Raw genomic sequence first — 144179 nt, forward strand, 5'->3', positions numbered from 1 at the left:
TATGGATAGCCACATAAAATGTTACACATTCCTAAGTAAAACTCCTATCTGAAGCCAGCTCTTCCACTTTGGTTAGCCAAAGGCATCTGGTGAAGCAGCATTGCTGCAAGACTACATAAAGGCCTGGAGAGCAGGAAGTACCAATCCTGCTCTGGAACAGGGATCTTCTAGGGACAGCCATGTGTGTCTCTGCTAGTGTACCATCCATCTTCCCCTCAGCAATGGGGCCATGAGCCAGTTGCAGTGGCATTTACTTGGCTATACACTGTTAACAACAACTTGCTGCTGTGGAAAGCTGAAATGCAAAGACTTGTTTGAGACAAAGGAAGTCGGTGCTTGCACACATTGTAGATGCTTTTAGGGTGAGGAAACATACAGGGGTTTGCTTGTGTGGGAAGTGGCACTTCAAATCTCACAGCTAGGAAATTTTCCTGGTCCCTCAAACAGGAGCCTGTCCCACAGAGCCACTGGAATGATCACCATTTGCCTGAAGAGGTGCAAATCCAAGCTCTGTGGGCAGGGAGTATCAGTCTTCAGTCTGTCAGGATTTTCAGTGTCAGCAGATTCCTTGTTTCTCCTGGATTGCTCTGCACATGGGAGGACTCCTGCTGCCAAATTTGATAAGAAATAGGAAGCAAGGGAGGAAGGACAGTTCAACTAAGAGAAATTAATCAAAGGAAACTCCTTCCCTTCTCACTTTTGCCCTCTGAAGGCTCCATATTTTTCTGTCCTGGCAAGATCCTAGAGAAATAGACTTTCTGAAATGCTACAGTCCCATGAGTGCTGCTATGCTGGCACTGACCAAGACACCCAGGTAAAACACCCAGGTGATGCTGTGATGGACAGAATATTGTGCCCAGTTTTGCAATTTCCAGCCTCTATCATAAAGAACTTTGTCTACAGTCATCCTTCAGGCATTGACACTGAGCTTGAGGTTAGTGACAAAAGAGGAACTGCAAATAGAAACCTACCTCACAACGCTGCTGCACCCTTCTTTGATCACTCAGCTTTGCAGCAAACTCTCAGCACTCCTCTCACCTCAAAGACCTTCAGACACGCTCCCAGATGTGAAGATAAGAGAGCAAAAGAAGGAAAATGTGGTCTGGTAGAGATGTGGAGGATGGCTAAGATGGCAGTAGAGAGCTGCTGCTATCACTGCCACCTGGAGTCACTCTCGATCTGGGATTGCAGGCTCCCTCATTTGGAGTCACAAATCTATTTGCTGTTTGGCATTTGTCCAGCAGCACAGAGAAACTTCCAGGGAGTGGGGAAGAAGAGCTGCCAAGCAGAAGTCTTAAATCCCTCAAGTAGTATGTGTTAAGACGACAAGCTTGGTCAAATGCAAAAAGAAAGGGGAAAGAATCAAGGGGAGTAAAAGATAATGGAGAAAGAGATTAAAGTACCAGCAAAAGGAGAGAGAATGACCTTTAGACAACAAAGGAGAGGATTAGACTAAGGAGGTGACAAGGGTGTGCCCTTGACAAACAGGGCCAAATAGAAAAATAATGCTACCAGAAAAAAAGCAAAGGAGCTAAGCTTGAGTAAAAAGAGGGAAGTCAAGCTGTCATATCAAATGGAGATGAGAAAACAAGAGGCATTTTGGAAGCCCTGGGCAAGAGCTGCCTGAGCAGGGCATCCCTGAGGGGGGGCACTGGTCCCAGATGAAAGGCAGGGACATACCACTTAGAGTGTGTGCTTGCAGAGAGGAGGGAGGCAACACACAGGGTGGTATGGGCCAACTTATCTGTGATGGTTGAAGCAGGAGGATGGGAGAGTGGGGGAGGAAGATGCAGATACTTTTCTATGCAAATGCGTGGAGGTTTTGTGTGAGTCAGACACCAGAAAATTGTTCTGTGGGCTTACAAAAAAATCAGGATAACCCACAGGAATAATGCCCAGGGGGTTCATTACATGGTGTTTAATTTGTTTTCTTCAGTGTCATTTTAAATAGAAAAATAATAATAATAATAATAAAAATTTAGTCAACTCATGCATGGAAAAGAATTCCTTCTTCAAATGGCATAGGAACCACTGCACTCCCCAGCTATGATCACCTGCAGCTGCTGATTTAATGATCAGCTGCAAATCCACAACTCAGGTGGAGCTTCCCACCTTCCATCTACATGTCAAAGCTTAACATCTTCCAAACTGTACAGAGGCCTAAATATCTTTGAAATTAAACACTCCAGGAAAAAAGTTAGGGCAAACCAAAATAGTTTTGTTGTCTATGGCATGATCCACGAGAGACCAATGGCCCCTTGTCTCCAAAACTAACCAGAAAAGAATCATAGAATCAATAAAGTTGGAAAAGACCTCAAAGATCATCAAGTCCAACCTGTCACCCAAGACCTCATGACAACTAAACCATGGCACCAAGTGCCACGTCCAATCCCCTCTTGAACACCTCCAGGGACGGCAACTCCACCACATCCCTGGGCAGCACATTCCAATGGCGAACAACTCTCTCTGTGAAGAATTTTCTCCTCACCTCCAGCCTAAACTTCCCCTGGCACAGCTTGAGACTGTGTCCTCTTGTTCTGGTGCTGGTTGCCTGGGAGAAGAGACCAACCCCCACCTGGCTGCAACTACCCTTCAGGTAGTTGTAGAGAGCAAAACACTTAGAGCGAATGGCAAGACTGAAGCCAGAGCACTGCTCCTGGCCTGCACCTGAGCAGCAGGAGGGAAGCACAGAGAAGGCAGCTGAAGAGATCTCCAGCCAATAACACTGAGAGACAGAAGATGTGGGATTTAACAGCACCAGAGAGCAGCCAGGGGCAGACAAAAATAGTGGATCTGTGCTTGTATGGCAACCATACTGGGAAAGTTCTGGTTCTAGAAGTTGCCTTCTCATTTTAACCACTGGAACAAAATCTGCTTCATGTTTGGCTCCCTTTCTTACTAACCATGAGACAAAATTTAACAACCACCAAACAAAACACACACACCCCACCCCCCAAAAAATCCCCCTCCAAACCCCAACCAACTCACCCACACAAAAACCAACCAACCAAAATAAACAACAGAGGAACAAAAAGTAAAAGTGTCATAAAAGTCCGTTCATTTCAGCAGCTCATGCACTCAGGCACCAAACACTGCAAGGATGAAACAGAGAATCTTGTGACTGTCATTTGCTAAGCCATAGAATCACAGAATTGTTTTGGTTGGAAGAGATCTTTTAAGATCATCCAGTTCAGCTGTTAACCCAGTACTGCCAAATCACCACTAAACCACGTCCCTCAACACTACATCTACACATCTTTTAAAGCCCTCCAGTGGTGATGTCTCCACCACTTCCCTGGACAGCCCACTACAGAGCTTGACAAACTTTCTGGTGAAGAAATATTTCCTACTACCCAACTAAACATCCCCTGGTGCAACTTAAGGCTGTTTGCTCTCAAAGTCTCAAGTCAAGGTAGAAAGATGACCTCACCAAGCGCAGGGGATGATGCTGATATGGGTTTAGGAGTCTGCCAAGAAAATGCACAAAATGCTTTAACCCTGCTTGCTAAGGCTAAGGACCATGACAAAGGAAGTGAGAGGACTGTTGGAAGCTTTTTGTTCTGTTGTTCAGTTCTTATCCTCTTTGTTTGACTTCCCTCTCCCCTCCCCCCCCGCCCCACTACTCTGCAGAGATGTTTGTGGGGTTTTTTTCTTTCACTTGTACAATGAGTTAATGAAACATCAGTAGGATTTCAGATAAGCTAGTAATTTTATATAGAAAACCAGCTGCATCCACAGTGGTTATGAAATTCTTCTTTAAGGAGAAAATGTTTAAGAGTGAGGGATGATCTTGTTCAGAGCATGTGAGCATGCAAAGCAACATGATGAGCTCTACTCTGTAGTCTTCAGGTTCTCTCACGGGATCATGTGCTATAAAATCGCTGAGGGCACAGAGATAAATTGCAACACAGAATTGTTTAAGCCTAGGCTTGCTGACACAGCAGTCTTTGTGGGACTGCTCACTCCCTGCAGAAGCAACACTCAGAGCCAGGTAGGTACATGCATCCTGCTGTTCTCAGGGTATCTCAAAACTCAAAGGCATGCTGAGGTTCAACAGTGACTACATTCAACCCCCTGCCCTTTCAACCAGCCTCTCCTGCCTCCAGGTGCCTTCCTCTCTATTGCCTTTTCCTTTCCCTTTTCCCATCCCCACCACTTGCTGTTATCTCCCTCTCACTCCCAAATCCTTGATCTCCCTTCTCTCTGGGACGGTAGGGAGCCAGCTGCCAGCCATCAGACCAACGCTGCTCATGCCCCTTTGCTATGTCTGGGTCCTCTCTGAACCTTAGCATCACCCCCCAAATCTGTTCCTGTTGGGACTTAGCAAATGCAGCCCCTTGATCTTTTCATATGCATTTGCTATGCTCTTACTCCTCCCCCATGGCTGCTTTCCTCAAGGCTTCCTCTGTGTCTGAGGCTCTTATCAACTCCTCTGAGCAGAATACACGGATGGCACCACCAGGTCTTGAAGTCATGTCTCACACCTCTCAGGAAATGGCTTACTCCACCATGTCACATCCCCCTCCTAAGCACAGGGCTAAAGTCACAAGATACTACTAGTTCCTTGTCACCCAAAACAAAGAGAAACAGCAGTTTAATTTTCAAAGGACAACAGATCATGCACACATAGCTGTGTTCAGATCCCAGCCAAGCAAGGCAGGCATTTTTCAGCAAGAACACAACTGCTTGTCCTGCTGCATTTATCTGAACCCTGTGGAGGAGCTGCACACAGAGCTGCTGGGCAAGCCTGGCCCTTTACTCTGACCTGGCATAACTGGTGACACTGCAGCTGGGGATTGGTGTCACCAGGTTCTGATATCACTCTGCTTCTCCAGTGTAATGGACTCCATCACATCTGTTTTACCTGTTGTTACAAAAGGCCTGGAAGGGCTCATGCTAGTCCCTTGGTCATCAGTCAGGATACTGTGGATGCAGCACCATGGCTCACACCATCAAGCCACACAACAGTCACAGCACTGCTTTCCTGCTCACTCACCAGCCTCTCTGCCCAGGTGCCTCCTGCCAATCAAGACAGTTTGGGTGCAGCCTGGAGCGTGGCCAAGTCACATTTCTGACCTTATGGTAAGACACTAGATCCAACCCACAGGTGGAAGCAAGCCTTAGGATCAGGGACAGATACAGCTATTTCAGCCTTACAGATGGTGAAGGTGATGCACAGAAGTCAGCTTTTTGCCTGGGACCCCACGAGAGATGGAGCTGGGAATGTAGTAGTGGCATCCTCAGCCTGTGGTGCTTCACAAACTAGTCATCACAGTGTTCACACCCACCACAGGCATGCACATGCCAGTGTCCATCTTTCTGAGGGGCAGAAAGAGCCCTTTGCAATCAAACCCACTTCCTGGCCTGAGCAGGAACGTAAAATCCCTCTTCTCTGCAGAGAGCTGGTCCCTGGCTTCAGGAAGGCTGGCCTGTGTTCTGGGATTCCCCTAGGAGCAGAGGGCATGGTGAGGATCTCCTCAGCAGCCTGCTGGAGCTCTGGCAAGGAGGAGCTCTCAGGGACACAGCTAGACATCCAAGACAGACAGGAGGCTCAGGTCTCTCAGAATACTCAACACATCTGCCAACTACACCAAAGAGAGGTCTACATGCAGTCTCAAGCTTTTCTTTGTTATAGCTGCAAGGGGTAGAAACACAAACACTACAAAATGACCACTTCAAACAAAAACCATGATCTCAGAACTCCACCTAAAAGCCTAGGTGTGCCTCAATGTGCAGAGCTTGGTGTATAGAATCACAGAATTGTTAGGGTTGGAAAGGACCTCAAGGATCATCTAGTTCAAATGCCCCTGCCATGGGCAGGGACACCTCACACTACATTAGATTGGTCAGAGCTACATCCAGCCTGGCCTTAAAAATCTCTAGGGATGAGGCTTCTACCACCTCCCTGGGCAACCTGTGCCAGTGTCTCACCACCCTCATGGGGAAGAACTACTTCCTAACATCCAATCTGAATCTACCCACTTCTAGTTTTGTTTCATTTCCCCTAGTCCTATCACTCCCTGACACCCTAAGAAGTCCCTCCCCAGCTTTCTTGTAGCCCCCTTCAGACGCTGGAAGGCCACAATAAAGTCTCCTCAGAGCCTTCTCTTCTCCAGACTGAACAGCCCCAACTCCCTCAGTCTGTTCTCATCAGAGAGGAGCTCCAGCCCTCTGCTCATCCTCGTGGCCCTTCTCTGGACATGCTCCAGCATGTCTGCATCAGGGAAACCTGGGAAACCTCCAAAAGCATTCAAAGGCTGTAAAGAGCTTTGTCAGGGCAACAACAGTTTGGAGGAAAATTAAGCATTCATCTAAAGATTTCCTCTTAGGCAGAACAAAAAAAAAAAAACCAAAAAAAACCCAACCCACCACCTTCAGAACTTAGCATGCATTAATGATTTTTGCTATCAGGGCCCTGCTAGAGAAGCTGGAAATTATTATGGAGCATCTTCATGCAAGCAGAAGCTCTGGAGCAAACAGAGTTATGTATGCCACCAGAAAAGTGTCTCGGGTCTACAATGAATTTTATTGGTGAGATAGTTACAGAGGCATTGCTTTCTCCCCAGAGCTTTAAAAACTTAAGAGAAATCTTAACAGCAAAAATGTGGGTTTAAATTTGTTTGTCTTTTTTTTTCCTTTAAAGTTCCTCTAAGTTAACAAAATTGGGTTTGGAAAAACCCTGCCCAGGTGGCTGGTGGAGTCACTGTCCCTGGAGGTGTTCAAGAAATGTGTGGACATGGCACTTCAGGACATGGTTTAATGGCCACAGTGGTCTTAGGTTGACAGCTGGATCTGGACTTAAGGGTAACAAGGCTGGGGAGAAGCCTCAAGCACAAGCCCTACAAGGGGAGGCTGAGGGAGCTGGGATTGTTTAGCCTGGAGAAGAGGAGGCTCAGGGGAGACCTCGTTGCTGTCTTCAACTACCTGAAGGTTGGTTGTAGCCAGGAGGGGCTTGGTCTCTTCTCCCAGGCAACCAGCACCAGAACAAGAGAACACAGGCTCAAGCTGCACCAGGGGAAGTTTAGGCTGGAGGTGAGAAGAAAGTTCTTCACTGAGAGAGTCGTTCGCCATTGGGATGTGCTGCCCAGGGAGGTGGTGGAGTCACCATCCCTGGAGGTGTTCAAGAGGGGATTGGATGTGGTACTTGGTGCCATGGTTTAGTCATGGGGTCTTGGGTGACAGGTTGGACTTGATCTCTGAGGTCTCTTCCAACCTTGGTGATTCTGTGATGTCTTCCAACCAAAACAATTCTATGCTTCTATGAGTGTTTTGGTTTTGGTCAGTCTCATACTATAAGCTTTTGAGCCTGTTGGTCAGTTTTAATTAAAGCTGTTGGAGAAATTGTAATCTAAGACACAAAGTCTTTGCAGGTTTAGTCAGGGTGACAAGAAACCACTAAATCTGCACTACTAAAAGCTTTGGTCTCAGGGTTCAGATAACAGAGAATTCAAGTTAAAGACAGCCACCAAAAAGGAAAAAATACTAATAAGCTTTGCTGGAATGAAAAAAAAACAACACAGTGCAAGAGCTGTCTCTGTAGAGCCCTGAAAGGAACAAAGTGATGTTGACAAGCCAGAGCAGCTTGAATGCAGCAGAGGCTGTTAACTAACCCCTGTTTGGCAACCCCCTTGTGCCTCATCTGCTCCAGGACTGAGCAGCAGAACTGCTTACACGTGTTACTCATCTAAAAGGGTGCGCTTGTTTTAGTAGCAAAGACATCACTGAATGTCACACTGCTGCCTACTCTCAAAGGGCCTGCTGGGATGCTTCTCAAGCTCCAGCTCCTCAACTCATGTAAGGCTTAATCTGCATGTTTCAAAGATGACTTTGTGGGCCTCAACAGCCTGAGTGAACCTCCTCAGCTTGATACACAAAGACTTGAAAAGCCAACAGCAAGCCTTGCACAGAGCACATCTGCCTCCTCCAACATGTTAGTGCTTCAGAGCCTGTCTTATCCTTGCTGGATGCTTGAAGCTGGCAGCAGTGACATAAAATCAGAATAAAAGGGCTTTTCCAGACTGAATAAAATCATGAATTCCAACCACTACCTAACGACCAAGTCTGGGACTAAACCATGTCCCTCGGCATCAAAACTCTGCCTCCAGGGATGAGGGCTCAGCCACATCTATGGGGAACCTATTCCAGTGTTTGAGAACCCTCTCAGTGATGAAATTTCTTCTGATATCCAAGCTAAACCTCCCCTGGTGTAACTTGAGACCATTTCCTCTTTCCCACCTGAAGCTTCAACCCATGTCTTCACTGCAAGTACAGGCACACTTTCTATTGCAAGAGTTCACTCGGCACAAGTACCTTAGTGCAGAGGTCCACCCAGCATAAACACGAGTTTCTATCCTGACAAATATAATGAAGATCAATGTAATCCAGCCTCTGAAGCAAGCTGTAACCTCTGTTATCTACACAAAGTAGTTTGCTCTTCCCTTAGAGAAAGCAATTTCAGTTCTATCCATCTTAATTTCAAAAAGCAGACCGCTTCTGCACTTAAGTCATAGCTTTGGTGTCTTGAGGGAAGAAGTAAAATCCCTTGGGCTTAAAGAGAACACACACAAAAAAAAAACAGGGAATGAAAGTCTGAACATCTTCCTAAATTCTTCCAGTCCTTACCTAGGTAAAACTCCATGCAGATACTGGCACCTACAAGGCATTGGAAACCTCTTTCTCAGACTGCACAGGGCACAGCAGAACTTCTGGTTAGGGAAAGGAAACTGATGAATCCAGACACAGTGGGTCTTTTCTTGCTGCAGCACCTCGCAGGCACTGCTTCTAGCACAGTGGTGGAATGACACTGTGGGAGCTGCAGAGAGGTGTGGCAACACTGGGAGGGGAGAGGACTGGCAAAAGCAGGCAAAGAATTGTCTTTCATGCCATCCCGCTTGCCTAGAAGCAAGCAAAAGCCTCCTACTCTGATGTCCACTTAACAGCATGCTCCATCCCCCTTACCTTTCTTCAGTCTTGGATCCTTTCCAAACTAAGTCAATACAGAAAGGTGACTACCATAATCCCACAGAGAACATCAGCATGAGCAATGGGAAAGGGAAAATACGACTCCTGGGCTCTGGTCTTGCCCCACAATTGTTCTGGTTTCATGTCCAGCACATGCCACTGCTGCACAGAACAAAACTCATCATAGAGATCTATCAGGGGTGTTGAAATATTAGAGCACGTCCAGAGGAAGGCCACCAAGATAATCAGAGGGCTGGAGCACCTCCCCTGTGGGGACAGGCTGAGACAGCTGCGGCTGTTCCGCCTGGAGAAGAGAAGGTTCTGGGGAGTCCTTAGAGCAGCCTTCCAGTACTGGAAGGGGGGTCTATAAGAAAGCTGGGGAGGGACTTTTTACAAGGGCTTGTAGTGATGGAATGGTTTTAAGCTGGAAGAGGGGATATTTAGACTGGAGATTAGAAAGAAAATATTTATAGGGAGGGTGGTGGGACACTGGAACAGGTTGCCCAGGAAGGTTGTGGATGCCCCCTGCTTGGAATTACTCAAAGCCAAGATGGAGAGAGCCTTGAGTAACCTGGTCGAGTGGAAAGTGTCCCTGCCCATGGTAGGGGTTTGGAACTAGATCATCTTTAAGGTCACTTCCAACACAAACCATTCCATGATTCTATTACTAACATGCTGGTATTAGCCAGCCATCCCAGTAAAAGAAACTGAGGCAGAGGAAGTAGAAATAAAGAGAGATCAGCACTAAAGGTTGCAGCCAGACAGCACAGCCTCAGTCTGGCCTGCCTGCAGCTGCCTCAGCCCCTCACGGGTAAACTACAGGAACATCTGCTAGAAAATTGCCTGCAGATGGGCAATTTGGTCACTGATAACCCAATAATCCTCAGAGCCTGTGTGTGCAGTTCTGGGCTGCATTCATGGTTCTGACCATTTTGCACAGAGCACTCAAGAGCTGCAAGAGGCACGCTGCCTCTTCCTGCTGCAGGACTAGCGCTCAAACTACACTCCTACACAAGATCTATTGCAACAAAGTTTAGCGGGCAGAAGTTCTTTTTCTTCCCCTGTAACAAAGTGGCCTTTTTTCCAGGGTCTGTAAGTGGTGTATCTCTGTATCTTAATGAAAGCCTGGGCAATGCCTCCATTCATTTCCTCCTCAGGAGCTGCCTACTGTTACAAGACAGCTATTGGAACACCTCTGATACTCTAAAAGCGCAAGGGAACCCAGGCAGCTTTTCGCTCAAAGGATGTTGCAGCATCCAGAGATCAAAGAGTCAGCCCATTTCCAGATTTATGGGTTGGGAATAGGTCTGTTAGCTCCCAGTATTCACTCTCTCCTGAGTACCTATTCAATATACATCGATAAAGTAGTCACCTTAATGGGAAGTCTGACACCAAGACCATCATGTTCCTGGGTAGTCTGAGTTTTGACCTCTCCTAGCTCAGCATTAGATCCAGGTGGCAGTGGTCCACAAATCTCTCCCAGATAAGAAGTCCTCATTTCCCTGCTGCTTGATCTGGCAGAGCCCTCTTGCTTGTATGGCTGTCCCACAGACTGCTGGTGACTTACAGGAGGGGAATCCTGGTTCTGGGTTTAAAAAGCAAACAAAAAAAGACTCAAAAACCCCAAACCCAAACACCTTGTTGTTACTGTACAGATAACTTAATTTGGATTAGTTCCCTGATCACAGTGCATGAACCCAAGCACAGCTTAACAACCCAGTCAGCTAAAGGAAGGCAGCAGGATAGGGGTGAGCAGCAGGGGGTCTGCCCTGCCAGCAGCTACTTCACTCTGGGCTGCTGCTGCAAGAAAAACACAGGTACCTGTGTGAAAAAGACACATTTCCCTGAAAAAGCTGCTTTCTCTGTCTGGCATACTTAATCCACTTCAGCCAGATCCTAAAGTCAATATCCCTGTACTGGCTGGTGAAGGGTTTAGAGAACAAGTCTTAAACAGAAGAGGCTGAGGGATTTGGGATGGTTTAATATAGGGAAGAGGAGGCAAAGAGGAAACCTCACTGCTCTCTACAGCTACCTGAAAGGAGGTTGGAGTGAGGTGGGGGTTGGTCTCTTCTCCCTAGTAATCAGATGACAGAATAAGAGGAAGCAGCCTGAAATGGTGTCACAGGAGGTTTAAGTTGCATATGAGGAAAAGTTTGTTTCCTGCAAGAGTAGCCAGGCATTGGAACAGGCTGCCCAGGGAGGTGATGGAGTCACTGACCCTGGAGGTGTTCAAGAAACATCTGGCCATGGCACTTTGGGAAGTGGTTTAATGACCATGGCGGTCCTAGTTTGCAGATTGGACTCAATGACAATGGAGGTGTTTTCCAATCAAAACAAATCTATGATTCAAATCAGGATTCAATCCTTCACAAACCTAAAAGTTGTCACATTTCTATTCTGCATTATACAAGAAAGAAACCTCTGCCTGTGTTTTTCAGCAAATGTCATTTGATATAAGAGAGTTGAATATTCATCACATAAAAGCAATACTGAGTAATTTCAATTTTGGTGCCCTCTATGACATCTTCTAAATTGACAGAGAACCTGCACAGCTGTCTCTGCTTTCTGAATCACCACTGACCTGTGCCCCTTCTCAGCCCCAAGCCCTCTAGTTACACTGCTGATTGAGACCACTGGACAAGTCTCATGTTTCTGACTACTGTCTGCAGACTAGAGGCCATGAGTCCAGGAACAAATGGCCTCCTGAAAGGAGTGTAAAAGCACAAAGCTAAGAAGGCTTTAGGAACAAAACATTCTAAAACAGCTTTTCATGATCAGAACACCATTTTTTCATGGACAGTCACTTTTCAAGGGAATCAGTCCTGTAAAGCAAGATAAGGGCAGCCTCTTTTTGAAGCATCTTGGTGACAGTCAGGCATAGCCTGTTTGGAGCTCACGGACGAGGTTTTTAGCATGAGACTCTCTCTGTCTGGGAAATGGTTACCAGAAGTGCTTGGGCTGTAAGAGATGTGGGCATTAGCAAGGGAGTGGAAGATGTGATGACACTAGCCTCTGTTTCTGCCCCGTCTGAGCTGCTGGGGCTCTCCAAGCACATTTGACTTGCATCTTAAAAAGAGAGATGTTTTTGCAGCAGCAGGCACAGCAGGAGGCCGTAGGCCCAGCCACACAGCTGGCAAAGTACTGCAAGCAGAGCGGCCAGAGGAAGAGATAACTTTTGTTTACTTGGAGTCTCACACTATGTGAGATCTTTGCTCGCCAACAGCTGCAGGAAAACACTCACCTCCACACCAGCTGCTAGCCAGGGCAAACTCCACAACCACATCAGCCCAGATGGTGTATCAGAAATAACCCTGATGAGGGGCTGGGCCCTGTCTGGCCTGCCAACCTCCCAACGCCAAGTGGTTTTGCACACAGAAAGCAGATACAAACCCTGCCCTACTCTCCCTCTTGAAGCCCATGTTTCGTGCAGGGGCCACAAGCCACCCCCCATCCCCCAGGCAGGCGTGGGGCTGCATTGCCCCGGCGCTGCTCAGGCTTATGGGCCGAGCAAGGCAGGCCCCGTCCCAGACGGGCACCCACCAGCAGGCATGGGGTGCGCGGGCAGGCGGCTCGGCGGGGTGCCCGCACCTCCGCGCCCACCTTCCCCACAGGACCGTGCCGCCTCCCTTCGAACCTCCGCCCCTGCCGAGCCCCCTCCCCGGCTATAAAGGACGGCAGGACGGCCCAGGACCCCTCCTCGACCGCTGCCATGGCTGCATTACACTTCGGGGAGCCCCCAGCGGAGTCCCCCGCCTTCCCCTCAGGCAGGTGGGCGGGAGGCGGCGGGCCCGGCCCGGCCTCGCCCGCCCTCAGGCCGCTTCCCCCGCCAAGCCTGGCCGCGGGGGCAGGAGCACCAGCGGAGGGGTCGCCGGCGGCTTCACAGCGTCGGAAGCGGACCAGCTTCACGGCGGCGCAGCTGGAGACGCTGGAGCTGGTTTTCCAGGACACCATGTACCCCGACATCTACCTGCGGGAGAAGCTGGCTGATGCCACGCAGATCCCCGAGTCCCGCATCCAGGTGAGGGACGCCTGCTGCGCCGTGCCCCGCCGCCCCGGGCCCGCCACCACCCGCCCTCACTGCCGCCCTCTCTCCCACAGGTCTGGTTCCAGAACCGGCGCGCGAAGTCTCGCCGCCAGCGAGGACCGCCCCGGCCCGGCCCCGCCGAGCCACCGCCGCCGTCGGGTTACCCGCGGCCGCCCCGCTTCGCCGCCCTGCGTCCCCCTGAGCGGCCCCGCTACGCACTCTCCGGCGTGGCCCAGATCGTCCAGATCACGGAGGAGAGCTCGGCCTCCTACGAGTGGCCGCCGGCCGCCACCTTCCCCTCAGCGCCCGGCTTCGAGGGCTTCCCGCCCAGCCAGCCCAGCGGGGTGGAAGCCGCTTCCCTCGCGGCGCCGCCGCGTGCCCCCTCGTACCCGCCGGCCCGCGCTTTCTGCGGGCAGTACTCGCCCGTGTCGGACGCCGAAGACACCAGCGGCTACTCGGACCCCGGCTCAGAGTGGGAAGAGAACGCTCTCGGCGCCTTCCGAGCCCTCTGAGCGCAGATCCCGGGGGGCTCCAACTTCATCCCCTCGCTTTGGTGCCACATCCTCCCCTGCCAAAGCTACTGCTGCAGGTATTGCTCGGGCGGGAAGCCGGCACCCCGCGCCCTGCTCTGCCACTGTTGCACTTTATCGGGTAGTAACGGATTTTACCTATTTATTTAAGATAGAAACGGGTCAGCTCCAGCAGCCGAGGGCAGCTTTTTATACTGGATTTAAAGATTCCCCCGAGCATGTTTTGCATTTCTATTTAACCTTGAAGCCAAAAAGCTAACCCAATCCACTGTAGTTTGGAAGTGAGGGCTGGTCTTGGAAAAACAGAAGAGTGGGATGGTCTGTTGGGATTTTTTGACTGAAAAAAACCCCACCAAAACCAACCCCAAACCAAAACCCAAACTAAATAAAGGTTTACACTTTTACTCTACTTGTGTGTTTCTTACCTTGGCCAGTGTTGAGTAGAGAATGGAGATGGTAGATATCCATCTGCAAGTTGCTCTTCCCAGGTCCTATATAGCCAAAGCTGCGGTTCAGGTGTTAGAGGCTGAAGGACAGGTTATAAAGACACCTTAACTGTGCTCATCAATATTTGCTTTACATCTGCTCTAAAAACCCACCCTATCCCTAAACAAAAAATGGGAATTTATCATAAAAACCCCACAATAAATCACAGAATGCATCAATTTAGAAGGGACCCTCAAGGGTCATCTTGTCCAGCCCCTCCTGCAGTGGGCAGGGACACCAACTAGAATAGGTTGCTCAGAGCCCCATCAAGTTTGATTTTAAATGTCTCCAGGGATGAGACCAATTTATGGCCAAAGTAATATAACCCCAAACCCTCAAATAATTGTCTGGCTCAGAAGAAAAAAAAAAAGGCATTGACTCTGGCACTTAAGCAAAGGTTAAACTACAGTGGAGTATTTGTGAGCACTGAAGGCACTTTAGCTTGGAATTTGAAAACCAGGGGCAGCACAGAAGCTGTTTAGATGACCACTAGTGGGCTGAATGGTTGTGCATTGAGAACATCAAAATTAGTAACAGAAACATCTCTGCTAATTCATATTCATGGAATGGTTTGGAGTGGAAGGAACATCAAAGATCATCTAGTTCCAATCCTGTCTGCCATGGGCAGGGACATCTCCCACTATACCAGGTTGCTCAAGGCCCTGTCCAGCCTGGCCTTGAACACTTCCAGGGAGGGGGCATCCATCACCTCCCTGGGCAACCAGTTCCAGTGTCTCACCATCCTCACTGGAAAAAATTTCTTCCTAACATATGAACTAAATATACCTGTCTTCAGCCTCAATCCATTCCCCATCATCCTATTACTACAAGCCCTTGTCAGAAGTCCCTCCTCAGCTTTCCTGTAGGCCCCCTTCAGGTACTGGAAGGCTGCTCTACAGTCTCCCCAGAATCTTCTCTTCTCCAGGCTGAACAGCCCCAGCTCTCAGAGCCTGTCCCCATGGGGGAGGTGCTCCAACCCTCTTTGTGGCCTCCTCTGGACCCACTCCAACAATTCCACGTCCTTCTTGTGTTAGGTGCTCCGGAACTGTACTCCAGGCAGGGTCTCATAAGAGCAGAGTACATAGAATACATACATAGAATAAACCAGGTTGGAAGAGACCTTCAAGATCATCGCATCCAACCCATCAACCAATCAAACACCACCCAAACAACTAACCCACGGCACAAAGCACCCCATCAAGTCTCCTCCTGAAAACCTCCAGTGATGGCGACTCCACCACCTCCCCAGGCAGCCCATTCCAATGTGCAATCACTCTTTCTGTATAGAACTTTTTCCTAACATCTAGCCTGAACCTCCCCTGGCACAGCCTGAGACTGTGTCCTCTTGTTCTGGTACTGGCTGCCTGGGAGAAGAGACCAACATCTGTCTGTCTACAACCTCCCTTCAGGTAGTTGTAGAGAGTAATAAGGTCACCCCTCAGTCTCCTCTTCTCCAGGCTAAGCAACCCCAGCTCCCTCAGCCTCTAGAGGGGGAGAATCACCTCACTTGCCCTGTGGGTCACACTTCCTTTGATACAGCCCAGGACACAGCCTTCTGGGCTGCTGCATGTGCACATTGATGGCTCATGTTGAATTTTTCAGCAACCCAACACCCTCAAGTCCTTCTCCTTGAGACTGCTCTCAAGCCACTCCTTGCCCAGCCTGTATTTGTGCTTGGGATTGCCCTGACCCAGGTGCAGGACCTTGCACTTGGCCTTCTTGAACTTCATGAGGTTGGTTTGGGCTCACCTCTCAAGCCTGTCCAAATCCCTCTGCACAGCATCCCTTCCCTCCAGTGTGTCAACTGGACCACACAGCTTGGTGTCATCTGCAAGCCTGCTGAGGGTGCCTCAATGCCACTATCCATATCACTGACAAATGTTAAACAACACTAATCCCAGTACTGACTCCTGAGGGACACCACTTGTCACTGGCCTCCATTTGGATGCTGAGCTACTGAACAGTACTCAGAGTGCATCTATCCAGCCAATTCCTCATCCAGTGAGTAGTCTGCCCCTCAAGTCCACGCTTCTTCAATTGGTGACCAGGATGTCATGCAGGACAGCGTCAAACACTTAACACAAGTCCAAGTGGATGACATTAATTGCTAATTCAGTTGATTTATTGTATTTTGAGAATAAGGCAAATTCTTCCTGCCTAGTGCTAGAGCATTGCAGAGTACCTGAATGCCATCAGACTCTGATAGTTTGAAAGCAGATAGAAAGTGACCAGAAATCCCTGATTGGGAGTCATGCCCCACCAAACGAGGTTACCAATGCACAAAATTCCCTCAGTGCCAACCCATAACATACCTGTGCTTGGAAGATCTGGGACAGCTGAACTGTGGCTGAACTGCAAGTTTGCAAGGCAAAACAGCAGAGAGGGACTGCTGGTTCACATTCTCCTTCCAAAAGCCAGAACTGTCCTCGAGAAAAAACAAACAACAAAACCCAAAGCACCACAATCAGACACATCCTGCTCTGAGTGGACTCAGGTGCCTAACGAGCTGTTTACATTAGGGCTCAAGGAGACCCCAGAAGAGAAGTACTTGCAGGGGAGGCAATCATTTCTTGGGGGCACAGGGTGAATTCGAGTTACCTGTAAAAAAACCAATTAGCTTGTCCTACTCCTGCAGCTTTAAGTTATAGAAGTTGTGAGATCCTGAGATTCCTATTTCTGCTCTGCTGAAGGTGGCCTAAGTGGAGAACTACCTCACTCGTCCTGTTGGCCACACTTCTTTTGATGCAGCCCAGCACCCCATTGCATTCTGGGCTGCAAGTGCACATTCTGGCTCATGCTGGGTTTTTCCATCAACCAACACCTCCAAGTCCTTCTCCAAACTGCTCTTGAACCATTCCTCACCCAGTCTGGCAACTGGAGCACACAGCTTGGGGTGATCCACCTATTTGCCCACGATGTTCTCAATTCAGCTGTCCCTATCACTAACAGTCACACTTGTCACTATGTTTCACCAAACCTCAAGGTTAACACCGACCCAATGTATCAATAACCAAGGGGAGAGAGAGGGACCCTGTATATTCACACAGAATCACAGAATTATTTCAGTTGGAAAAGATGTCTAAGATCATCAAGTCCAACTGTTCCATTGTGTTATGAGAGGTAAATTTCCATGGGTAACTCAGCAAAATTAGTGGTTAGCATTATTTAGCAATACCCTTTGTAAAGTTTCTGAACAGAGGGCTGGAGAACCTCTCCCATAAGGACAGCAGGGAGTTTGGGCTGTTCAGTCTGGAGAAGAGAAGGCTCTGAGGAAACCTTATTGTGGCCCTCCAGTATCTGAAGGGGGCCTACGAGAAAGCTGGTGAGGGACTTTTTAGGGTGTCAGGTAATGATAGGACTAGGGGAAATGAAACAAAACTGGAAATGGGTAGAGATTCAGGTTGGATGTGAGGAAGAAGTTCTTCACCATGATGGTTGTCAAATACTGGCACAGGTTGCCCAGGGAGGTGGTAGGAACCTCATCCCTGGAGATTTTTAAGGCCAGGCTGGATGTGGCTGTGAGCAACCTGCTGTAGTGTGAGGTGTCCCTGCCCATGGCAGGAGGGTTGGAACTGGGTGATCCTTGAGGTGCCTTCTGACCCTAACAACTCTGTGACTATATTTTAAAACAGCTACTCACCTCATCTTTGTAACATTTCATTTTCAGCAAATAACTTAGGGAAAAAAAAAAAAAAGACCTGAGACCATCTGCAAAAAAGAAGTTTGCATTTTTGTGAAATATATCAACTCTCTTAGGTCAATTTATTCTAAGTTACAAATTTCATTGAGAATAAAAGATTTATGCATTTCTCTTAATTAACAGGACAAGTTTAGCTAAATATAAACTCTGCACTAAAGTTTTGCAGTGGCACAATACCAACACAGAATACAGAAGCATCTTTAAACTATACAAAATTTTCAAATTGAAAATAATCCTGTTTACATATTCTTTATACATCAACATATAAAAGGCCTCATTTAATGAGGCATCTAAAAGAATCAAAAAAAACATCTCTACAGCTACCTCTGAAAACCCTTAGCTGGAAACAATTCCTGACACAGAAGCTTTACAAGACCATTTAAACAAACCAATACACACTTTTTACAAGATTAACATTCCAAAAGGTACTCATAGGCAGGTTGTCACTTTTGTGGTGGTTTTGTTTTCCTGCAGTTAACCTCACCGGTCATCTTTTATTATTTATATATATATATAAACCCCCAAATCTTCATATTTATAGACGTTGGGTACTGTTGGATAACCAGCGACCTCGTTGTAAAAGTTGTGCAAAACAAACAAAAAAATTTGGAGAAACAGCATGTCACTTATATAAAATACCAACTAAAGCACTTCTTTTGCCCCCCACCCCCGTGAAGGGGGAAAAAAAAATTCACAACCCAGCTTTCTGCAAAGTTCCCAGTCACGTTATTATATTCCTTCATTAGAGTCCTTCTATAAGTTATGATAAATTAAGAGTTCCAACGCGACCGATCGATCAGACTTGCCCAACAGGCCTACAGCTTCTGTTTGCAGTCCATACACTCACCCGGTGTTGCTACCTGAAGGCTGGAATGGCAGGAGAATAGTTTTACATAACAAAGACTCACCCTGTGGCTACTCATCTGAGCCATTTCCTCCTCATCGCTTCTAACATACCAGGACAGCCAACAGCAAAGAGGTGCGCGGAATTAATCTGAACTTTGAGAAACTAAGTTCAAATTACATGAAAGTATGTTTTCAGGTTTATTATAATAAATGCAATTATTAAGAGATTACCAGTTAGCAAAACTACCGTGTGTGAATAACAAGTGGAGAAATCTAACGTAACGCTGGCCAGTAATGCTGGTTTACTTCAGAAGCAGGTATATTTTAAAGGGTCCTTTCTGAGAGGTTTTTCTTTCTCCCCCCTATCTTCTGGCAGTCGGGATATTTGGTGAAGCCTATATGAAGGAAGAGGATTTTCCAGAACTACTTGCTGTACACACTTGAAAGAAAGCTTTCAGTCTCTGTTGGTGTTATTAGCTGCAAAAGCGTGTAAGTTTCCCATCTGGCTCAGACCACTCTGAATATGTGCAACATGGATCTCGACGTTATTCTGAAAACAACTACAGGAAGAAAAGGAGGAGGGGAAAAAAACAAAAGAGCAAAGAAACAAACGAAAAGTGTTGAACTCCATATTTAAGTACCAAGTATCTCTACAGTGAAAGTCAAAGTACAAGCGTAGCCAACACCACCCAAGATGAATCAGAGAGCAGCGCCTTATTAATGCAGCTGGAGAGAGACACACCTGAGAACAGCACTTGCACAAACAGCTGCATCAAATCAAGAGTTACTGATCTGGCTACTTTAACATGAGCACACTTAATGAAATAAAAATGTTATGAAGAGATTCTAAAATGCTCCAAACAAGCACGGGGAAATGGAAACATTATCACCTTCTTCAGAGTCTACATCAACTCTAAGCTGAATCTGTTCCAAGGTGCCATTTGCAGTGTTGATTATAGAAACTTTCCCTAGTGTTTTGGGATTTATTTTTGGGTTTACTAATGAAAAAAAAACACCCCAAAACCAGAAGCTATAAACCAGCATTTCTCAATACATAATTTTAAATCAAAAAGCCCTCCTACTATTTCTCCCCACATCCCAACATGGGCAGCCTCCCATTATCAGGCAGCAATGCGAGTATGGAGGGTATAAGGAAATGCTCAGTATTTAGTTATATTTTCTAAATTATATCATTTAGCAGCACTGTAATTAGCTTAAGAAAACACCTGGTCACAAGTTGCTGAAGGCAACATTTATAATGATTCCCCAGGCACCTGCTTGTGACAACTGTTGAAGAATGGCTCATCCAGGCTAGATGGGCCTTTGATCTGGCACACCATGGCTGCTCTTCTCTCCCGGTTTCAAATCTTGCTCATGGATGCTGGTCAGAAGCTGTAACTGTCTCACATGCCAGCTTCTGATATTTATAGACAATAGGTTGAGTAACTGTGCAAAAAGAATACTGACATTCTGCTGTCTTTGGTTTAAAGAACTGGCATTTAGTAGTGGAATTTCATCATCTGAAAGTGTTCTAGAATACCTTATTAGCTGTTACAAATGACTTAAGAGGAAGAAAGTCTATAGGTGTTGCTGCATCCATTTAGCACTTGGTTTTCTCTTTTTAAAATCAGGTTACTTCACTGCTAGGTTCAAACAGAAAACTGCTAATTTCACACTCCCTTTAAAAAGCCTCTTTTTAAATGAGACCATTCCTACAAGTAAAAAGTTACCAGATTAAACCCCTTAATTATAATCAACGTTCACCTCTAAAATACCACAAGAATTGCTAGCTGGCACAAAATGTATAATTAAGAATTAAATATTCAAAAAGTAATACCTGATATTTGAGGAGTCTATTGAATTCTTAATGTCATTTAATGAATCTGTTAGTGATTTAAATTCAAAGGAATTCAGATCACCTCCTTCTGCTAGACACTGTAGGAGAAGAAAATAAAAAGCGTTCTCACAGCTCTGCACAAAGAACCTGACAAGGCTGTAATAGGAGGGTATCTTAGGGGAGAAACTGGGGTTTTTTGCAAACATTTTACCTTAATTTGCAGTAATATTGCTGTAAGTCTAGACATAAGATCAATTAAATTTTCACTCTCAACACAAAGATGTCCTGTTGTTGAGGAATTTGCTTGCCGGACAATTTCCTGAGCCTCCTCTTCACACCTGCGCCTCAGATCTGTTGGTTGGTCAGCAGGCTGAAGGCCCTGGTCAGGAGCAAGCTGCACAGATACAATGAAAATAAAGCATTAATAAAGACCTCCCTTGCCTTTGGGGGGGTGTGTGAAATGCAAGTGTTTTCAAACAGAGTTCACGAGTATGGAATGTGCAGGATTTGACACTTGCCCTTACTGAATTTTGTTAGAATAAAGATCAAGTCCTGCACCTGGGCAAGAACAACCCCATGGATCTGAAAAGGGCAGGGGCTGATCTGCTGGAGAGCAGCTTTAGGGAAAGGGACCTGGGAGTCCCAGTGGACAACAGGATGACCACATGCCCATGTGGCCAAGGCTAATGGCATTCTGGAGTGCATCAAAGAGAGTGTGGCCAGCACACTCCCCCTCTGTGGTTCTCTTCCACCTCTACTCTGCCACCTCTGGACTACTCAGTCCAGTTCTGGGTTCCCCAGTTCAAGAAGGACAGGGACTTGATGGAGAAGGTACAGAAAAGAGCTCCAAAGATGAAGGGACTGAAACATCTCACTTAATAGGAAAGACTGAGAGAAATGGGTCTTACTAGTCCAGAAAAGACTGGGTGGGCATTTAATAAATGCTTAGAAACACTTAAAGGGTAGTTGTCAGGAGAATGGGACCAGTCTTTTTTCAGTGGTACCCAGTGACAGGACAAGGGGTAATGGGCACAAATGTGAACATAAGAAGTTCCACCTAAACACAATGACAGAAATACTGAAGCTGGAATAGACCTCTGAGATCATCAAGTCCAGCCTATGACCAAACACCACCACATTGACTAGACCATGTCCATAAATGCCATATCCCCCTAAACATGAGAAGGAGCTTCTTTAAGGATGACAGAGCACTGAAACAGGACACCCAGAAAGCAACAGAGTTTCTGCTTCTGGGGATACTAAAAACCTGCCTGGGCATCCTTCTTTAGGTGAACCTGACTTGGCAGGGGGGTTGAACTTGATGATCTCAAGGTCCCTTTTAATCCCCAGCATTCTGTGTTTCTGAGATTCATTTATGTACATGAATGTCTATTTCCAAACTGATCACTGGCATCAGCAAAAGTGCCTTGAGTTTTAGTAAAAGAAACTCAGACAAAAGTAGAGACAGAAGGCATCCAATACAGCTACCACAAGTTTCATTTCAAAGTGATCCCCACCCATCCACTATTCCCAGGAAAGCCTAACTTTTGTTGACTGTGGTGAATCAAAACCAGCAAGTACCTACAGGTTGCAGCAAAACCTTACCTCATAACAATACTGCTGAACTTTATGCAGCACTTTATTTAAGTCTTTGTTTAGTTGCTCTAGATCTAGAACAATGGTTGCGTACCTCCTCTGAAACTCAATGCCTATTGGCATGGAATAGGATTTCTGTGGGAAAGACAAAGCATATTGAAGTTAAGGCAATGCTGTGTATCTTTTGAACTCAAAAATGTTACTTGAAAAATAACACTGAGATGTTTGAAATCTCAGTGTGTGAAAGAAAAATGTTAATATACAAAACATTAAAACATAGTATCACTATGCACAGCTCCAGCTGACAACTGCTTAGTAACTACCATGCTTTTACTCTCTTCACAAAGTGCTATGACAATCTGTGGTTGTAAATGCTACAGAAGATGGCTGTGGTCTGACTTGCTTACTTCTGCCAGAGTTGAGTATTGCTTCTCAGCTGTATGAGCAGAAAACCATCCCATCAGTAGAAGACCAGTACAGAACAAGAGAGAGGATTCTCCTCTACTTTGCTCTTGTGGGACCCCACCTGGACTACTGTGTCCAGTTCTATGGCCCCCAACCCAAGGGCATGGAACTGTTAGAGTGGGTCTGGAGGAGGCCATGAAGATTATCAGAGGGCTGCAGAATCCACATGCTTGTCTGGAACAACCCAGCTTCACCTTTGCCAGGTGAAGTGAAAAAAAAAAAATGAACTAGTCACCCTTTTTATTTAGATTTCTTTACACTAATGGCTACCAGAAGTGTTTGCTGCTTTATGTAGATGGCAACTTGTCTACAGCCTGTGACCAAGACTAGTATGATGATGTCAAGATGCTTAACTATTAATAAGCTGTCCTTTCTCTAAAAGGAAGGAGAAAGTGTCCAGTTGAATCACTAATGGCTCCTCTGACAGCATCCCCTGCCTGATGTAAATTTACTATCATTGCCAGATAATCATGGGCTACATTCAGTATTAGTTCTGATTTTGGTCAGCTCTGTTTACTTCTATATTGGATCAATCATTAAAAAAAAAAGTCTCCATAAAGGAATTGCTTTAAACCAAACAGTGATCTTGTGATTTGATAATTGTTAGAGCAATTGTATGAATTGTTATCAAAGTCTGACAACCAAATGATACCTCAATGAACTCCAAGGATTCTATTTTATTCATGTTCAGGTATGTTATGGTGGCTTGGTGGAAGAAAAAGACATTGCTAGGAGGAAAAAAACCCACCCCAAACCTTTCAAAAGAGAAACAACACATACTGAGCAGTACAAGTGTAGATGGGATTACCAAGGGACAAAGAGGATTAGAAGCCAGGCTACAAATATGGCCCGATAGTAAGGTATCACATCCTCTATTTTAAATCAGGACAGCCTTGACTAGTAATGGGATATTGCTTTATGACTGCTGGCTTATAAACAGCACAAGGGCAGGATTTCAAAAGTATCTCTAAATCCTTACCTAAGCTACAATCAACCTAAAATATAGAAAATTTAACATTTACTTCTAGATCCTCTTCTTTCCTGTTGCTTTTTCACTCTTTCAGTTTTGTAGAGCATCAAGAAAAATTAATTTATTACTTAGTAGCTGTGTGCTGTGCTGATCTCTGGATTCTCATCAGAGGAAGGCTGCTGCCATTCCTATGGATTTCCTTATCTATGCAAAAGTACTAATATCTCATGAAATCCAAAGGCTTTGTTAGTTTAAGATGAAGTTGTTATTTTTCAGTATCAGAGTTACAGGTTGCAACCCTTATGTTTTAAATCTGCCTCTTTTGGCATCTACATCCAACCTGGAGTTGTTCAAGGCCATGTTGGATTGGGCCTTAAGCAGCCTGTTCTAGTGAAAGGTGTCCCTGCCCATGGCAGGGGGGGTTGGAACTAGATGATATTTAAGGTCTCTTCCAACCCAAAACATTTTATGATTTTATTTTAAATTACTAATATGCAAAATTAGAAGACAAAACATTTGTTGCACGGAACAAAACCCAACAATGTTCTGAAGAGCAGCGTTGCAGCTAGACAGAGACACAGGGATGGGGCAGTAGAAACCACAATAAAAGAACACAAATGTACACGTGATCACTGAAGGGACAAAGAGGGAAATCTCACCACAATATATCCTTGCACATTCAAATATTTCACAAATATTTTTCATTAAAAAAAAGAAAGAGCTTTTTGGTTTTAAGAAACATAAAGGACTCCTCTTCCCCTCCACAAACCTTTCACTCTTCTGTCTGTATGTTGTAGAGACAACTGCCACAATGGGTGGCAGCAGAAGGTTGAGACTGATAGCTTTCCACTTTCAAGTTGACTGATAGCCATGGATGGTGTTCATATAATTTTGATTTACTGACTGATGATTAGATAAAGCCTAGCAAGAAAAACTATTCTGCTGCTGTTAGTCAGGCTGCAGCTGCTCTGAGGTTGTGATTTTAAGCACTGGTCAAGGGCACTCAGAGCTTTACATAGAAAATTTCTGTGTGGCAGTTGTTTTAGACAGAAAGCTAAATAAATAAGTACTTACCATACTCAATCCAGTTAGGATGACTATCCTACCATATAAATTGTACCCAGGGTTCTCAGAGTACATGGCATTTTCATACCTTACACATCAACACACATATGCTGTTTGGATGGTAACACTCATCAGTTGCAAAGCATCATGCTTTCAAAGGGGGATCTTGTTTGAAACAACTGATCTCCCTGAATGCTCCTTTAAAGAATTAAAAGCCTAATTATAGCAAGTGATAAAATACAGTGGTGGGGTTTGTTTTTTTTTCAATCCAGACTTTTTATTGTACTTCCATTAGCTGTTTAAAAAACATCCTGTCTTAAGAACTGAAAAGAGAACATTCTCACCAGCTTTTCTGCTTCTGTATTCATCTCTCTCAATTGTTTGATGTGTTCCTTCTTGATCATAAGGATTTTCGATAACCTGGTCTAAAACAAAGGAACTATTTTTAGAATGAATAGGTCCTTAAGCAGTTTGGAAATGCCACAGAAATCCAAGACAATTAAATGGGTGTCTGCTTCACCATTTAAAGATACATTTCTCAGTTGCTCATCAAGTTAAGATGCAAAAATAAAAACCCCAATAATTAAACAATGGATTTTTCCAGAGATGTTTAAAGCATTTGCAAGTGCTGTAGACTGGAGAGTGCTGTAAACCACCAACTGAAATTCCTTATAGGAAGAGTAATACAATTTATGGCCAGCTAGAGGCTGAAGAATCGAGAATCTCCTTTTCCTTTTGCAGCCTGAAGGAAAGCAAAGGGTGTTATTGCATGTACTACACTTATTGTCACTCACCTTACCTTTTTTCACAGAGCCTGCTTTCAGCTGTGCCCTCAACCAAGCACCAGCCCTTTGTGTGTACATTCCTAAGGTAAATCCTGGTATGGAGATTGGATCTATTTTATACAGAACAACATTGTCCCCTTCCATAATGGGAATACTCTGTTTCTGCTGCCCTTGGCACCCAGCACGCTGAAGTGGAAATCACTGGAAATGCTCTCAACATACACACCTCACTCTTAAAACTATTCATGTTCTCTAAGGCTCTGAAAGTAACCCTAGCTCCACTACCACCAGCAACAGCTTTATCACAGAGCCAAGATTTCAGGTTTTATGAATGTCAAAAAGGGGCTAACTGCAGTCTAGTAGTGAAACATGGCATGGGGAGGAGTAAAACCTCCAGGTATGGCATACATCTACTTACACCTCATTCCCTTCAAGTTCAGGTTTCTTGCCCTCACAAATCCTAATGGAAAATTGTTCCATCTTTCACTTCAGTACGAATCTTCTTGGACTGTCCATATTAAATGCATCCTTGCTCACTTCCCAAGTCATTTGTTCTGCCAAAGCTGGTTTCCAGCTAAATAGTGGCTTCCTCCTCTTGTATTTATCCCTGTTTATTCAGAGACACTAAAAACAGTTCTAAAACTGTTACTTCTAAGTTGGATCTCTAGAATCTGGTTTCTGACACACCATATAAATGCTTATGTTTGTCACAAAAAACACCTGGGAGGAAGGAAAGCACCATGCACCACCTGCCACTGCTGCCAAAAACATTACTTGTCAAGCTGTGCTGTCATCACCGTCCAGCAACTACCTAACACTTCAAAGTACTTAGCCATGAAGCTGCTGAGCCCCCAAGTCAATGCAGATTATTTGTCCACCAAAACTGCAAGGTGTTTGGTGCTTAACCTCTACATGGAGTCCAGACATATTTGAGGCTGCAGAGCCCTAGTTCTCCAGTTCATGAGTTTGGATTTTGTATTACTCTCATCCTATTCCCAGATATACTCCAGTGATTGAGACAATCTGATTCTTTCTACAAGAAACAGACCTTTCTTCACCGCATCTTTGATGTCTATCAACTTGCTCTCCCTGGTACATTTTATTAAGTAGACTTCTATTTTCATTTGCCAGTATCATCAGCAAATGCTTCAACTGAGCTAAGCCCCATTTCCTTGAGAAATTCTTGCCAAACAGCTCTATTTTCAGTGTAAGCCATCCTGTTTACTGTGATAATTTATAGTTCTCATTAAACTGGAAATGAGTTTTTAGCACAATGCTTTTCCACATTAAAAAAGATGAAGGAATAACCCAACCATTAAGTTTAGATTTGCACTTTAGATTTAATTTTTCAAAGGAATATTTACAAGAACAGAAGCATTTCCAAGTGTGCAATAACTTCCTATAGAATATTTTCAACGTTTTCATAAGCAGGAAGTAGTCAAAAACCCAGTAGCCACCTGCATTTAAGCTGAGAAGATCAATCCTTTTTCCACAGCGATGGGGAAGACACCAATTCACTGATCTGACAGTGCTGCATGAACACACTCCACCTACTGGAGATGCAGCAACCCTGCAAACAACCTGGTTTGTCCTCCATCGATGGTTTCCTTCCGAGTCTCACCTTCTCAGACAGCCCTCCATCGTTTCCTTCCCAATCTCTCTTTTTGGTTTTTTTTTTCCCCTCCAAAACAGAGGGAAAAAAAAAATAAATCCCAAACCAACCAAAAAACCCCCAAACAAAACAAACCACTAAAACCCTCCCAAAGAACTAAAATGAACAACCAAACCAACAAACAACCCCCCCAAAAAAACACCACAACAAAAAACCACACACAACAAAACAGCTCTAGCTGAGAGCCTGGAACAATATCCTCCAAATTCTAGTACTATCTAGGATTTAAGAATATAATCTGTTGATTTTGACCTGGAGTATAGCCTACAAAATATTTAAGGATACATTACATAATGCATGCAAGCATAAAAGACCTGTTTGTGTTTAATTTCTGCCTTTACCATTAGCCTCATAATGTTAATTTTTGAGCCATTCTTTCTGTAAAACCCATGTTCTGTCTGCAGTAAAAGAATAGCAGCCTCTGGTATCTAAATTTAAACACATAAAAATTAAGATTAATATAAAGATCTACTCACCAGTGTAGAATTCTGATTAAAATGGTTGTTACAAGTCCCAGTGTTTGCTTAGGACATCAAGTTGTACATAAAGAGAGCATCTCCAACATTTATTTATCAGTGTCTGCACGTGATTCCGACTATGCTTCCTTTTGTCCCAAATTGATTTCAGAACCCCATAAAAGAGAACTGAAGGTCTGGTTTGAAACTTTATTCAAGGTGTGCTGCATTCTTCTTGTTTTGCCCCAAATGAAGTTTTATGGTATCATAAATAATTGTCTGGCAATAGTTCTCCAGAAAGTATTGTGTGAATCACAAGTCTGCTGACCATTTACTTCCTGAGACACCATTAAATCAGAATGAGAGCTTTGACTATTTTACTGTATCAAAGAAAGGCTACACCACCTGTAATAGAATCATAGAATCAATAAGGTTGGAAGAGACCTCAAAGATCATCAAGTCCAACCTGTCAATGGTCATCTGGAGCATAAAAATACACCTGGACTAGTGATAGCAGTGCAACTGATACCCAGTATTCACCAGTCTCCCACATTTCAGTACCATCCTTAAAGTTCTCATAAAAACTTGATGCTAATAATGCTTAAGATGCTAAGCTTAAAAATCATGCACAGTCCTTCAATGATTTTTTTTAAGCCTCACACAATGCTTTGTCAAAATCTTGGAGCAAAAGAGGTGTGACCGGCAGGGCAAGTGACACCCCAGCTGCAGCACTGCATCCAGTTCTGGGGGCCCCAACAGAAGAGGGACATTAGACTGTCAAAGCAGGTCCAGAGGAGGACCACAAAGATGATCAGAGAGCTGGAGCACCTCCCCTGTGGGGACAGGCTATGAGAGTTGGAGCTGTTCAGCCTGGAAAAGAAAAGGTTCTGGGGAGACCTTAAGGCAGACTTTATACAACGGCTTCTAGTGATAGGAGTAGGGGGGAAAGCAGGAAGAGGGGAGATTTGATTGTGCATTAGGAAGAAATTCTTTACAGTGAGGGTAGTGAGACACTGGCACAGGTTGCCCAGGGAGGCTGTGGATGCCACCTCCCCAGAGGTGTTCAAGGCCAGGCTGGATGAAGCTTTGAGCATCCTGGTCTAGTGGAATGTGTCCCTTTCCACAACAGTTCTAACTAGACGATCTTTAGGGTCCCTTCCAAGCCAAATCGTTCTGTGACTCTATGAAAAACCTGGATAAGCTGCTGACATAAATGCCAAAAATCTGTGGCTTAATTTTGTTCAAAATCTTCTGACAATCTTCAAGCAAAAAACCATATGGATGTGGTACCTTTGTAAATGCCACCATTTGTAGTAAAAGCAAGAGATCTATACTCTTAAAAATCAGATTTCCTTTGAATGAGTAACAATCTGAGTGTGAGTGAAAAGTTACATATTCAGCTCTAAAGGCCTGCAGTGATAGGACAAGTGGCAATGGTTTGAAGTTAGAAGAGATTTAGATTGGATGTTACAAAAAACATTCTTTACCATGAGGGTGGTGGAACACTGGAACAGGTTGCCCAGAGAGGTAGATGAAGCCCCATCCCTGGAGATATTCAAAGCAAAGCTTGACAGGGCTCTGGGCAACCTGATCTAGTAGAGAATGATCCTGCTCACTTTGAGGGGGTTGGACTAGATGATCTGTAGAGGTGGCTTCCAACCTGGGTCATTCTGTGATTCTTCTCCAAGAAGGGAGGACATTACATACCATAAAACACAACATTATACAATAGATGACAATGCCTACAGACAAATGTTCTTTACAGAAAGCAAATGTAGTTAAAATTCTTCTTTATAAATAAATAAATAAAAGCCTTAAGAGTTGGAAGTTTGCAGGTAGAAAACCCCTCTTTTTTTAGACTAAGTGGTGGAGCTGGGAAAAGCAAGACACGCTTCTGGAGTTTTGACTTTAAGTCCTTCTTGCAGAATGAGCAGCAGCATATTTCAATGCTTATCAGCAAGGAGAAAAGTAAGGAAGAGTGGGTTGGGAGGAATAGAACCAAACATGAACATCTTTTCAAAAGTTACTTTGGATGTTGCCAAATCAATACAAAGTTACTTAACCGCAGAACAAACACAGAAGGACAATACACAGCAAAAACTGGGCTGCAGTTAACACTTACCACTTGAATGAGGAATTCCACTGGGAAGCCTCCTAGTGTCTCACTGTCTGTGCCTGAAATTTTGTTTTTCCACGAAGATTGTCCTAATAAAGGATCATTGTCCTATACAAGAAAAAAAAACATTTCATTTTGGCAGCTCCATGGAGAAGGACCTTGGAGATCTAGTGGATAAGAAGTTATCCATGGGACAGCAATGAGCCCTTGTAGTAAAGAAGGCTGATGGTCTCCTGGGGTGCATTAAATGTGGCCAGCAGGTCAAGGAAGGTTTTCCTGCCACTCCACTCTGCTCTGCTGAGACCACATCCGGAATACTGCATCCAGTTCTGGGCTCTGCAGTTCAAAAGGGAAAGGGATATACTAGAGTGTTTAATGAAGGCTATAAGGATGATTAGGGGACTGGACTAGCTGCCTGCTGAGGAAAGGCTGAGAGACCTGGGACTGTTTAGCCTGGAAGAAAGAAGACTGAGGAGATATCTTATTAATGTTTACAAATATCTGAAGGGCCCATGTCAAGAAGGGGCTAGTCTCTTTTCAGTGGTGCCCTGTGATAGGGTGAGGGGCAATGGACACAAATCAAAACACAGGAAGTTCTATCTCAACATGAGGAAAAGCTTCTTCACTAGGAGGGTGCTGGAGCACTGGAAAAGGCGGCCCATAGAGGCTGTGGAATCTCTTTCTCCAGAGACTTTCAAGACCCATCTGGATGCATTCCTGTGTGACCTGTCCTAGGTGACCCTGCTTTGGAATGGGGGGTTGGACTTGGATCTCTAGAAGTCTATTTCAACCCCTAGCTATTCTATGATTCCAACAGGTTTCTTTAGAAGGATTTAATAGACTTTTGATCTTACTGAATAACCTCAGAAAATTAATATCAAAAACTGTTTAAGGTAACAGTTTCCACATGAACCAGAAAATACTTTGATGATTAACATTAGATACAAAAAGCAACTTACTGTAATTGGAGACTGGAGGGAAGGTGCATACTGCAATCGGGGAGGGGTCATAAAGAACCTTGAAGGTCGCTGTTTCTGTCCAAAGGCTGCGATTGGCATGGTTTCATGAGGCTCATTACTCTGGAAGACAAGAGAAGAAAGGACATACTCCAGATAAATTGATTTTACCACCTTTTGGAATGCATGACTTATTTCTGAAATCTGGACTAGCCATGTCCATCCATGCCACACCCAACAACGTTAGAAGATGAACATTTTGCTTTGGGGCTAGCAGGAGCTTCAAAATCATATCCCACTGCTGGAGTTTTCCAAGGGTTAGGGCATCACATCCAACAAAACCTGCAAGGACGTTCCAAAAAAATTTTACTGGCAAGTTGCCAGGCAAAGAAAAAGTGAAAGAAGATACAAACACTAAAAAACAAACACCCCACCAAACAAAACCCAACATCAACAAAAACTGAACAAGAGTTTAGACGCTCCAAAATCAGATCATGAAAGACCTGACAACTTATGGGCTGTTAGTAGATTCAGCACAAGACAGAATAGAACATAAGGTGCCCTCAAAACTTGCAGCCTGAGCCAGGCTGTTTGGTAGGTCCAGTTTATGGAGATCATAAATTGGTACAAAAATCTGATGAGCTAGGAAATAACCCCAAACTCTTTGATCAAAGCAACATTTCCACAGGTTGCTTCATTACCATAAGAAGTTTCAAAATGAGGGTAAATCAACTCATCATACTTGCCTGCAATTATCACAGCCCTTTCCAGACTCTGGGAAACTACAAATGGCCAGGCTTTCTCAAATATTTTTTTCAAACCCTGCCAGGAACCCATAAGAAAGTTTTCTTTGGGATCTTGTAGTGCATATTGTATTTCTTCATATTAAAGTCAGGCTATTGTAGTAACCTGTAATAGCAAGTGTAGTAAATTACTGCAACCTGAGCCATTATAGGTTTATCTTTGGAGCATGTCCAGAAAAGAGCCACAAAGCTGGTGAAGGCTCTGGAGAACAATTTTTACAAGGTATGGCTGAGAGAAGTGGAGTGGTTCAGTCTTGAGAAGAAGCAGCTGAGAGGAGACCTCTTTGCTCTCTACAACTCCCTAAAACGAGATTACAGTGAAGTGGGGGTCACCTAGCATCAGTTAATAGATCAAGAGGAAATGGCCTGAAGTTGTGCCGGGAAAGGATTAGGTTGTGTGTGCCAGGCATTGGAACAGGCTCTTCAGGGAGGTGGTGGAGTCACCATTCCTGGAGGTGTTAAAGAAATGTGTGGCCATGGCACTTTGGGACATGATTTACTGGCCATGGTGGTGGTGGATTCAATGCTGGACTTCATGATCTTAGAGGTCTTTGCAACCCTAATAATTCACAGTATCACAGTATCACAGTAACTAAGGTTGGAAGAGACCCCAAGGATCATCAAGTCCAACCTGTTCCAACAGACCTCACAACTAGATCATAGCACCAAGCGCCACGTCCAATCTCCCCTTGAACACCTCCAGGGACGGCGACTCCACCACCTCCCTGGGCAGCACATTCCAATGACGAATGACTCGCTCAGTGAAGAACTTTTTCCTCACCTCGAGTCTAAACCTCCCCTGGCACAGCTTGAGACTGTGTCCCCTTGTTCTGGTGCTGGTTGCCTGGGAGAAGAGACCAACCCCCACCTGGCTACAACCACCCTTCAGGTAGTTGTAGAGGGCAATGAGGTCGCCTCTGATCCTTCTCTTCTCCAGGCTAAACAATCCCAGCTCCCTCAGCCTCTCCTCACAGGGCTGTGCTCAAGGCCTCTCCCCAGCCTTGTTGCCCTTCTCTGGACATGTTCAAGTGTCTCGATGTCCTTCCTAAACTGAGGGGCCCAGAACTGGACACAGGACTCAAGGTGTGGCCTAACCAATGCAGAGTACAGGGGCACAATGACCTCCCTGCTCCTGCTGGCCACACTATTCCTAATACAGGCCAGGATGCCATTGGCCTTCTTGGCCACCTGGGCACACTGCTGGCTCATGTTTAGGCGGGTGTCAATCAGCACCCCCAGGTCCCTCTCCGTTTGGCAGCTCTCCAGCCACTCTGACCCCAGCCTGTAGCTCTGCATGGGGTTGCCGTGGCCAAAGTGCAGCACCCGGCACTTAGACTTATTAAATGCCATCCCATTGGACTCTGCCCATCTGTCCAGTCGGTCAAGGTCCCTCTGCAGAGCCTTTCTACCCTCTAACTGACTAACATCTGTTCCCAACTTGGTGTCATCTGCAAACTTGCTGATGACTGACTCAACCCCCTCATCCAGATCATCAATGAAGATGTTAAAGAGGATGGGGCCCAGCACTGATCCCTGGGGGACGCCACTGGTGACTGGCCGGATGTGGCACCATTCACCACCACTCTCTGGGCTCGGCCCTCCAGCCAGTTCCTAACCCAGCACAGAGTGTTGTGGTCCAAACCACGAGCTGACAGCTTAGCCAGCAGTTTACTGTGGGGGACGGTGTCAAAGGCCTTGCTGAAGTCCAGATAGACTACATCCACAGGCCTCCCCACATCCACCAGACGGGTCACCTGATCATAGAAGGAGATCAGGTTGGAGAGGCAGGACCTGCCCTTCCTAAATCCATGTTGGCTGGACCCGAGCCCTTGGCCATCCTTCAGGTGCGCAGTTATTGCCGCCAGGATAATCTGCTCCATCACTTTCCCTGGCACTGAGGTCAGGCTGACTGGTCTGTAGTTTCCAGGTTCCTCCATCCGTCCCTTCTTGTGGATGGGGACCACATTGGCCAGTTTCCAGTCACCTGGGACCTCTCCAGTGAGCCAGGACTGGAGGAAAATGATGGAGAGCGGCTTGGCCAGCTCATCTGCCAGCTCTCTCAGCACCCTAGGATGGATCCCATCCGGTCCCACAGACTTATGGGTGTCCAAGTGGCTCAGCAGGTCCCGGACTAATTCCTCATGGATTTCTGGGGCATTACACTGCTCCCCAACCCTATTACCCAGCTCAGGAGGCCACTCATCCTGGACTCCTACCTTGCTGTTAAACATTGAGGCAAAGAAGGCGTTCAGGACCTCAGCCTTTTCCTCATCTTTGGTCACCATGTTCCCCTCCAGGTCCAGTAAGGAGTGGAGGTTCTTCTTGCCCTTCTTTTTAGCATTGATATATTTGTAAAATTGCTTTTTATTATCTTTCACAGAGGTGGCCAGCTTCAGTTCCAACTGGGCCTTTGCCTCTCTAATTTTATTCCTACATAGTCTAACCACTTCCTTAAACATACCTCGAGAAGCCTTCCCCTCCTTCCAAAGGTGATACAGCCTCTTTTTTTCCCTTAAATCCTTCAGGAGCTGTTTGTCCATCCAGGCCGGTCGCCTTCCCCGCCGGCTCATCTTTCGGCACATGGGAACCGCCAGTTCCTGTGCCTTCAAGAGCTCCTGTTTGAAGTAGGTCCAACCCTCCTGGACCCCTCGGTTCATGAGGGTTGGTACCCAGGGAACTTTACAAATAAGTTTCTTAAAGAGGCTGAAGTTTGCCCTCCGGAAGTCCAAGGTGAAGGTTCTGTTGGTACTCCTCCCTATCTCCCTGCATATTGAAAACTTCACTAATTCTATGACTCTATGATCGTAGAGGTTTATCCTGTTCTAGAAAGCCACAAACAGAGGCACATTCTCCTGGATCTGCTATGCTTCTTTTTACTATATGACAACCCTACCTGTATGTAGTATTTTGACTCTTCTTGATTACAGCATACAACTGGGTATTTTTTCTTACAGCTATTTTGTGTCATTAATACTTACGAGAACTTCGTAATCTGGGACCGTGTGCGTTCCAAGACCTGCTCTGTCAAAAGTCACTCTGTATGTGGCATTAAGGGTGTCTACAGCATCTATCTGTCCAGTGAAGAGCCCATCATGGAGACCTCTCAAACGTGCTTCAAAACAAACAACAAAGCAAACACGTTACCATTGACAAAAACAGGCTGAATACATCTTTTGCGAGCAAGTCCAAGTGTATTTATACCCACACATTAAACCTCAAACAAAAAGTAAACCCAGAAAAGAGCTGTATGCAATAGAAATGCTGCCCAATTCCTTGTCAAATTTCTCTCTGCAAGATAACAGGATAATCCAGGGAGGTGGAGTTGTCACTGTCCCTGGAGATGTTCAAGAAGTGTGTGGCCATGGCACTTTGGGACATGGTTTAATGGCCATGGTGGTGTCAGGTTAATGGTTGGACTTGATCTTAGAGGCCTTTTCCAAATGAAACAATTCTGTTTCCTGTGATAAGAAGTATTTCCCAAATCTAATCCTTGCCACTACACTTCTAAATAAAACACTCGTTAACACTCAATACCTTCTGACAGACAGATTTTGCAGGTAAAAATCAATTTCTAGATGATTGTGCATACCATTTCTCTTTGAGCACCTCCACTGATGACAGCATATTTAGCAAAGGACAACGAGGAATGCAGCTTAAGGGAATAAGGAGAGGCAGAGCTGTGCATGCCTGCTCTTCAGCTACAACTAAGGGCAGTGCTGCCCAAGAACATAAAAACCCAATGAGCAGTAGTGGGTTGAGTGGAATATGCTGTGCTTAAGTGAAAAGCACCTGGATAACAGACAGGATGGAGGAATTCAAGTTTTGATAAAAATCAGACAAAATCTGGGGAATGTTTTTAACACTATCCCTTCCTCAGTTATGTTTTATGAGTGAGGCAATGTCATGCTTTGTAGGCATGTCCAACTACACTGCACTATCAGTTGTATATCTGTATCAAAACAGATATTTTTGTATTTGTGGAAAAATCAAGCTCAAGTTTCATATTAGGTTAGATTTTAAGCTTTCAGAAAGCAGTCAGCTCTTTGCATTTAAGCATCTCTTCACAGGATTTGTTAGATAGGCCAGACATTGGGAAAAAAACACACCCAGAAATCTGTAATTTGAACAGCAGAAATAATCAACCATATTAAGTTTGCACCTTGCTGCTTTAAGACCACCAGCCAGTCCTCACAAGCACCTTCTCAACAAGCTAACAATAAAAATACAGAGGAAATCCAAACCATGACAAATAGTAACTATGTGCACTAAGGATATTATGGTTTGCTAACATCTTTGCAAAACATTTGGCTGGCTTTGTGCTTGCTTGGTTTTGAGAAGTTACCTGTAACTTTTGTTCCTATTACAAGTGGTAATGGAATTTCTTCTGGAAGATCTTTGAACTGGGAAATATCTGCAACTTTCCGCTGCTGCAGGAGCCTTATTTTCTGCCTTTTCTGTTTTAATGCTGATCTCTCTTCCTCAAAGAATGCAGAGGAACACCTATAATATAATCAGGTAGAGCTAGACTTCAGTTCAGCACTCAAAACACATATACATGAATATACATCAAATCAATAGCTATAGCGTACAAATCAGTGAGGGGAAAATGAAAACAGACTAAAATGAGTGGGGAGGTTGTCACTCCAGAAGGGAGAGCCACCCTCCAGGAAGACCAGGACAGGCTGAAGGAATGGATTACCAAGAACCTTATGAAGTTCAATGAGGGCAATGGAGAGTCTTGCACCTGGGAACACATAACCCAGGAGTGCAGCTCAGACAGGGATCCACCTGCTGGAGAGCAGCCCTGTAGAGATGGACCTGGTGATCTTGGTGGATAACAAACAGCATGAGTGAACAGTGTGCTGCTGCAGCAGCAGAGAAAGCAAGCTAACAGGATGCTGGGTTGCATCACCAGCAGAGATGAAGAAGTCATTGTCCCACTCTACTCAGAGCTTGACAGACCGCTCCTGGAGTATTGCATGTAGTTTTGGTCTTCACTACACACAAAAAGTGAATAAGGCTGGAAAGTGTCCAGAGAAGACCCACAAAAATGATCGTGACTGGAAGTCCTGCTATGTGAAGAAAGGCTGTGAAAACTGGGTTTATTCAGCCTTGAAAAGGCTTAGAGAGATCTTATTATCATGTACCAGTACTTAAAGGGTAGCTACCAGGAGGATAGAGACTCCCTTTTCACAAGGAGTCCCATGGAAAAGACAAGGGATAACAGGTACAAGTTACTGCTGGGGAGATTCCCATTTGAATCCAGAAGAATATTTTTCCCCCATGAGAACAGTTATACATTGGAATCCTCTCCCAAAGGAAGCAGTGCATTCCCTTGCATTGGGCAGTTCTAAGACTCAGCTTGACAGGGTGTTGGGCCATCCCATTTCAACTGGACTGTTTGCTAGAAAGGTTGGACCAGAAGATTCTTGGGCTCCCTTCCAACCTGTCAAAAACCTTGAGGAGCAGAATTATCACTCTTAAAACAACAGTGTATTTAAAAGTAATACTCATGAATGCTAGCTGTTGCACTAGTGTATCAGCACACCACCACCTTTAAGGACTTTTTCTGCTTCCGGGGATCCACCTGGTGTCACAAGAAAGTTAAAGCAGGTCTCACAGCCACTCTACTTTAAATACCGGTTTGATGCAGGTAAGGAAGACTGACTGTGAGGTCTCCTGCTGCTATCACTTACTGATACACAGAATGATAGAACCTTCAAGGTTAGAAGAGACCTTTGACATAGCAGATTCCTTTCACATGTCCTCATTAGATCAATTATACTTAGTATAAAAGGGGCAGCAGGCTCAGAACATGAAAGGGCATTTCTCAGTCTCACCTCCTTGCATCTGTAGAGTACAACTCAGCCAGAAAATCTGTTATGCAAATGAATTGCTCTGAAGCTGCTAATTGTAAAGGCAGAAATCTGTCTGATTTTGGGATAATCTCTAGTGCTCCCCTCCCACATTTTGGAGATCTTAAAATGTTATCTAGAAAAGGAAGACTTACTCCTATTTGGTTTTACTCTTTTCACTTTTAACCTACTGAATAGGCATGATGCACGAGTGAGATTCTGAAAGCATAAAGACATTAAGGACTCAGTCTAATCTCTCATACTTTACTAATCATATATATAAACAACTTTTATCATCCTTCTGTCAATGAAAATCCATTTTAAAAGGAGTACAGATGCTATTGTAGGTCTACTTAATTGCAGAAGCAGTTATTTATCTCATAATTTACTACCTGTGTTAATTGCTTTACTGCAGTCAAATGCCATTTGAATGTTTTTGGTGGAACTCAAGAGTTATATATTGATTACTGATCAATAAAAAAAAATTCCTCTTTTATGAGCTTACTTTCAGAAGACACTGACAACTCTTCCACTGGTTCCCCCTTCTACATGGCAAATTATTTTCTGTTTCAAATTTCTTCAAGATCTTCCTCAGCTACTTATCCCTCACTCAGTACTGTGCAATCAGCTCCAATTTCCAAGTTTGCTTCTGCTATTCTCTCATGTGCTGAAAGAAAAATGCTTCTGTTTTCTTCTGCAAGCCACTTACAGAGCTCCACAAGCCATTTCACTATTCTCCAAAATTTCTCTTCCTTACAATATGGATGAAGATAGCATCCTATCAGCTCTGTTTTTCTGATAAGACCACTTTCAGTCATACTGACCTGCAGTTTCACATTCATTTGGCCATATGCAAATATGTTTTCTTTTCATCTAATACATGGTTCCTCAGTTATATGGGGCACAGGCTATGATTTGTCCAGTGTTAACACAATGAGAGCTTAGCCCAAAGCAAAATATTTTCAAAACCCCCAAAATGAATAAAAAACAAAACACCAACCAACCAACCAAAACCCCAAAGTAAACAGAAATGAACTGAAGCTGTGAGGTACTTCTAGCTATGTGCAGTAAGGCACTGCACTGAAGGTTCCTTCACCAGGCTTTGCGATCACTATCATAACAAAAGTTATCAATGGTCTTCATGTGTTGTAAGCTGAGCAACTGTAGGTGCATCCCCCACTCATCAGTGAGAAGAATGTGTTTACCTGGAGCTGTGTGTTGCCTAATGATCCTCATTAGGAACTCAAAATATCTGGAAGGTGATATGGCAGAGAGAGTGATGGTGGTTATGCAAAGCTTATTTGGATATTCTCAGTTAAACGTGCTATTTGGGTCATATTTACTTCTAGGGTAGAACATGTGTGAAGAACAGCTTGCCATGGGCTGTGAATATCAAGTAGTAAAATGCAGGCCAGAGCTTTTCAGTTCCATTGAAGAAACACATCAAGACACACACACACAAGCACAACAGAGACTACTATAGACTTGAATATTAACCCTTCTAATCGTGTACAGGAGCATCAGATATCACCTCATGTTCTTTGACCTGCACTCAGAGATACAAATTCAAACGCCTATGCACTTATCACTGACCTTGGAAGGTCCCTATGTTACCAACTACTCTTCTACTAGTAGCACAGATGTTCTTGAAGTCTGTTCTGAGTGCTGTAGGCCATGGATGTAGAAAAGCTATCTGCAACTATTTCCAGCTTAAAGGAAATGTCCAACCCCACATCCCCTAAGTGTATTTAGATAAAGGTTATCCCATCTTTGTGCCATTCTTAGGAAAAAACCCAAAGATTAAAGTTATAGTACAGATCACATTTCAACCTAATTAGTTATCTGTAAACTTTTAAGAGGTTGAATATTCTTCTCAGTTTCTACCTCAGTTGTGAGAATTTGAACTAACAGAGAAGTCATCACCATCATACAGTGGCAGGACTATTCATATTCATTGCTATTTCACAGCCCCAATTCAGTTCATACAGAGTACACAATAACTATTACCTCTTCCTTTTCCTGGAGCATATCTTTCCCCACAGTCTACTGGAATCTTACAAGCTTTGCAGGCTCCCATGAAGAATACTGCTGTGCCAATCAACAACACTGCTGATGGTGTGATAGGACATTTAAAGTAGCAGCACACATAAGAAAATATTGCAATCTATTTAAAGCAAAATTTTAGAAGACAAAAAACAGAGATGACAACCACATGCACAGCTACCACAGAGACAATTATCCTCTGCCATTAACACTGTGGATACAAAATGTCTAGGTTTTTACACTTCCCTCATGGGGAGATATCAGCATTGACATGGTGTTCAGCTTACTTGCCTACAATGCAGGCAGAATGAAGACACTTCTAATAAAATAGTAACCTAGGGTAACATGGGCAGTCTTCAGTTATGAAAGACAACAGGAACACTTATTTTGCTTCCAGAAAGAGCAAGTTTTTGTTAATAAACAGAATGAGACTCTGTATCCAGTCACATACTTGGACCTCAGAATTCAGATAAACAACTTCCTGCCCATTTACACCTGTGGTTCCTTAGGCATGAGTGCCTCCTTCAAAACAAAAATAACTGCACAAGAGCTGAACAACAACAAAAAATACAAATCAAACCCAGCACCACTCCCTGGCAGCCCCTGACACCCCTTCCCCATTGAAAAAAAAAAGAAATTGATCAATACTCCAACAGACTGCTGAATGTGGTAAGCTGATCCTTGATAGTGGTACCTACTTTTGGCAAAAGCCAAATGAGTAAGTGATGACTTCACCTCCAAACGGGAAACACGATGGTAGAGCAACAGAAAGCTACCTTGGTTAATTTCAAATGATAGGAATACTTTCCCAAAAGGAACTGGGTTTTGGCTCTACTGCCTTCCCTTGACTGGCAGTTTTCAGGTATGTGAAGTTGTTTATAGGTAACAGATGAGGAAATAGCCTTCATCAGAAAGCATTATCTGAATCAGCACAGTGATTTATGAAATGGATTCAGTGCTTGAGTGCTTGCATTTTCATTACTAAAGCAGTCTTTCATCTCTGCAACACTACTTAGACATTTATCTCCTGATCTTACACAATGACAAGATGGTTGAGATTGGAAGGGATCTCTGAAGGTCATGTGATCCAACCCTTCCACCAGAGTCACTTACAAGAGGCTGCTCAGGACCATGTTCAGATGGCCTTTAAGTATCTCTAGGAACAAAGATTCTGTCAGCTCCCTGGGTAACCTGTACCAGTGCTCAATCACCCCCACAGCAAAAAGAATTGTTTCCTCATGTTAAGGATGAAACTCCTGTGTTTTAGCTTGCACCCACTACCCTTTGTCCTGTCACCTGGCAATACTGAATAAAGCTTGACCTCATCTCCTCTGTGCCTTCCTTTCAGATACTTATACACAGAGATGAGATCCTCCCTGAGCCTTCTCTTCTCTAGGCTAAATTGTATAGATTCTGTGAAAAGCCAAGCCAGGAAAACAAGGATCTGTAAAATGGTTTTAAGAATAATAGAATAAGTTAGCTGAAAATATGCACTTCATTTTCTCCATGAACAGCTAGTCATGGCCAGAAAGAAAACCAAAAGGCAACCAACCAACCAAAAAAACCCACCCAAATGAAAAACAATGCAGGAAAAAAAAGACACAAACAAGCAAACAAAAGAAAAACAAACCCAAAACAGACACAAAAAAAAAAATTACTAAAGCCCCACAACAATTTAGTTAAAAACTGGCCTGTCTTCCATGCCAGAAAGCACTGCAACTTCTGCAAGAATATGTGTATGTGTACATGTATAATGTCAGTATATACTACCTTGGACACTCAGTTATCCAGAGAGGGAAGAGAACATTTCAAGTAGAGGCTCATGAGGACTACATGGACTGGACACACATAAGGAATGTGAAAAGAATGAAGTGGTAATGAAAATAAAAAGAAAAAGAAAATGAAGAGAAAGAAGGGGAGGAGAGAAGAAAAAAAAAAGTAAAGGCAGGAAAGGAGGAGTAGGAAAAGAGGCAGGAAAGAAGGGGAAAAATAATTACCTCCGTGGTTTTCCCATTAATCGTCTGATTTTCCCCCACTCTACTCTTGTCAATTTTCTGGTTTTCAGATTTGGAAAAGATTCTTTGAGGCATACACAGAAGTCATTATCTCCTTCAAATAGTGGTCTGTTGAAACATAAATTGGTCCTTTGTTAAGTACACTTAGTAAACTTCTGTCACGGGATTCCAAAACACATCCATCATAAGAAAAACGCTGAAAGCAAGAAGCATAAATCAGCCACATAACCAAGACACTCCCATTCAAAAGACAAATTTAACCTGAAATAAATTTAACTGAAAACAAACACAGGAAGGTTCCAGGACTGTTGTTCTATTTGAGTCTTACTATCAGTGATGTTTGTAACGAATAGAAAGGCACCGAACGAAAATTCCAGCAAAGTCAGTGCAGTGTCATGAAGATACTGCAGCACTCTGAAGGGAACCATCAAGATATGGTGAAGGTATTGAGAACAAAAGAAGGCACACTGTGATACTGAGAAATAGAATGACAGCACCTTTTCCATGGATTCATTCAATGGCACCCTAGGTTCTCAACAGAAGGTTCCAGAATACGGGAAATGGAGCCAGCCTGCCACTCTCTACAGCTACACAGGTGAGTCTTATTGGATCACACTATGACTCCATGATGAAGCAGAGCATCAGTATTAGAGAAGTGACTGTTCAGAGAACCTACCTACATAACTCATGATTTTCTCTTTGATGCTATGACCTGTCTGTATGTCTCTGTTTTATGACTGCCTTTTACTTTGTAGCACCACATCCTTCTTGGGCTGAAGGGACAAGAGAGCAGCAACGGATATGCCCATCTAGTAGCAGGTTAATCATTAAAGACTGTGCAGCTGAAATAGATCTCACCTGGCGAGAACAAAGGAATAACTGCATCTTAGATAAAGCCACTTTTCTCTGCAGGGTGCTGGCATTTAGAGGGGAATAACCCCAGGTTCAGGAAAAAGAGGATCTTGGAAGCAACACTGCTTTCAAGTGAGTGTGTAAGGTGGTAGAGGAAATGAAAGGTACATGGAAATAAGGAGACTTGGGCAAGAATAAAGAGTATTTTTCAGTAAAAGGGTCTGCAGCTGTTTCATGAAGTGAGAAAGAAACCACAGAGAATGATCAATGAGGCTCAGGAAGCAGACAAGGAAGTGTGTAACAGGGGTTTAATCCACATTTACTATCACTAATGTAAGATATCTGCGTAAAGAATACTGTTTGCATGGAATCACAGAATGGTTTGGGCTGGAAGGGACCTTCAAGATCATCTACTTCCAACCCCCCTGCCATGGACAGGGACACCCTCCACTAGAGCAGGCTTCTTGAGGCCCTGTCCAACCTGACCTTGAACACCTCCAGGGAGGGACATCCACAACTTCCCTGAGCAACCTGTTCCAGGGTCACCACCCTCACTAGGAAGAATTTCTTCCTAGTATCCAGTCTAAATCTCCCCTCTTTCAGCTTCAATCCATTCCCCCCTCATCCTATCACTAAAGCCCTTGTAAGAAGTCCCTCCTCAGCTTTCTTGTAGGCCCCCTTCAGGTACTGGAAGGCCTCTATAAGGACACCCCATTTTAATTACTTTTCTGTTGTTGAGGACAATAATCTGTATTTCATTTGGTTTACTGTCACCTGCCCCTAAGCAGGCAAACTGTAAACCCCCAGCACCCACAAGACTCTGGGAAACGGTGTAAGCAAGCTACAGCTGCATCTGGTTCTGAGGGCCTACAATCAAGGTGAAGTAGCCCTTGAGAAGTCTTCTGCAAGTCAGAAGTCAATGGGATTTTATAAAAAAAAACAACACACCACAAAAACCCAACAAAACAAAACTCCACAAGATCCTCTGCAGCAGCACAGGGAGACACCAACTGAAACAGCTTCGGTCAACTAATAACCACAGATGAGAGCTGTAGAGATGAAAGGATTTCCAAGATTTACAGCAGACATGGCACTTCAATTGATGATTTCAATTTCAGTTGAGACAACTCAATTAAACTATTTTGAGACTTGTACAGTGAGCCATATTTTGTCAGTGGACGGTTATGCCCATGCTTTAAACTTTAAGCTTCTCATTTAGTCTAGATCATATCACTCAGAAGAGCATCCATCAACATTTTTCCACCAAAGATACGCAGTTGCTTAGCAAACTGTGTTATGTCATCTCAACAGAGCATCATAGAACATGACTATATCTTACTAGCATACATTGATAACCACCAAAGAGCTTTTCAGAATTAACTGCTAAACTCCAAGTCTATCCACAGACTAGAATTTAAATTGAGAAAGGTTCTTGGAGGTTGTAAAAGCCATAATCATGAACGTCACACACTAAAATTACTGCTAGCAATAAGTAGGGTTTGGGTTCTTGGGGTTTATTTTGTTTGGTTTTTTCTTGGGTTTTTAACTCTTTTTTTTGGTGTGGATTTTTTTGTTGTTGCTGTTTGTGGGTTTTGTTTGGTTTGAGGTTTTTTGTTTGCCTTTTTTTTTTTTCCCCCTCTCCCACATAAGGGGAAAAAGACAAAAACCAAACCCAAAATGAACCAACATGTAAAGGCCACTTCTTTCCAAGGAATCAAATCCTACAGATGATGGCTTTAAAACTAACTAAATTGGGCATGTAATTTTTCTATTTGTGATGAAAATATCCTAAATGTTTTTCTGTTGCTATGACTGCCTTCTGAGTTAAGGAAAGCAGCCACAATGTTCTTCAGTACAATAGGATGGAAAAGCAGTAATTATTTTGTTACACATAAATTCTGTAAGACAATGCCTGCTAACTCTGAAGCCATTCTTTAGAAGATTAGATACCAGTGTTTCATTATTAGTCAATCAGTGTAGATGTTAAGATTCATAATCTTAGAGTGGTTTAGGTTGGAAGGGACCTCAGGGATAATTACTCCAACCCCACTGCCATGGGGATGCCTCTCAACTAGGCTTGGTTGCTCAAGGCCTCATCCAATATGGCCACAGACACCTCCAGAGACAGGGCACCCACAGCCTCTCTGGGCAACCTATTCCAGAGTCTCACCACTCTTGTACTGAAGAATTTCTTCCTAAGATGCAGTCTAAACCTACTCTTCCTCAGCTTAAAACCCCCAAGTCCTGTTGCTAGACTTTTTCCATCAATAATGATTTTTTACACTTCAGAATTTTTAGTTTTTCCACGACTAGGGACTTAATGAAAATGGGTCTTTTCAACAACTCACACCACCTTGCTAGTCATGTTAGGAGAATGGTGCCAAAGACTGAGGCACAAAAAGAGAGACTGGCCATTGGAATGGGCTGCCCAGGGAGGTGGTGGAGTCACCATCACTGGAAGTGTTTAAAATAAGACTGGATGAGGCACTCAGTGCCATGGTTTAGTTGATCAGATGGTGCTGGGTGATAGGTTGGACTTGATGATCTCGAAGGTCTTTTCCAACCTGGTTAATTCTGTATTCTGACAAACTGCAGAAACAGTCTAGTAGGTAGTTTAAGGGATCAAAGAAGGACAGTCATAGATATCTGTGACAACAGCTTAATAGTCACAACCTGGACCTCTGTTAGTGATCATAGTAAAAAGAGGATGGTGTGTGTGTGTGGGGGGAAATTAGCATTTACATCCTCCATGTCCAAAATGGTTCAAAAAATCCTGAGGGTTCTGATGCTCAAGTTGCTATAAAACATCATGAATAAAATCCTGGATCTGGTAGAGGCAGAGGTGATAAAATTTCCAAGAAGGAAGGCTTTCTATAGTAGACTACCCAAGAAACTACCCAAGTAGGTCACTCATTATAAAAAAGGAGAGAAAAATGAAACCACCAAACCAAACTCACAAAACAATGAAATAATTTTCAATAAAAGATTCCTCTTCAAATATTAAAGTAGATGAGCAATACATGGAAAATTGCAGGTAAGAGACTTGTTTCTATACTGAAAGAGAGGAAATTATGTGAAAGAAACATACTTATCTATATTTGAATAGAACCATTCATATATGCACCACTTGTGAGCTTTGGGAAGTTTGAGCAGATTTCGAAGCCGCAAACCAATCTTCTGTGACACTTTCTTGTCTGGGGTTGACATTGTTGAATTGTATTTCTGTGCAGGAAAATAAAGGAAACAGTTAAACACAACCTGACATTCTTCAATATTCAAATAATTGAAGTAGAGTTTCTTGATGAAAGTTTGCACACTAATAATTTGAAGGTTTTTAACTGCACGTGCTGTTTCACGACAACTTTTTTTGGTGGCAGAGTTAGGATAATCCTTTCTGTGTTCCATCAGCAATGCAATCAAACATAACAGATGGCAGACTTCAGCAGGATCAATACAACAAATCATCTTTATCCAAAACTCTTCTAATAGAAACATTTTCCAGCACTGAAACTGCATGACTGGTAACAATAGCATGGCACTAAAGTACACATGGCCTTCAAACTGAACATTGTCTCAAGTGAGCATAGCAGCTCAGCTGCCAGCAACACCAGCTGCCTCATTTCCACTGATGCTTCTACTCTTACTAGCTCCTATTAAACGGAGGATGAAGTTAACACAAAAATGTAATACAGCCACAGCTTTGAGCAGAACACTGCAAGAGAAACTAGCATGGACACAAGCAATCAATGTTTAAGTTCATTTGAAAGCTGTTTTATAAATAGCAGATAAGACACTGTCTTAGATTGCATGGATATATTGCAGACCTGAATTGAAACAATACCTTAGAAAAAGAATTCCCTAGTTTTGTTCCAGGGATGTCTGCCTTCACTGACAAAGAAAAAATACCTACTTGCAAAAATAATAGGGTTTTTGAAAAAAAATTAATTTCACTGGGTCCCCATGCTGTAACCAGTTGTTATTCTTCCCCTAATGCTCTTTCAGTAGTAGCAGCATAAAGTATAAGGTCACTGACTCTGACTGCATTTAACCACTGCCTTCTAGACACAGGTCCCCTTTCTCCCCCTGGAACTCCAGGCAACAAAGCCTAGCAGAACAGCAAGATCTGTGACCTATAGCAGCTGCAGTCGCTCACAAACACCTATCTAGCAATCATTGGGCCTCCTGAAATAGGCAATACCAGGCTTAGAACATTGCCCAGACCTTTCTACTCTTAAGGAACCATGGTAATGACTAGAGAGAAATGTCATGGGCTTTGACAAAATGGCCCCATCAAAGTGGCAAATGCTAGGTCTTCCCCATTCAACTCTGCACAGTACAAGCCAGAAGGCAAGTAAGACCAGTTTTTAAACAGTACTTTTTTCAATGTGGCAAAATCAGGCTCATAAGGTGATGGTACAGAGATGCCATTTGGATGACAAAGGGGTTACAGAGCCAATTCTTTAAGACTAAGAGATGCTGCCCTACCATAGCAAATAGAGGCTGAGAGAAATTGCAGCTGCTCTTTCACACTGTATCAAGAAGTGAACAGTCTAGTGGAGGAGCGAAAAACCAAGCTGTTTGCATTGAAAGACATTCTCATTACAGGATCAAGAAGGTATAGATGGCCATGAATACATTTAGGCTACAAACCCAGAGCAACTTCCTAACTGTTGGACTACATGAAATTCTCTATCAGCCTTCTAAATGATGTAGTCAGTGCAAGAAACCCAGTTTCCAATTGAAGCTGAATAAATTTATGCAGACTACAAACTAATTAGGAGAAAGATGGGCAATTAGTCTGGAATCTTTTCTAGGTCTGTATGTTTATGTCCAGGATCAAAAAACCCCAGTACTCCCATAAAACAAACTGAGGAACCCAGTTGTGAAGAGAAACAGAAATCTGTCTTGAATTGGGGCTTACTCCCAGCAACAGCTTTCCCCACAAAAACATTCATAAATTGATAATGCAATCTGAAAAGCAAATGTATTCTAATTGTCAACTACTACAGATAGGCTTGTTCTCCTTTGGGGTAAAAATATCTCCATACATGTAGGTACCTGTGGAACCATCATAACCTTCTGGTTTCTTTTGGGTGACCTTGTGTTTATTTGTCTGTCCTCATCTTCACAGAAGAGCCGACTCCGTTTGGAATTTCTGAAGGGCTGCATGTATCAAAATGAAGATTGAGTTACATAAAACAAAACAGAACACAACAACACACATCTGATTTTTCTGTTCAGGCACAGAATCCACAGTGAGAGAAATGCCTTTGCTCTTTTTGCCACCTGCTAGTTCTAAGGCACACGGTACAAGATAAACAGTGCCTCCTAGCAGTTGGAGATCTAAGAGCTGAGAGAAGAAGGAATTTAAGATTCCAGGCTTTCCAATGCTAACTATAACCCATTACTATACTGCTGGCCCAGTTCCACAGAAGTATTTAGAACCTAGCTCCTACTTGTTTCCAGAGGAGTTAGGTGTCTAAACACTTGTGTATCTAAGCTTAAAATAGTCCTTGCTTTGGTTATAAGCACATCTGTTAAACAGATTGCTCCGAATTTTGTGTCAAAAGGAAAGTTAATTCAGAGAGTGTTTGTTTTGGTATGTTCTCAGTAAAAACATTAGCTAGATACCTCTTTTATTTCCTTTAAGGATTTCTTATGAGTGTAATAAAGTGTTGTGAGTTTATATTGTTTTCTTTAACTTGCTGAAAGTGCCTCCACTGCAAAATGCTAAGCCTGAAGAAACCTAACTTTGAATACCAGAGCAGTAAAGAATTCACAATTTATGCTGATTAAAATTTACTTGTGTGCCAAAATGTTACAGCTTAGAGAGAATGACAGGGCTGACTGAAAACAAGAAACCATTGTGCAAATACTCCTTGTGATAAAAATACTTCTGTTTAGTCATTCCTCAATATTTTACCCTATGACAAAAAACTTGAGGATAAAAGAGTAACCTATGACTGCTATTAGTGCTGAGAGCAAGCAGCTTTTCCTTCCAGGAAGACTTTGTGGCCCAGCACAGAAGCCAGCCACAGCTGAAATGCATCTGCTCTGCAGAATTCCAAGACTGCACCCTGTAGCATTCCTTGTACTTCAAACTGCTTACAAAGGTGAAGGAGTAAAGGCAGAACAAATGCAGACTCCAGTTTCAGTACAGATGGTGAAGGTGATACAGATTGATAAGGGAATGAAATCCATTATACCCACAATGTGAAGGATACTGATGACAAAGAAAAGCTCTTATTAGCAGTCATAAGATAGAGTGAAATCAAACTTCACTAAGAAGCATTTGCACTTAAGATACTAAATAAGTTTGCAACTGATTAAAAGATCTGTTTGAAGAGAAATAGTCTCTATTAAATTAATTAGTTGTAGCAAAAGAAAAATTAAATTAATCTGTCACAAGCCTTGAGAACAGCTAGAGCTTTCCCAGGGAAATGTGCCCTTTTTTTAACCCTAAATTACATAGATATACTTGTGTAGTTATAAAACAACTGGGATAGATACCTAAGCTCATTCAGCACACAGAAGAAAATGTCCATTCCTTGTAGATGTTACAAGCCAGACAAGAGAGACCCACTGAACAGAGTATTTATAGGCAAGGTACCCAAATGGTGCTGAATGAGCCTCCACTACTATATCAGACTATCGTCTGATCTTTCTCCCAGCTTTCTACAGGATACTGATCTGCCTTCAAAGCTGAAAACCTACAGCCAGCAAACCTAAAGACTGGCAAAGTTTTGTACAACTATTACAGAGAGTGACTTCAGTTCTTCAGCACCAGTGACTTTCTCAGTTACCAGTCAGGCCTGTTTCTGGGAGAATATGAGCAACCCTGGGAAGAGTTGAAAGCTGTGGCATGAATTCCTGCAGGAACTAAGGGCCATCACAAAGTTTTGATCAACTGTCTGGAACAGAACTTTGTAGACTTTACGTTCTCTACAACTGTGTGAATCCTACCAAAATAAATCCCTGATTTAGTTGAAGATGTCCCTGCTTAGTGCAGGGGAGTGGACTAGATGGCCTTTAAAAGGTCCCTTCCAATTCAAACCATTCTATGAAATGAGGAAAGACTTTGGAGTCACAATGGACAGTAGGTGATCCATGGGACAGGAATGTGTCCTTCTGGCCAAGAAGGCAAATGGCATCCTGGGGTACATGAAGAAAGACGTGTGTGCAGCAAGTCTAGGGAGATTCTCCTTCCCCTCTATTCTGCCCTGCTGAGACCACACCTGCAATATTGTGTCCACTTTTGGGCTCCTCAATTCAAGAGAGACAGGAATCTACTGGAGAGAGTCCAACAGAGATCTAGGAGGATGATTAAGGGACTTGAACATCTCTCCTATGAAGGAAAGCTGAGAGACCTGGGGTTGTTCAGTCTGGAGAAGAGAAGGCTGAGAGGGGATCTTATCAATGTCTATAAATATCTGAGGGTGGGTGTCAAGGGGAAGGTGCCAGTCCCTTTTCAGTGGTGCTCAGTACTAGGACAAGGAACAACAGGTCTAACCTGGAACACAGGAAGTTCCACCACAACATGAGGAGAAACTTCTTCACTGTGAGGGTGCTGGAGTGCGGCAGCAAGCTGCCCAGAGAGACTGGGGAGTCTCCTCTGGAGGCTTCCGAATGCCGCCTGGATGCATTCCTGTGTGACATGCCCCAGGTGACCCTGCATTGGCAGGGGAGGATGGACTCAATCTCTAGATGTCCCTTCCAACCCCTAACATTCTGTGATTCTGTGTTTCTATGAAATATAAGTTTCTCTCTACAGGGAGAAGGTCACAGAACAAGGTACATATGACAGATGTCAGTCACACTACTGGCTGCTGCTAAGATATTTTGCCTATGTGCAGAGTAGGCAAGTGTGGTATTGCTCAAACACAATGCTTCCCTTCCAACAGACAAAAAGTTTATGGAAAAATGATTTGAGTAAAAAAACCCAACAGGACATAGATGGCAATTTGGTTGCAATTACTGTAGAAGACAGCAGCACCAGAAGAGTATGGAAGAATGATCTGCCTCGCAATTGTGACAGCACTTTGTGTACCCTCCAGAGTGCAGGAAAAAGACCACAGAGTACTACAGATGTAAACAAACAAGGCACTGTTTGCTGGTGGCAAAACCAAACCAAAAATCACTAGTTTGGTAACTAGTCTGGAGGAGGTTGAGAATAGCAAAGAAAAGCTTGAATGTGATACAATAAGGAAAGGAAACACCAACCCAAACATCAGACATGCCCTTGGTGGCTGCAGGCTCGTTACCTTTCATTCCTCCACCCCTAGGTTTTTCTTTAGCATGAGCTCTCCTGTGAGGCCTCTCAGAATACTACATGGTATTTCACTGACATTCCTTTCTTTTTATCAAAATCTACCCCTCAGAGGATACAATAAGAGCATGTTCCCCTCCCTTTGCCTTACACATCAATTCTTTGACATCACTAGAAGTGAGATTTCAAGACAGATAAAGCAAATGGGCAATCAGAAATGGTGATCCCTAAGTTCAATACAATAGATCCAGTACAAACATTCCACACACAACTGGCTTTACAAAAGAGAGGGAATGATTATGAACTGTTTTGAACAAGTCCTGGAACTTAATTGTACCAATTTATAAAAAGGCATTCACCTATTCAAACTGTGTTGACTCCTTGGGAAGAACATATTTTAGCATCTGAAAATTGTAAAATCATAGATCTCAGCCAAAATTTGTGATCTCAAATGTGATTCACTGTGTGGTATCTCACCAACCCCCCAAAGTTGTCTTTTAATTGCTTCTTACCATTTCCACTGCAGAACTGGCATTCTTGCTTTTCCAAACAGGTGTTTTCTGCAGAGAATTATACTTTTCATTCCATGAACTGGACAAACTTCCCTCTGTTGTGAAGAAATCATCAAAACATATGTATGTTTTACCATAAATACCATCCAAAAAGCTTCTATAACATCAACTACTCATGTATTTGTTACCTGCAACACATCCCTTGGATTTAACTACAAAGAGATTCTACATGTTGATATTTTTATTCCAGTGTTCTGCCCAGTAGTTAAAGTAAGATTGAAAGATTTCCAGCACCAGAAGAAACACGGCCAAAACATTTGTGACTCCTGACAACATGGAGTGAAACCTCCTTTGCTGGAATTGGTTGCTTCCACTGTCAGGTTGACACACCTCTAGACAGTTGTTCTGCAGCTTTAATTGAAAGCTGGAGAAGGTAAAGCTTTACAAGACCTATGTCATAACTAATATTCAGAGTGAGAGGGCTGGAGCAGAGGGCTGGACAGGCTAAGTGCAGTAGGTCTGTTCAGCCTGGAAAAGACAAGGCTCTGGGGAGACCTTATAGCAGCCTTCCAGTACCTGAAGGAGGTCTACAGAAAAACTGTGGAGGATGGAGGGGCAATGTTGTTAGAGCAGGGTAGGTTATGATGGGACATTAGGAAAAAGTTCTTTACTATGAGGGTGGTAAAACACAGGAACAGGTTGCCCAGAAAAGTTGTGGACACCTCATCCCTGGAAGTGTTTAAGACCAGGCTGGATGAAGCTTTGAGCAACATGGTCTACTGGGAGGTTTCCCTGCCATGGCAGGGGGGTTGGACTAGACAGCCTTTAAGGTCCCTTCTAACTCATGTCATTCTATGACTCAACAAACCACTTGTATGTAACAGAAGCTGTGTAATAAAGACACTTGTATTCTTGGGTGGATCACAGGCATTGAAATGTTCCAAGAAAAATCAATGAAGACAATTTCAAAGAAAAAATATGTAAGAAATAAACCTGTGATGTAGCCCACAACCTGCAGACACCAAATACGATGAGATTGGGAAATTCCTTCTTAACAAATTTTGTCCCAGGTACAAGTCTTGCTAAGAATCCTTCTCCTATCTCATCCTCAAGAGAGGAAAGATTGCCTCAATCTTCTCATCAAAACTGACACCTAAGCAGTGCTTAAGACAAAAAAACCTTTCAGGAATTCCACCCTGAAAAGTAGTGTCTAAATACACCACAACACACGCAGTTTCAACCACCAAGGATTAGTTGTCTCTAGAAGTAACAAATATCCACAAGAAAAGCAATCATATTTCAACCAAGAACTGTCTTCAGTGTTATTTTCTTGGACTTTTAAAGACAGAAACTAAGCACACCTGAAAGTCAGACTGGGTACAAGTAACTAATCCATTAATTTCTTACCTTTCAAGCTCACAAGTGCTTTCGCTGAAGAACCTGCAATATATAAAGACCAGTCCACATAAATTCCAAGTTCTTTCAAACCACACAACCTATGCAGTCTACTCATTCTTAATTAACCCTTAGGCAGAGAGTGGAATTTAATCTCAGATCTTTCACAGCTGAATGAGTGAACCAAGCACAGATTCCATGCCACTAAGTATAGCATTATGTGTTTATTACCCAATAAATCTTGAAAGCATATTCATGTTTTAGGCTTTTCCTTTAGTTACCCCATCTATAAAACAGCTCCAGATGCCAAGCACTTCCATTTAACACAGCAAATTCTGAACAAGCTTTATATGTCCAAGCTACAAACTTCCATGCAGCTGCTTGTTGAATGCAGTTACAAGTGCACTGTACAATTGATAAGGAGACTGCAATGAACTCCTTTCCTTTTTTTATCTACCAATTCAAAATTCTTCAGTGCCAAAAAAATTCATGAAAACAGTAGCTTGTGCTAAGCTTGGCTCACAAGTAGGGAGATCGATAGTGCAGCACTAACTCCTTCTTGCATTATATATCTTCTTCTCCCTTTCACTTTCTCCACTCCCTCCTTCATCTGCTTTGGAACTGCTGTTCCCAGGATGTTTCTGACTACAAAGGTCTGGAAATTCCTTTTCTTGTGGCTGCCCTGCAGCTCGGTGCTAACCCCACAAACTTCAGAGTGCCAGAGATCCTTCCCTCTAAGATGACACATTCCAGGGAATATCACAGAGCCAAAAACCTAACCATTGTCTCTTTCCAGGGGAAAGGAGCACTTAAGTGTGAGGTGGACTGTTGTAGAGTATACAAGCATAGCAATAGCAAAACTCCCTCTACATTTTTTTTCCATCATATTGTTTGCTGCCATCTAATTATGCCATGTGTTAAAAACCCTTCAGATTAAAAAAGTTTCTATGATTAAAAAAAACCAAAACAACAAATGTTGAAGATATGAAATACAACTAGTTTTGATTCATTGGTGGTTTAGAGGGCCTGCACCCTGCTATCTCCCAAGCTGTTCAAACCTGCAATAGCTAACAATAAGGGATTGTATGTTAAAAATAAGGTGACAAACCTGGGCTATACTATTGCCCTCCTTGAACATTTCTTCTATGACATATGACCTTTGTTGGCTTGGAGATTGAACAGTGAGTGGTATAGGAACGTGCTTCCACAATGTTTTGATTCACAATGAATTCAGCTCTTGCAACTAAGCTGTACATGAAGGGTAGCACAGGATTACAGCTCTTCTTTTTTGGAATTTCGTATCAATAATCAGATATTGTGTACCATGCCTGCAAAAATACATGTCTATCCTGTTAGCACCCAAAATGCAGCCCTGAACATGTGAAGAACTCGTGGCCTTGCCAAATGGAGGTGAAGGGATGGTGAGAACCGTGTGCAGGGATTGGTAACTACATGCTGTTCAAGAACATGGGGAAAGGACATGCTGCTGGAGATGGAGAAGCAGGGCCATCAGGCCTGTAAAATGGAAGAGGTAATGTCACTTCACACTGAGCTGCTACTCTGAAATCTTAGGTACTTGGTTTGTAAGACCAAACATAGTCATTTTCCTTTTTCTCATCACCTTGTTCATATGAATCAAGTTCAATCAATTCAGTCAAGGGTGAGTAAGTCAACAATGCAAACAACACAGCTCTGCAAGAGACAGTGAAGCGTTAAGTCAGGGCTGGTGCCAATCTCACGGCTGAGCTGCCTGAGATCCTTTGCTGACCAAACTGTGAGACTGAAGATGGGTCAGCTAAGCAGAGCATTATGTGACCAGTACCAGAAGCAACAGGTAGAGAAGTGATGAACAGGAGACTGTTACTGCACTAGCTTCTAGCTTTCTAAGATCACCACTCCAAAACAGCATTAGCTGCCAAGGTGTTCCCCATGAGATAGTTAATCTTCAGCAGACACATGCTAGAATAAGGCTGCCCATTTGTTTTCACTTAACCTGCAACTGAAGTAAATGTAATCAAAAAATGGGACCTTCATTTATGAATGGAAGTGTCCAAATAAGAAATTCCTGATCTAAGAAAGACCTTAGAGTTCTAGCGGACAGTAAATTCTCCATGGGACCATAATGTGCCCTTGTGGCCAAGGGGGTCAATGGAATCCTGGGATGCATCCAGAAAAGTGTGTTCAGCAGGTCTAGGGAGGTTCCTCTCCCCTCTACTCTGCCCTGCTGAGACCATGCCTGGAATACTGTATCCAGCTTTGGGCTCCTCAATTCAAGAGAGACAGGAATCTACTGGAGAGAGTCCAACAGAGATCTAGGAGGATGATTAAGGGACTTGAAGATCTCTCCTATGAAGAAAGGCTGAGAGACCTGAGGCTGTTTAGTCTTCAGAAGGCTGAAGCCCCCTTACTAATGTCTATAAATGTCTGAGAGTTGTGTGTCAGGGGAAGGTGCCAGACTCTTTTCAGTGGTGCTCAGTAATAGGACAAGGAACAGGTCTAAGCTGGAACACAGGAAGTTCCACCTCAACAGGAGGTGAAACTTCTTTACTGTGAGGGTATTGGAGTCCAGGAGCAGGCTGCCCAGGGAGATTGTGGAGTCTCAGTCTCTGGAGACTTTCAGAACCCGTCTGGACACATTCCTCTGTGGCCTACCCTAGGTGACCCTGCTTTGGCATGAGGGTTGGACTAGATGATCTCCAGAGAGCCCTTCTATGATTCTAAGGTAACCAGTTGCAGAAAAATTAGTGCCTTCATTTCTGTAGCTTAAAACATTAGAACACGTGTAGGATACCAAAATGACATTGGAGGTCCATAAGCTTAATTTTACCTTAAAAGCAACAATGATACATGAGTTTTCTTGTCAAGTTCTGCTAAAATCAGTGCAGAAGCAGTCCCTGCAACACCACCAAACTTCACAGGATACATCTCTTTCCCATGTAGCTTGGCAGCACTGTACATACCACAGATAAAACCAGAAAAGTAGCATGATCTTCTAAACAATGTGTTACAAATACAATAAACAAGTGAACAAACATACCCAGCATTCAAGCCACATAAAAACATTCCAGAGACTATAAAAATTGCAGAGTAATTTGGGATAAGGGGTTTTTTTAAAGCTTTAAACTTTTTGAAGTTTTAGTTCAAAGAATTGTTAAGATTTAGGATATCCCAGCCTGACATCAAATGGCAGTAATTTTGGAGCCTTCTGCCTGAATAATGAATATATAATGGTGGGTGGTATCTGTAACCAGCATTTTAATTAGAAATATAGAGATTAAAGTGTAATATACACACATGCTTGAACATAATTACCCATTATGACAGTGACACAGATTTAATTTCTCCAAACATCAAACACTCAAAAACTGAATGAGTGGAAAGGAAGAAATAAAGCCTATGCATCACTTAAGGCATCACAGCCAAAAATCTATTTCCAGCTCATCCAGGTTTCAGAGGATCATGGAGGTGACTTTCTTAGTCACGAGTAACAAAAGGCCTCAACCAAGAAGTACAGACAGCTCCCCTCAGCAGTGGCTCAGAAACTAGAAAGCCTGCTTTCAGTAGCCTATGCTGGCACACTATTCCTGTACAAACTGTACGAGTGGTTTAATCTCATCCGAGTATCCTATTGAGCATTGCTTTGTGCATGTTGCTAGTAAATTAATCACTTGAGCAGTGTTCACACTGATCACTGAAAAAAACAGGGAAGTACTCAGAATCAAGCTGGAGAATGACTGAAGATCTGAAAACATGCCTGACTGCAAGAAAGTCAAGGCACTCCAATCTCATTCTTCCCAAGGATGACCAAAATCTGGACTGACCACAAGTATCTACAAAGGAAAGTAATGCAGAGAGTTATAGCTCTGCAGCCTGTTTTCACAAGGAAAGGCATAACTGCATCTGTTTGTCAGAAAATTACATCAGATAAGCTCAGGTTAGCAATGAATGCAGAGTTCAACTGATTTTATGTAACTATACTGGAGATGGAGCTCCAATAACTACAGCTGGAGTGTGTCCAGAGAAGGACAAAGAAGCTGGTGAAGGGTCTAGAGAACAGGTCTGGTGAGGAGTGGCTGAGGGAACTGGGGTGGTTTAGCCTGGAGAAGAGGAGGCTGAGAGGAGACTTCATTGCTCTGTACAGCTCCCTGAAAGGAGGTGGGATTGAGCTGAGGGCTGGTCTCTTCTCTCTAGTATCCTGTGACAGAAAGAGGGGAAGTGGCCTGAAATTGTGCCAGGGAAGGTTTAGGTTGGATATTAAGAAAAATTTCTTTATTGCAGGACTGGTCAGACATTAGAATAGATTGCCCAGGAAGGTGGCAGAGTCACCATCTCTGGAGATGTTGAAGAAATGCATGGACATGGCACTTTGGGACACGGGTTAGTGGCTATGGTGGTGCTAGGCTGACAGTTGGACTCAATGATCATAGAGGTCTTTTCCAACCAAAACAATTCTATGATTCTATACCAAGAAATTAAACGTCAAGCTCCCCATCATTCCAAATCTTTAAACCAAGTTTTCGATCTCTAGCTAAAAAGGAAGCGTGGAATCAATGCACAGAAATTCCAAACAGCAGTATTCTGTCAGGATTGAAGAAGAAGGTAAGACAATTATAATAGTTTTTTCTAGCCCTGAAAGAAGATACCAAAGAGCCCTGTCAAACATGCACCACAGATGTGTAGTAAATGCAACTGTGTGCTAGATTGTGAAGCGTTTCATGGCATGACAACAGGAAGCTAATTAGAAACTGATAGTTAGGAATAAATGTATTGATGTGTTTTGTAACACTTGCAAGAAGAGATTTTGCAGGAATTCCATGCAAAATTGAATAATAAAAAAAAGTAAATCCTAAAAATTATCTCAGGTCCACCAAGCCTGATGTTTTCATGCTAGGCTAGCTCAAGGCACGAGTGTCTGCAGCAGCTGCTGGTGTGGGTCTGACAGACAGAAGGACAGACAGGTCCTCTGGTCCCAAACCTCCAGCAACCATTCCTCAAGCCCCAGCCTCCTTCACTGAGCCCAAGACAGATCACCATGAAAAGAACCTATAAAACCTTCTCTAACTGCTCTGCAAGCAGCCTGAACAGACTTTAAGAGTAACTCAGAGTATTGCTGAAGTAAAGGCAGGCTTTCAGGCGGCGGGGGGAAAGCCCAAAAGCTTTTCTCATTCTCAACAATTAAAGTCAGGTTTAAATTTAAAACCCAGCAACTATTAGCTCCCCTCATAGGGGAACAAGGGACATGGAGCATGACTGCAGGTCAATATGGGCAGCTGTGAATGCCTCGATGTGCACTTTCAGACCTAACGTAAAACCAAGCAACTTAAATGCAGCTTCTCGACAGCTGATCTTAAACAGGAACACAGAGCCAAGCACACTGCACTCATGAAAGTGTTTTCAGTTATTTTTATAGTGAATTTGCAATAGCTGGTTACAACTTTTAAAAAAAAAAAAAATCAAGGTAGCAACCACAGAGGTGCTCCCCCAGCTAGGGATTTCACTAATACGTGGGCACAAAGGAGCACAGCCATCAACACAGAAAATCCTGGGATATACAGATAAACAATTACATCAGGTAAAACCTTTCCTCTCCAGATCATTACCCTAAATTCTGCACAAGTTATTTTAACAGTTTGCAGTTAATTCAACTACATCACCAGCACTAAAAATGGTGTGACAAAGGAAATTCAGGAGGAAGAAGAAACACGAGCCTTTATTACAGACTGAGTCACTAACCCTCTGAGAGATCATTCCTCTACAGAAGCATGGCACAAGTTGTTTCAACAGAGGAAGCATCTCACAAGCTTATTCAGGAAGGCTTAAGAAGATGATAAATGCACATCAGAGGGAAAAGTGGCTTTAGGTAGCTTTTAAGCTCCCCCAAAACTTTGGGGTTGTTGAACAGGTTAATAAATTACCAGCAACTTCTTGCTTCAAGCATGAATCAGTATCTCCCCATTATGAGCCCACTAATAAACTGATACCTGTGTCCTTCCAAATCCTAATGTAACTACTGAATGGAAGTCAGGTTTTCAGCTGTGTGAACCCTTTTACAGGACTTGTGCAGACAACAACCATGCCACCAAAGCCCTCTTTTTGAAACACTGCAGTCTCATGATGGACAATATGCTGATGCCATGGTAACATACCATTTTAAAGGTATGCAGCACAAGTGATCCCAAAATTATCAGCTGTGGGTATTATTTTGCAGCCACAAAACTGATCTTGAGCCTTCTCCTAAATGCTGTAATCTCATATAGTTACACTGATTTATTTCTTTTTCTAGACTCATGGCCTCTTGGGCCACGCTGGAAAACAGAAGAGGCAGGAGGTGTGCCACATCCCTCCTCCAGCTATCCAGGAAAGCATCCAGGCAGAGCAAGTAGCTGTGCAAGGGTAGGGTGCCTGTGAACCACAGCATGAAGTGATGCTGGGACTAAAGGCAACTATTTCTGAATGAAGGACCACCCTTATGCTGGAACCTCCCTCTATGGGATAAGAGGCCATGAAGGAAGACCCTTGTCTCCCTTCCCTTACTTCTGCCCATCCTAAAACACAAGCCACTAGAGGCAGTATCAGCAATCACAGAATCACAAAATATTAGGGGTTGGAATGGACTTCAAAAGATCATCTAGTCCAATGCCCCTGCCAGAGCAGGATCACCTAGAGCAGGTCCCACTACTAGGAAGGCATCCAGGTGGGTTTTGAAGGTCATCAGGGGTGACTCCACAACCATTCTGGGCAGCCCATTTCAGTGCTCTGTCACCCTCACAGTGAAAAAGTTTATCCTTATGTTCACATGGAATCTCCTATGCTCTGGCTTGTACCTCTTGGCCCTTGTCCTATCATTAGGAATCACTGATAAGAACCTGGCTCCATCGTCTCAACATTCACCCTTCACATATTTATAAACACAAGTGAGGTCACCCCTCAGTCTCCTCTTCTCCAAGCTAAAGAGATCCCAGCTCCCTCAGCCTGTCTACCAATAAATACATGGTATCTGGCAATACACTACTGTTTCAGCATTTGTACTCTAAAACATTAACACGGACATCCATCACTGCTACAGCCTGGCTTCTATCTCAGATTCACCTGCCACTTGTTGGTGTTTGCCAACACACAGCACAGGAACACTACACTCTCTGGTAGCTTGGTGGTTTACTCGTGGTGGCCCCATGTTGATGATTTTTACTTAGAAGTGAAAGCATGGTTAGCTATCAAAAATGGCATCTCACTTCCCTTTTACAAAGCTGATTCCAGGCACCCTCCCTCATTGAGAGTCATTCAGACTCAACTGTGCAAAAGAACACATCAGGACACAGGTTTGGCTGTGATGTTGTCTTCAGAGCTTTGCCTATACTGGGACTAGGACAAGCTTCTGGTCACAACTGCATGTGTTGTCTGTTTTATCAAAGTCTTACCTCAGCTTCATTCTGTGTATTTTCTATCAGAATCATCTACAAAGACAACTGCTATTACCAGGAGCAAGAGACAAGGCAGCATTATGCACGCTCTAAAACAATCCTCTGTTACACAGAATCACATAGAGGTTGGAAGGTCCAACCTGCCTAAGCAAGATGGCCTAGAGCAGGTCACACATGAAGGCATCCAGGTGGGTTTTGAACGTCTCCAGTGAAGGAGACATTCCTCTTATCATGCTAGACTTGGTGACCTGAGATCATTTAAATATATCATTAGTATATTAATATATGTTGTGTTTTCCTCTTCTGAAAGGGAGGCAACCAACCATCTGTTTTGCATCACTAAAACTGCCCGCCATTTATCTCTGCTGCAAAATTGCCAGGAGATAAAAGGGGGTAGGGGGAGTAATAAAATAGATACACTGACTAAAATTATTCACTCATCAGGCACCAACCCAACAGTCTGCAGAAAGAAATTCTGTCTCCAAAATATGCAGAAGAGTTTTAATATCAAAAGTGCTTCTTCAGTTGGGCCCTGAAATAGTCTCACATTTTCCAGTCAGAGGATTTGCAGCAGGTATGTTCTTCCTTCACAGCACTTTGCTCCACCTTGGTTGCTATGCCCTCTCCCCTGGCAGCAATCATAAGAAAGGGCCTCCACTACAAGAAATGCACATAGACCTGCACACTGCCATCTTCTTCATTTTTTTAAGCTGTCAGTGTAAACTCTCTTATCCATTTCCAAAGGACAGAATGTCAGCTTTAGAGGAGAACTGAAGAATACTAACTTTAGGAGATAAAATAGGCACACATTATGAGAGACAGCTATATGTGTTACACTCCTCTTCCTCCTGGGCTAAGGGATATGCACTGGCAAAGAGCAAGTAGGTGTTACCAGAATATTCTGGAATGAATTCCACTTAATCAGATTTCCAATTTGAAAGTGGAACTGCATAGTTCTCACCACCCTGCAAAAATGTCCATTTTCTTGTCCCCAGGTATTCTGCATTTACTTACAATTCTTTTTATGGGAAAACTCAGTTATGCTCTACTGCTTCACTAGGTATGCTGGAGAGAATTCACAGGAATACGCAAGTCTGAAAGTTTCTTAGGCATGAAACTGTTCTAACTCTCATAGGAACTTATTTCCACATCACTATGGGAGATTCCAAACCATATTTCGCAATGCTTGCTGCTATTACCCTGTAAGATGCAGACTGAAAACTGTATGAAGGCAGTGTTAAAACAGTCAAGACTGAGTTTACATCTTCATCTTAAGCACAGGACTGGAAAAGAAAGAACCATGTGTGGTGACAGCACAGTAAAATTTGAAAACATCCAGTTCACCATAAGGGAAAACAGGAATGGAAACAGGAGGGCAACACTCTTTGAAACTTTCACATTTCTAGCAGTTCACCAACATTACAGAAAATAGGAAGTTCCCTATTTGACTGCAAACAGAAATATCCCCCAGTTACACCAGAATTAAGTAAATACAAACATTAGAAACAAGGTCAGCACAGCAGAAGTCTGCTGCCTTCACAAACACAAGCACTGTCTTCACCTGCTGAGCTTATACCCTAACAACGATGCTACTGACAAGGGCCTGCAGTATAGCACAACCATCAGTGGCACAGTCACACACTCTAATCTAGTGTCCATTACAGGTGAAGCAACAGACCTGTCAAATCTTCCTGTCAACCTTCCAGGTGACAGGGAGATTATTTTTCAAACTTTATGTTAACTTCTTGAAACACATGGTGCCTTCCCCAGAAAACAGCAGAGCAACTTAAATACCATCCATTCCAACGAAGAGGAAAAGCTGATTCAATAAGCAATAAAACACTGGCAATTATTAATTACAGTTGTTTCAGTTGGTCCATGACTAGTATTAATGAGACTCCAGTGTGGTGCAGCAGACATGACTGAGCTGTACCAAATTGAAAGCCTCCTTTCTACCCTTAATTTATGATGGTTCTTCTTAAGTCTGACTACACAGGCACATCAATTTTTCTCCAGACGGTTGTTGGAGTTGTAACAATGACCCATATAAAGATCTTGCTTGTCAGAAGCAAGATTTCAGCCCTGGGACATCCCTGAGAATCTTCTGGTACAGAAACGGTGTGCCCATGAACTTCCATGGTGATGCACAAAGCAATGTCACCAAAAATATAACCCTGCTCTACTCTATGCACAGTTCCTTAAACTACTGAACACCCTAATTTTATCTTGCCATGTATTTACAGTTTGTAAGGAGACATGTCAAGATAGCAAGTAGCCACATTTTATATGTTGTATAATTTCCTCTTCTATACTGCTCAATACCTGGTGCATGAATCCATATAAAGAGCAACAAATGTATCTTATTAATCTGTCCCCAAGCTTTTATCTGATCCTAGTGTACATTTACACAAACCTTATCCAAGTGCACAGGTCTGTATGGATGTAAGCATATATTTGGGTATTGTCTTCCTATACAGCTAGCTTTCATCTACTGACACACAATACTGAGTCTTCGAGCTTTTCCCTCTGCATCTATCAGTGCCCCCTAGATGCAGTGTGCATGCCCTAAGCCCCCCAGTCCATCAGAGGTACTCACGCTGCACACAGCGCACGCCACGAATGCATTAAGCCCTCCTTTCCCCCGCGGACGCCAGGAGGAACAGGAGCACTGGGCAACTCACCCCTTCCCCGGGGCAGGACACTGCCCTTACCCCCACAGGCAGAGTAGGCTGTCAGGTGTACCCCGCGCACTCACACCCTCCCCGCCCGGCTCCCGGTTCCCGCGCCCCCGCCCCGCCTGCCTGGCAGGTGACGCCCGGCCAGCCCCGCCGCCTCACCCAGGCGGGGCTGGAGACCCAGCCCAAGCACCCCGCAGGGCAACGGGGGTCGCACCCTCGGGAAGGAGCTGCTCGCCCGCTGCCCTTCCCCACGCCACCGGCTGGGCCGGGGCTTCGCCTAGGAGGGGCGGCGGCTGCGGGGCGACGGCGACGGGGGGGGAGCGGGCGGGCCGGCCCGGTTGCCAGGGAGGAGGCTCGGGCTCCGGCCCCACATAGCGCCCACAACGAGAGGAAAGGAGACGGGCCGGCTGCGGAGCCCGGCGCGGGTGCCCCTCCAGGGAAGGGAGGCGGGGGCGAGGGGAGCGGCGGTAGCCGTGAGGGTGGCGGCGGCGGGGGCACGGGTCGCTACTCACTCTCGTCAGGCAGCTGATCGAGCTCCGCCATCTTGAACGAGCCGCGCCGCTTTTTCAAAGGCTGCCTGGCGCGGTGCATTCTGGGGGAGGAGACGGGGCCTTGCGCGAGGCGGCGCTGCCGCGCCGGGACGGCGCTCGCGGGCCCGGCGCGCGGCGGGCGCGTGCGCGGGGCGGCGAAGGGGGAGCGCCGGCCGAGGGGCGGGCAGGGTTAGCGGGGGCGGCGGCAGGCGCGACTCGCGGTTCCGGGGCGTCTGTGCGGCGGAAAGGGGCTTGGCCCCCATCCGCTCCGCTACGAGGGGGACACAACCTGCGACGGAAACCGTGCGCTTCCCACCGCCGGGACTGCTGGGTCCTGGCAGGCTGAGGGGGAGCGGGCACCGTTGGCGGGGGGTAGACTAACACTTGGTCCAGAGGGTCACGGGAAAGTAGCTGTGCTTAGTGTCTTTAAGCAATGCCTCGAGCCTGGCCGTCTGCCTGCAGTCAAGATTTCTTTTTGCCTTCCCCCCCCCCCCCCCAACTGGACTGGTCTTAAATTGCCTTTTCTGCTCTTCCCTGTTACCTGTCCCATGCCTAACCGCAATGACTGAAGAGGCGAGACTTCAGCTCCGGAGAAGCACTACAACTAAAAAAACACCCAGCATAATCACTCCTGGCCCTGTAAGTCATGGTCTGTGGCACTCTTCCTGGAAAGTCGACTGAAATGCTCGCAGAGTCCTGAAGGTCAAGGTCTCACTTCTCACCCAGCACAGGGAGAAGGCCAACAAACCACTGGCAGTGGGTGGTTGTTGCCTAACAAACTCCTTGTCTCACTCTGCCCTCTAATGCAGTCCCCAGCCATCAGAACAGAAGGCTTTCTGCAAGCAGCAAATGGTTTCCTTCTGTAGTCATCTCAGGACTCTGCACCACAGTGAATTTTAAAGCTTCTGCATCACAAAATACAAGCATAGAGATACTACTGTAAACCACAAGCACCTCAAATGCTTATGGACTGGACTCTTAACATGTAATTGGCTTTGACAACAGGACTTAATTACTACTTACACCAGACACAATGTCCTTTTCCTTTTTTTTTGTAATATATGAAAATGCAAATTGAAGTTCAAAATAAATGAAAAGTGTGTCTTAGTCATGGCTAAGTCAGTGTCACATTTTAAAACACACTGCCAACAGCACACAGGCTGTAATTCAAAGTGTACTCTATGCTTGGTTTATTTCATAGACTCAGAGAATTGTTTCACTTGGAAAAGACCTCCAAGATCATCGAGTCCAAGCATCAACCTAAGACCACTGTGGCCATTAAACCATGTCCTGAAGTGTTTAGGTGTTTCTTGAACACCTAAAATTTGCACATCATTATAAGCATCTAGGCACAGCCCAAGGGTTCTGCAAACCCCAGAAAATGTGTATCCTGAGACATGAAGGAAAGCTTTCAATTTGTGTTCTTGATTTGCTATGGAAATGGGATGCCTGGGCAGTCCAGCAGGGTGGGAGGGGCAGGATATAGGTCACATTACAAACCAAATTTTAAAAAATCATTAAACAACAACAACAAATCAATGCTGCCCTTGTGCTTAAGAGGAAAAAAAAGTGTGTTTCTAAGAGAGGGAACTGAGCCAAATCCTTTGGAAATTCCCTCAGGGTTTTCTATGTACATTGTAGGAGTTTTAAAAGAAAAGACATGCATTTTCCACCTTCTTTTTCAGGTCATCTTGAAAGTCTGTTCAAACAGCCTCCTTTCCCTTAGCCCCCAAAGGGCCTAAGACACTTCAGCAAGAGCTTTCCATAATGCACAGCAGAAAACAAAGCAACTGGAGTAGAGAGATGCAAAGCAGCACAGGCATAACCCTAAATAAACTAGCAACAGAAGAGTCATCTGTGCTATTTCCAGTGCAAAAGCTACACAGCATTAAACCCTGCACGACTTTTCCCCTTACCAAAACACCACCACCCAGAAGGAGTGACATAGAATCACTAAGGCTGGGAAAGACCTGAAAAATCATCAAGTCCAACCTTCTACCCAGCACCCCTATGACCACTAGACCATGACTTGAAGTGCCACAACTTTGTCATTTTTTGAATGCCTCCAGGGATGGTGACTCCACCACCTCCCTAGGCAGCCTGTTCCAGTGCCTGCCCACTCTTTCAGGAAATTCTTCCAAATAGCCAACCTAAACCTCCCATGGTGCAGCTTGAGGCCATTACCTCTTGTCCTGTCCCTAGTTACTTGGGAGAAGAGGCCAACAGTGGCCTCACTGCGACCCCCCTTCAGGTAGCTGTAGAGAGCACTGAGGTCTCCTTTCAGCCTCCTCTTCTTCAGGCTAAGCAATCCCAGCTCCCTCAGCCTCCCTTCATAAGACATGCTCTCCAGAACATTCACCAGCTTTGTTGCCCTGAAGGACACAGACCAGTCCTTTCAGGATGAGGTCAACAACAGTGTGTTAATGACACTATTTTTGTATTTCAGCCAGGCTCCCCTTGTCCCAAGGCTTGTATAGAATCATAGAATCATTATGTTAATGCTCAGCTAAGGGTAGCAACACCAACTTCCACAGCTAACAGAAGACACTGATCACCAGTGAGATTCTTACTGCTGTGCTTTGTGAACCTTGTCATCAGGTCTCACTGTGCTGAAAGCAGAAGCTGCACAGCACCACCCTGGCGCTGCAGCTTTCACTGAGGCTGGGATTTTGAGGGGAGGGAAGGAAAGTTTTCTACAACATGATCACATTTTGCAAGAGCCTTCAGAGCCTGAATTTCTAGAAGGGAAAGAAGAAAAAAACCCAAACCAAACCCCCAGTGCCTCACAGGGATTCCTTGTACATTGTGATACTACACAACAGATGAAAAAGCTAAGAGAGATTTCTGCTTGCCCTCAACACCTCCTGCTGATACCTGAAAAATTACCAGGCCACTAGGTAGAATTCCATCTCCAAACCTCATGATGCTGGGTACTCATTTCATTCCAACAGCTGCATTTGGAAAATATTTAGCTGTAGCTATTACCACTTACTGGACTGACACGGTAACAGTCAACACTGTACTATGGAGGATTCCTGCTCTAAAAGGCCTTCTACACCTTGCCCTTCCATGAATGCTGCAGTATTTCCATATGCTGGTTTTCATCTATCCCACACTTGCTGCTTCTGAGTCACACAAATGGGACCAGGGGAGGTTTAGGCTCGAGGTGAGGAGAAAGTTCTTCACAGAGAGTTGTTAGCCATTGGAATGTGCTGCCCAGGGAGGTGGTGGAGTCACCGTCCCTGGAGGTGTTCAAGAGGGGACTGAACGTAGCACTTGGTGCCATGGTTTAGTAGTCACAAGGTCTTGGGTGACAGGTTGGACTTGATGATCTCTGAGGTCTTTCCCAACCTTATTGATTCTATGATTTCACAAAGCCATAGGCAGTGCTATTTGACAGTATTACAGAATGGTTTGGGTTGGAAGAGACTTTAAAGGTCATCCAGTTCAACCCTCCTGCCATGAGCAGGGACACCTTCTGCTAGACCAGGTTGCTCAAGGCCATGTCCAGCCTGGCCTTGAACACCTCCACGGAGAGGGCATCCACAGCCTCCCTGGGCAACCTGTTCCAGTGTCTCACCACCCTCACTGGAAAGAATTTCTTCCTAATATCCAGTCTAAATCTCCCCTCTTCCAGCTTCAATCCATTCCCCCTCATCCTATCACTACAAGCCCTTGTAAAAAGTCCCTCCCCATCTTTCTTGTAGGCCCCCTTCAGGCAGTGGAAGGCTGCTCTGAGATGTATGCCTACAAACACACAATGTTTTCAGTGTGTCTTTGTACCATGCTGGCAAATGTGCAGTTTCCACTTGGGTGATGTGGAAACGACACAGTCATTCTGACAGACAGGCACTGTGACCAAGAACATTTGCTCTCATGGCTAACGACCTGCCATTAGGTACTGCTGACTCACCTGCCTTGCACAGATGGAGGCAGGTCTTTAAAGTGGCTTCACTCATGTCATTTGCTTTCCCAGAGGGTCATGTTAGGCAACCACTCTTAATGATGTGCACCGAAATGCTGCAGAAAGCACTTCCCTGCTCCCATCTCTCCTTAATTACTGCAGATGATATTAAGACACAGATTACACCACCTACTAATCAACACATTCAGAGTCTTGTCAGCACAGTACAGGTAGTGCTACAGCCCAGGGACAGGAGACAGCTAGGGTGTAATTCTCTCACCTCCCCTAGGCAGGCACTGACAGTAGGGAAAGAAACCCACAGACAGCTGGCAGGAGCGTGTGCTGAAGCATGTTATGGAATTAGAATTTGTAAGGAGGGGGCAGGGGAAGCTTCAGTTTCCCCTTTCAGTTGTTTGGAAGCCATGCCTTCTCACCTTCAGACCATGCCTGCACAGCTCACTTTCTGTGAAAACAACCCACAGTGCCCACTGCTTCACAGGCTACCTTCACACTGCAATGAAGGAACGCCAGCAAGTCATCTTGGTTAGGATCTGCACTTCTTCTCATACATGCCACTGCATCTTCAAAAGATGATTTCCAGTGAAGCAGCCTGGCATTTATTTGAAAATAAAAAGACCCACAAGCTCTTGGCCAGATACATGGACTCCACAACACTGGAAACTGTATTTTTTATAGGCATAACAGCAGGAGTGAGAGTATAATGGACTAAGTTAGGGGCCTTACCACATATATAAAAGCAATTTAAGTGAAACACTGAGTGGGATATAAATTTGCCACAGCAACCCTTCAGCAGAAAGTTATAACCCCAGAACTCATAGAGGGAGGTCTGGAACAGTCTTCTAGAAAGAAAGTCGAAGCAATGGCCTCAGTAGTTACAAACATTGCATGACTCATTTAAGAATATGAGTACAACTCTTTATGGTATTGAGAAAGTTTACTGTGCCCAGAGGTCTTTTTTCACATGTAAATTATTTGGGTTTGCTTTTCCTTTCGATTAGGAACAGAAGGGGATGGCAGGTTTCATTAAGGGCTGTTCCAGTACAACTGGTTTTATAGAACTGGTTTCAGTTAGAAAAGACCTCTAAGAGCATCAAGTCTAACTGTCAACCTAACACCACCATGGCCATTAAACCATGTTCCAAAGAGCCCTGTCCACACATTTCTTGAACACCTCCAGGACAGTGACTCCACCACTTCCCTGGGCAACCTTTTGACTAAAGTAGAGGAATAGGTGACTTGTGCTGTACCTTTTCTCTCAGCCAGTCCTTTCCTGCATGAGCTTGGGCAAGACACAATCAATGTACAGACTGTCAGTCAGCAAACCCTGGCTGGCTTCCTTTGGCATCCTTTGGACACGATGATCTTGAAGGGCTCTTCCAACCTGGTTCTATTTTATGCAACAGAGCCTCTAGTCACGCTAAATAAAGAGAAAATGTGTAAATATTTACACATTGCTGCTTTTTGCAGCTTAACATTTAGATCAGAACTTATTCCTCAACATCCCTCCTCTGCAGAGGAAAAAAAAAACAAAGCAGAGGATGTCATGGGACCTAATGTCTTGACAACTCGTTCCTTTCAAGTAGTTTTGACAGATATGGGACTATCTGTTCATCCAGCTCTGCTTCATGCACATACTCCAAAAGCAATGCCTTCAGTGGTTGTCACTGTGCTGCTCTTCTTGGCCTGGCCCCGGGGAGAGGCTGTCTGTATGCTTGGTCACAGTGGCACCAGTGCCTGCTTTCAGAGCAGGGCTGCTTTGCACTCAGACAAGCTGGCAGCAGAAGCAGCACCTTGAATTCAGAAATACAGAATACAGAATTAACCAGGTTGGAAAAGACCTTGGAGATCACCAAGTCCAACCTATCACTCAACACCATCTAATCAACTAAACCATGGCACTGAATGCCTCATCCAGTCTCTTTTTAAACACCTCCAGTGACGGTGACTCCACCACCTCCCTGGGCAGCACATTCCAATGGGCAATCTCTCTTTCTATGAAGAACTTCTTCCTAACATCCAGCCTAAACCTCCCCTGGTGCAGCTTGAGACTGTGTCCTCTTGTTCTGGTGCTGGATGCCTGGGAGAAGAGACCAACCCCCACCTGGCTACAACCTCCCTTCAGGTAGTTGTAGACAGCAATAAGGTCTGCCCTGAGCCTCCTCTTCTCCAGGCTAAACAACCCCAGTTCCCTCAGCCTCTCCTCACAGGGCTGTGCTCCACACCTCTAACCAGCTTTGTTGCCCTTCTCTGGACATGTTCAAGTGTCTCAATGTCCTACTTAAATTGAGGACCCCAGAACTAGACACAGTAGATGCAATAGTTGCACCTGCACTTCATTCCTTTGTTCCTTCATTGTTGTGGCCAATGTGTGGAACCTGGAACTTAGATGCGTTAAAACTCATGCCCTTGGACTCTGCCCATCTGTCCATCCTGTCAAGGTCCCTCTGCAGAGCTCACCTACCCTCTAACAGATCAACTCCTGCCCCCAGCTTGGTGTCATCTGAAAATTTACTAATGGTGGACTCCATTCCCTCGTCCAGATCATCAATAAAGATATTAAACAGGATTGGGCCAAACACTGATCCCTGGGGGACACCACTAGTCACTGGCTGCCAGCTGGCAGTGGCACCATTCACCACCACTCTCTGGGCACAGCCCTCCAGCCAGTTCCTAACCCAGTGCAGAGTGCTGCTGTCTACCAGATTTCACTGTGGAACTGTCACACCTATGGGCCCCAAAGGGCACCTGCTGCCTCTTCAAAAAGTCCTGCCTCACTGTATCTTTTCTGCTGTATTGGTGGGGTTAGAGACAGAGCTTGGCATATACTTGCTCATGCTGCAATTCTAACTGGGCACTACGTATACATTGTAAAACACTCCTTGTACTGCTTGGGTTAGAGCGAAAGGGAACTTTGAGCCACCTCTGGTACAAGTGACAGAGGGAACATCAAAAGGATCTACATTTGATTCCTGTTCTCAAACTGAACTGTAAGCTGGGTTTTGGCAGGGAGGGAAAAAAGCCCCAAACAATTTAATCTGCCTCACCAGTAAACTGAACTGGTTCTTGTATTCTCTTTCAGAGACTGACAAGATTATACTTAAGTGACCGACCACAGGTTTCTGTTGGAAGCAAAACAATGATTAGCCACTGGCTAAGAGGAACCAGAAGAAAAGGGTCACTCTTCACTTCCTCTCAAAATCCATTAGCACCTACCTCAATTGATTCTTTTGTGTTCAACTGCCCTCATGACATACAACTTACCCAGCTCTTCCACATTTCCTTCTCTCCCCAACAGCAGCTTTATTTTCCATCTATCACTCCTCATTCTCCTCTTCTTCAGCAGTCCTGGAAACAGCTGCACCACAAGCAATGACTTTGGCTTCAAACTCCTTTTGTCAAAAGGCACTGGGACATGACAATGTTTAAGGAAGCCGATTTGCTGTTTCCATGCAGGTTACCAAAGACTCAAGCTGCAGCCATCACAATAAGCTTGAACTGTCTCTTCTTGGAAAGGGAACTGTCACAGTGGAGGAAATACTGAATGCACTGTCAGTACAGAGTTGTCCCTGGGGATTAGCAACTTCACCTAACAGCTCAGGGAAACCAGTAATTTTTGGAGAGAAAGAACTGCTGTTACTCCATTGTCAAGTACTCCCACATTGTTCCATGACTTACTGAAAGTGAGAAGTCAACAATGATGACTAAACATTGAAATTATTTGTTTATATTGAGGTTTGAAGACAGGGAATTGAAGACTACCCACAGAGTGGCAAACAGACTTCACTCCAGGTCACTGGCAAGTGAAGCTTGAGTCCAAACACAACTTACGGCTTTGCGAGGATTTGAGTCTGCAACAACCAACTTACATCACATTGAAGGTAGATATTGAAAGGAGGTTTATTTGGGCTAATACTAAATTCAAACAGCCACAAGTTCCATTTTTTCCATGTTGACCACACCAAACCATTGACAGAAGAAGTTTTGGTGGCAAGTCCACACTTCCATTTCACCATGACTTCCTGCAGTGTGACTGCAGATCTCCATAGCTGGCATTCAATCTGCAGAGACAACCAAGCTCAAGAACGTTCTACCAAATGCACGTCGATCACGGCTCCAAATCAAACCCATTTGGAAGTTTTGAAACATAAAGCTGTTAGTATGAAATTAGTTTTTATTTTTTTCTTTTTTCTTTTTTTTTAACCTCAAAATAAATGCACATTTCTCATTTATTCAAATGAAAACTGGAAAGGGGAAACAGCAACCAAAAAAAAAGATCTTAAACAAGAGGGAACCTAACAGCGCAAATACCACAAACATCCTCAAGTTCCTTCTCCTGCTATTGTCCAGCTCTGTTTGGCTAAAAACATTGATTTGGGCTTTTTTTTAAATCCTCTTTTTTTTTTTTGGGGGGGTGGTGGTGGTGTGTCAGTTTGGTCAATTAAAAGAAAGCCCCCACATTAGAAGTGGTATAAAACAAAAGCCAGGTACTTGTCCTTATCAGAATTCAGGTCCATGTGTTGCCTCACATTTATATAAAACTTTCACTAAGTGTTGTACTAAATAGGATTTTAGTAACCTCTTCTGCAGTTTAGCTCTTGGTATCTTGGTAAGAGAAGTCAATGCATAAGCGTGTCAGAAGTCAACTCTATAGCATAACTACAGTATAACTCTAACAGGGCTTCTAAACAGTGTTCACCAGAGTGATGTCTTATAGTTGAATTTCAGTTTCAGCAGGTACTTCAGGTTTACCTGAGCAACATCATACACAATATATCTGGGAAGAACGTTAAGGAACAACTGCAGTGGTTATAACACACACACACACACACACACACACAAACAAAACCCCCTCCTGGCACAGTCAAACTTCACCTTTAAGTTCCCATACAGATGCCTGTGTGGTTAAGCATTTCTAACAGCTCAAACCACAAATCTTTCAGTTTTACTTTCCTTCAAATCTGAAGTTGTCCTGTGCAACAACAGTTAGAAACAAGCAACTAACAGTGATCTGGAGAATTACCAGTGGTGCAGCATGACTCCTAAGTGACAGGCAGGTGAACAGATAGATACAGGGCTGTAGCTCTTGAAGTTTTTTGACAGCCAGAGCCATAAAACACAACATCTCTCTTGCCAGCTAACCAGTTAAGCAATGCAGCCTGGATGAGATCTGGAATCTACAATTTTAATTGTTGCTCTATGACTACCTTCCAGCAAAGCTGTTAATGTCCTCTTAATTTCCCACTATAAGCCCAAACTGGAATCCCAGAGAAGAGTTCTGTAATGGCTGGCAGTGCTTGCACATTCTGTGAGCACACTTGGGGTTTTTTTTCAGAAGGCAGTTGCAGCTCAGGTATTTGTTTCTCAAAGCTTTAGGCTTCAAACTTACCTCTAATCCAAATGTTAGATGAAAAGCAACCCCATTAAACACAGTGTAAAACAAAACTAATGTACATCTGATTACCTCACTTAGCTGTTATATTTTATCATCTGACCAAGACAGAGGTGATGATGCTGTTAGTACTCCAGGGCAGATCTACAAGAAACAAACCAACCACAGTGTGCCACAACTCCTGACTGATGTTAACAAGGTCTCCCTAGACTGAGCAGCACTCACACACAGTGAAGACTACCCACAGAGTGGCAACAGATCCCACTCCAGCCAACACAAAGGCAAAGGATACTCATTATACAGAAGACAGGTATCATTAATTCCTGTTGAGATCCCATTTCCTAAGGGAACCTCTACACCACCAAGGGTGGTGGTGGCTGTGGGATCAGGTGCAGTTTTGCCCAAGCCTAGAAAGAGAAAAAAAACACATGTTACAAATCTAGAAGATAACACAGACTTTGCATGTCAAGAAAATGACTCAGCCAGCCAAGTATCACTTCACCTATTTTCAACTGCTGACCAAGTCCAAAAGTATCTCAAGAAGGAAACAAAGGATTCATAGAATGGTTTGGGTTGGAAGAGACCTTAAAGATCATCTAGTCTATGTGTAGGGACAGCTTCTACTAGACCAGGTTGCTCAAGGCATCATCCAACCTGTCCTTGAACACCTCCAGGGACAGAACATCCACAGCCTCCCTGGGCAACCTGTTCCAGTGTCTCACCACTGTTATTGTAAACAATTTCTTCCTAATATCCAGTCTAAATCTGCCCTCCTCAAGCTTCAATCCATTCCCCTTCATCCAATCACTACAAGCCCTTGTAAAAAGTCCCTCCCCAGCTTTCTTGTAGCCCACTTCAGGTACTGGAAAGCTGCTATTAGGTCTCCCTGGAGCTTCCTCTTATCCAGGCTGAAGAGCCCCAACTCTCACAGCCTGTCTCAGTGAGGGAGGTGCTCCAGCCCTCTGATGATCTTCTCATGGCCCTCCTGTAGACCTGCTCCAGCAATTTGATGTCCTTCTTTTGCTGGGGGCCCCAGAATTTGCTATGGGCTGTTCATTTAATTCAGCATCACCAGACTTAATGGTCCTTGTACTCTGTACATTAAAAGTATGAATTTTAGCCTTTTGGCTGTTAATAGAATAGAACAGAATAGAATAGAATAAACCAGGTTGGAAGAGACCTTCAAGATCATCACGTCCAACCTATCATCCAACACCACCTAAACAACTAACCCATGGCACCAAGCACCCTATCAAGTCTCCTCCTGAACACCTCCAATGATGGTGACTCCACCACCTCCCCAAGCAGGCCATTCCAATGGGCAATCATCTAATCTGTATGATCAAAGCTAAACCAGGCCACACTTCTAGCTCTCACATCCTAGGCTCCAGAACTGGAAACAGGCACATTGCAGTATTTTCATAGAAGTGTTAACAAACCAATTCTTATTCTATTTAAACTCTTCAATCCAAATCTGATTCGATGTCCATAATAGCCCGAGTAGTGTGTATTGAACAAGATGCTGAATCACATTCTATTCCACTTTGGGCAACTGATTCTTGTTTTTCTTTTTTTTTAAGCCTATCAAAATGAATAGTTTAAGAAAAACCACTCATTACTGAAAGTTACTGTTCTTCATTCTCCCATCTCAGTAGAGAGGATGATTACCATTTCTTTTGCTTGAAATACAGAGCTCAGTCTTTCTTTTTCAGTGCAACGCACTGATATTTTCGCAGACAGCAGTGTAATGAGAACAGCTGTTCCATCTGAACTTTTATTCTTAGCTTTTCCCTTCTCTCCAAGCTTCTGAGGCACTTTGAAAGCTAAACAATTATTCTTCTGATCTACCCAGCCTCTCATCTTGTTTTTTTTTTTTCCCTGAAGTACATACTGCTGTTACAATGAAAGTGAGCAAGAAGTTGGAAAATGCACCTTGCATTTCCTTCTGTGTAATACCAAAAGAAAGTTTTCTCCTCAACTTCAGACAAGACATTCACTTCAGTCTCAACATTCCAGGTGTACTAACTCCCATTCCAAAACACCATGTGCACATATACAGATGCACCTCCAGGGCAACACTATGCAAACTCTTAGAAGGGAGTACAGCTATGACATTACTACCATTCTCTTCAGTAAGCAGAGATCCACAAGGCGAGTTTGCCGTCACTAACAGATTACCCATGAAAAATACTAATGCTTACCTTTCACACTGTGTTTTCCCTTGGGCAATTTTGTTATGTGAGAAGCATTCTTCAGCTCATACCTAGACAGCACAAAGAACACACAGTAGCATTTTACATTTGTCTTAAAACCATCTTGGTGAGAAAATACAATTTTTTCAGGCTTCAGTTTACCCATGGATCCATAGAATGGTTTGGGTGGGAAGGGACCTTAAAGATCATCTAGTTCCAAACCCATGCCATGGGCAGGGACACCTCCCACTAGACCAGGTTGCTCAAGGCCTCATCTACCCTGGCCTTAAACAGATCCAGGGAAGGTGCATCCATGACGTCCCTGAGCAACCTGTTCCAGTGAGTTAATACAAAGTTATTTTAGATTCTAGTCTTATGGAACTCAATAGCCTTCCTTCCTTGTCTCAGTTACTAATTCCAGACCTGCAACACTGATATTTGCTCCACCACACAGCTCCCATTTTAAGAAGTCTTGTTTCTAAAGAAACACCACGTATTTCTTCCTCATTAAAGAAAAGACTTGTGATTTTAGCACCTTTTGCCACCACCTGTTAAGCAAGTTCCACAAATACTTTAAGTTACTTACATATTTCCAAGGGCAACTTCTCCCAGCAGTAGTAAGCCTATGGGATCAGCCTGAGATGTGTGACAGTAGTTGGCACTCTTGGATACCATGTCTGCAAAATAGATGCCCTTCCCAAACATGTAGCCAGTCTGCAAGCAGAGGAAAAGGGAAGGGAAGAAAAAAAAAAATAAGAAAAAAAGAAGAGATTGAGACAATAAGACAAAAGACAGTACTGAAACCACCTGGCTGGGAGCAAAGGCATTGAAACAGGCTGCTCAGGGAGGTGGTGGAGTGTTCGAGAAACGTGCAGCCATGGCACTTTGGGACATAGTTTAATGGCCATGGTGGTGTTAGGTTGACTGTTGGACTTGATGATCTTAGAGGTCTTCCCCAACTGAAACAATTCACAGAATCACAGAGTATTAGGGGTTGGAAGGGACCTCCAGACATTGAGTCCAAGCCCCCTGCAAAGCAGGGCCTCTTAGGGCAGGTCACACAGGAATGCATCCAGGTGTGTTTTGAAGACCTCAGTTCCATGATAGTTCAAGCCCTTAGACACCAGTCAGCAACCCACTCTGGACACACAATGTTGCATGCATACTGAGAGATAACACCTAGCCTTCCCCACAGAGAAATACATAGGTTGTCTCTGACTGTGGCTGTCTAAGTTGAGTCTGCTGCTATTCATTTAGTCTGCTGCCTCATGCCAGCTTCAAAATCAGACCGCTGGCTGGAGGAAAGTATTATGGGGCTTGAAGTTGAGATTCTAACATGGGAGGCTTCCTGTTCCAGTTGCTGCTTTTGGATTCTGGGTTTTTCAGTGCTGGCTCTTCTGCTGAGATGGCAGCAGGACAAGAAGGGATGGGGGAGTAGCTCTCTGGCTTGGGTTTTCAGCTCGCTTGCTTCTGTTTGCTGCTGCTTTCTGCTGTACTTTTTCTGCAAATAAGCTAAGGTAATTGTGCACTTGCATTATCTGACTTGCTCAGTAAACTCTAGAATAGAATAGAATAGAATAGAATGGAATAGAATGGAATTAACCAGGTTGGAAAAGATCTTTGAGATCATCAAGTCCAACCTATCACCCAACACCATCTAATCAACTAAAGCATGGCACCAAGTACCCCATCCAGTCTCTTCTTAAACACCTCCAGTGATGGTGACTCCACCACCTCCCTGGGCAGTACATTCCAATAACCAGTCTCTCTTTCTGGGAAGAATTTCTTCCTAACATCCAGCCTAAACCTCCCCTGGCACAGCTTGAGACTGTGTCGTCCTCTTCTGTCTCCACCTGGAATTTCTGTGTGTGTGTTCTTTTTCCCTCCCTTCTGCATTGAGGGATGCAACCAGGTTAACCCATTGGTTCACTTTAACCTCTTCACAGTGGCCAGCACTGAGCACAGGGATGTAGGTAGCCAGAGAAGCTGCTTCACATACCACAGGAGCTTCGGGGGGCGCTATCCGGAGCCCCTGTGAGAGGATGCCAGCAAAGTTGGTGGTGCGGGAACCGTGCCAGAGCAGCTGGCGGTTATGGAGCTGCTTGAACGGTTTGTAACGCTGGCTCTCCCCTTCCCGCTCGATCCTGAAGATCTGCCATTCACAAAGGCAGAGGGGAAAAAAGAACAACCAAGAAACATAAACAGCTGCCTCCATGCATCTAATCAGAGATATATATATATAAATAAAAAATCCACTCTGGAATCTGTTCCAATGAGAGTCTGGATTGTGCACCAATGGCAGTCTGGAACTATACGCCAATGGCAGTCTGGGAGTGTACACCAATGGCAGTCTGGAACTACACACCAATGGCAGTTTGGAACTACACACCAATGGCAGTCTGGGACTGTACACCAATGGCAGTCTGATCATCTAGGAAAACTGATCTGGGTGGTTTTTAGTATTTGCAACCTGCTATGCCATACTAGGAAGAAGAGGCAGCACTGATCACACAGTACCTGCTACTGATGGCTTCTCCACCTTTCTCTTTTGCATTTTCATGAGACCATCATTTTCTGAAAAATCATTCAATGAACTAAGGCTCCACTTTAGAAGGTGATTACCCCTCCACCTTCTTTTTGAGGCCAGTTAGAATCTGTCAAGGACATCTCAGGAAGGTTAGACTCATCCCTGCTTAGACTTGCTATTATTTAAACAGCGACTGGTCTACCAAGCCATCCCTTCAAAGGTAACCAAATAACCTACTCCAAAATAAAAGCCCATCTTGCTGACAAGAAAGTTGACTTACAAGAATCCAATCTTCACAAACCCAAACCCTACTATTGCCCAGCTTACTTCCATGACTTTGAGATCATAAGCATTGTGAGTAGCTGCATGAGTGTTTTTCACATATTGTTTAATAATCTTGGCTTCTTCTGAGTCTTTGTCAACAACCTGCAAAGAGGCAAAGGAGAAAGCCTTTTAGCATCCGAACTAGCAGGCTTGTTATCATATAGTAACCCATCCTATGCTTGCAACTCCCCAGTTTAAGCCTCCTCTATCATTCAGGTGAAAATTTATCCCCAACTAGAGAGCAAACAGCATTCAGGTCACAGAATGTCTGGGACGGGAAGCACCTCTGGAAAGCAGAGATGATTTCCAACTCCCCTGCTGAAAGCAGGGTCACCTGGAGGAGGTTGCCAAGGGCTAACTCCTTTTCATTTGTTAAGACTCCAAGCTATAAGGACATCAGCTTGTGTTCACAGTCACTCCTCTCCTTTATTTCCTTTACCTTAATATCAGTTCGAAGTTTTTCATAGTTGATGTCAATTGGGTCTTTATCTCCATCTTCATTTCCACCTCTGAGAAGGCTGTAAGCAACCTCAATATCAAGCAAATTGTCCAACATCTGCACTTTAGCCTAAAGAAGGTGAAGTAGTTATTTTACTTCAGCCTTTGACACATTCAGAATAACTCTGGAAGACCCCAAATTATACATGTGAAGCACTGGCCACACACTGCCATCTAACAACACAACAATAACCCCCCCCCCCCCAAACAACAACAATAAAAACAACCAACCCCCAAAAGAACACATTAAATATACTAAAATATGCATGGGCAATAATCTGTATCTTCTAGTACATGCCACAATTATCTGCACATGTAGACACACAGAAACAAGAAGATACTCTGCAGAAAAACCAAGCTTAACTTCCTGAATGAATGAAGTTAAAGTAAGTCTTCAAACCTCACAAATTCTGTCTGTTAGGTGTCTGATATCAGACCTATTGCACACAAGATACTGTTTCCAGTCAATACCTGAATGTATTCCAAGTTATTTAGGAGAGGTGGTTTCTTCATCCCAAAGTCATGAGGAATCAGAGTATAGAAGCGGTTGGAGAGGTCCAAGATCTGGGATTCTGAACCACTGTCAGAAACTGCCTAGACAAGACAACAACAGCAAAGAGAATTACTGAGTAAGAATTAAAAGGGGCAGCTTTATTTTGTTGGTTGGCATAGAACTCCCAGTACTTGCACAGAAAGACACAGAATTTCTGGTACAAGAAAATTCTAATGAGCACTGTGCTTCTGGAGGGCAAAATAAAGGCTCTGGATATGGAAGGGGTGCATGTCCTTGGCAAGGTTCTGATCTACTCAAACAGCTGAAGCTGTGCTTTGCCAGGGGGCCCAGGACAAATAAAAATTAAAGCTGGGGTGTGCTTGTTCACTTTTGCAAGCTGTTCAGGCAAAACTATCCAGTGATTCTTGGAATGGTCCAGACCATTATGTGCAAATATAGTAAGGTCATCAAGCCAGACCCCTTCCTCTGTCAACTTCATTCACATCCTCAGACAGACTCCTCTGGGGTGGCAAAACCAGCTGGCTACTAGAACAAGACACTGGCTTCATGTGCTCAGCTGCCATTTATGTCTGGCTTGGCCTGAAATTTTTGCTATGGAAGTGTCAAAGATAGAAGTACTGCCCAAACTGATACAGTGTGGTACTACTTGTGGAATCATAGAATGGTTTGGTTTGAAAGGGACCTTAAAGATATCTAGTTCCAAACCCCCTGCCATGGGCAGAGACACCTTCCACAAGACCAGGTTGCTCAAGGCCCCCTCCAACATTTCCAAGGAGAGGACATCCACAACCTCCCTGGGCAACCTGTTCCAATGTCTCACCACCCTCACTCTAAAGAATTTCTTCCTAATATTCAGTCTAAATTTCTCCCCTTCTAGCTTAAGCCACATCCTTTTCTCCAACAAGAGAGAGCGCAGATCTTTACACACACAGCTCAGCATTCATCCCACTCCGAGCCCAGGACTTCCCAACTCCCCTCTTGCTCTAACATCTCTTTCATGCAGTTGTAGTTTAAATCCAGCCAGTAGCTGAGACTTACACGGTCACTCACACACTGCCCCATGCATCCCCAGTGGGATGGGAAGGGAAAATTTGGATCAAAATGCACAACTTTATGGTTGAGAAAAGGAGAACTTAATAGGGACAATACTGAGTATGAAGGAGCTGCAGGAATAACAATAATCATAGAACTGTTTTGGCTGGGTGGCCTCTCCCAAAGCCTGACCACTCTTTACATAAAGAACTTTTTTTTGGTACCCAACCTAAACCTCCCCTGCCACAATTTCAGGCCATTTCCTCTTGTTCTATCACCTGGTAACAGGGACAAGAGACCAACCCCCACCTCACTCCAACATCCTTTCAGGGAGTGGTAAAGAGCAAGGAGGTCTCCCCCCAGCCTCCTCTTCTCCAGACTATACAACCCCAGTTCCCTCAGCTGCTCCTTGGCAGCCCAGTTCTCCAGACACTTCACCAGCTTTGCTGCCCTTCTCTGGACACACTCCAGCATCTCAATGTTGTTCTTGCAGTGAAAGGCCCAAAACTGAACACACCAGAGCCAGGACATGTGCTCACCTGTTGAACCTCATTAAGGATGGAGTATGCACTCTGGATCTGTCGCTTGCTCAGCTTTCCCAGTGGCATCTTCTGCAGGTCAATCTGATGAAGATTTAAATGATTAAAAGAGGATTTCACTACACTGAAAACACTGCAGCATTCTTTCTCTGGTTTCTAGGGAACAAATCTCTCCATCCTGGTAGGACTGACCACAAGAAGAATGGAAAGATTTCAGACTTGGCATTAATCTCTGTGGATGGAGGAATGATGTCAGCAGGAGAGTGCTTACTACTGAGAAAACATTCTATAAACAAAGGAATACTGCAACAGGAAACAAAGATTATCACAGAATGTCACAGAATCAACCAGGTTGGGAGAGACCTCCAAGATCATCAAGTCCAATCAATCACCCAGCCCTAATGAATCAACTAGGCCATGGCACTAAGTGCCTCATCCAGGCTTTTTCTCTTGCCCTGTCCCTTGCTGCGTGTGGGAAGAGACCAACCCCTACCTCACCCCAGCCTCCTCTGAGGCAGTTGCAGAGTAATAAGGTAGTTGTATTGAAATAAACTCCTATATGCTTGGTAGAAGTCCTTGAAAATATGACAAGCAGGAAGAGAAATGCATCACATCAATCCACTGTTGTGTCATGGAAAGACTCAGAATTTACTTCAGTTTTTGCAGAGCAACAGTGTCTGAATGGAATGAAATAGTTGACATCAGGCTGATTAAACTTGAGAGTCCTGGTGGGTAACAAGCTATCTATGGGTCAGCAATGTGCCCTTGTGGCCAAGAAGGCAAATGGGATCCTGGGCTGCATTAACAGGAGTGTGGCCAGCAGATCCAGGGAGGTTCTCCTGCCCCTCTACTCTGCACTGGTGAGACCTCACCTGGAGTATTGTGTCCACTTCTGGGCTCCCCAGTTCAAGAGGGACAGGGATCTGCTGGAGAGAGTCCAATGGAATGCTATAGGGATGATTAAAGGATTGGAGCACTGCCTTATGAGGAGAGGCTGAGGGACCTGGGGCTGTTTATTCTGGAGAAGACTGAGAAGGGAGTTAATAAGTATATATAAATATCTGAGGGTTGGGGGTCAAGAGGAAGGGGACAGGCTCTGCTCAGTTGTAGCCTGTGATAGAACCAAGGGTTAATAAACTACAACAAAGGAGGTTCTACCTCAACATGAGGAGGAACTTCTTCACTGTGAGGGTTACAGAGCACTGGAACAGGCTGCCCAGAGAGGTTGTGGAGTCTCCTTCCCTGAAGACTTTCACAACCCATCAGGATGTGTTCCTCTATGACCTGTGCTAGCTTCTATGGTACGGCTCAGGCACGGGGGTTGGACTCCATGGTCTCTGGAGGTCCCCTCCAACCCCTAACATCTTGTGATCCTGTCCTCCCGTGAAGGAACCAAGCAGCCATTCTCAGAGGCTGCACAGAAACCCCTACCAAGGAAACCATAATTTCCTCTAACGGCAAACAGCTGCTTGGCAGCAGCAGTACAGGAAGATAAATCTAACAGGAAGACATCTGGACTCCCAGGTCCCCAGCAGATCTGCTGATGGTGTCAATTAACACAGCTTCAAAAGAGCTCTACACAACCAGAGCCTTTTACCAGTTCCAGTTACAAAGAGTTATCAATATTTTAGAAGACTTTGATGTAAAGAACCACTGAGGGTACAGGAGAATACAACTAACCCAAGGAACGACAAGACGCTGGGCAAGCCATCAGAAAGCTCTCAAATGAGTTCTACAAAATGGTACAAAGTCTGCTCACAAAAGTGGATACACAAAATGCTGATAGAGAGCAAACAGCAGCTGCTTACATACGAAGTCTGAGGGCAGGGTAACTCTGCTGGCTGAAAAAAAACCAACTCAAATTTATGTAGGATTTACCCACAGCTGCAGTAAAAACAAACTGCAGGATCTCTGACCAGCAGTAGAACTATTTCTGTGTAAGGTGAGACAGATGATCAGAGAACCACAGAAGGCTTGGGGTTGGAAGGGACCTCCAGAGATTGTCGAGTCCAACTCTCCTGCAAAGCAGGGCCACAGGGCAGGTCACACAGGAAAGCATCCAGGCAGGTTTTGAAGATCTCTAGTGAAGAAGACTCCACCACCTCTCTGGGCAGCCTGTTCCAGGGCTCCATCACCCTCACGGAATTTCCTGTAGTTGACATCCATTGCCCCTTGTCCTCTCACTGTCTATCATTGAAAAGAGATTGACTCCATCCTCCTGACAGCCACCCTCCAGATGTTTGTAGACATTCATAAGGTTCCCTCTCAGCCTTCTCTTCTCTGGGTTAAACAGCCCCAGGTCTCTCAGCCTTATCTTGTACCTTCCTCTTTCCTGATGCTGTGAGACCACTCTCTGAAAGCTTGTTAGAAACATCAATCAAGACAGACAGAGGAAAGAAGACTGGAAGGAAATAGGGTATCATTAAAACAAAACAGAAACACAACAAACAAAATAATCCCAGGTTTGATCCTGTTCAGAAGAGGACCTGGACTTTGTCAAAGCACTTCATTAAGTGCTGGCAGCACTTCTGAAGTCTGATCTGCATGCTCAGTCATTTCCTAGCTAAAATAGTGGAAGTGCTGCCCCACCTCAAAGTGGGGTTCAGCACACCACTCACAAAAAGAGAAGTGTTTCCAGCCTCCTGTCACCAGCAAATTGGTTATCTGTGTTATTATTTAAAGAGCATTCAGCAAACAGTGGTCAGGATGCATGTGTCACTAGAAAAACAAACAACATAGAATGATTACTGAACTCAGACCTGGCAGGTGAGCTTCTCATAGGCTTATTACATTGAGGACAGTGATACAGACATTCCCTACTGGAGAACAAAGGCTGCACTATCGTAACTAAGTTACTACCTCCAGTGCCTGGCAGATTTCCTTGTTTAAAGGCTGATCTAAAACATACAATAAATTCAGGGAAGTGTGATGCACCTTGGATTGCAAAGAAAGTGCTTCTGGCTCTCTAAGTATGATCATAGAATAGTTTGGGTTGGAATGGACCTTAAAGATCATCTAGTTCCAATCCCCCTGCCATGGCAACTAGACCAGGTTGCTCAAGGCCCTGTCCAATCTGGTCTTCCAGGGAGGGGGCATCCACAACCTCCCTGGGCAACCTGTTCTAGTGTCTCACCACCCTCACTGGAAATAATACCTTCGTAATATTCAATCTAAATCTCCCCTCTTCCAGCTTCAATCTATTCCCCCTCATCCTCTCACTACAAGCCCTTGTATAAAGTCCCTCCCCAGCTTTCTTGTAGGCCCCCTTCAGGTACTGGATGGAGGGTTAGAATGTGTGTAGTCACCTCAAATTCCACCATTGCTTTCTTCATGCTCTCCACATCAAAGATCATCTTAATAAGGTCTTGGATTGGCTTAGCGAGTTTTGATTTTGTCCCAGCACCTACTGTCAGTTTCCTGACAGCTTCTTCATCCTGGGAAGTAAAAATAGTATCAGAATTAGCAAAATCACAAAAGCAACAGGCTGGCTGCTATGGTAACAACTCAAAACCAATGTAATGAGTGCCTACTCTGACTAGTCTGAAGTTCATGGGGAGCGTGGGACACTGACATTTTGGAGCAGAGTGCATTAAAAATCCACCTAGTCAGTCATTTGGCAGATGCTATTTCAAGAGGTGGCACTGTAAAATCGAAGTACAATTAAGGGAATGGGAACTCTGTGCATCTCTGCTTCACCTCAGCCAACAGTATTAATTACTTTTGTCTGCAATCCTTCTGCTGCAGAGAGACCTTGAGATGGAAAAAATGACAATTTACTCCGCTGCTTTTATGACAAAAGAGAGAGATGTTTCTTTAAAAAAAAAAACACACCAAACCCCACACTGCCAAAGATGAGTACAGGAATTATCAGTTAGAATAGAATAGAATAAACCAAACCAGGTTGGAAGAGACCTTTGAGATCATCAAGTCCAACCTATCACCCAACACCATCTAATCAATTAAACCATGGCACCAAGCACCCCATCCAGTCTCTTCCTAAACACCTCCAGTGGTGGTGACTCCATCACCTCCCTGGGCAGCACATTCCAATGGCAAATCACTCTTTCTATGAAGAACTTCTTCCTAACATCCAGCCAAAACCTCCCCTGGCACAGCTTGAGACTGTGTCCTCTTGTTCTGGTGCTGGTTGCCTGGGAGAAGAGACCAACCCCCACCTGGCTGGGAGTTGTAGACAGCAACAAGGTCTGCCCTGAGCCTCCTCTTCTCCAGGCTAAGCAACCCCAGCTCCCTCAGCCTCTCCTCACAGGGCTGTGCCCCAGACCCCTCCCCAGCTTTGTTGCCCTTCTCTGGACACATTCCAGCATCTCAGCATCTTTCCTAAACTGAGGGGCCCAGAACCGGACACAGGACTCAAGGTGTGGCCTAATCAGTGCTGAGTACAGGGGCCCAATGACTTCCCTGCTCCTGCTGGCCACACTGTTCCTGATGCAGGGCAGGATGCCATTGGCCTTCTTGGCCACCTGGGCACACTGCTGGCTCCTGTTCAGCCTACTATCAACCAGTACCCCCAGGGCCCTTCCTCCACTCTCCAGCCACTCTGACCCCAGCCTGCATGGGGTTGTTGTGGCCAATGTGTAGAACCTGGCCCTTAGCCTTATCTTCTAGATGCTTTCATGGATAAATGTGTTGCACCAATAGAGCATCTGCCAGATGCTTCAGAACACCACTGCACATTGCAGCCTGACAGCCACTTTCTCGCTGCGGTATTCAAATTGCCAGAAATAAAGAGCTGAGCCTCGACTCCTTCTCGCTGAGGGATGGCATCTGGTAATTTGGCCACAGGGAAAAAAAAGCCAAGCAAAAAACAGGCAGCAGCCTGAAAATATTTTTCTCTGGTATCATTATAGCTATGAACAGCATTCAGCTACACCATCTGAAAAATAAAGTTCTGTATGTGCCTTTAAATAAACACACAGACCCCATGCTGGGCAGAAGGAAGAAGATTCTCATTTAGCTGAGCTGCCTAAATAGCCAAATCTTACTGGCAATGAACAATTTGTCTTTCTCAACCTGCTCAAGATGTGCATCAAGCAGAAGGCTGCCTAAGGAGCTGCTTCAGCAGCTGGGAGGATTTTGGATGCAGAAGACAGATGAAAAGCATCTATTTTAAGAGAAGAAAAGGGTGTTTTCAGACTAGACATGTGTGAAAGGATTGCTGAATTAACAAGTAGATGTGGCACTTTGGGATGTGGTCTAGTGGTCATGGAAGTGTTGGGTAGAAGGTTGGACTGGGTGATCTTAGAGGTCTTTTCCAACCTTAATGGCTCTATGATTAAGTTCAAATTAACATCCTTAAAATTACCAAGGAAAGAGGAACAAGCAGCTAAAGGGACTTCAGACCCAACAAGGAAAACTACTTTGTTTCCCTACGTGTCTATTTTAATGCATGACATTCACTGATCTCTTCTGTAGCACAGAGAAGATGCCACAGTTGCACCTGCACTTCAGTCCTCAGGTCTGCCAAGCTTAAGCCATCCAACAGCGAGTGCCTGTGGGAGACTGTGATGAATCTGTGTACCCATGAGAATCTGCAAAGTCCCCTGGACCAAGTGTTTAAGGGTGCGAAACTGTGAGATGAGATAGGAACCATCTGTGCTAGCTTAACGAGTAACTATAGTAGATAAGATAGGAGTCAGCTGTGCTAGCTTAACGAGTATCACTAGCCAGTAAGAGTCTTAAGAAAAGCTTGTTAACCAATCCCATGCAGCCACATCATCAACCAATCCCATGCAGCCATACTGAGAACAGAGAGATAAATATGAGCTGCTCAAGGGGGGGTGGTCTTTGGTCTGGGGCTCTCTGTGTACTCTGCTTGCATTTTATCTTCATTGCTTTGGTTGTCACCCTGACCCTACAGCAACAAGCACTGACCAGAACAGCAAGAGAGAAGCAGCATGTTTCGCTGTTACCTGTCCATAATCTATTTCCAGGGGGTAGAATTTTTTGGGGTATTTGGTGAAGTTCTTGGAATGCCAAGAATTGCCAGTTTTCTCTTCGTACAAATTGAGGAAGTGCTCCACTGCATCCTCCTTCGACGGCATCTGCTCCAGCTTGTTGCTCCCGATGACGGTGCCCACGCGACCCCAGGATCTGAACACCCAGTATCTAAAGAAGTGAAATGTCAGAAAAGAACAGACATAAGATACTCTGCCTCCAGGCCTCAGGTCATATGAAACTGACCCTGCCACAACCATGGGGCTGCACAAGAATCAGCCGTTTGCCCACCATTCATTTTATGTCAGACATTATCAGTGACTGCAGGGGAGCAATAGAATCATAGCATGCACCATCAATCACGCACCAGCATAGAGTAGGGGTTGACCTGCTGGAAAGCACCTCCATGGAGAAGGATCTTCATGCCCTGGTGGACAGTAAGTCATCCGTGGGGCAGCAATGTGCCCTTGTGGCTAAGAAGGCAAATGGTATCCTGGGATGCATTGACAGGAGTGTGGCCAGCAGGTCTAGGGAAGTTCTCCTTCCCCTCTACTCTACCCTGGTGAGACCACACCTGGAGTATTGTGTCCAGTTCTGGGCTCCCCAGTTCAAGAGGGACAAGGATCTACTAGAGAGTGTCTAACAGAGGCTATGAGGATGACTAAGGGTCTGGAGCACTGCCCTATGAGTAAAGGCTAAGAGACCTGGGGCTGGTTAGTCTGGAGAAGGCTGAAAGGAGATCTTTATTAATGTCTACAAATATCTGAAGGGTGGGTGTGAAGAACAAGGTGCCAGTCTCTTTTCAGTGGTGTCCTGTGATAGGATGAGGGACAATGGATACAAAATGGAACACAGGAAGTTCTACCTCACCATGAGAAAAAGCTTCTTTACTGTGAGGGTGATGGAGCACTGCAGCAGGCTACCCAGAGAGGTTGTGGAGTCTCCTTCTCTGGACACTTTCAAAACCAGTCTGGATGTGCTCCTGTGTGACCTGCCCTAGGTGATCCTGCTTTGGCATGGGGGTTGGATTTGATCTTTAGAGGTCCATTCCAACCCCTACCATTCTATGATACTTTAGTCTATTCAGTAAAGCAACCACTGGACAGCTCTGCCATGCACCTGATAAGACTGGAAAGCTAAACACATGATCATCCCCTGACCATTTCAGTGCATTTTGTTAACCCCCAGGGCATGCAATTCAGCAATACACTGTGGTAGAATAACTAGAATCTGGTTTTGTTTCCCAAGCTTACAGCTCTGCAATTAGAAGAGTAAACTGGAGAATATGGGGAAAATTCCCAGCATCACAGACTGTACAGATGGGATCTTGATGTTAGACCTTCACCAAATTCTGCTTCTGTATTCCCAAGGGCAGCCATCAGTCACTGAAGACTGTCAGACAATTAACCCAGACACCAACCACGTGTGTGTGCCTTGCTCATCCCAGCCTGTGGAAATGAAGATTACCAGAAGCAAATCTGCAAACATGGTCACTTCCCAAGTGAAGATTTTTGTCAACACCACACAGAAATGTCTCCACAAAGAGCAGAGGACTCCCCAGGGGTCATTTGCTGTCTGGTTGGTTTGTGGATTTTGTGCTTGGGTTTACTATTTAAGTGTTGTTTGGTTGTTTTGTGGTTTGGTTTTTTTTTGTGTCTGTGTGTGTGTTTAGGTTTAGTATTTAAGATAAATGTATCTATCCCTATCTCCTCAACAAGACATTTTACTCACTTTGCCTTTTAAGATGCAAAAAAAAATCATCCAGTCTTTACTGGAGTAAAGTGGACAACTCTTTCTAGTGAAAACTAAACTCACCTGTTCTCTCTGTCATCCTCTAGCAGCTGCAGTTTATAGTAGGAATTTGTTCCTTTCACAATATCTACTAAGCCCAGAGTTGCACTGAAAATCTTTCCACCTTTTTCAAAGACATGAGCAGAATCCTCCAAACCTACAGAGAAGAAACAAATTAGAACACAGAGCAGCTTCCCATTTTAGGTCTCCTTCTTACATCTGCACTCACTCAAAAAAAAGTTACCTGAAGTAGTGTGAAGCTTAACAAAAATACCACAAAGAGAGTCACCCCAGGGGCTCATTCAGAACTACTTGAAGTGTGTTTTCTTTTCAACATATTGTGAGCACACACCTTCAGATACACTGCAGTGAGCCTCAATCCTAACTGGAGGAAAGGACCATTTAATATTTGACACTGGTGGGAGGAATTCTTGAGAGATTCAGCTGCACAGGTGTCATGCTGGCAAACAGATTGAAAAGCCAAAGGCTGGCCTTGGATGCAGGCCTTTCAGTGTCTGTGCATCATAGGTTTGGAAAGCAGTATCAGCTGGCCCCCAAGAGTCTGAAAGCTGATCCTCATGCCAGACCAGTGTCCTGTGTTGGCTGGGCCTTCATTAACCTCACTGGCAGATGCTCCTGAAGCCGAGTAAGGTGCATCCCTTAATTAATAGAGTCACAGAATGGTTTGGGTTAGAAGGGATCTTAAAAGATTATCTAGTTCCAACCCCCCTGCCATGGGCAGAGACCTTCCACTAGAGCAGGTAGCTCAAGGCCCCATCCAACCTGAACATTTCCAGGGAAGTGGCATCCACAGCCTCCCTGGAAAACCTGTCCCAGTGTCTCATCACCCTCACTGCAAAGAATTTCTTCCTAGTATCCAGCCCAAATCCACCCTCTTCCAGCTTAAAGCCATTCCCTCTTGTCCTATCACTAACTGAAATGGTCCTTCTATAAGCTGCACTAGAAAATCCTGCAACATGCAGCACTGGATGTCTCAGGCTAAAGCCATTCCCCCTCATCCTATCACTAACTGAAACAGTCCATCTAAAAGTGGCACTAGAAAATCCTGCAACATCCAGTCCTGGATGTAAATCTTCCCTTTCATAGTAGGGAATTCTTATCCTTTCACAGAAAACTACTTTGCAAATGGTCATGCATCCAGAAAACTGTGTGCTGCAGGCACAGCCATTGTTATCACTCACCAGAATCAGGATCTACAGCAGCTCCACCCTTAACTGTTAGCTTCATTTTCTTTTCAGACTTGCTAGGTCCTGTAGAGAAAATGTTATTTTTTTTCCCCCTCTCCTAGGCAGGCAACAGAGTTTGACATGAATGAACATTTACAATCTCAATTAGCATAATTATCACCCTAAGGAGACTGCAAATCTGATTCCCAGGATGTGAGCACAATGGCTCCAATGGCTTTCTTTACCTGGCAATTCCAAGTCCCCACCCTGACAGTCATGTAAGAAATAAGACCTCCTCAGATTCTATCTCCTTCCTTTAGACCCCAAGGGGTGGGATATATAATTTCTTTCACCTGCACAGCAGATAAATGTCACATTTGGGGTAGTGATTTAAGTGGTATTTAAAAACATCACAGTGTGTGGGGAGTGTTCAGGTCCCTTGGAGATGCTGCTGCTGTGAGATAGTCTGGCAATAAATTGTAACACAAATCTGTGCTGGGAGAACATGGACCTGGACAGGGTGGGAGAGCTGGGTGGACAAGAATCTAAAGAAATTCAACAAGGGCAAGTGTAGAGTCCTGCACCTGGGGAAGAACAGCCCCATGGATCAGCATGGGCTGGGGGTTGATCTGCTGGAAGCAAGCTCTGGGGAAAAGGACCTGGAAGTTCTGGTGGACAACAGGATGACAATGAGCTGGCATTGTGGCCAAGAAGGCCAATGGCATCCTGGGGTGCATCAAGAAGGTGGTCAGCAGGTTGAGCAAGGCTCTCCTCTCCTCTGCCCTGGTGAGGCCACATCTGGAATACTGTGTTCAGTTTTGAGCTCTCCAGGAACTTGCTGGAAGGTGTATAGAAAAAGGCTAAAAGGGTGCTGAAGGGACTGGAACAGCTCTCTTATGAGGAAAGACTGAGAGAATTGGGTCTTTTTAGTCTGGAAAAGGTGGGTGTCAGGAGGATGGAACCAGACTTTTTTCAGTGGTGCCCAGTGACAGGACAAGAGGTAATGGACATAAATATCAATATAAGATGTTCCATCTAAACATGAGGAGGAACTTCTTTAATTTAAGGGTGAAGGAGTACTGGAACAGGCTGCCCAGAGAGATGGTGGAGTCTCCATTTCTGGAGACATTCAAAACCTGCCTGGACATGTTTATTTGTGACCTTGTCTATAAGAACCTGCCTTGGCAGGGAGGTCAGACTTGATGTCCACAGGTCGCTTCCAACCCCTACCATTGTATGATTCTGTGACATGGAAGAGAATGGGCTCTGAAGACAGGTGAGCAGATCTGATGGTTTTGTTCAGTGTCCAGTACTAATGATCTTTGAGGTCTTTTCCAACCATACTGATTCTATGATTCTAATAATGCAAGCTCTCTATGGTATTTGGTACTGGCCAATGCCACTGGCATTGGGTATTTTTCCTCTTCCATTAAAAAATGATGTTCCAAACCAAGTAGAACAAACACTCCTCACCCTGCACTCCAGGATTTTTTCACTGGCTAATATCCCTTGAGAACCTCTGGAGTGTCTGTCACATCTTGATGCCTCAGCATCTGCAGCACTGACCCAGAATGAGAGAGAAGCTGACATGTTACGAAGGAAGAGACCAGACTGCTGTCAGGGAGCTTGGGCACATGCAACCCAGGAGACCTCTGCAGCAAGACTGAGCTAGGGGAAACAACAGCCAGCTTATCAGACAGCTCTGTGTTTACTTCATAGAATCACAGAATACATCAGGTTGGAAGGGACCCCTGAAGGTCATTTTGTCCAACCCCCCTGCACTGAGCAGGGACTAACTGGATCAGGTTGCTTAGGGCCACATCAAGTTTGCCTTTGAATGTCTCCAAGGATGGGGCCTCAACCACACCTCTGGGCAACCTGTTCCAGTATTTCACTACCCTCATTGTGAAGAGCTGCCCAAGGCTACTTGAGGCCAGTCTTTCCCTAAGGTCTTATTATTTAAAATGATTATGAGAAGAAGGGCAGGGAGCTCAAGGAAAGGGCAAGGGCATTCTATACCCAAATTTGCTTGGTACATGCACAGCACTGGAGAAACAACCACTTTGTTCTTCACCTTGTTCCTCTTTGACCTTCCCGGCACTCTTCATGCTTGGGGGCTTGCTGCACTTCCCATCCACAGCCATTTCCTCATGCTCCATTTTCACTTCTGCACCCCAAGAGGAAAGTGCATGGAGAGACACAAGCTCCTGAAAGTCCTTGCTGGAGGATTTCACATCCTGAAGAAACTTCTCTGAGACCACTCGGACTTTGGCCTCCTTTACTTCTTCCATCTTCTTGCTCATTTTCTCCACATCCTCTGCAGAGGCAGGGTGGGAAAGAGAAAAAAACCACCAGTGAGGTTTCAGACTTTAGCTCCTCCCTCTGCCCATGATTCATGGCTCTCTAAACACTTTGTTGAAACACAATTTCACCACACTTTGAATTCACCATGTCCTTTGGAAAGCAAAACCCCACTGGCTCAAGTGTGCACCTTGGGCTAGAGCACAAACACTCCTGTTTTAGCTGTCTGGTCCAGCTCTCCCCTTTCTGGAGCTAGGCAGGGAGCTGTACAGTCTCTCTTGGAACCTCCTAGGTAGTGGAAGCTGATCTCCTACCTCAGTAGCCAGTTTGCACCTTAACTCCAACAGGGAGCAACAGCAGACCCTAAGTTGCCAGCAGAGAAAACAACTGCCCTCAGGCACCTGGAGTCAGTTCTGCAGCTTCTCCAAGGCAAGCACAGACACAGGCTCCAGCACTCATCATCCCAGTAAGGGTGGCTGGCATCCCACCACCTTCCAGATACAGACCCAAGCTCTAGCTACTGCAGACCCAACAGAGCCTTACAGCACAACCTGCAGGATTAATGTGCTAGGGACATAAACCTCCCAACAGCACACAACTGTCTTTACTTTTCCAAGCACATGATGGCACCTGTGCACACAAAACACTCCCAATCCAAACCCTGATCCCCAGACAACTCTGTGTCCTCTGTCATCTGCTTGGCTCTGCTCGCAGTGCTACAAGTAACCAAGGCACATCTGCTTACTCTGTGTGCTAATGCACAGGGTGGCCTTGTTAGCTGTTGTTGTCATCTTTCCTCCCAGGTCCTCCACAATGCCCTTGACTTCCTCCTTGTTCTTTGACAGCTTTCCAAGAACCAGGATCTTCATGTTGGTCAGAGGTTTATCTAGGGGTTTGGAAATAGCACAGCATGTCAGCAATGGGCAGGGAGCCCTCCAGACAAACAACAACTACAAAAGGGCAGCATCCCCCACACTCAGCCCAGCTGGAAGGGAGACAAATGTCAGGCAGGTCTGACCTGTGCTCAGCTACTGGGATGAAGCTCCCTTTCTCCCAGGAAAGGCAAGAAAGCTCAGCACCCATCAACACACATAAGGTATGGAAGACAGGGAGGGCAGATGTATCCATGCAGGCATTATTTGCCTGCCTTTTTCTTTTTTAAATGAAATAAAAAACCCCAAATCAATCAGTCTGCTTCAGCACTGTGTTACCTGGAGACTGTGCTTTGCTTTCCTCATCTTTTGATGCCTGGACAGGCATAGGAGAATCAGCAAAAGCCCTGGAGGTTTTTGAGGCCAGGCTGGATGTGGCTGTGAGCAACCTGCTGTAGTGTGAGGTGTCCCTGCCCATGGCAGGGGGGTGGGAACTGGATGATCCTTGAGGTCCCTTCCGGCCCTGACAATTCTATGCTTCTGTGTGGGGATTGAGATCTCCTGTGCTCTGTAGAGAGCATCCTTACAGATCTGCCAGAAACTCACTCCAACATGAAAGCTCCTGCTTCCTCAGTAAGAAATTCATTTTTGAGGGGCTGGAGAAAGAGAGGATTGCCTCTCAAGCAACAGGGTTCATACATTTGAGTCTTGATCACACAGACGGTACAGGGATATAAAAGAAGAGCCCATCGCTGTCAACTGATAAGCATCTGAGGCTCACATCATCATGTTAACACCTTGCAATGCAGGTGGGTCTGGGACAAGCACAGTGGCAAAGTGTCTAAGAGCACATCTGAACTGCTGCAGACACATGTTTTGTTAACTCTGCCTGACCAGCTGAGGGTTTAGTTTCCTCTTCTCCCTCCAGCCCAGAATAGTTCAACTGCTAGCAAGTTAAGAAACCCAGCCTTAATTTTTCCCAATGTTTTGAATTCACTTTCAGGGCACACTGAGGCTAGAACCCATTTGCCAATCACAGCCAAGACCTGGGTTACTTTGCCCCCATTGCTAAACTAATGCAATCTGGCCAAAATTAGCTCTGCAGAATTATTCCCACCTCTTTCAGCAGGTAACAATATTCCCCTGCTCCCAAAACTATGGCCAGGGCTAAAAAGAATGAGCAAGAAAGAAGCCAGCACAGTTCTCAGTGGACAGGTTATAATCACCAAAGCATGCAACTCATTCCAACAGTCCACAGGGAATTTCCAGAGCCCAACTTTTTGCCAGCATGTGGACTACAGACAGAACATTTGCTTTGCTTAAGGGAAGTCAGTGACTGGTAAAGCCCAGTCCCAAAGGAGGATTAAAAAACCCCCAAACAAAACAACAAAACTCTCTTACCCTTAAAACCTGACACAATGTGGAATGTGGTGGCATTATGGAGGTCCCTAGATGCTGTCCAAGAAACCAAGCAAGAAGGTATTTCACAGCAAGTATCCCTTATGACACAATTTGAAGCACAGGCCTTTCAGTTTTTTCACAGAATGTTAGGGGCTGGAAGGGACCTCAAAAATCAGCCTGTCCAACCCCCCTGCCAGAGCAGGATCACCTAGAGCAGGTCACACAGGAACACATCCAGGCAGGTTTTGAATATCTCCAGAGAGGGAGACTCCACAACCCCCCTGGGCAGCCTGTTCCAGGGCTCTGTCACCCTCACAGGGGAAAATTTTTTCCTCATGTTTCCATGGAACTTCCTATGCCTCAACTTCCACCCATTGCCCCTTGTCCTGTCATTGGGCATCACTGAGCAGAGCCTGGCTCCAGCCTCTTGGCTCTCAGCCTTTACACCTTTATAAACACTGATGAGGTCACCTCTCAGTCTCCTCCTCTCCAAGCTAAAGAGCCTCAGCTCTCCCAGTCTCTCCTTGTGAGGAAGATGTTCCACTCCCTTCATCATTTTTGTGGCTCTGTGCAGGCCTCTTTGAAGCAGTTCCCTGAGGTCCTTCTTGAACTGAGGGGCCCAGAACTGGACACAATGTTCCAGGTGTGGCCTCACCAGTGCAGAGTAGAGGGGCAGGCGAACCTCTCTGGACCTACTAACCACACCCCTTCTAATCCACCCCAGAATGGCATTGACCTTCTTGGCCTCAAGAGCACATTGCTGACCCATGGCCAACCTTCCATCCACTAGGACCCCCAGGTCCTTTCCCCTTCACTGCTCTCCAGCAGGTCAGATTTATTGCAAACATCATTTCCTCACCATTAAGAAATACCCCAAATGATCTGCTAGGAAACAAGTAGGACCTCAAGCCCATGTCCCCACATCAGGGTGGGGATGATTCTCCTGCTTAGGGGCAGGAGAAGAGCATGCCTGTTCAGAATGGCACATTTGTCTGGCTGGGAATGGCACTGCACACCACCCTGAACTGCCCTTTAGGTTAGGCACTTACCTCTAGGTGCAGACACAGTTTCCGTCAAAGGAGCAGATGCAGAGGGAGGAGGTGCAGAATTCACATTCACAGCATCTGGAGGGAACACCCTGCCCTGCTTCTTACACTTAAATTTCTTCAGGTAAGGAATCTCCCGAAACTCCTGTGGGATGGAAGCATCAGGAGAGTTTAAAAACAATAAAGAGTACTAGAAAACTGGGAGACTAAGTTGAGCCCTGTCCAGATGTTGGCATTTGCTCCAGGTCCTGGAAAGGATTTCTGGGACCTCCATACAGGCTATGGTAGGCAAACACCTACCTTACCAACTGGGAGAACAAAGCCAACAGAGGGTAAATGATGGGTTTCAAATCAAATCAAGGCTATGTCTTTCAGTTTAGTGCTACTGGGAAAAAATATTATTTAGTTATGGATTAGCTACCTACACAGAATCACAAAATGGTAGGGGTTGGAGATCATCAAGTCCAACCACCCTGCCAAGGCAGGTTCACCTAAAGAAGGTCACACAGGAACATGTCCAGGAAGATTTTGAGTATATCCAGAGATGGAGACTTCACAATCTCTCTGGGCAGCCTGTTCCAGTGCTCCATTACCTTCAATTAAAGAAGCTCCTCCTCATGTTTAAATGGAACATCTTATGTTCAAGTAGGTGCCTGTTACCCCTTGTCCTGTCACTGGGCACTACTGAAAAAAGCTTGGTCCCATCCTCCTGACACCCACCCTGTCAGTATTTCTAAGCATTGATGAGATCCCTCCTCCTCAGTCTTGTGTTTTCCAGACTAAAAAGACCCAATTCTCTCAGTCTCTCCTCCTAAGAATGATGTTCCAGTCCCCTCAGTGTGAGGGATGCAGCTGTGACAGGACCTCGCTGCTTGCTGCTCAGCACACCCTGCTCTTTGGCATCTGACACTGACTGCTGCTTATTCAATCTCCTTGGTAAGATGTAAGATCAGTCAAGAAGTGTGCAGGTTTGCCAGAAAACACCCACCTTTGGGATCACCCAGTCCTTCCTGTTGGGAGTCTGTGTTTTAGCAACGCACTTAGTCCAGGCAGTGATATTCCCTGAGCAGTAATAGGCGTCACTCTTGAACACAAACTGCCCCTTACACTCCTCACAGGGAAGCAGAGCTCCAAAGGCCATCCCATCTGCTACTCGGTCCAAAATCTAAAGAACAGCAAAGAATACAAACCAGGTTATGGCAGGAGGAGGCTGGAAGCCTGTGCACTGCACTACACTTGGCTGCACAAGAAAGAAACTGTCAGGCTGCTGGCAGGCAGACGTAGATGCTTCCAGGCTTTGTCACACACACACACTGCACATAAACCGAGACTCTCACCACCACTGACTGATTTATGACATCTGAAAGACATGACATGAAGTCTCCCTGGCCACACCATGGCTCACACCCTCCTGTATTCAGAATATACCTGCCACACAGCAACTGGCCAGGCAAGGAATGGGCAAGGAGGAGATGAGCTGCTGCATCTGATCACCTGAGTACGTAGGTGGGAATGTAGGCTCAATTCAGTCCTGGTTTTCCTCCCCAGAGTATCCCTTGACCATTTTGAGTCTAGACACTTCCCACATCCCAGCCCACACTCCTCCCAGAGTCTTACTAAATACTAATAGTTAAAGCAATGTGTGGCTCCAAAAGAGACTTTCACAAGTTAGACAGACTGAAAAGTGACTGTTTTTAGGACAGACAGCAGGAAATAATTTGTCCATTTTCCCCTCTTTGTCCATACTTTAACAGTTGAGGGAGGCAATGTGAAATGCCACAATTACCTGCTCTTGAAGGGCCAGCAACACAAGACTTCCCCCCCGCCCTGCCATCATGGTCCAGTTTTGGCACAGCAAGATACAGAGACTAAGATGCTGAATTCAGTATCAGAAAACATCATCAGAGTCCCAGGACAAAAGGACTGTCAGGATTTGCACTTAATTCCTTTCAGAACTCTTAGGAACACATATCAAACTTGTGGACTGTGCAGAAGTATTGGTTCAGGTCAGCTTCACCCATTCAAAGACCCAGCACACATGCAAAGCAGCTCCAGACCAACTCACAGCGTTCTCCCCTGCAGGGACTTCCTGCTTGTTGGCAATCAGCAGCTCTTTCAGGTCATTAGTGGAGCAGACCTTCCGCAGCTCATCCTTGATGCCCCAGATCAGCTCTGTCTGTTCCTGTTGACAAAATCCATCAGCTTAGCTACTTGCAATTGATTGCTAAGGACACTCCTGGAACTGCAGCATGGGGTCAAGGTTTTAGCAAGCCCATAGTATCTTAAATGCAGATTGTTAGATGAAGAGCACCAAGAACCAGTATGTTTACCAAAAAGGAGAGTCACAGATTTTACCCAAAAACCTAGGACAGGTCTTTAAAGGCACATGCTTCAGATTTCAGTATGAATACATAAGCACATTGAGGCTTCAGCAAATACTCTCTCAAGATTACATGCAGAAGGACATCCCTGTGGGATTCTGTATAAACCAAGGCTTCTCCACTTGTATGTATGTGAAGAAAGGCCACCTTCACAGCACTATCCCACACAAGAAGGTACAAGCAGTACTACCAAGACTGCTAGCTTTTAGGCAGAGTGGAACCCCAGCTTCCATCACACTGCTACCCTTAGCAAACTCTCAACAGCCTTTGCAAGTGTCACCTAACTCATGGGGATGTGGCTGCATTTCAGCCTTGCATTAAAACAAAACCAAGAACTGCTGCTCAGCACTGTGCTTCTTTTAAGCCACCTAAGCACAAGAGGAATTCCTACCAGATCAGTCACCAGGAGCCTGCACATTGTTTTGGACCTTTCTACAAAAGGGGAAAAGTTTGGACAGCAAAGAAGCATCCTGAAATACCTGGGATAACTTCTGGATGCTAGTCACTGCCTACAGTCAAACACACAGTCTTATGTTGGAAGAACTGGTTGACTGTGCTAGAGGTTTTAAACCCAAAGTGGCAGTTGAAGCTGGGTGCCTCCTGTCACTGCCACCTAAGTTACACCTCCAGTGTGCTGAGTGTCCAACCCAGGAGGTGGACACAGGAAACAGCCTATTTCTATCCATAAATCCTGCCCCCTATAAATCCATCTGCAAAGCCATTCTCTGCCTCTTTCTTCCCCTTCTGCTCCCATGGGAGAGGGTAATGGTGGAAGAATACCTCAAGGCCTCTTAGGCCTGTCCAGGCCTAATGCCAGGACAAGGGCTGGGAGGGGGAGGTTAGCCTCAGGCTGGGCCAGCCTGAGATTAGCCTAGCAGTCGGGGGGCAGGGGGCGGGAAGAAAGAGGCCTGGGGATTTTGGGTAGACCCTCAGGTGGGGAGAAGGGAAGTGCTGGGAGGCCTTTGGGTGTGGTGTAAGGGACTCTGTAAGCTTTGGGATTCTTTGCCTCTATGCCTTGTAGTTTCTGTAAAACACTAACTGCTTTTCCATTTAAACTTTCCATCACTTTCCAATCCATTTGTGTGAGTGTCATTCTTTTGTCCCTTTCAGGGGCAAGAGAGGATCTGTCTGGCCTTAAACTAGGACAGATTATTGCCTTGATCGAGGAGACTTGATAGGGTGCTTGGTTGCATGGTTTAGTTGATTAGGTGGTGTTGGATGATAGGTTGGACACAATGATCTTGAAGGTCTCTTCCAACCTGGTCTATTCTATTCTATTCTATTCGTCCTTGTTACAGGTTAGAACCAATGTCCTAAGTAAGTAAATCAAGTTTTCCCAGAGAATTTGAGAGGGTCCAGGGAATGGACAGCTCCTCAAGGGCTGAACAGAATATAAGAGATATGTTTATCCCCTTTCATTGGTCTGCAGAACTTCCATATAGTTTGGAACACAGCTTGTTTTGCTCTCTCTTGCTTTGCTTCTTTCTCTCTGTTTCTGCCTCTGACCCTTGCTTGCTTGGCCTGCTGGTTCCTGCTTGGGCTATGAGTAAGAAGCAGCAGTGGGGATGAGAGATAATAACTTGTTGGCTGGTAACAGCCCTCTGGACTATTGTGCCCAGGGGGATCTAGGCCATTGTCTAGTTGTATATGTAAATATATTTTTGTCTATATTTATCACCTTTTCTATTTAGTTTGCTTTTGCAAATCAGAATTTCATTTTACTTCCAAATTCTGTGTAGTGTGGGAATTTACTTCCTGAGGTAAATTCCATATTCTGCCGGCTGTCAAACCACCACAGTCCTAAATACCTGCACTGCAGCAGCAGAACCTTGATAATGTCTCAGCTAAGTTCTGTTGAAAATTAAGGCAGTGCCCATTCAACAAAGCCAGGAAACTTCCATTCTGAAGCAGGCATGCTGGTTTTCTACAGCCCTGCAGCAGCAAAACCAACTTGGTAATCATTTCATTGGAAAGTTCCTGTGCCAAACTTTCAATAGGAACAAAATTTCTGCTGTCCTCTAGGGAACTCTTCCCACAACAGTCTAGAAAGTGAAAGGTAGAAAGCTGTCATCTACCACATTTGTGCCCAAGAACTGAACACAGGCCCCCAGGAAAAAAAAAAGAAATGCTTTCTCATTAATCTAGTTTTGCACCTCTGTTTCATTTTCACAGTGTGCATTTCATGGGTTTCCAGGCTCTTCTCAACAGTGCCTGGGCTCAGAGCTTCAGCCACCACAAGCAGATGAGCCAGGAAGAAACACAGAACCAACCCTCCCTGAGAGTGAAGGCATTTAACCTCATCTATTTAAATCTAATAAACACAAGTCCTAGAGAACTTCCTTCCTGTCTTTCAGGAGAAAGCAGCAGGGTGAATTGCCCTCAGCAAAGCCTGAGCAAGAGGGCATCTCCTGTGCCAGGACATGAGCACCAGCTGTGCTACAGCTTTGCTTTGTCTGGGCATGAGGTACAGTCCTCCAGGAGCTACAGCCCTTCAGTGAGTGCCTGACACTGTGCTCTTCTAACAAAGCACTTTAAGATGCAATCAGCTGAAACTCACCTTCAGCAGTTTTTCCTGCTTTGATTCTTTCTCTTTTTCTTTTTTCTGTTTCTTTTTCACAGTCACATTTCCATCTACCTCTTCTCCTTTTCTCTTTCTAACAGAGAGAAACAAAACGAAAACAAAACACACAGAGGAAAGGAAGTTATTCAAATGCCTGTCCAGCCATTACCAGAGCTCAGTTTACTGACTGCCACTATCTGCAGAGGCTTGAATATCCTCAGTTTTGGCAGGCAAAGCCATTTTTCAAATTCCTTTGTGCTAGATTGGAGACATGCACTTGGCTCTGCAAAACGAGCTGCCTCAAGGTCAGGTACACTTAAAGCATTTCAGAGGGTAACTGTATGGTCTGGCAGAAGACCAGGAGGTGGTGGTGAGGTGGGGGTCAGGCTCTTCTTCCTAGTACCAGGTGACAGAATGAGAGGAAAGGGCCTGAAATTGTGTCAGGGAAAGTTTAGGCTGGATATCAGGAAAATATTCTTTACTGAAAGAATGGTCATTGGAACAGGCTGCCCAAGGAGGTGGTGGAGTCACCATCCCTGGAGGTGTTTGAGAAACGTGGACATGGCACTTTGGGATGTGGTTTAATGGCCACAGTGGTCTTAGGTTGACAGTTGGACTTGATGTTGTTAGAGGTCTTTTCCAAGCAAAACAATTCTGTGATTCTAAGAGCACAGAAAATACTGCAACATTTTCATATTCATCTACACCTGCATTAGTTACACCAAAGGCATACCTAAGAATCACTGAATAGAAGCATACCTCACCAAACCTGAGGAGCTGAAAAGACTGTAGTGTCTTTCAGCTGAATCAACAGCTTCAATTTCCATCTTGCTTCATATTGAGACAAAAGACAGCAAACGTGACAACTTTAGTAAGCTAACACACTGGGAAACGAGGCATTTTCCAGCTGCTTTCTCTTCAGATGGGAATTAAGTCAGGTCTCTGAAATCAAACAGGGGGAAGTTTCTACTTGGAAAGTGCTCCCAGGCCAGTAGTGGTTTGGTGATGTACTGCTACTGCAGTTCTGTCTCAGGAAATTTACTGTTATTAGCTGGGGCCTTGGAGCTGTGCAGAGAGAAGTTAGAGAAAACACTACTCTGGAAAGACAAGGAAGTCAGATGGAAGACTGGAGATTCTGGCAGATGTCAGAGAGAGAAGGAACCACAGAAGATCATTTGCTGCCAGTCATGTCATCCCCTTCTTTGCCTGGCTTCAAAATACATCAATATCATAGAATCACAGAACTGTTGAGGTTGGAAGAGACCCTGAGATAACAACAGAGTCCAAGGTACAAAACCCAACCTGGGAAAAACATCTCGAGTGCCAAGTGCTCTGCTGCACCTTCCCAAGCCAGAGGGCTGAACAACCTAAGTGCTTAGGATGGGCGCCCAAATGCTATGTACCTGAAGTGCCTCTCCCTTGCCAGGCTGCCTGCAGCAAGCCAGCGCTCACTCCCATGCTGTAACTTGTCTCCCAGCCTCCAAAAGGAGGAAAGGCAGCACAACAATTGCTGGAAGGTGATCTGAGAGGCCCCATGACCCAGAGAAAGCATCCAAATTCCAGCAGGGACTCACACTTCTGGCAGCTTCTCCTCAGAGTCAAGGGGCCAGTGGATTGCTCTCCTGGCCAGAGGGATTACTGTACCCGTTCCAGCTACTTGGACAAAGCACAGAGCAGGAGGGATCAGCACAACTGCAGAGAGGCATAAAACTGTTGTTCACCTCCTTCTCTTTTATCCCTAGCTAGCGGACTTCTCTTTTGCCCATGGGCTATGCCCATGGCTTAAAGCAAATACTAATCACCATTTCATACAGCTGGAGAAAAGAATGGCAAAGCCAAATTCATTTTGCATCTTCCCAGAACAGCAGATTTCAGAACAACTGACAAAACACTCACTGACAGAGGCATTAATTTTATCTTCCATCCCTGGGACCAAACTCTGGGTGCCACTGTACACATCCTTCTTCCTGCTGGGGAAGAGGCAGTCTTCCCACACTCAACAGGTCCAGCTCAACACTCTGCTCAGAAGGATCACTACTCAGCAGCCAACACAAAACACTTATTATTTTCACCTTCACAGAGGATACACAACGACAAGATTTATCCCAACTTTCAAGAAGATGAGGATGGAGGTGAACTATCCCACTCTAGCCTGGTCCTTGTTTACCATTTACTCTCTGTTTTACATGTTCTCATCTCTACAATGAAAATGAAGGGTGGAAAGGACAGTCACAGCAACCCTGGCTAAAGCAAGCAGCCAATACAGAGAGGAACAAGAGCTCTCCTTTCATCCTCCTTTCCTGTAAAGCACCACCAGATTGTTGCTGACTTGAGTACTTACCCTCTGCCTCAGGCAACCTCTGCAGTTAATCTGGTGCTGCATGACATCTCCAGAATGATACTTTGCTCCTGTCCTGGGCAGTACTTCTCCCCAAACAAGCAGACAAGCAGTATAGCTTGAAGCAGGAGGGTGAAACATATGCTACCAGAGCAGCATGGTTACAGGGAGCTCTCAAGCTGCTACTGCATTTCCTACTGAATTAGGTGAGCTCTCTTTCCACAAAGAAGCTGCTGGCAAGGACCCAAGATCCTCCTTCCCTAGGTCTGCAAAGTGCTGGCACTTGGACACCACAGCCCATAGCCCAGGGGAGGGTCAAGATGTCTCACTCAGAGGTGAGTGAGGAGAGGAGCCAGTATCCTTGCAAAAAAACCTTCCCATTTTTGCCCTTGAGAGGGAAGAGATTTCCCAACCTGTTCTCACTCAGCAGCTCACTTCTCATACTTGCAACAGGCACATCACACTGCTGCCCTTGCAGGAAGGGCTGACAGAGCAGTCTCAGACTCTCAGCTTCTCATAGTATGGGCTGGACATTAATTTGTCACATCTGAGTTTCAGAGTCATCTGAGTCAAGCCATAATTTGAACACAGCACAGCTAGAAATATCTTGAAAAATCATTTGGAGAATGTTGCTGTAAGACCATTTCTGCAGGATGCTGCAATTCCTGTCCTTAATTTCTGTTATCTGACTGGCTGCACAAGATGAGGTTCAGGTTGGATATTCGGAACAATTTCTTCCCAGGAAGGGCTCTCAGGCATTGGAACAGGCTGCCCAGGGAGGTGGTGGAGCCACCATCCCTGGAGTTATTTTAAAAGACATATGGATGTGGTGCTGAGGGATGTGGTTTAGTGGCAGAGGCTTAGCAGTAGAGATGGGATTGTGAGCTCTAGGTGAGTGGCTGGACTTGATGATCTCTAAGGTCTCCTCGAAGATCACAGTTCTATGATTCTATGAACTACTGGAGGCAACTATGCCTCATCCAAGCTTATGGGGTGTTTTCCTTTTGGCTTCTCCAAAACTTCTGTGCTTTCTTGGCAGCAATGTGCCCTTGTGGCCAAGAGGGCCAATGGTATTCTGGAGTGCATTAAGAAGAGTGTGTCCAGCAGATTGAGGGAGGGTCTCCTCCCCCTCTACTCTACCCTGGTGAGGCCCCACCCAGAATACTGCATCCAGTTTTGGGCTCCCTAGTTCAGGAGGGACAGGAATCTACTTGAAGGATTCCAACAGAAGGCTACAGGGATGATTACGGGACTGGAGCACTGCCTTCTGAGGAGAGGCTGAGAGACCTGGGGGCTGTTTGGTCTAGAAAGGAGAAGACTAAGAGGGGACTTAATAAATGTTTATAAATATCTCAAGAGGGAGAGGACAGCCTCTGCTCAGTTGCACCCTGTGACAGGACAAGGGGCAATGGATATAAACTACAGCTCAGGAAGTTCCACCTCAACATGAGGAAGAACTTCTTCACTGTGAGGGTCACAGAGCACTGGAACAGGCTGCCCAGAGAGGTTGTGGAGTCTCCTTCTCTGGAGACTTTCAAGCCCCATCTGGATGTGTTCCTGTGTGACCTGTGCTAGATTCTATGCTCCTGCTCTGGCAGGGGGGTTGGACTGGATGATCTCCGGAGGTCCCTTCCAGCCCCTAACATCCTGTGAAAACCACCAGGTAGGAAGCACAGCACACCTCCCTACTCACTCATTCAGTTTGTTTACCCTCTCAATCATTCAGTTTGTTTGACAGACAACTATTTTTCCAATTGACCCTTAATACCCTTGGCTCAAGCACACAGCCCAGGCAGCAGAAGTAAGGTAGCAGAGCGTAAGAGCCAGCCAGCACCTTCATGGTTGAGGGGCTGGTTCACACAGTGCTTAGAAAGCAGGAAAGATGAGATGTCCTGCAGCATTTCTGGCATCAGATCCTGGTTCACATTACACTACATCACCAGTCTGAGCTTTTTTCCACTGTAATTCTAGGCTTTTATTTACACAGTGACTTGGCAAAGTACTTTGTGGCCTATCTTTACAAAGCCTTCATATTCTGCACAGCATCCCAGAAGTGTCCCAGAAAAGCAGAGCCAGGACAGACAAGAGAAACACTTAGTCAAATCTCTAGAGCTTTGCTGGAGACATGGGAAAAAACTACAAATAACCCTGTTAAGCTCACATGCTGTTCTAGGACAAAATGGAACATGCACCTCAGCACAAAAAGCAAAGGACTACTTGGAAAGCTGAAAGTGCAACACATCCAGAGGTATTTTGGCTCTGGATGCATCGATGCATTTTACCTCTGCCTGCATGGAAAGGTGGCAGGCTGCTGGACAGATGCAGACAGCTCATCCCAGCCTCCAGTGGTCCAGCCGTGTGAGGCCAGCAACAGAGAACCTGACTGGCCTCCAACAGGAGCACTTGCAGCACTGCAGGACCCTCCCCATAAACACCCACACCACTGCTGAATGCTTCTGGAGCAACTGCTTGCCAGCCAAGGATGCAGAGTGGAAGTTTCACTCTCTTAATGACACACAGGTCAGTTGAAGCTTGCTCTGCTCTGTTACTTGTGGCACAGAATGACATTTATACCCATGCAAACCTCTCCCCATCAGCCACCTATCTGGAGGACCAATATTCATACAATCACAGAATGGTTTGGATTGGAAAGGACCTTAAAGATCATCTAGTTCCAACACCCCTGGCACAGGCAGGGACACCTTCCACTAGACCAGGTTGCTCAAGGCCCTGCCCAGCCTAGCTTTGAGCACCTCCAGGGAGGGGATATTGACAACCTCCCTGGGCAACCTGTGCCAGTGTCTCACCACCCTCACTAGAAAGAATGTCTTCCTAATAACCAGTCTAAATCTCCCCTCTTAAAACTTAAAGCCATTCCCCCTCATCCTATCACTACAAGCCCTTGTAAAAAAGTCCCTCCCCAGCTTTCTTATAGACCACCTTCCTGTACTGAAAGACCACTATATCGTCTCCCTGGAGTCTTCTCTTCTCCTGGCTGAAAACTTTTGCAGCCTGTCCTCACAGGAGACGTGCTGCAGCCCTCTGATCATCTTCATGGCCCTCCTCTTGACCCTCTCTAACAGTTCCATATCCTTTCTGTGCTGGGAACCCTAGAACCAGACACAGTACTCCAGGTGGGGGTCTCATGAGAGCAGAGTAGAGGGGAAGAATCACCTGCTGGTCACACTTCTTTTGATGCAGCCCAGGACACAGTTGGCCTTCTGGACTGCAAGCACACATTGCCAGCTCATGTTGAGTTCTGCATCAATATTGACAAAGACTGCACAGATTTGACAGGGCTACAGCTCCTCTGAACCCAACATCAGCCTCACAGGACAGCTTCAAGGTGAATCTTTGCAAAAGTAAAGCTGAATACTGTCTGCAGTGCTCACAGAAAAGCCCAGTGTTTTACAACATCTTTCCTACTTGCAGGGCCTTCTTGGTCCTTATGTTCCTTCTTTCATAGGGACAATGCCACACTGACTTGCATTATGAAGCTTGGCTCTAGGCAAAGTGACTTCAAACAAAAGCCTTCATCAACAGAGAAAGATTGACCAAAGCTACCAAGTCACCTGGAAGCACTTCTCTCTCAGCACAAGTTCTGTCAAGAGCCTCCAGTAAAATTTCCATGCAAGGCAAAGAAATTTCAGAGGCACCATAGAGATTTAGCAAACAAAAGCACCCAAGTGTAAGCACTGTGTGGCCAATAAGAACCATTATTAGATTCAGTGCCTGTCACAGATAGCTAAGGTAGAGATAAGAGATGTCAAATCAATTCCCTAACAGGTGGTTAGAGCAGAGGAACCATCACTGATAACAGCAGCAAACAAGAAGGCACAGAGCCTAGCATCCATTTATATTAAGCCTGCATTATTTTGTGTCTGAAAGCCCCACATCAGTTCTCCAAGTCACAGCTGCTAGCAGTCCCTGCATTTTCTCAAGGCAGTCACAGGGGGCAAGTGGCCTGCACGATACCAGGGATGGGGAATGTCTGCTGTCATCTGCCTAAGGTCACAGGAAGGACCAAATCCTCCTACAACCAATACTATTTTACCAGAGCCAACAAGGTCACATAGAAACATAGAATTGTCAGGGTTGGAAGGGACCTCAAGGATCATCTAGCTCTAATCACCTGCCATGAGCAGAGACACCTCACACTACAGCAGGTTGCTCACAGCCACATGGGATGAGGCTTCCACCACCTCCCTGGGCAACCTGTGCCAGTCTCTCACCACCCTCATGGGGAAAAACTTCTTCCTAATATTCAATCTGAATCTACCCATTTCTAGTTTTGTTCCATTCCCCCCAGTCCTATCACTCCCTGATACCCTCAAAAGTCCCTCCCCAGCTTTTTGGAGCCTCCCTCAGATACTGGAAGGCCACAATAAGGTTTCCTCAGAGCCTTCTCTTCTCCAGACTGAACAGCCCCAACTTCCTCAGTCTGTCCTCATAGGAGAGCAGCTCCAGCCCTCTGCTCATCCTCGTGGCCCTTCTCTGGACACCTTCCAGCACCTCCAGATCCTTCCTGCAATAGAGGCTCCAGAACCGGACGCAGTAATATCACAAAGTATTTATCACGAATATATTTGAAGGCAAGCAACGGCTCCCTGTGCCAACACAATGTCTTCTGCTGCCCACTTACCCTTCACTCTTGGTGGCTGGGAGCTGCTTCTTCAGAGTCTCTTTATCCTCAGCTTTCAGGATGCTGAAGCCCAGGAGCTGGGTGGCCCCATACGCCGGCAGGAAGCCCAGCTCCGCTCGGCGGCTCACGAAGCAGTCCGGGTGGTACCAGTTATCTATCATTCCCAGCTGTGGCTTCTCAGGATGCACCATCTTCTTGGAAATTCGGATCTGGCCCTGAGGGAGGTTAAAGTGACACAAGAGCAACGGTTAGGCTATGCTGGAAAGAGCAGGATGTTCACAAGTCACCAACATGATGCTTCCTAAACACCTGTAAAATAGTCCAAGACTGCAGCTTTTGCTGAAGCCCTTTCACTACAGTTCTGTTTTCTTCAATGCCCTCTCTAGACTGTAAAATCTCAGCTTTTGTGGTAATTTTCTGTTTAAAAAACCAAACAAACACTCAAAATGAGTAATCCTGTAAGCTTGAACAAGCAAAACCCACCTCATGCAGGCAAGTCTAAAGATTAACTTGATGCTCCTACCACTCAAGTGTCAGTGCTGACATGACCTCGTCCCATCTTACCACAAATTCCTTTTCAGGCCCACAATGAGTTAGGTGGCTCAAGTGCTTTTAGAGTGCAGTAATTCATGCTCCAACAAGGAAATGTCAATATGACAATCACCACTGTTTCTGCAGATGCAAACATACCAGCACTGGTGTTTGGCCCTTGACAACTGTACCCAGCTGGCAAATCTATTCACATCTGCCAGAGGCTCACAACTTCATTTTGCCAACTGTCTTTCAGAAAAGAGCACCAAAAGAGCTGCATCACTGATGTTGTTCACTTTCATGGAGTTAATAGATTCACAGAATCATGAAGGTTGGAAAAGACCTCTAAGATCACCAAGTCCAACCACCAACCCTAAACTACCATGGCCGCTATACTGTGTTCACATGTTTCTTGAACACCTCCAGGATGGGGACTCCACCAGCTCCCTGGGCAGCCTGTTCCAATGCCTGACCACTCTTGCAGGAAAGAAATTCTTCCCAATGTCCAACCTAAACGTCCCCTGGTGCAGCTTGAGGCCATAATATGGACAGGTTGCACACAAACAGAGCTGGCCTAGCTGAGGAAGAAGCCAACATTTTTGCAGTGCTGCAACAAGCAGGAAAAGCTGCCATTAGTAGTGGCTCTCCTGCCACAGCAATGCTGGCGAGTGGTGTTCCAACCTGCTCTAAGACCCAAGTGAAAGGAAGTATGGCAGGTCTGAAGAATAGGCTACAATGCCTGAGGGATGGCTTTACTGTCAGCTGTCCAGCACACAGCTGCTCCTCAGACACAGAAATACAGGCTCTGCAAGTGCTCTCCATATGCAGGACAGACAGGAAGCAATTGTAAAAGTCACAAATTGAACTGGAGCTGGTGGGAGAAAAGACAAGAGATGGAGAACTAAGAAAAGCTTTATAACCTTTTCTATTTTCTGTTCACAGCCTTTGCAAGTACTTCTGTTAGACTTGGCATATTCTGCAGCAAAATCACTGAGGCTCTTCTCAGCCTTGCCACCTCCTTCCTGTTCCCCTCCTTTTCCTGGAGAACAAAGCAAATACAGAGTTTGGCTTTAAAAGGCATTCCTTTATTTTCTCGGTCTCTGTCTCAGATTCTTGGCAGTATGGATTAATAAACCTCTGTGTTCCAGCATCTCATCTGTCAAGCATTTGAATACAGAGCAAGATAAGCAGTCCACACTCAACAGAGCTTCTAAAATAGAAAGAGTTCTTTGCACAGCCAAGTAGCAGTTGTAGAGAATTGCTTATTTAAATGTTCCAAAACACTGTTAAAGGTGCACTGAGCTAACCCTTTTTACTTCTTGCCTGAAAGTAGAGATCTTGCTGAAGAACTTACTGTAAGCAGTCACACCAATAGCTCTGCTTCAAAGCAGAACTCCTCTTCCCAACTGCCAGTTCCCTTTCATTTATTCCCTTTTTTTATCATTATTAAACATTTCAACAGGCAGACCTCAATCTCAAACTGCCCAGCATCCTTGGTTTAGACAGAGAAGCAGTGAGTTTCGTCTGGTCTGTACTTAGGCTGTACTCACTTGCTCCCCTGACTCACTAAGCCACGGTGTAGCAATTTCCAAGAGCCACCACCAGAACTGAACACTGTGGTGAAGGTACCATTAAACCAACAGAGAGTCACAGAATTGTCAGGGTCAGAAGGAACCTCAAGGATCATTCAGTTCCAACCCCTCTGCCATGGGCAGGGACACCTCACACTACAGCAGGTTGCTCACAGCCACATCCAGCCTGGCCTTCAAAACCTCCAGGGATGAGGCTTCCACCACCTCCCTGGGCAACCTGTGCAAGTGTCTCACCACCCTCATGGGGAAGACTTTCTTCCTAACATCCAATCTGAATCTACCCATCTCTACTTTTTTTCCATTCCCCAAGTCCTATCACTACCTGACACCCTAAAAAATCCCTCCCCAGCTTTCCTGTAGGCCCCCTTCAGATACTGGAAGGCCACAATAAGGTCTCCTTGGAGCCTTCTCTTCTCCAGAGTGAACAGCCCCAGCTCTCTCACTCTGTCCTCATAGGAGAGGAGCTCCAGCCCTCTGATCATCCTTGTGGCCCTTGTGGCCTCTGGACATCCTTCAGCACCTCCAGATCCTTCCTGTAATAGGGGCTCCAGAACTAGACACAGTATTCCAGGTGGGGTCTCACCAGAGCAGAGGTGGAGAATCACCTCCCACAACCTGCTGGCCATGCTTCTCTGGATGCAGCCCAGGATGTGACTGGCTTTTTGGCTTGCAATTGCACACTGGTAGCTCATGGTGAGCTTCCCATCCACCAGCAACATCTTGCAACAGCATTTGTTAAATACTAAAGAACTGAAAATAAAATACTACAATCATGGTAACAAGATGTATTTCACAATGCCATCTGCAACTGACTTGGCTTTTTCCCTCGCTGACCTAACATGCTGGATCGTACTGCCAGAACCCCAGCCCTGGAGCACAGAGATGCCACAACTTCCAGTATCACTAGCTAAAAGGACATGGCAATCAAATAATCACAATAAAAGCTTAAGAGGAGTGAGTACAGTTCCAGATGAACTTCTATATATTTTAAGACCTCTGCTCACCTCCTCCAGGGCCTCCAGTTTCAATGGCTTTCTTGATTTTCTCCTGATCTTCCCAGCGGAGCTCGGTGAAGCCGTCAATGTCTGCGTGGGACACGACTCGAGCCCGCTTCCAGAAGCAGCTGTAGTGGTGCCAGTGAGGGATTTTGCCATCAAACATGGGTGACTGGGAAAGAAGTACATAAGGCAAGATAAAGCAGGTCAGATAGAATCAAGGGGAAACAAACCCAGTCAACAATAAACACACAACCCCTTGCCCTCCTCTCCCCCAGGAAAGCAAAAGAGAGGATAAGAAGGAGAATCTGGGTAAATGCAAGCAATTCAAAAAGAAGAGAAAAAAGAGAAATCAAGAGGTGTATTTAGGACAAAGCCTAGGAAGAAAATCTCATCTGAGAAAGAAGCTGCTGGAAAGAGCTCCCAAAGGGAACAGGCATGAAAGAAGCATTTACCTAGCTTAACCAGTTCATCGCCCTGCTGCTTAGCCCATCTGCTTTGCTCAAACAAGGTCATAGCCTCAGCATGGCTATATCAACCCTGAGCAGACAAGGAAAGGTTTCTTCCCTGAGAATCAGGCCGTCTGCAGCCACAAGCAAAGCAAAACAGAGGCTGTGGAAAAAGTAACATGAGTAACAGCACATGGTTCATCTGCTACAACCTCCTTCAAGACAGCTGGAGCACAAGAGGCTGCTGGCCCTGTTCTGCAGGAGTTCCAAGCACAATCCCTTTCAGAGCCACTTCTCAAGAAAACTGTCCATGCCCAAGAGCCTACTTCCAGGCACAAGGCAGCAGGTGCAGCTCCAAGGACTGTGGATTGAAGAACTTCCTTCCTGAGGCTGCAGGAGGCTGACACAACATTTAAGGGAAATGCAAGAGCCCAATGAAGGTCCTGCACCAGGGCAGAAGCATCATAGCATTGTAGGGTTGTTTTGGTTGGAAAAGACCCCTAAGATCATTTAGTCCAGCTGGCAACACAAAACCATCATAGCCACAAAATCATATCCTGAAGTGCCAAGTCCACACATTTCTTGAACACCTCCAGGGATGGTGACTCCACCACCTCCATGGGCAGCCTCTTCCAATGCCTGACCACTCTTGCAGGAAAGAATTTTTTCCTAATATCCAACCTAAACCTCCCTGGCACAACTTCAGGCCATTTCCTCTCATTCTATCACCAGATACTAGGGAGAAAAGACCAACCCCCACTTCAGTCTGTTTTCAGGTAGTTGTACAGAGCATTGAGGTCTCCCCTCAGCCTCCTCTTCTCCAGACTAAACAACCCCAGTTCCCTCAGCTGTCCCTCTTAACACTTGTTCTCCAGATCCTTTACATCACTCAAGCACTCCCTGAAGTGCAGCTCCAAGGTGCCCTGCCTTGCACCAGCCTTGCCATGGAAGTGCTCAGCTTGCTTATGACTCACACATAAAGTACCAACCTGGCATCATTCTGGTTTCCCATCAGACAAAATAACTGTACAGCACTTTAGCTCCAAGTAACGCACACAAACAAATGCTGGACTAATAACATTCACCACTGCATAATTATTACTACTGATCCATAATTAGCCACCTAGGAAAGCATTTCACATATTGCTCATCAACAGGAGAAAGATGTCCAAGCTGAAACAGCAGCATTTTGTGCATGAGCAGAAAGGAGGAGGAAAGGGCTTGAAAGATCACAGACTGAGACAAGGAGAGCTGGGAGCCCCAGTTACAGCTAACCATCAACCAAGGCTGTAAGAGGACATTTAAATTTCCAGCTGGATGCTTTCCATAAGCCAGGATTTGCATTACCTGGTTACACTCACTGCACCACAGCTGCACGGCAGCCCCCCTGGGGTTGCTCTCAACACATCTGGCACTGAAAGTTGGCCACCCTTGAACTCTGGAGAACTCCTCGTGGTTCTGTCCCTAACACAAAAGCTGTGGGATCACAAGGCACTGGGATGCACGAAAAGGGACACGACTATCACAATCTACAAGACAACCACGAAATCAGTGAGTAGATCACTACATGGAGCTGTGCACCTAGAGAAGGACTTCTCTCTGTGTGGGAAATGAACCTCCAGGCAAGCTAGACCTTGTTTACATAACTTCTCTCTGCTCACCTATCTCTAGAATATAGTTTCCCAAACAAACTACAGGAAAAGAGAGACCAAATCACTTTCACACTGCACGTGCAGATAAGAGAAACTGCTCAGTTCCATCTGCAAGCAAAAGCTGAAGCTGTGCTGGTTCTGCAGGGCCTGGGTGCTCACCGTGTGCCAATCCCCAAGCATCTGTCATGCAGAGCACCTGACTTGAAGAAACAAAGCAAAAGAGTGGTTATAGTAGAAATAGCACCCAGCTAACATCTCGGTCTGGGCCTCCCTTTAATTTCTTCTGCACAATTTGCCAAAGACCTCGGTGCACTGAAGGCAGAGCCGAGGCTGCCCTGCAGGGGATTTCCCCAAGAGGAAACAAGAGGGTCAGGTGCTCTGGTGAAATTTAGGCCCTTGTGGCACCAGTGGGATGCTCTGCAGCAGCAAGTGGCAAGTGTTCTGTTGGCACAGAAACTGGCAGTGGGGGGAGGGAGCCCTTTACATAAGAGATCAAGTAAATTTGAGAGTTGTGGAAGGAAAAAAATAAGTAATAAAGAAAAAAAAAACAACAAAGAAAAATCACAGATGGTTGATATAAGACCAGCAGTTTTGGGAAGATGGCTGGCTAAAAGACAGTGGCTCTGAGAGAGATGCCATGCTCACAACTGTTTGTCTCCACCTGCCCTCAGGAGATCACTCAATAAACCCAACCCTTACAAAACTAACACTGTCCCTGAGCTAAGGTATGCTGAGGTCCCACAGGCTCCTGTGAGGAGAATGAACAAAACCGCCTCGAAATGAGCTGACAGGAAAGGAGAACACGTGTGAGGGAGCCGGAGGAAAAGCAGCCGGAGCAGGGGAGGAGGAGCAGAGAAGAGCAGACATCTCCAGCGAGAAACAAAAGAGAAAGGCAGAAGGAACACGTGCGAGCAAACGCTGCAGCTTGGCACAGCCTGGTTAACAGGGATAGAGGCACTGGGGAACAAAAGCAAAGCAGGTATTTCCCTTCCAGGAAGCCAGATCCTGCTTCCAGTCCAGGCAGCCCTGCCCTGGCAGCCAGGCATCCCCTGGGGCGGGGCTAGCCCCCTTTCTGCAGGCAGCCTTTGCCCGGTCCCCCAGCGCAGCCTCTCCCGGGGGCACAAGCCTGGTACACTCTCCAGAAATTGCTCAAGTGGCTGGGAGCTGCTGGGCTCTGCAGGGCTTTGCTCTCGCGTCCATACCCCATGTCCTTGCTGGTCTACCATAAATAAATATATAAACATTTGCTGTCTTTCACGGGACACTGCAACACCCCCCAGATTCAGCCCGCTGCCCACCTGAACCACCTCTTCAGCCCTCTCGCTAAAGATGCGCCAAGGTCCCAGCATGGGGTGGCAGCTCCTCGCCCTTCCCGGAGCAAACCTCCCCAGTGTCTCCCGAGAGAGCAGCCTCGGCCTTCCCTGCAGAGAGGGACCCCCTCCCGCCCCATCCTCCCAGAACAGGGTGCAATTAAAGGCTGGTCAAAACGGAAGGGCAGATCTGGGGACAATTCCCAGCCCTCCAACAGCAAGCGGGGCCCATCCTTTGACTTTGCGAGCCTCTTCCCTAAAAGACAAAATATTCGAGGACAGCTGACAGCAGAAAATGCCTTCGCATTTCGCTGGCTGACTGCAGTCCAGCTCCCTGTTCCGTGCCCGCAGTGTCTGGGGAAAAAAAACCCGGCTGCTGCCAGCCCCAGCCTGGTAGCTCCCCGTGCCGGGAGGGGGAACTGGGGGTGCTCACCACCCCCAAAGTGTTTTGAGTCTATCGGTTTCTGTCTTAATTGTAAAGCACGCCCCCAACGGAGATTCCCCCGACCCGATGCGAAACACCGCGGGTGACTGACGCTCCCCAGGGCACGGCAAAACCCAGCCACAGGGCTCGCCTCCCACCGCCGGTTCCCCCGCTCTCTGCTCGCCGGGTGACAACAAAGAGCCGCCGTGAGCGCCTCTGAGCCGATCCCTCCTCCTCCGCAATCCGCCGCTAAGGCACTTAACGGTGAACTTTGCACCGCTGCTCCTCCAGACGGCTTTACAGCCCACCGACAGCTCCCTGGGGACCAGCACCCCCCCAGACCGCATCGCGGAGGGCTGCGGGCAGCGGTGCTGCGGAGAGCGGAGATCACAGCGAACGGCAGGCGACGGCGCCTCTGCTAAAAATAGGCTGCGCTCTCCCCCGCAGCTGCGGCGGTGGGAAGAGGCCCGGCTGAACAGCTCCGCAACAACGCGGCTGGCACAGGCAGCGGAGCCCCGGCCTGGCCGTGCCACCACCACCGCCGCTGGTGCAAAGCCGAGCGGTCAGCCCCGGCCCAGGCCCCGCCACGCGGTACCTGCACCATAAGGGCCAGGCGCAGCGAGTCCTTGGCGATGCTCTCGCCGCACTTCTTGCAAGAAGCGCGGCCGCTCTTGGCGTACTCCGCCCGGTACAGCTTCTCCGCCGGCTCCGCCATCGCCGCCCGTGCTGTGGTGCTGGTGCCGCTGCCACCGCGGAGCCGCTCCGCGCTGCACACCCGCCACCCCGCGCTGCCCCCCGCCGCCCGCGGCAGCACTAGCCGAGAGCCGAGCGCCCACCCCCACCTCAGCGACCAGGCTGATCTGTCGCTCGAGTATCGATTGGGTGTGCCTGGCGGTGCCTGGAACGTTCCGGTTTGCGGGAGTGTATCAATGGGGGGCGGGGAGCGGCGCGGGTCTGGTGGCGGCGGGGGCGCCGCGGCCTGGCCGGGAGGGGTCCCGCTCTCCACGGGACGGTGTCTGGGAGCGGCCGCATCAGCTCCGGCAAGTCCTTTTGCCCCCCGTTCCCGCAGTGGGGGTGGCCTGTTGCGCGGCTCGCCCTGAAGAAAGGGTGTCCCCCTAACAGCCCTCTCGAGAAGTGAACTCGGTAAAAGAGTGTAGAGCGGTAACCGGCTTCTCCCGCTGCTCTATCACCCGCGCCCTCCGTTTGCACTCTCAAGGCCTGGCACTTTATCCAGCACAGCTCCAGAGGCGGTACCAGAGGCTGGAGCTGCCGGGTTCTGGACTTGGGTCACAACCCCAGGCAGGCCTCCAGGTTGGGGGCAGAGTGGCTGGAAAGCTGCCTGGCAGAAACGCACCAAGAGATGTGGCTGAACATGAGCCATCACTGTACTCAGGTGGCCAAGAAGGCCAACAGCATCCTGGCCTGAATCAGGAATAGTGTGGCTAGCAGGAGTAGGAAAGTGATCATGCACTTGTACTCAGCACTGGTGGGGCACAGGTTGAATATTGGCTTCAGTTTTGGGCCCCTCACTGTGAGAAAGACATTGGGGTGCTGAAGCATGTCCAGAAAAAGGCAAAGAAGACAGTAAATAGTCTAGAGAATAGGTGTTATGAGGAGCAGGTGAGTGAGCTGGGATTGTTTAGCCTGGAGGCTAAACAATAAGGAGGCTGAGGGGAGACTTCATTGCTCTCTACAACTCCCTGAAAAGAGGTTGGAGTGAGGTGGGGGGTTTGTCTCTTCTCCCTAGTATCAGGTCATAGAATGAGAGGAAATGGCCTGAAATTGTGCCAGGGAGGTTTAATTTGAGTATTCAGAAAAATTTCTTTCCTGCAGGAGTGGTCAGGCTTTGGAACAGACTGCCCAGGGAGGTGATGGAGTCATTGTCCCTGAAGGTAGTCAAGAAACCTGTGGCCTGGCACTTTGGGATGTGGTTTTGTGACCATGGTGGTCTTAAGTTGACAGTTGGACTTGATGATCTTAGAGGTCTTTTCCATCCGAAGCAATTCCATGATTCTATGAAAGGCCCAGCATTCACCCCACTGTGGCCTCCAGTGCCAAGGCAGGCCGGGCCAGGCGCATTCCCCACCATGGGGAACCTCTGTGGGTGCTGTGGGCTGGACTAAGTCACCCCTCTGAGGAAATGCAGCACCCAGCTTTTGGAAAGAGACAAGTGAGTCTGTGGGTAGCCTGCACAGAGGCCTCCTTCCCCTGACCCTACTCAATGTAGAGAAAAAAGGAGGACTTTGTGTCTGGAGCAGCCGTTAAATCTTGGCTTTTTGTCTCACATAGGAGGTGACATCCTCTAGTATCAGCAGAGGGCATTGGCTTTGTAGCTTCACTGGAGAAAGGAAGAGGAGAGCACTGAAGTTCTCCCTAACCCTTGCTAAGTATTGTCATTATTTTTATAGTGATTCTGGAACTAGGGTTCAGTGAAAGTGGGATGTTCAGTCCTGGGTGGGCCTCAGATACCTTGCAGGTGTCAGTCTGAGCTGCACACCAGCATACCAGCAAACCTGTGTGGCCTGAGATGTTGGTGCACCTCTAGTGTTCTGCTTCCCCTCTCCCAGGTTGTAACAGGCTTGCCATGAAGGTCTGCAGTGTTTGCCTTCATAGTGAGCCCACCAACAGCCTACGGACTAACAGTGTGCTGGGGACGGAAGGATGTACCCTGAAAACATCCCTACAGTTTGGGGAGTGGGAAAAGAGCTCTCCGTGGAGCACTAGATGGTGCTGCACACACAGAGTTGGCTACAGATAATCCGTACAGCAGATTCTTTGCTCTTTCCCCTTGGTGTCTGGTTCAAGAACTCCTGTAAGAAGTAGCGGATCTGAGGCTGATCAAAACATTGAATCTCACACTGGAAAAAAGAATAAGGACTCAGGAGAGCTCATCTGGGTGATCTGAGCTAGAGCTGGAGGAGGATGCTCCCCATGTTGCCTGCCAGGAGCTTTTGCCAGTTCGAAGGGGACTAGTGTGGGGTTGCATTCACCCATGCCAACAAACCCACTGCCACCCTGCTCTGTCCAGGGTTTTCCAAGGAAAAAAACCCCAAACAACAAAACAAGTGACACACAAATAAAGGTTGACTTCCAAGAAAACAAACCACTAAGGTTGACTCACAAGAATTGTCCTGGCTCAAGTCAATGACCAGCTTAACTCTGCTCCTGCCTCTCCCAGTGACCATCTGCCAGGAGCTGATGTAAGAAAGGCCAAGCAAGCAGTTCTTGCTCTCCCAAACGTTCCCCACTCTCCTGAGATCTGTGGCATCCTGAGATTTCCTGCATGTTATTCTCCTTGGGGGGGGGGGGGGGGGGGGGGATTTTTTTCTTCCAAGAATTTGCCCAGTTTCTCTGAAAATACTCTTTGTTTACATGGTGTTTATTTATAGGGTTGAAGCAAAAAGAGAAGTGGCTTCTTGTTAGTGTTTCTTCTGGCTGGGACCATTCTCATTACTCAGAAAAGGCAGCCCTGTGTGAATACCACAGCGTTGCTCTGCAGCCTAGAGCCCAGCAGGGGATCTGTAAGATCTCACGAAGTCATCTACAGAGCCATACACAGACATTCAAGCGCATGCAGTCACGAAAACCAGCAAAGAAAGTAACAGGAACAAATGGCTGTTTGAAGTTTAGCTTTTTTGTTGTTTTGCAGGGGTGTTTTTTTGTGCTTGAAAGTGCAAATCACTAAATTAACACTGCACAAAAATCCAGAGGGGCTTGAACAAGCTGGAGAGGTTGGCCTCAGGAAGTTCAAAAAGGTACCTGGGTCAGCGCAATCCCAGGCACAAATACAAGCTGTGCAAGGAGTAGCTCGAGAGCAGTCCTGAGGAGAAGGACTTGAGGGCTGTCAGTTGATGACAAACTCAACATGAGCTGGCAATGTGCACTGGCAGCCCAGAAGGCAACTGTGTGCTGGGCTGCATTAAAGGAAGTGTGACCAGCAGGATGAGAGAGGTGATTCTGCCACTGTGCTCTTGTGAGACCCCACCTAGAGTACTGTGTCCAGTTCTGGAGGCCCCAACACAAGAAGGACATCAAACTCCTGGAGTGCATCCAGAGGAGGCCACTAACATGATCAGAGGGCTGGAGCACCTCCCCTATGGGAACAGATGGAGAGAGTCGGGGCTGTTTAGCCTGGAGAAGAGAAGACTCCAGGGAGACCTTATAGCAGCCTTCTAGTACGTGAAGTGGGCTACAAGAAAGCTGGGGAGGGACTTTTTACAAGGGCCTGTAGTGATAGGGTGAGGGGGAATGCGTGGAAGCTGAAAGAGGGTGGATTTAGGATGGATATTAGGAAGAAATTCTTTCCAGTGAGGGTGGTGAGACACCGGAACAGGTTATCTAGGATGTCCCCTCCCTGGAGGTGTTCAAGGCCAGGTTGGATGAGGCCTTGAGCAACCTGGTCTAGTGGAAGGTGTCCCTGCCCATGGCAGGAGGGTTGGAACTAGATGATCTTTAAGGTCCCTTCCAACCCCAACCATTCTATGAAAATTTGGTTTAGTGGATGATCTTATTTAAAAGGGGTAGGTGGTTCTTCCACACTAGTGAGCACAAACACACTGCTGGAAAAGGTCATGTTCTGGAAGGGATCAAGCTCAAAGCTCTGGGTGTTTTACCTCTTCAACCTCACTCTGGGAACGTGTACAGGAGTTTGTATGGTCTTAGCCTAGGTCTTGCTTGAAACAGGAATGCCTGGACAGAAATAATGACATTGTTATGATTTTTTTTCTCACAATGTGACTTTCTCTGTAGGCAAACTGTCATCCTGATTTGTGGTGTCAGAGCTGCCAAGTCATGTTAGTCCCCTTCATAAATCCATTGGTCTCAACAGACCTGCCTCATTCTGTGTCTTTGTTTCCCCTGTGTGACATGTGGGTCACAACACATCCCCTCTCCCCAGGGCAGCAGGGGACCAGCAAGTTAGTGCTCATGCAGGGCCCTCAGCAACACAGATAGCACCGAGGATGCTGAATTCTGTCACAAAACAGACAATGCTCTGGCAGCAGCTGTGAGAAGTGATACCTGCAAGGCCAATTTCCTGAGGGACCATCCCTTTAAGTAACTCCAGTGTTTCAAGAGCCCCAGTATTTGGCAGCTTGGCTTTACCAGAGGCTGCATCATGAGCAGGAGCAGCTAAAGAGGGAAATACTTCTATAATCCCACACAGGTTGTCTACATCACTCAGAATCACAGAATGCCAGGTTGGAAGGGACCCCAAGGATCATCTGGTCCAGCCCTTTGTAATAATGTTTCCATCTCAGAGGACTGCTGTCTTTTGGGATCCTATTGGATGACAAGTGCTGCACAGACATGTAAGGCCAGAGGTTTGTTTTGCCTCTCTGCTACCAGAGCAGAAATCATGGGTTACAGCACCAAAATCCTTAGAGATAAGCTTTGCTTATCTCCACATGCACTGAGGTGCCAAAATGGCTGTTGGTGTTTACCATGTGGTGCTTGCACACAGATTCATAGAGTAATTTGGTTTGGAAGGGACTTGAAAGATTATCTAGTTCCAGCCCCCAGGGACAGGGACACCTTCCACTTGCTCAAGGCCCCATTAAACCTGGCCTTGAACACTGCCAGGGAGGGGACATCCCCAACTTCCCCACATTTAACTGAATGTCATATTGTCTCCCCACTGAATAAATCAGAGGCCTGATCTTCCTGTCTAGAGGTTCAAAAAATGTTTTGAATAGCTTAATGACCTCTCCTAGGTGATAATTAACATATGCAGAATTCAGAGTGTTCCCACAGGACAGAGGTGAAGTTTTGGTGCTCAGAGCTGACTTCCTTCTCAGCCCTCCTGAGCAGTTTTGCATTACAGATGAGCACAGAGCTCTCTGGAAAGCAGCTCTGATGGTTCTTCCATTCTTTAGAAAGCTTCTTTAAATAAACCTGGGTGTTTGGGGTTTTTTTTTCAGCTTTCCAGATGCCTGGGAAAATTAATGTGGGAAGATACAAGGAAGGAAGGGATGGTAGAGGAGAAGCAGCATTTCAGACTGACTGAGCAGCCTTCTCTCTGTAAATTCAGTGGTAACCTAACAGTGTTGTGACTTAAAACATCCTGAGTCTGGGGAAGATCATAGTCTGAAGCCAGCTGCAGGGAGCTGAGTGCAGCCACAGTACTTGCTATAGTTGGTATCTGGGTGCTTGCCAGGCTCTGAAGTTATTCCCTCTGACATTATCCCTGTGTAGGAAGGACTGGGCCATTATCCCTGTTTTACAGTCCCCATGTGGCAACTGAGACACAAATGACTGTTTGATGAAATTAGAGAGTGGGGAAATTAAAGAAGGGTAAAAGGAAATTTGTTCTCATGGCAGGTTAATTAGTGATGCTGAAAGAAATTATTTAGAGCTCTCCTAACTGCAGGTGCTGAAAGTGGCATAAAACATTGAGCTTTGGTGATTAAGCCCATGCCTATTCAATGATGGCCATGGGGAGACATAACACAGGGAGGAGGTGATCCTCAGGCTCACCATGGGACCTTCTCATACAATCAGTCATAGAATGGTTTGGGTTGGAAGGGATCTTAAAGATCATAGAACGGTCCAGGCCAGAAGGGACCTCCAGAGGTCATCCAGTCCAACCTCCCCGCAGTCAGCAGGGACATTCCCAACTAGATCAGGCTGCCCAGGGCCTCCTTGAGCCTCACCTTGAATATCTCCAGGGAAGGGGCCTCAACCATCTCCCTGGGCAACCTGTTCCAGTGTTCCACCACCCTCATAGTGAAGAACTTCTTCCTGACATCCAATCTAAATCTGCCCTTCCCTGGTTTGAAGCCATTGCTCCTGGAAGGCTGATGTCAGGTCCCTAGTTCCAACTCCCCTGCTATAGGCAGGGACACCTTCCATTAGACCAGGTTGCTCCTGGCTCTGTGCAACCTGGCCTTGAACACCTCCAGGGAGGGGACATCCACAGTCTCCAGGTGAGACCTGTTCCAGTGTCTCACCACCCTCACTGGAAGGAATTTCTTCCTAATATCCAGTCTAAATCTCCCCTCTTCCAGCTCAAATCCATTCCTCCTCATCCTGTCAGTACAAGTCCTTGTAAAAAGTCCCTTCCAAAGCCTTCTTTTCAAACACTTGGTCTGGTAAGTTGGAGATGGATGAGCATTTGTTGAATGTGCAGCTGTGGAATGAAGCACCAGCTGCAGTGGTAGAAACATCCAAAAGCAGCAACCAGAGGACAGGAAGAATTGGAAAGTGTGTCCAGCAGATTGAGGGAGGTTCTCCTCCCCCTCTACTCTGTCCTGGTGAGACTTCACCTGGAATAGTGCATCCAGTTCTGGGCACCCCAGTTCAAGTGGGACAAGGATCTACTTGAGAGAGTCCAACAGAGAGCTACCAGGGTGATTAAGGGACTGGAGAACTGCCCTATGAGAGGCTGAGAGACCTGGGGCTGGTTAGTCTGGAGAAGACTGAGAGGGGATCTAATAAATGTTTGTAAGTATCTGAAGGCTGGGGGTCAAGAAGGAGGGGACAGGCTCTGCTCACTTGCACCCTGTGACAGGACAAGGGATAATGGATATAAAGTACAGCTCAGGGAGTTCCATCTCAACATGAGGAAGAACTTCTTCACTGTGAGGGTCACAGAGCACTGGAACAGGCTACCCAGAGAGGTTGTGGAGTCTCCTTCTCTGGAGACTTTCAAGACCCATCTGGATGTGTTCCTGTGTGACCTGTGATAGCTGTCCTGCTCTGGCAGGGGGGTTGGACTCGATCTCTGGAGGTCCCTTCCAACCCCTAACACCCTGTGCTCCTGTCATCCTGTGAAAGTTCATGCTCTCTGGTCTGTATGTTGCCAACCCTAAGCTACAGCATTATAGAGAAGGAGTTTTCTTAAGGCTGGTAGTTTCCCCATCTGAGCAACCTGGTCTAGTGTGAGGTGTCCCTGCCCATGGCAAGGTGGGGGGTGGGTGTTGGAACTAGATGATCCTTGAGGTCCCTTCCAATTCTGTGATTCTGTGATGCTGATTTTCCCGTTACACTGGCCAGACCTGTCCTCACTGCTCTCCTTACAGGCTCACTCTCATTCTCAGTCACCTTCAGGATACAAATATGCCCAGGGCCAGAAACTGCATGCTCCTTTTCCTCAGTTGCCAAAAATCTGCAAGATGATTTCTGTCTATAGGTTTAGCTAAGAGCTCAGGATTGCTTAAACTCATTTAGAAGACCTAAGTATTTTCTGCCTTCCTAACAGGCCAGCCCAACTCCTCTGTAACCAGCTGGTTTCAGAAAACTGAGAACTGCTTTGTATAAAATGCCAAAATAAGGGTCACTGACCACTTACCTAATCAAGTTTCCTTTCTGAAGTAGTCCTCAGCTCTGTTACAATCATGCAAATTCATGGCAATAAATGTCTGCAAGTATGGATTTCATCTTGATAGTCTCATTTTAAAGAGGGGTTCTTCAGCCTGGAGAAAAGAAGGCTCTAGGGAGACCATAGAACAGCCTTCCAGCACCTGAAGGAAGCCTACAAGAAAGCTGGGGAGGGACTTTTGACAAGGGCTTGTAGTGATAGGACAAGAGGGAATGGCTTTAAACTGGAAGAGGGGAGATTTAGACTGGAGATTAGGAAGAGATTCTTTTCAGTGAGGGTGGTGAGACACTGGAACAGGCTGTCCAGGATGTCCCCTCCCTGGAGGTGTTCACAGCCAGGTTGGATGAGGCCTTGAGCAACCTGGTCTAGTGGAAGGTGTCCCTGCCCATAGCAGGAGGGTTGAAACTAGATGATCTTTAAGATCCCTTCCAACCCAACCCATTCTATGATTCTATAAAATTGTATATTCTTGACAGGGAATCTTAGTCTTCCTCTGTGACCAATAACTGTTAGAGAGTTGCTTAAAGCATAATTGGCTTCTTTTCCAACTTTAATGATTCTATGAACACCACTGACTGCAGCCCACTGCTGCAGAGGATCATGTAGAGGAGAAGCAGGTCTTGCCTGTCTTAATGCACTGGCAGCAGCTGCTGCTGCAGAGAAACCAGCTTTGTCATTTCTCAAAGTGAAGGGCTCCAAACTTGCTCACTGGGTGTCTTGCTTACAGGTACTTTGCCTTATCCCTGCTTTTGCTCTGTCTTATCCTGGCTTTTGCTGCTGGAGCCAGAGCAGAGGAGGGTAATGAAGCTGGGGAAGGGCCTGGAAAATAAATCTTATGAAGAGCAACTGAAGGAGCTGGGGCTGGCTAGACTGCAAAAGAGGAGGCTGAGGGGAGACCTCATTGCTCTCTACAACTACCTGAAAGGACATTGTAGAGAGGTTGGTGCTGGTCTCTTCTCACAGCTAATTAGTGACAGAACAAGAGGGAACAGTCTCAAGCTACGACTGGGTAGGTTTAGACTGGACATGAAGACACATCTCTTCCCAGCAAGAGGGGTCAGGCATTGGAATGTGCTGCCCAGGGAGGGGGTTGAGTCACCCACCCTGGATGTGTTTAAAGGTGGTTTGGATGTGGTGCTTGGGAATACGGTTTAGGGGTGAACCTTGCAGAGTAGGGTTATTGGTTGGACTCAGTGATCCTGAGGGTCTTTTCCAACCTGTATATTTCTGTGGTTCTGTGAATAGGGAAGTTATTCCCACCTGTCCCAGAGTCAGCTTTGGCAGAGGCCTCACTGCTATTCTGAGCCTCCTCAGGTCATGTCCCCTCTGCTGATCCCATGGTTTACACTTACATTTCACAACCTGCTTTTGGGAAGCACATTCCTCCTTTGCACTGCCTCTTCAAGAGAATCAGCTGGCTGCAGGGCCCAGTGCCGAGGCAAATAATCCTCTGCTGCACTAAAGGACTGACAAATCAATGACCTCTGGAGGAGATCTTGGAGTCCTATGGTTTTCCCCTTCCCAGGGCTGCATGTGGAGCTGCTAATTTGTTGTCATGTGCATGCTTATCTCAGTGGCTGCTCATTAAGTGAGCTCTGTTATCATTATTGCTGGTGGGAAGAAATGCTCAGACCCCCCACTGAACCGAGAGTCTGTAGGAACGAGCAGGACGTGGTAACTTTCATTATCTTCTCCTCCAACAGCAAGAATTAAGTGACCAAACCCAGCAGGGAACACGTAGCAAGGAACTTGCATTTCCTAGCCAAGGGAAAACATATGGAAATCAATTATCTAGGGCATGAAACACTCCTGGTTCTCCCACAGGAAAATGCTGTTTAATTTAATCGTTCTGCAAGTAGTCTTAATTAGTTATCCTGCATCATAATTCTATTCATGTCCGAAATAGGGCAGTGCCTGACAGTGTCTGCTCCTCAGGACAAAGGGGGTCTTAAATAGGGCTTGCAAATCACATCCTGGGTTGCATCAAGAGAAGCATGGCCAGCAGGTTGAGGGAGGTGATTCTCCCCCTCTGCTCTGGTGAGACTGCATCTGGAGCACTGTGTCCAGTTCTGGAGCTCCTATTGCAGGAAGGATCTGGAGGTGCTGGAAGGTGTCCGGAGAAGGGCCATGAGGATGAGCAGAGGGCTGGAGCTGCTCTCCTATGAGGACAGACTGAGGGAGTTGGGGCTGTTCAGTCTGGAGAAGAGAAGGCTCTGAGGAAACCTTATTGTGGCCTTTCAGTATCTGAAGGAGGCTCCAAAAAGCTGGGGAGGGACTTTTGAGGGTATCAGGGAGTGATAGGACTAGGGGAATGGAACAAAACTAGAAATGGGTAGATTCACATTGGATGTTAGGAAGAAGTTCTTCCCCATGAGGGTGGTGAGACACTGAAACAGATTGCCCAGGGAGGTGGTAGAAGTCTCATCCCTGGAGGATTCTCCCCCTCTACTCTCCTCTTGTGAGACCCCACCTTGAGCACTGTATCCAGTTCTGGGAGCCCCAGCACAGGAGGAACATGGACCTGTTGGAGAAGGTCCACAGGAGGGCCATGAAGATGATCAGAGGGCTGGAGAATTGGGGCTGAGAGTTAGGGCTGTCAGTTTGGAGAAGAGAAGGCCCTGAGCAGACCTTAGAACAGCCTTCCAGTACCTGAAGGGGGCCGATAAGAAAGCTGGGAAGAGACTTTTTACAAGGGCTTGTAGTGGTAGGACAATGGTAATGGAGGCAATGGATTGAAACTGGAAGAGGGAAGATTTAGACTGGATAGTAGGAAGAAATCCTGAGCACACTTGATGGCTAGTGCCAAGTTTCACAGAAGGCAAAAATGAACTCTACATCTGAATGTAACCTGGCTGCAGGGAAAAGTGCCTGTGAGCCCAGACAGAAAGCTTTTTACTATTTTTTTTTTAATGGGATGAAGCTAAATTCCCTTCTTAATGGTAAAGTTTGTGTGGACTTGTGCAGAACAGACGGGAGAGGTATTGCATAAGGACTGGTTCCTGTGTTCTTTGATTACTGCCTATTAGCCTTTCTCTCAGACTCTTGGAAACACCAGCTTTCTATCAAAAGCAAATGTCACTGCTTTAGCTAATACACTTTTTTCTTTCCTTTGCAAGAGGCTCTAATTGACTTTTTTTCCCCCCTTCATTTGAGTAGAGCTTTAAAAAGGAATATTTAATGTCAGACAGTAAAGTTTCCATATTGGCTTGCAGAAGGAATCTTGACTCACAGAGATGCTTGTCAAGAGAAAGAAGAGCCAGACCATGCCTCCCTTCCCTGCCACACACAGGAGAGGCTTTGTCTTGCTGTAGCTCTGTCATCCCACTGCACAGGTGATTTTTATGTCTGTCGGGAATGAAAGACCCACCCAGTCCTTCCTGAAGGGCTCTGAGTGATAGGGAGAGCTGCCTCCAGCACCTACCACCTCCAGCACCCACATGCTCCATTGAAAGAAACACTGAATCTGGCAGGCCTGGTGGCTTGTTCCTGTCCTGCAGTCAGGGGAAGCTGCCAGCTGCATGCAATCAATCTCTTGCATTTCTTTCCCCAGCAGCTTTACAGATCAAGCGAGAGGCATGGAAATTGCTTTGCAACACTGGATTCCAGCCCCTCTGAAGCACAGGGAGGACTTGGAGTTGTAACAAATCTGTTGAACACTTGTTTAATTTTGTGTCTCTGCTTCAGCTCCTTGCCTGCAGGCTTGCAGCGTTAAGCATATGCTTCGCGTGGTAGCGATTCAAATATTTGCAGGATCAGGGCCATCTGAGGCACTGCTCACTATGGAAGACCTAGATCACTGCCATCTTCTGACACCCCATGGCAGCCTGCTGGCTGATGGCAGACCTGGTTAAGAACCTGGTGTTAATTTTAGCCAAGTGCCACACATGATATGACACACTGAGCTCTAGGGGATGGCCATGTGTTCAGAAACTGCCTGCCCGCCACCCCGGCCCCGCACTCTGGCACCACCCTCACAGCAGTAGATCATAGAACAGGATCACAGCATCACAGAACTGTTGAGGTTGGAAGAGACCTTTGAGATCATCAACTGCTCAACTAGAGCTCACAATTCCACCACTATTGCTAAGCTACTACCACTAAACTATGTCCCTCAGCACCACATTCATGTGTCTTTTAAATACCTCCAGGGATGGTGGCTCCACCACCTCCATGGGCAGCATTGCACAGAGTTGTTGTTGCCCAAGTGCAGCACTCAACACTTGACCCTATTGAATCTCAGACCATTGGCCTCAGCCCATCTATCCAGTCTGCCCAGGTCTCTCCGCAGAGCCTTCCAGCAGTTCCACGTGTCCACCCAACTTGGTGTCATCTGAAGGCTTACTGAGGGAGCACTGGATCCCCCTCATCCAAATACTTGATAAATTTGTTAAACAGATATTCCCCAGGTCCCCAAAGCACACACTGACTATCCCATTCAGCACAGGCTCTGCTGCTGCAGACAGACACTCGCACCTTCTGGCAAGGCCACTGAAATAATAGCCTGACCTGCAAAATGCAGACACTTCTCATCAGCCCTATGCTTTGTGTTCCATATAAAACACCAGAATAGGCTCCCCAGGGAGCTGGCTGCATCCTCATCCCTGAGGTGCTGAAAAGATGCAGAGATGTGATGCTGAGGACCATGGTTTAGCATTTGGGAGAGCTAGAGAATGCTTGGACTTGATGATCTTAGAGGTCTTTTCCAACTGAAAAAAAAATAATAAAAGAAATTCTATGGTTATTCTGCAAGCAGCAAGCTGGCTCTGGCTGCCACCACAACCCTCATCCTGCAGCACCAAGCCTTATGGCAAAGTCTGCTGTGTCAGTCTGAGACTGGAGCCTGTGCCTGCCTGGGAACTCCCCCCCTCCCCAAGTGTATTTTTAAGAATCCTGGCAGTATTAATTGGTTATTATTAACAACACAAACTATTTCCTGGGAAGGTGCCGGCTGCCGCACGCTTGGAAGCTCAAAGGGATTTTGTGGAGGACTTCATTCCGCAGTAAGAGTCTGCCAGATGGGAACAGATCACACTCACTCCCTGAGTATCTTGTCCACCTCCATGATGCTTCAGGGAAAGGTCTTGTGAGCTGAAGGAAGCTATAGTGATGCAAAGCACTACCACGAAATTAGGCAAGACAGACAGAGTAGTCGAATTCTTCTCGGAATGGGGGCGCAAACAAATGCTAACAAGATGCCCCAAGGCTATATCCCTTCCTGACTCTGCCTCGGGGTCAGTTTGTAAAGCGTGAAGATTTCCCTCTGCTTTAACAACGGTAAACACTGCTTTCAAGCCAGGGTAATGATCTGATCCTTCCTGGCAATCTCCCAACCCACTTGGTGCCTGTGCAGGTCATGAAAGTAACATCTGAGTACAGCTAATTGCTAAGAATAGCCTCGTTTGCAGCAGCAGCAGAACTTCTTCAAGTCATGTTAAAAATACTGCCTTAAGTATGACTTCAGCAGAGAGCTGCCACCTGTGCATGCTGCCAGAGTGAGTGGGACTGCCTTGCTCCTGGGTGGGATTTCCTCCAACATATGACACGACTTGTGGGTCCCACAGCTCAGAAGCAGGTAAGCCGCAAGAACTAAAGATGAGTGCAGTAAAAACTGAGCACCTTGTGTCTGTGGTGTCTTCTTCACAGCTCTGCAGATTTGGAGTCCAATTTAAGGACATAAAGAAGCAGACTCATTGTGGTTGGGGGGAAAGACCTTTATGATCATTGAGTTCAACCATCATTTAACTCCACCAAGTATGCTGCTGGGATAGTTTAAAGATATAAACTGCCTTTAAATTTTTTTCACAGGTCTTGAGCAGAAAATAGTAAAATGTAAATAAATCACTCTTGGGTGTAAAAAGAAAAATAAAGGTAATTCTAAACAATCCCATTGCAAGAGATAAGGGAATAACTAAAACTAGTTGTCCCAAACCAATTTCTCTCTCCTCGCTTCACTCTGGGAGAGATACAGACTTGCTTCTGCTTGACCTTGGCTGCATTGTTTTGGCTAAGTCTAATTCCTCTGCTCCTTTCTCTTCTCCTTTTTGTACAGGGGGGTAAGGGGGAGGCAAGGAGGGAGAAGCTAACAGCTTCCCCTGGTCCTTGGCCAGGGGGGATCCTTGTGCTGTTCATTAATTGTAAATACCTGTAAATATTGCCACTGCTGTGTATTTTGTACATGTTCATTGCATTCCAGTGTAGATTGTAGTTTTGCTTGTAAAGACAGCTTTCATTTGCTTCCAACTGAGCTGCTCTGGCAAAGTTAATGGGGGTGAGGGGCAGAAATTTCAACCCATCACAGGTGCTAAACCATGTCCCTTAGCACGACAGTATCACAGAATCATAGACATATTAAGGTTGGAAAAGACCTTTAAGATCATTGAGCCCAACCATAACCCAACTACCATGGCCACTAAACTATAGCTAAAGGCTTCTTGAACACCTCCAAGGACAGCAACTCCACCACCTCCTTGGGCAGCCTGTTCCAATGCCTGACCACTCATGCAGGAAAGACATTTTTCCTAATGTCCAATGTAAACCTCCTCTGGCACAACTTAAGCCCACTTCATCTCATTCTATCACTTAGTTACTTAGGAGAAGAGACCAACACCAGCCTCACTCCAACCTCCTTTCAGGTAGTAAACAAAATGTTACTTCATATTAGGTAGGAACCTTCTGGCTCCTTTGGAGTGCAAGCCTGGTGGTCTGAAGCCACAAAAATGACAAGCTGCTTGCTGCTGATGTCTGCTAATGAAGAAGAGCATTAAGTCACACAGGCAGGAGAAGTCCAAACAGCCAATGATCTCATTGGGATGGGTGTTCCCCACTGCTGGTAAAGGAAATCAACTGTGACACACCAATGACTACCATTATTCGGTGACAGTTTGTGGTATTTTGGTTATAATACAGTTTAACAAACACACAGAAGGTCTTTGGCTTTGAGGGTTGTCTGCTAGAAACCCAATTTGCCAAGCAATGTCTCCATTTCCAATCCACATTCAAAAGATGGCTGTGTTTTGGGGTAGAAATGTTTGAAACATTAGAAGGACAGATTGCCCAGAGAAGTTGTGGAGTCTCCTTCTCTGGAGACTTTCAAACCCCACCTGGATGCATTCCTGTGCAGACTCCCCTAAGTGATCCTGCTTTGGCAGGGGGGTTGGACTTGGTGATCTCTGGAGGTCCCTTTCAACCTCTAACGTTCTATGATTCTGTGACATGATTTGCACTCAACATTAGCAGGAAGCTTTTGCAAGCAGCTGGTTCCTGCTACTCAGGATGATGGAACTGATACAGAAAGTGTCAATGCTCTGTTTTTAAATCCATCCCCGTGAGGTGGCTGTGTTTTAGTGCTGAATCCTGTTTCTGAAGTTACTCTGAAGTCAAACATTTCCTGTCAGCTCAGCTGCACTTAGAACTGACAGATCAGTAAAGTGGAGGAAGAATGGGTACCTCACAGAACATCTAAAACACTTCAGCTGGAATAGGACTGGAGACTTAAGGGATGTGAATGTGTCCACACAATGCACCCACAGAGCAAGAGCATAGATGCACTGATTGCCCTAAGGAAACATTACAGGCCCTTTGCCTGTGAGGGTCTCACAGCCTCACACATCACACAGGTTACCCTTTTCACAGAATCACAGAACTGCTGAGGCAGGAAGAGACCTTTGAAATCATCAAGTCCAACCACTCACCTGGAGCTCACAATCCACCACTGCTGCTAAGTTACTACCACTAAAGCATGTCCCTCAGCACCATATCCACTCATCTTTTATATACCTCCAGGGATGGTGACTCCACCACCTCCCAGCCTGTTCCAATGCCTGAGAACCCTTTCTGGGAAGCAATTTTTCCTGATATCTAACCTGACCCTCCTTTGGCACAACTTGAGGCCTTTTCCTCTTGCCCTCTCTCTTGCTTCATGTGAGAAGAGGCTGACCCCCATCTTGCTCCAACTGCCTTTGAGGTAGCTGTAGAGGGTGATGAGTCTCCCCTCAGCCTCCTCCTCTTCTCCAGGTTAAACACCACCAGTGTCCTCAGCCATTCCTCACAGGACTTGTGTTCAAGGCCCTTCACTAGCTTAGTTGCTCTTCTCTGGACACACTCCAGCACCTCAATGACCTTCTTGTAGTAAGGGACCCAAAACTGAACCCAATATTCAAGGTGTGGCTTTGCTGCCTGTGAGAAGAGACTGACCTCTACCTCACTCCAACCTCCTTTTGGTCACCCAACTATATCTCACAATATTTTTATTTCTCTCTGAGTCAGCAGATGCTGGGATGTGAATAAAAGATTTTGATGTGTTCTGAAGAGTAGTATCTTTGGCCCATCAATACATCTAATCTAGGCACCAGCACTGTCCCTGGAGAGTGTGGGTCCTGCAAGCCCAACCCAAGGACCTGTCAGTGGAAGTGTATCTGTTAACCTTGGCTGTTCAGATGTGCCAGCCAAAAAGACAAGCTAATGGAAATGCACCAGAACCAGAGGCTATACTCTGTCCTGGTTCATTAGATCTAATTTTGTGTTGCTTTGCAGAAGTACAGGATAGCCTCAGCAAGGCAGCAAGGTATTACCAGCTTTGGATTCTCCCTGTCAGGCACCAGCTGGAAGTTGTTTCCTCACAGAATCACAGAAAACATCTGGTTGGAAGAGACTTCAAAGTCATCCAGTCCAACCCTCGACCCAGCACTGAAGGGTCAACACTAAACCATGTCCCTAAGCACCAGGTCCACACACTGCTGAAACACCTCAAGGGATGACTCCAGCATAGCCCTGGGCAGACCATTCCAGTGTCTGAGGACCCTCTCTGTAAAGAAATATTTCCTAGAATCAAGCTTGAACCTCCCCTGGCACAGCTTGAAACCATTTCCTCTGGTCCTGTTGCTTGACACCAAGGAGAAGAAGCTGGGCTCCTCCTTGCTCCAGCCTCCTTCAGGTAGTTGTAGAGAGCAATGAGGTCTCTCCTCAGCCTCCTCTTCTCCAAACTGAACAACCCTAACTCCCTTAGATGTCCCCCTTAGGCCATGTGCTCCAGGCCCATTAGCAGCCTTGTTGCCCTTCTCTGGACATGCTACAAGACATTGAGGTGCTGGAGTGTGTCCAGGAAGGGCAGCAAAGCTGGTGAAGGGTCTGGAGAACAGGTCTGGTGAGGAGCAGCTGAGGGGACTGGAGTTGGTTAGTCTGTCCTTTAGGTTGGACATAAAGAGGAAGTTCTTCATGATGAGAGTGGTGAAATCCTGGAACAGATTGCCCAGAGATGTGATGGAGGCCTCATCCCTGGAGACATTCAAGGTCAAACATTATGGGTCCCTCTGCAACCTGAGGGTTGGAGATATCCCAGATGACCTTCGACAGTCTCTTCCAACCTGATGTAATCTGTGATTCCTTGAAGGTTTCATTAATAAACAAACTCATGTGCTCTGCCAAGGCATGGAACATTTTTTACTAACAAAAGCTTCATTTCACATCAGCCTGCATGGACAAATTAAAAATCAGTAGGATCTCTTTTGCAGAGAAGAAAAGCAAAGCCAGTAGCCCACTGCATGCCAGCTGCAGAGGGCAGGACCCCTTGACTCTCAGTCCCTAGCTCCAACTTGCGTCTGCCCCTCCTTCTGGTGACAGATCAGTTGCATATGTGCTATAGGAGATGACAATATTATATAAGTACCAAGTAGTAGGATTATGGGTGTGGGGGAGAAAGATCTCCAGGGGAGAGGGGACATCTTGCATCAATCACTCCCTCCCCCACAGCCACCCACCAACTGCAGGGATTTTGCAAAGCACTGAAGATGTTCTCCTTTGGTACATATTAATCTGTTTCTTACCCCATAGCATTATGATAGGAACATTACCTTAAAGAAAACCCCAACAGCTAGACAATAGGAATTAGGGGCTGTGGAGCCTGCAAAGGAGCTACACCTATGTGACAGCAGCTGCACTTCAAATCATAGAATCAATACGGTTAGAAGAGACCTCAAAGATCAGCAAGTCCAACCTGTCACCCAACACCTCATGACTACTAAACCATGGCACCAAGTGCCACATTCAGTCCCCTCTTGAACACCTCCAGGGATGGTGACTCCATCACCTCCCTGAGCAGCACATTCCAGCAGCTAACAACTCTCTCTGGGAAGAACTTTCTCCTCACCTTGAGCCTAAACTTCCCCTAGCACAGCTTGAGACTGTGTCCTCTTGTTCTGGTGCTGATTGCCTGGGAGAAGAGACCAACCCCCTCCTGGCTACAACCTCCCTTCAGGCATTTCAGACACTGTAGAGAATACATAGAATACACCAGGTTGGAAGAGACCTTCAAGATCATCGCGTCCAACCCATCAACGAATCCAACACCACCCAAACAACTAACCCATGGCACCAAGCACCCCATCAAGTCTTCTCCTGAAAACAGACTGCAGCTGAGACATGATGCCTCATTTCACCCCTCTGGACAATAAGTGTGGCAAGTACTAGGAGTGCAATTAAAACTTGTCAGCAATTGGAGTGCCAAGTAGAACAGAGAAGCCCAGGAAAGGGCTGTGGAAATAAGAGATACTGAGATTACATGTTTTGACAGGGAAAGTGAGGAGAAACAAATCCTGTTCAAGAAGGATGAATGTGTTCTCAGTGGGCTAGAAGAGTGATGCTCTGATCCTGGTTTGGCACTCCAGAAAAATCCTTGGTGCTAGAAGTTAAAAGTCATGAGCCAGATCTTCCCCAAAAGAACAGCCCCTGGAGGAGTTCAAGAAACATATGGCCATGGCACCTGGGGATATGGTTTACAGAATCACAGAATGTTAGGGGCTGGAAGGGATCTCAAAAGATCAGCCAGTCCAACCCCCCTGCCAGAGCAGGATCACCTAGAGCAGGTCACACAGGAACACATCCAGGCAGGTTTCGAATATCTCCAGAGAGGGAGACTCCACAACCCCCCTGGGCAGCCTGTTCCAGGGCTCTGTCACCCTCACAGGGAAAAAAACTTTTCCTCCTGTTTCCATGGACTTCCTATGCCTCAGCTTCCACCCATTGCCCCTTGTCCTGTCCTGTCATTGGGCATCACCAAGCAGAGCCTGGCTCCAGCCTCTTGGCACTCAGCCTTTACATCTTTAAAAACATGAGTGAGGTCACCTCTCAGTCTCCTCCTCTCCAGGTCTTCAGCCTCTTCTCATAAAGAAGAAGTTCCACTCCCTTAATCATTTTTGTGGCTCTGTGCTGGACTCTCTCAAGCAGTTCCCTGAGGTCCTTCTTGAACTGAGGGGCCTAGAACTGGACACAATATTCCAGATGCGGCCTCACCAGGGTAGAACAGAGGGGAAGGAGAACCTCTCTGGACCTGCTAACCAACCCCCTTCTAATCCACCCCATGGCCATGGTGGACTTGAAGATTGGACTCGATGATCTTGGAGGTCTTTTCCAACTGAAATAATTCTATGATTCTGTGCAAAATCTGTAGTACTGCTGACCAGCAAGCAGAGCACAAGGACAGCACACAATGTACCCCAGGCCCTGCCCACGTGTTTAGGAGCCAAAGCCAGATTTGTGTCACTCTGCTCACCCTCATGCTGCAGCTCAATGTGAGCCATGAGGCTAAGTCCCCTCTGCAAACCTGGCAGATGTGGGGGCTGGCCTCAACAGAAGGCCAGTAAGAGACCAAGCTGCCAGCACCCCATCCCCTGTGCCAAATACACTGCAAGGGCAGGAAGCAGACTCAGTGACAGGCTTTGTCCATCTGCTCCCAGCAGTTTGGTGCTGAAAAATCAGGAAAACATCCTCCCAGCCTGTGCCAACAGCACACAGCACAGTGGGGATAGCAAGGGATTGAATGAAGACATGCAGGCTTCAGCCCCACTAACCACAGAGGAGAGGCTTCCTGACCCACCAGAAGAGAAAATGAGCCAGACACAAAGTCTGAAGTGGCAGCCAGAGTGCACATGTGAACTCTGGCATCAAAAAAAATCTTCCCAGGTTGCTCTTCCAACACAAACACCAGAGCAAAACTTTGTGAGTCTGTGTGGCAGGGCTCTTGGCACACAAGCAGCTGACAAGCACTGGGCCAGAGGAGCTGGGTGAAGGGAGTGGGCGCAGGCTGGCCCCAGCACATGCCTGTTGTGCCAAGAGGCAAGGGGAAGGAGCTTCTCTCCATGCCATTCCCACACATATCTCTGTGTTGTTAATGGGTGAGCCAGTAAACTTCTCCCAAAGACTGCTAAGCAGCGCTCCCAAGCAGCAACAGCAGAGATAACCAGCGACCCCCACAGGCCACTGGAGATGGTGAGAGAAGCAAAGGTCCCAGTGCCCTGTTTCTCTCCGAAGCAGAAAAGCAAACTAATGCAGACAAGCGTCTTAGCCCATGTGAAGAGAGCAAGAGAGATGGGAAATGCCAGTCTGCCCTTGGAGTGATTAATGCTGCAACTTCACCAGCATTTGCTCCATCCTAAACAGGAATGAGTTTTCTTTAATTAAACATTCATTTCCATTCAACCTGATGGCCCTGATTAAATTCAAGAGCTCACTCTCCATCTTTCTTGTCTCTGTGGAAGGAACTGGGTGCCACTTCTGCGCCACTCTGAAGGACCGAAGAGGCCTCATGCTCTGCAAAGGTCTGACACATCCTACTTGAAGAGGCTGGCACATGGCTGCACAAATAGTTTCTGCACTGGATTTTAGGTGCTCAGCTTGCCTGTGCCTTTCTGAGAACCTGACAGCAACTATTAAAACCTTCCCAAGTGGCTGAGCTTTGAGGATTGCAAAGCTGCCAGGTCTTTCAGTCTGGATCCAGTCTAGGGCTTTTATAGTGTCCCTCTAATGCCACCACTGCAAGGTGCAATGAAAATACAGCAACTTTGGCAGGGGGATTGGACTTAATGATCTCCTGGGATCTCTTCCAACCCCTACTATTCTATGATTCAGTGATTGGGTGAAGTACTTTCATCTAGGCTTCTTTGGTCCTAAATCCTGTAACTGCAGGAAAGCCTATACCAGAAATGGCCACAAACCAGGAGGGAGTCAAGACACAGAGACATTGAGAGGATGGAAGGTTGTGCTTGGGAATACAAAGACAGGAGGAAATGCAATAGGTAAAGACCCACATTCAGTCATCAAGGACACTCCTGGGGAAATAAATGGGAGTTCATCTGAGCCATTGCCTATCAACCTATGATCTTGCAAAAAAGGAGAATGAAGTTTAAATTGCAAAAATTCAACCCCAAAGAAACAAACAGAAAAAAATCCAACATAAAAACTCGATGGAAATACTGCCTTTTGAATTGCCAAAGCATGAACACAGAGCAGCAAGAAATAATCACAAAATGAGACAAGACTGAAGCTGAAACCAGTGTGATTGAGAGGCCATATTAACAGCTGGTCAAGTCACAGAATCACAGAATCACCAAGGTTGGAAGAGACCTCAAAGATCAAGTCCAACCTGTCACCACAGACCCCATGACTAGACCATGGCTCCAAGTGCCACATCCAATCCCCTCTTGAACACCTCCAGGGATGGTGACTCCACCACCTCCCTGGGCAGCACATTCCAATGGCTAACGACTCTCTCAGTGAAGAACTTTCTCCTCACCTCGAGCCTAAACTTCCCCTGGCACAGCTTGAGACTGTGTCCTCTTGTTCTGGTGCTGGTTGCTTGAGAGAAGAGACCAACTCCCTCCTGGCTACAGTCACCCTTCAGGTAGTTGTAGAGAGCAGTAAGGTCTCCCCTGAGCCTCCTCTTCTCCAGGCTAAACAACTGCAGCTCCCTCAGCCTCTCCTTACAGGGCTGTGCTCAAGGCCTCTCCCCAACCTTGTTGGCTTTCTCTGGACACGTTCAAGTGTCTCAGTGCCCTTCTTAAACTGAGGGGCCCAGTCAAATGGTGGCATCCCATCTAACAGTAACAGAGCTTAGCCAAATGATGCAAGGAGAAGGTTTGTCAGTGCAGAAAGAAGAGCTTCACAAAGAATGAGGGAAAAAAGGCAAAGCTTGTGTTTTCTACGATTTCTAACTTGCTTTTTCTTTTCTAAGTGTAACAGAAAAATTGTTTCATTTCCACATGGATTGCCAGAGACCCTAAGTAACACAGGCAGGAGAAAAAGCAGGAAAAAAGACTGGAATTGGAGAATGGTAGAATTCTTTCACTTGGCAAAGATCTCTAAGATCCTTAAGCCCAACTGTCAACCTAAGACCACCATGACCACTAAACTATGACCCAAAGTGCCAAACCCACCCAGTTCTTGAACACCTCCGGGGATGGTGACTCAGCCACTTCCCTGGGCAGCCTGTTCCAATGCCTGAACATTCTTGCAGCAAAAAACCCCATAAAATACTAATACCCAACCTAATCCTCCCCTGGCACAACTGCAGGCCATTTGCTCTCGTTCTATCACCTGACACTAGGAAGAAGAGGCCAACCCCCACCTCACTCCAACCTCCTTTCAGGGAGTTGAGAGAGCAATGAGATCTCCCCTCAGCCTCCTCTTCGTGAGATTCATGAGGATGAGCGTCAATTAACCTGAGATCTTTCTGGCCTTCCATTTACCTGAAGTATGTCTAACAGACCAAGGTCTGAGTAGAGAAACACCAGGAATAAATGTGGGAAAGGCCTTGGGATTTCTTGCAAAATAATGGAAATCCTCGCATAATTCAAAAGGAGGAAATCAATCTTTCCTTCAGCAGCCTGCTGCTGTGGTGGCTCTGCTGTCACTTTCTATTGATAAACATCACCGGTTATGTGCCACTGTAATAGAGAGAATAATAAAGGCCTTCCAAATGCTTTGTGTGATAAGGGCAGGTGAGATAAAGGGGAGCTTTATTTTAATGTCTGTCACCAATTAACTTGGTCTCTCCTCTCTCTTGGCCTTTATTTCCCTATCTCCACAACTTCCCTGTGAGGACAGTGTTGCTCCACTCGAAGGGCCCCCAAGGAACCACGTGGCAGGGAGTCAGGGGGCTCTGCACTGCAGCAGCTAAGCTGTGTGCTTCACCCCTCTGCAGAGAAATGATTCTGCTGCTCCCCCAAGTCAGTGTAAATCAAGGAACTATGGCTTGCTTAATCAAAGCAGTCCTAAGGTCAGGGGCAGATATGAACCCAAATACACCACTTCAGGCCTGCTTCAGTTCACTTGAGCTGCCTGATCTATTTCAGAGTTTTAGAAAGACTTGGTCCTCCTCTTGGTGACAGTAAGAAAGGAAATAGCTTCAATACATTTCCTTCCTTTATGTAAATAAGCTGCAGCTGCAGCAGCTGATGGAAGCAGTATGATTGCAACTTCATTTTATTTTAGTATGTGTAATCCATGGGCTTCAGAGGAGGACAGAGTATATATAGTGCTATATGCACTTGGCAGACTAAGGGGAGAATCTATGATTATTAGTCCCTAGATACATGCTTAGAGTTAAGCCATTTGCTCAAATATATTACCTGGGTATTTGCTTGAATGAAGATGAGAATTAGTTTGGCTCCATTCACTTATTGGTGTTCCAGAAAATGAAATTCTTGGTATATGTTTGCAAAGATACAATACACTTCAACTCATCCAAGTGAAACAATCAGAGAATCATAGAATGGTTGGGGTTGGAAGGGACCTTAAAGAACATCTAGGTCTAATGCCCTGCTCCATGGGCAGGGACACCTTCCACTAGACCAGGATACTCAAGATCCTCAAAAACCTCCAGGGAGGGGACATCCACAACTTCCCTCAGCAACCTGTTCCAGTGTCTCACCACACTCACTGGAAAGAATTTCTTCCTAATATTCAGTGTAAATCTACCTCTTTTCTAGCTCAAATCCCTTCTTCCTCATCCTGTCACTACAAGCCCTTGTATGAAGTCCCTCACCAGCTTTCTTGTAGGCCCCCTTCAGGTACTGGAAGGACACTATAAGGTCTTCCTGGAGCCTTCTCTTCTCAAGGTTGAACAGCCCCAACCCTCACAGCTTGTCCCTATGGGGGAGGTGCTCCAGCCCTCTGATCATCTTTGTGGCCTCCTCTGGATGCACTCCAGGAATTTGATGTCCTTGTGTTGGGGGCCTGGAACTGGACACAGTACTCCAGGTGGGGTCTCATAAGAGCACAGTGGGAGAATCACCTCTCTCATCCTGCTTCCATCAAAAAGGAACAGAATTACCACCTGGAGATCAATGTTTACATTAGAAGATCAGTCACACCAAAAAATAAAACAAAACAAAACAAGTTAAAAAGGTAATTTTTTACTCTCTCCATGAGAGACTATAAGAACCTGTGGTAACAGGGCAAGGGACAATGGTTTTAAACTAGAGCAGGGTAGATTTAGCCTGGATATTAGGAAGAAATTTTGTCCAGTGAAGGTGGTGAGACACCAGAACAGGTTGCCCAGGAAGGCTGTGGATGCTTCATCCCTGGAAGTGTTTAAGACCAGGCTGGATGAAGCTTTGAGCAACCTGTCTAGTGGAAGGTGTCTCTGCCCACAGCAGGGGTAGGTAGGAACTGGATGATCTCTAAGGTCCCTTTCTGACTCAAGCCATTCTATGATTCTATTTTTCCTCAATTTGAGGAAAAGAAAGCAAGAGTTGCCAGTTAAGCTAGTGATTTTTAATTGAGCAGGCAGCTTATTAATAACATAATTCATATCAGAAATAGCTTCCACAGCAGACAAGAAGAAAACAGAAGGGTTATGCAGATTTGCCTTAATAAGGAATCAACTGTCTAACTACACCAAACTACACACTGAAGTATTTCCTGATTGGTATAGCTTTCAGTTATACTTTCCAGAAGTTAAGAACTCTTTCAGGAAATGTCTTTGAGTGCAAGAGCAGTTTGTATGTATGTAAGTAAATGGAAGCCTCATTTCACTTGCCCACAGAGTGCCTATGAGGTATGTCAGCCTTTCCACACTTCCAAGCTAGGAGGGCTGCTTTATCCTTTCCCATCCTGTCATTCCAGAGGCTCAGACTCACTTTGCCAAAGCCACACCAAAGGTCACAGGATCACAGGATGTTAGGGGTTAGAAGGGACCTCTGAAGATCATCGAATCCAACCCCCCTGCCAAAGCAGGATCATAGAATCTAGCACAGGTCACACAGGAACACATCCAGATGGGTCTTAAAAGTCTCCAGAGGAGACTCCACAACCTCCCTGGGCAGCCTGCTCCAGGGCTCTGTGACCCTCACAAGGTCTCGGAAGACAGAGCTGTAGTGACTGCTACTTGAAGCTGGTGGTCTATCAGCAAGACAACTGAAGTCCCATTCCCACTCACACATGATCTCCATTTCCCCAAATGTCTTAGAGCGAGACAGATGCTCTTTGACCTCTTCCAAAAGGGGCAAAAGAGAAAATGCTCACACAAGGGGTTGGGTAGGATTGGAAAGTTTGAATGAAAATGCTATTCATGACTACACAACACAGTACAAAACATATAAAATACACTAAAATCCATAGTCTGGGCTTAACACAGAACCCCATTAAGCCAAAGCTTTACACAGACCTCCCTTTAAACCAGGCCAACAAACCCAGGCCTTCATGCCCCCCTACCCCAATGCCTCTCCACCCCTCACACCACACCATTGTGGGGCAGCTCCAGGCCCCAATTAGGCTGCTCCAGGCCTAACTGGCAGCATTGCCAAGGCTGACACCAGGCCTCCCCAGCCTGTGTGTCCTCCTGGGAGGAGAGAGGGAGGGGAAAAAGGGAAGAAAAGTTACCCTGCAGCCAGTTTTATAGGGATGCAGGATGTATGGGAATGAAATACACTTTCTGTTCCACCCCCTGGACACTCTGGACCTCCTGGAGGTCTGTAACACCATGGTTTTTAAAGGCAGCTAAACCATCACACCAAAGAACTACCCAGCTCATCCAGAAAAGGCCATTTTTGTCGTGGTAACCACACAGAAATCATCTCATTTTCCACAGCACCACTGCTCTCCCACTCTCAGGAAGAGGTCAGAGTAGGAAAAACGTCAGGAAAACTACTCCCAGCATGTTCCAGCTGCTGGGTCACTGAGCTCCATAGCTCAAGCTAACCGATTTCTCCTGTGATAAATAACTGCTTGGAGATGTCACTGCAACAATGATCTATGCTTCAGGCATAGCTCACTGCAGAGATGATTTATTCTTTGAGAATCACCTTGTTATTATTGCAATTAAATTGTTTCTACCCTGCAAATACAGTGGCAGTTGAAGGCTCTCTGCTAGCATCCCTGCAGGCAATCTCACTGCAGTCAAAGAACATTCACTTAAGAGCTGTGGCTGCTCATCAGAGACTTTAATCTCCTGAAAATGAATTTTCAGAGCAGATTTCTGCCACAGCTCTCTTTAACCAGAGGACTGCTAGGGGGTGTAAAGACCTTTGCAGGTAAGGCAGTAATTATTCACAGGTCCTGACAAATGTTTCTGTTAGAGCAAAGTATTTGTAAATTTGGTTATTTTTGACTAAAGGAACAAAGGAAAATGATTAGAAACGTAAAATAAACTGGGGGGGGGGGTAAAATCCCAAGAGGACTCTGGCACAGCCAGGATCTGAAATCACAGGCTGTCATAGAATGGGTTGGGTTGGAAGAGACCTTAAAGATCATCAGGTTCCAACCCCCCTGCCATAAACAGGGACACCTTCCACTAGCCCAGGTTACTCAAGGCCCTGTCCAGCCTGGCCTTGAACACCTCCACAGAGGGGACATCCACAACCTCCCTGGGCAACCTGTTCAGTGTCTCACCACCCTCAGTGGAAAGAATTTCTTCCTTAGATCCAGCCTCAGTAATTCTGTGATTCTGAGAGGAAAGGGCCTGAAATGGTGCCAGGGAAAGTTTAGGTTGGATATGAGGAAAAATTTCTTTCCTACAAGAGTGGTCAGGGATTGGAACAGGCTGCCCAGGGAGGTGGTGGAGTCACTGTGCCTGGAGGTGTTCAAAAAACCTGTGGCCATGGCACTTGGGGACAGGGTTTAACAGCCATGGTGGTGTCAGGTTCACGGTTGGATTTGATGACCTTGGAAGTCTTTTCCAACTGAAACAATTCCATGATTCTATGATTAGGGGAATGCTGGTTATTGAGGTTAACTAATGTTCATGAGGTCTTTTGAGACTAGGTGTGATATATGTGTAAGTCTAACTCTTTGAACAGACTTTCATATAGCACTAACATCACTATTTACTAACATCATTTTTCCTAGGCTATTTTCAGTAGCATTTCCAACATGTACCTTGGATTTATTCTCCCTTTGACCATTTCACTTGTATCCAATGACAAGACTAAGGGCTCAGTAGGAAACTGGAATGCTACCAGTGTATTTTATCCAACATGGCAGATATGACATCAGTGAATTGGTGCAGTGCTTTGCACTACAGTCTACAGGCTGTGATCCTGTCAGATCCCACAAACTAAACAAGGTCATTCCTTGGATGGAAACCTTAGAAGAACACCCACATGCTATGTGAAGTAATATTTCACCTTCTGAATCATCCCTCTTACCCCTGAGTCATTTCTATAAGCAAGAGTTCAGCTAGGTGCTTGAGGTTCTTTGCTGAGAGTTAATATAGTTACTACAGCTATGATGATTGAGAATATGTTCATAGGGAGTCCTTACCATCTGCAGTCATTGAGGGGCTCAGAATCATTACCCCCACAAGACCAAAGCTATGGTTATAGGTATTTTGCACAGGTAGCAAGCTGTAGTTTCTCTTAGAAATTCCTGCCAGCAGTTTCATTTGGATTCAGTACTTTTGGCCTTGGTCTGCCTGGAACAATTGTCTAACTGCTACAGGTTTTATTTCTCCCAGGCACCTGTGAATAACTGCTGCTAGGAGACAGCCAAATTCCGACCACTCAGCAGCCTCCTGCAGCTTCTAGAGAATGCAGAGGGGAGCTGCAAATGTTTGACATACCTCTGAATTGGGCTCCAAAAGATTTTGAGTTCTGGACGCTGCTGAGCACTACTTACAAAACACTCAGCACCTTCTCCTTCCTCTGAGTGCGTGAAGATCAGGAGAATGTGCTCTCAGAAACACGCTCTTCATCCCTAAATGGGGGGCACTCTGCAAGTGCTCCTGGCATTTAGAACCATAGAATGGGAGGGGTTGGAAGGGACCTCCAGAGGTCATCACATGCAACCCTCCTGCCCAAGCAGGATCACCTAGAGCAGGTTGCACAGTAACACACTTCCCTTAGCCTGCTGGCCACACTCCTCTTGATTCAGCCCAGGACACAAATAGTAGCCTACTCTTCTTAAATGTCTCTAAGTTGTAAGAGACATGTTCTCCTCAGTCCATTCAGTGCTTTGATAGGAAGACTTACATTTTCCCTGCACAGAGCCACTTACAGTTTATTTTTAGTCTGTATGTATGGCACAGTTTTGTCTGGGGAGTCTGCTACTGCAGTTCCTGTAATTTAATATTTCAGGAAGATTAGAGTAAAAAAATGGTTTGGAGAAGCTCTGTGATGGCTTAATTAGTTAGTTGTCTTTCTAACAGAGTCACAGAATGGTAGAGGTTGGAAGGGACCTCTGGTGATCATCCAGGTCAATTCCCCTGCCAAGGCAGGTTCACCTAAATAAGGTCACACAAGAACACATCCAGGCAGGTTTTGAATGTCTCCAGGGATGGAGGCTCCACCACCTCTCTGGGCAGCCTGTTCCAGTGCTCTGTCACCCTCAAATAATTTTCCCCTCACATTTGGATGGAACTTTTTATGTTCATATTTGCACCTGTTACTCCTTGTCCTGTCACTGGCCCCACTGAAGAAAGCCTGGTCCCATCCTCCTGACACCCAGCCTTTCAGTATTTCTAAGCACTGAGGAGATCCCCCCTCAGTCTTCACTTTTCCAGACTAAAAAGACCAAATTCTCTCAGTCTTTCCTCATAAGAAAGATGTTCCAGTCCCCTCAGTACCTTTGTAGCCCTTTTCTGTACCCTGTCCAGCAAGTCCCTGTACTTCTTGAACCAGGAAGCCCAGACCTGGACAGAGTATTTCAGATGTGGCCTCACCAGGGCAGAGTAGAAAGGGAGGAAAACCACCAAAGTTAACTCAGGCTTCTTGCTTCCCCTAGAGATACAATAGCCTTTTTTGGGGGGGTTGTTTCTGATTCTATCAGGGATCTCTCCTCAGTGACTTGCCACTTCCCTCAGTGACAGCTAGTTGACCCATTTCAGGTGTGAGAGTGCATCAACACAGATATTCGGGCGCGCTACAGAGGTCCTTTCCAATCCCCACCACTCAGAGATTCTGCAGTTGTAGAAAATGTAGGATTTCTGCAGTAAAAATTGGTGATCAAAGGCATGCTAGCAGCAGTGACTGCCTCCTTCTCACCCTTTCCCTGAAGAGCCTCAAAGTGTTACCCGTGGAAAGCCTGAGAGAGCTGTGTTTTCAAGAACTTGTGAGACTGAGAACACATAATTGCTTTGTTATGTAAGAATTGTTTGTTGCTGCTTCTGTTACCTTGCTGTGTAACACAGACAATTCTTGTAGCTTCAGTTTCACAGCTCAGCTTCAGCACTAGAAATTGTTCACCAAGACTTTCCTCCTGCCTTGTGTATTCATCTGACAAGAGTGGCTGGAAACCTGCCCAGCAGAAAAGGACCTGGGGGTGATGGTTGACAGCTGGCTGAACTTGAGCCTGTGGTGTGCCCAGGTGGCCAAGAAGGCCACCAGCATCCTGGCCTGGATGAGGAATAATGTGGCCAGCAGGACCAGAAATGTGGTTGTCCCACTGTACTTGGCACTGGTGAGGCTGCACCCTGAATACTGGATTCAGTTTTGGGCCCTTCACTAGAAGAAAGACACTGAGGTGCTGGAGCTTGTCCAGAGAAGGGCAAAAAAGCTGGTGAAGAGCCTGGAGAACAGGGCTGGTAAGGAGCAGCTGAGGGAAGTGGGATTGTTCAGTCTGGAGAAGAGGAGGCTGAGGAGAGACCTCATTGCTCTCTACAGCTCCCTGAAAGGAGGTTGGAGTGAGGTGGGGGTTGGTCTCTTCTCATATGCAACAAGAAACAGAACAAGAAAAAATGGCCTGGGGAGATTTTAGCTGGATGTTTGAAACAGTTTCTTTCCTGCAAGTGTGGTCAGGCATTGGAACAGGCTGCCCAGGGAGGTGGTGGAGTCACCATCCCTGGAGATGCTCAAGAAACCTGTGGCCATAGCACTTTGGGACACGGTTTAATGGCCATGGTGGTCTTAGGCTGACAGTTGGACTTCATGATCTCAGAGATCTTTTCTAGTTGAAACAATTCTGTGATTGGTGTCATCAGGTGAATGCTTTATATGACACAAAAGCAGCTTAAAAAAGTTAGGATGCCTGAGTGGGAGCTGCCCTCTGTACAGCAACAAGCAGTTGTCAGCTGCACACACACAGAGCCTGTGCTCCAGCATGAGGCAGAATGAGCACACCACTCACTTTCAGCAGGCCACTACAGAAGTTAGGAATGTATGATGAACAGTTACTGTTTGCAGAAGCTGGGAGCAGGAACAGTTACTTCCCATCAACCTGATCACATAGAATCATTCCAGCTGGAAAAGCCCTTTAAGATCATCAAGTCCAACCGTTACCCAGCTACCAAGTGTGGTGCTAAACCAGGTCCCTCAGCACCACATCTCTGCCTCTTTTAAACACATTCAGGGATGGGGGTTCAGCCACCTTCTTGGGAAGCCTATTCCAGTGTTTAACAACTCTTTCAGTGAAGAAGTTTCTTCTGATATCCAACCTAAACCACTCCATGGCTCCTGAGG

At 45.8% G+C, this 144179-nt stretch overlaps 3 protein-coding genes across 4 annotated transcripts; 1 reads left to right on the top strand and 2 right to left on the bottom strand.

The window, feature by feature from the left end:
- Window positions 1-12670: 12670 nt before the first annotated feature.
- On the top strand, window positions 12671-13508 carry MIXL1 (Mix paired-like homeobox). The gene is made up of 2 exons (XM_054168097.1): window positions 12671-12979; window positions 13060-13508. Exons 1-2 carry the CDS (start codon window positions 12671-12673, stop codon window positions 13495-13497), a joined length of 747 nt encoding a protein of 248 aa, XP_054024072.1. The 3' UTR covers window positions 13498-13508.
- Window positions 13509-18339: 4831 nt separating this feature from the next.
- On the bottom strand, window positions 18340-62895 carry LIN9 (lin-9 DREAM MuvB core complex component). Of its 2 annotated transcripts, XM_054168106.1 has the most exons (15): window positions 62817-62895; window positions 52218-52250; window positions 50811-50905; window positions 47091-47195; window positions 45121-45254; window positions 41163-41288; window positions 35610-35767; window positions 34246-34379; window positions 30468-30587; window positions 29515-29616; window positions 24825-24905; window positions 21990-22115; window positions 20596-20778; window positions 20385-20482; window positions 18340-19107 (listed from the first exon to the last, which is right to left on the bottom strand). In XM_054168106.1, the coding sequence occupies exons 1-15, from the start codon at window positions 62893-62895 to the stop codon at window positions 19002-19004; spliced, it is 1680 nt and encodes a 559-aa protein (XP_054024081.1). In that variant the 3' UTR covers window positions 18340-19001. The 2 variants fall into 2 exon arrangements, with proteins under 2 accessions (XP_054024081.1, XP_054024087.1); XM_054168112.1 differs by lacking the exon at window positions 47091-47195.
- An 8276-nt stretch (window positions 62896-71171) lies between these two features.
- Window positions 71172-113952, bottom strand: PARP1 (poly(ADP-ribose) polymerase 1). The gene is made up of 23 exons (XM_054170594.1): window positions 113797-113952; window positions 109376-109538; window positions 107700-107818; window positions 106249-106463; window positions 99266-99362; window positions 96393-96509; window positions 95316-95492; window positions 94331-94472; window positions 91754-91894; window positions 90782-91024; window positions 88723-88791; window positions 87545-87677; window positions 85705-85900; window positions 83080-83208; window positions 79775-79858; window positions 78161-78283; window positions 77631-77759; window positions 77195-77293; window positions 76340-76492; window positions 74927-75054; window positions 74350-74411; window positions 72441-72555; window positions 71172-71533 (listed from the first exon to the last, which is right to left on the bottom strand). The coding sequence occupies exons 1-23, from the start codon at window positions 113914-113916 to the stop codon at window positions 71452-71454; spliced, it is 3036 nt and encodes a 1011-aa protein (XP_054026569.1). The 5' UTR covers window positions 113917-113952; the 3' UTR covers window positions 71172-71451.
- Window positions 113953-144179: the final 30227 nt, after the last annotated feature.

Source organism: Dryobates pubescens, chromosome 2, assembly GCF_014839835.1.
Source record: "Dryobates pubescens isolate bDryPub1 chromosome 2, bDryPub1.pri, whole genome shotgun sequence".
NCBI classification, from domain to species: Eukaryota; Metazoa; Chordata; class Aves; order Piciformes; family Picidae; genus Dryobates; species Dryobates pubescens.

Excerpts from the sequence above, each read along its gene's own strand:
- PARP1 (XM_054170594.1), bottom strand. The coding sequence starts at position 113,916 with ATGGCGGAGCCGGCGGAGAAGCTGTACCGGGCGGAGTACGCCAAGAGC. Across the intron at positions 79,859-83,079 it reads AAGCAATGGTGGAATTTGAG|ATTGACCTGCAGAAGATGCC; the intron begins GTGACTACACAC and ends AATCTTCATCAG. Across the intron at positions 76,493-77,194 it reads ATGATCTCAAAGTCATGGAA|ATCTTCAGGATCGAGCGGGA; the intron begins GTAAGCTGGGCA and ends TGTGAATGGCAG.
- MIXL1 (XM_054168097.1), top strand. The coding sequence starts at position 12,671 with ATGGCTGCATTACACTTCGGGGAGCCCCCAGCGGAGTCCCCCGCCTTC. Across the intron at positions 12,980-13,059 it reads TCCCCGAGTCCCGCATCCAG|GTCTGGTTCCAGAACCGGCG; the intron begins GTGAGGGACGCC and ends TCTCTCCCACAG.
- LIN9 (XM_054168106.1), bottom strand. The coding sequence starts at position 62,895 with ATGCACCGCGCCAGGCAGCCTTTGAAAAAGCGGCGCGGCTCGTTCAAG. Across the intron at positions 29,617-30,467 it reads CCCTCCAGTCTCCAATTACA|GACAATGATCCTTTATTAGG; the intron begins GTAAGTTGCTTT and ends TTTCTTGTATAG. Across the intron at positions 20,779-21,989 it reads TTCAGCAGTATTGTTATGAG|CTTGCTCCTGACCAGGGCCT; the intron begins GTAAGGTTTTGC and ends GTATCTGTGCAG.